Source organism: Lynx rufus, unplaced genomic scaffold, assembly GCF_022079265.1.
Source record: "Lynx rufus isolate CCGP_SWC_20201006 ecotype Redwood Valley unplaced genomic scaffold, mLynRuf1.p SCAF_3, whole genome shotgun sequence".
In the NCBI taxonomy this organism is placed as follows: Eukaryota; Metazoa; Chordata; class Mammalia; order Carnivora; family Felidae; genus Lynx; species Lynx rufus.
The window spans coordinates 40,750,903-40,895,081 of record NW_025814845.1 but is presented as its reverse complement, the minus strand read 5'-3'; the positions used below and the strand labels follow the sequence as shown (position 1 = coordinate 40,895,081).

The 144,179-nt window shown below is 44.2% G+C and overlaps 1 protein-coding gene across 1 annotated transcript; it reads right to left on the bottom strand.

Annotated features, from left to right (window-relative positions):
- Positions 1-40,463: 40,463 nt before the first annotated feature.
- KIT (KIT proto-oncogene, receptor tyrosine kinase) lies at positions 40,464-125,883 on the bottom strand. The gene is made up of 21 exons (XM_047092147.1): positions 125,780-125,883; positions 87,793-88,062; positions 84,438-84,719; positions 83,200-83,336; positions 78,226-78,397; positions 73,432-73,621; positions 71,121-71,236; positions 56,508-56,622; positions 54,789-54,970; positions 53,443-53,549; positions 53,219-53,345; positions 52,832-52,936; positions 52,632-52,742; positions 51,063-51,213; positions 49,132-49,223; positions 48,514-48,641; positions 47,330-47,452; positions 43,233-43,344; positions 43,022-43,121; positions 42,553-42,658; positions 40,464-41,445 (listed from the first exon to the last, which is right to left on the bottom strand). The coding sequence occupies exons 1-21, from the start codon at positions 125,844-125,846 to the stop codon at positions 41,314-41,316; spliced, it is 2,925 nt and encodes a 974-aa protein (XP_046948103.1). The 5' UTR covers positions 125,847-125,883; the 3' UTR covers positions 40,464-41,313.
- Between the last annotated feature and the right edge of the window lie 18,296 nt (positions 125,884-144,179).

The window sequence follows — 144,179 nt, the reverse complement described above, 5'->3', positions numbered from 1 at the left end:
CATTTTTACTACTGCCAACAATATAGAAGTATCCCGACTTCACTACACCTGACCCTGTAATGGATATAATTATTGGGAAAAATTTTTGGCCTCACTTAATAGTTGTCATAGCACCTAGGGGACAGCCGGATGTTGGGCTACCTGGGGGTGAAGTGGAAAACAAGAAGTGTGTTGGGAGAGTGGGAAAATCTGAATCTGTAACAGGAAATGAGTTACGCTTCTCTACTTTTAAATAGGACCAGGCAGGAGGTGTGCATTAAGGAGAGCACCCGTTGACTGAAGAAATAATGCTTCCTCCTCCTCATCTATTCAATCCCTTCTCAAGCCTTCACTTGTCACTTCCACCAGTCAAAATGGAAACTGGAAGCCGGGGTCCAGTTGGGGCCAGTAGGGTTACCCTCAGTCACTTTATAAGGCTACCATTGGGGCGCCTGGGTGGCTCAGTCGGTTAGCGTCCGACTTCGGCTCAGGTCATGATCTCGCGGTCCGTGGGTTCGAGCCCCGCGTCGGGCTCTGTGCTGACAGCTCAGAGCCTGGAGCCTGTTTCCGATTCTGTGTCTCCCTCTTCCTCTGACCCTCCCCCATTCATGCTCTGTCTCTCTCTGTCTCAAAAATAAAATAAAAACGTTAAAAAATATATATATAAGGCTACCATTTTATAACCCGTGTTGGTGGCCTATCCCACTGGACATACTGTTCTCTCAAGCAACTGCCTTATGCATTCAATAGAAGCATAATGCAAGCCACACACGTCATTTCCAATTTTCTAGCAGTCACGTGTAAAAAAGAAGTAAAGAGAAATCGGTGAAATTAAGTTGAATATATTTTTAACCCATTGTACCCAGAATACTATCATTTCAACATGTAACCAAGACAAAAATTACTAATCAGATATTTTACATTCTTTTTCTCAGGCTAAACATTTAATATCTGGTGCCTGTCTTACGCTTACAGCACATGGCAATTCAAACCAGCCACATTTTAAGCGCTCGTTCCGTCCTGGCCACTGTAGTAGATGGTGTAGTTCTGTGGTCTCAGCCTGTCAGAGGTGGAGGGAATCTCCCTTGTAGTTCTTTGAGCTCCTGGGAGATTGTCTCCTTTCATACTTTGAGCTACTGGGAAATCAAAACCATGTTGTTGTTGTTGTTGTTTTTTATCAGAAAAGAGCATTGTGTTAGAAACATAAAATATTTCTGGGTTGTATGGCTCACTGTGGTTGTAGGGGAGATATCCGGAAACGCTCGCCGTGTGCCATGATCCACCAAAATCCATAGATCGATTCTCAGGCCCCACTCAGACACACTAAAATAGGATCTTTGAGTGGGGGTGGGGGGACAGTCCAGAAATCTGTGCTTCTAAAACAGATTTTTTCATTACAGGTCTTAACGCAATAATAAATGCTGCCTGTTACCAACAGGAGGTAATTGAGTCCCATGGAGTAAGTGAGTGAGTGAGTCCCAGTCTCACAGTTAGGGGTCAGTCGGCCCTAGAACTCTGACCCATTAGCTCATTTCCACAGCACCACACCCACTGCCCACCATTCTTCCAGAACAGCTCCTGCCAATTAAATACCAGTTGGTGGGTGACGGGGAACCATGTGCTTTGGGAACAGTCAAAATAACTTCCCGGGAAGGTAAGACATATTTAGCCATTAGCACAAATAAGACGAGGAAGAATGAACCTCTTTCTCTAATCTGCCTTTGTTGGAACTGCTCTCCTGTCCAGCGAGAAACTGATCGTGGGATAAGATCAAAAGGCCAAAAAATGCCCCTCGTGGCCTGTGTTTCACAAAATACACAACCCCAGTCCCAGTTCCTGATATCATCGTAGAAACGTGCAGGTGCATACTTAGGAGGGTAGGAAACAAATGCCTCTGAGAAGTTTCAGTAACAGAGAAAAGCCGGCCCAAATCGCCGGCTTTGGCCAGGGCCATGTGGCAAAATACTCTTCAGACCCAAGCGTGATAATGAAACAAGAACGGCCAGAACAGCAGGTCGGTAAACATCCTGATGACAATGGGGAACAAACAGCTGGGCTGAGACCGGATCAGCTCAGGCAAATGTGCTCGTGCTTTTGATCCAAGAGCGAGATGAACGGATGCAGGGGAGGCAGCAGCTGGGCCACAGCTGGACTCAGGAGGCATGTGATAGCGTGACTTGCAAATCATGCTTGAAAAATTCATTCTACTGAGCTTGGACGTGAACACGGTCACATGGGCCCCCAGTCAGCTCGCACACTGCAGCCAAGAGGGAGACAGATATGCGACTGGGCTAATAAGAAGCATTAGCCCCTCTTCTGGCTGGACGCGGCTGCCTTTCAGGGAGGGAATTGCACAGGATATGAGCTATATTTGGAAATTACCCTAAATTTAGAGCTATTTGAAGGATGGACTGGCTTGAGCAGAGAGAGAGGGAGCTTGGCTGAGAGCTGCTTAACTGTATTCTGCAAGCACGTAAGGCATTTGTTGGGGTCTCCGTCATAGCGCCTTAAGTGGTCTGGCACTCTGGGTGTGCAAAGAGGCTGACATTAGCTTTCACTTCACAAATGGGTAGATGAGGGGCGCCGGGGTGGCTCAGTCAGTTACGCGTCCAGCTTCGGCTCGGGTCACGAGCGCATGGTTCGTGAGTTCGAGCCCTGCGTCGGGCTCTGTGCTGACAGCTCAGAGCCCGGAGTCTGTCTGCCTCCGAGTCTGTGTCCCCTCTCTCTCCGCCCCTCCCCCACTCACACTCTGTCTCTCTCTCTCAAAAATAAATAAACATAAAAAAATGAGTAAATGAGGCTCAGAGACATTAAGTGAACATTGGATTTGTGTGTGCATATTATTTATATATACATTCTATAAATATATACGTGACATTACTTAATTTATAGATCCTATATTTTAACACCATATACACATATGGATGCATATTTATAAATCAATATATATATATAGTAGTATGATCATGCATTCCACAAATACTTACGGAGCAATTACTGGGTAGTAGACAGTGTATAGGTGCTACATTAATAAGGGCAAGGGATACATAGCTCCAGCTCCCATCAAACTTACAGTCTAGTTGGGGGGAGAAAACATAAAATAGTCACACGTAAATATATAATTAGTCTGGAGAAAGTGTTATCAAGGAAAGGTACGAGGGGTCATGAGAACGTACGAGAAGGGCCTGGCCAGGCCAGAGGAAGGGCCCTGGAGCTGAGGTACCAACATGAGGAGGTGTAGACTGTGGGCTGTATGCAGTGTCTGTTGAGGATCTGGAAGTGAAACCACCAGTATGAGGGGTCATGATGCTGTGGATGAGGCAGGAGGTTCCTGAAAAGAGACCAAGTTCGCAAAGCTAAATCGTAATTCTCAGCCCAAATCAAAAGGTAGGACTTCACGTAGCCGAGGTGGAAGCCCAATTAATTACTCACCACTAAGAACGTGGCATGCTACAGACATGGAAATCTGAGCGCAGATGAGCTCTCCAACTGGGTTTTCTGCCCTTTAAGCTTGCAAAAGGAGGAAGGAAGGAAGGAAGGAAGGAAGGAAGGAGAAAAGAAAGAAAGAAAGAAAGAAAGAAAGGGAGGAAGAAAAAAGAAAGAAAGAAAGAAAGAAAGGAAGGAAGGATGGGAGGAAGAAAAGAAAGAAAGAAAGAAAGAAAGAGAAAGAAAGAAAAAGGAAGGAAGGAAGGAAGAAAGAGAGAAAGAAAGAAAGAAAGAAAAAAGAAAGAAAGAAAGAAAGGATGGGAGGGAGGAAGGAAGGAAGGAAGAAGAAAGAAAGAAAGGAAGGAAGGAAGAAAAAAGAAAAGAAAGAAAGAAAGAAAGAAAGAAAGAAAAAGAAAGAAAGAAAAAGGAAGGAAGGAAGTTCCTAGGAAGGAAGGAAGAAAGAGAGAAAGAGAGAAAGAGAGAAAGAAAGAAAGAAAGAAAGAAAGAAAAATAGCAAAAAGCACCAGACTTGGTTCTGGCTCTCAGAGCTTCCTAGTTTCGATATTTCTTCTCTCTCTTTTCTCCTTCCCTTCATTTCACTCCTCTCTGTTTCTGCTTCTGCCCCCTTTCCTCTACTTACAGATTAGTGTCAGCTACTCAATTAATCTTTTTTTTTTTAATGTTTATTTTTGACACAGAGAGAGACAGAGCATGAGCAGGGGAGGAGGAGAGAGAGAGGGAAACACAGAATCTGAAACAGGCTCCAGGCTCTGAGCTGTCAGCACACAGCCCGACGCGGGGCTCGAACTCACAGACCATGAGATCATGACCTGAGCCAAAGTCGGACGCTCAACCAACTGAGCCACCCAAGCATCCCGCTGCTCAATTAATCTTGATTATAAATACCCATTTTCTTCATGTTAAAATGTTGGTCAACCGTCTTCTAGGTACCAACATTTGAAACTACATATGGCATGGCAAAACTTTTACTGTATCACAAAATTAAGCTTTTATACGTATTTCTACACACGCACAATCGATACGAGGGCTGTTGGTGTAGGCCGCGTCAAATAGTTTTCTGGTGTTGAAACCCTTGAGGTCAGACAAATTCTAGAAAGCTCAGCCCGCTTCTTCTATACGGTCGATTCGGCCTTGAGGGTCTTTGTAAGCAAATCGTAAAACTAACACAGCAGTATAGCAATATTCTCAGAAACAAAAAGTTGCAATTCTTGCCGGAGTCTTCCTTAAGTGAAGGAGAGACTTCTTGCCTTTGGTTGCTCAAATTCAGCGGTTTCCAAGAGGAAAGGACATCAACAATTTGGCAGAAGCGGGGTGGGGGGGGGGGGAGAAAAAGTCAGTGGGACCCAAGTGAAGTTTCAACACAGCGGTGGCCGTGGCACCCACGCGGAGGTTAACCGGCTCCCCTTTCTCCAGCATTTCCTTGCTTAAGGAGATTTGTACTCCAATTCCTGCCCTGTTCCAACACCAATAAAACAGCGATAAGATGCCCTGGAGGGTTGAAGGCAAGCCCGCGGGGGCAAGCAAGGTCAAATCACATCATGGGAACAAGATGGGATCTTACATAGTTTGCGTGTTGACTGTTTCCCCCTCGCCAACAGGGGGACGTTTGTTCTTGTTGTTAAATAATTAAATAGGCAGTTTGTATTTATTTAACATACGGACTCTAGCCAATTCCTGCTGACAGCTACCAAAATAACCCCGCATTTCCTAGCTCCCGATCGCTCAGAAGCCTGTCCCCTGACTGCGGGGGGCACCTCACTCCCCTCCAAGTCTCGGAACACCTTTTTTCATCACTTCAAACAATAAATCAATTCACAGCGTGTGATCCAAAAACAACAGCCCAGTTTTATTGGATCAGGTTCCCGTTCTCCGAGGCGCTTCCCACCACCAGCGCCGAGCTGTCTTGAAACTATGCTCAGCTGTGGGTAGAGGACAAAAAAAAAAAAAAAAAGCTACAACTTCTCCTCATTGGTGCTTGTCCAGGAGAGAAAGTGAACTGTGCCCTAATGCTTTAAAAATGGGGGAGGGGCGCCTGGGTGGCTCAGTCTGTTGAGCGTCCGACATCAGCTCAGGCCATGATCTCACAGTTTCCGGGTTCGAGCCCCGCGTAGGGCTCTGTGCTGACAGCTCGGAGCCTGGAGCCTGCTTCGGACTCCGTGTCTCCCTCTCTCTTTGCTCCTCCCCTGCTTGTGCTCTCTCTCTCTCTCTCTCTCTCTGTCTCAAAAATAAACATTAAACAAAATTTTTTTAATGGGGTAGAAAATGGATAAATTGGAGCAGAAAGTAGGGTGTTTGGGAGAAGCATGGAGGGAGTTGAGGAAGGACAATATTTGTTCGTTTGTTTATTTATTTTAACAGTTATTTATTTTTGAGAGAGAGAGAGAGACAGAGCACACGCAGGGAGGGGCAGAGAGAGGGGGAGACACAGAATCCGAAGCAGGCTCCAGGCTCTGAGCTGTCAGCACAGAGCCCGATGCGGGGCTCGAACTCACAGACCGCAAGATCATGACCTGAGCCGATGTCGGTCGCTTAACGACTGAGCCACCCAGGTGCCCCTGAGGAAGGACAATATTTAAATGCCGTGTTGGGCAGTCCCTGATAAAGCGGAAGCCCCAGAGGCGGGCTTCAGGGGGAAACCACTAAGCTGCCAAAGACAGCCGCCCCTTGACCGGTGGAGGGTAGAGCTAAGAGAGATACTGGGAATATTTCTGTATTATCAAGACTTTTGCTCTATCATATGTGCAGAAAACGTTATCACAGGAGATGTAAACCAGACGCCTCTGGAGGCTTCCTGGGCAGGGGAGTGTTTGAGGTATTTAGGCAGTGCGTGCTAAAGAGGGATCTGCAGTGGAAGGTAAGGTGGTGGGGAGGAAGCTCTCTGCCCCGCCCTATTTGGGGGCCCACTGGCCAGTGGCGAGACAACGCGTGGGTACCACCACACTGCGGCAACTTCCTCCTGATGCTCCCACTAAAGCGGGGGCACGGAAGGACAGGGGAAGAAGCCAGCAAAGTCGGAGGCAGGGGACAGCCCAGTGGGAAGAAAGGTGCTTTTCCTAGTCCTAATTCTACCCTCACCCCCTCTCTGACTCTTGAATGGTCTCTCTGTGCTGTGCAATTCCCCTTTTTTGAGGGATTCCACTGATGGTGAGCACTGTGAAGGAGTCTTCGTTGTCAATATTAAAACCAAGCGTCAGCGAGTCAAAGTGGCTCTACGTTGAACTGTTCAACTTCAGTAGCCCCACGGGGGTTGGAACGAAGTTCCCTTCACGCAAGTAAGAAGGAGGCAGTCTGTTTTCATGGCAAAGCATTTCACCCAGAATATCGTGTCCGAAGCAAGAAGGTTCCCTCCCTAGTGCGTGTGCATTTTAAATGGTCTGGCCTCAGTTTCCTCACCTGTGAAATGGGTCTGCCGACTTATCACTGTCTTGTTCTGAGGATTGAAAACCATCATGGAAATGGAAAGGCCGTGCTCCCTGTCGTTCACTGTTAGTGCTGTTCTGTTAATTAATCTTGAGGCACCAGAGTTCATTTCTACTTCTTCCGGAAGTGGGAAACCTCAGAAGTGAATTTTTTTGTTTGAGAGTCATCACTCTGTCCCTTATTTTCTCATTTGTAGAGGAAGGAAGTTTTCCTGTTACAATCCCCAAGGTTTCTTCCAAATTAAAAAAAAAAAAAAAAAGGCAGACAATCTATTCAAAAATGTCAGTCATGGAGTCTTGACCTACTTTGGAACGAGAAGCCACTTCTGAGTAAACGTCAGCTTGATCTCTATTAGCTCAGTCACAGAAGCAGATGTTCTGGGCTTGGATGGCTCTGGAGCTGGGGCCGAGCCCTTGGCATGTTTCTAAGGCATCATAACGTGGGTGTGGATACCAGAGAAGTATGTCATACCTTTGCGTTATCTGGGACCACACTCCTGGGAGGCTCATTCAGCTATTCATAGCCAGGAGCCATTTTTGGTCACTGTCCCAAGTTTCCTATCAGAAACCTGCTCCTGGCACATCACATATCCTGCTGCAATCTTTCCCATTCCCTGGACCATGAATCAAGAAACCACTGCCAGAAGCAGTCAAGTTGCTGACTATAGATTCTTCTGGAAGGGTCCCTCACCTCTCTCTATACTTTATTCCTTCTCCCTTTCTTGCCCCACTCACTGGGACCCTCTACAGTTTTCTCTATCATCCCTTCTCTCTCCTCATTCTTTTTTTTTTTTCAACGTTTATTTATTTTGGGGACAGAGAGAGACAGAGCATGAACGGGGGAGGGGCAGAGAGAGAGGGAGACACAGAATCGGAAACAGGCTCCAGGCTCTGAGCCATCAGCCCAGAGCCTGACGCGGGGCTCGAACTCCCGGACCGCGAGATCGTGACCTGGCTGAAGTCAGACGCCTAACCGACTGCGCCACCCAGGCGCCCCATCCTCATTCTTTCTCTCCTCTCCGTTTTTCCTTCCTCAGCACCTCAGCTGATGGCAGGTACTATTTTCCATATTTCCAAGCTTCCACACGGCCAGCCTCACTCACATTTCCCTTCTGCTCTTCCTTGCCTGTCCCATTTCAATTCCTCCCCACAGAGGGCAAGGGGACTATGTCCAAACTGGGACCAAATACAATCAACAACGAACCTAATGACCCCCCACACCCACGGCACATTAAAGGCCAGCATGATATTCAGCAGATCAAAGGACCAAATATCAAGCCCTTATTAGAATGGGACATTTTTGTTCCCTGTGGAGATTTAGCCTGTCGAGTTGAATCCCTTGACATCCGTAACACAGAACTGGATAACGGGCAAAGGAAAAAAAAAAAAAAATCACAGTTTGGAGGTTATGGAAAAAAAAGAGAGACAGATCAAACTAATGTGATAAATACTGAGCGTGAGACCAAAAGCTGAATGAGATGGGGAAGCGTTTTGTGGGGAAGGGGCCAGTGTCAGTGAATGGGTGCTGCGGAATAACGTGGGGTTGCGGGAGAGCTGGGGAGACCAGCAGAAGGCGGGAAAAGCGTCTCTGGGTTATAAACTGGATGCTCGTAGCCATTTTGAAATAAGAGATACAATTTAGAGGCTGGATTCCTTCCTGATTACTTTTGGCGATTTGATTCCATCTTTGAACAGAAGTGTCTCTAGAAACTGAGCCGTGTGAGTCAAGGGGGCAGACAGGTTCCACACTGGAGTTTAGGTAAGCACAGGAACTTCTGGGTTGTCTCTAGATTAAGCTCTAGACCGCTCAAGTTTACAAAGGGTGATAATCACGGGAATTTCCCCTACGATACTCTCTCATCAGGCAGATTTTTTCAAAGGGCACTCATTTTCGCAGAATCGGAAAGACATGAAGTGGCATCCCTGGGCATCTGATTTTGATATATCCTTCCTCTTCTGAGAAATGAATGCTTTAGTTCCAGGCTTACCTGAAGCCATGAGGAGACTACCGGAGACGGGAAACTCCAGCGCTGTGCGGACGAGAAAAATTGTCTCTCTCCGTAGTTCGAATGGCATTCAGAAATCCAATTAATGTTTGGTTTTTAAAACAGAATCTGTAATTGTGCTCCATACTTCCAACTGTTCTGTGTGACAATAAAATAAGCTACTCTAAAGATGACTCAGAGTCATTAGGGAAGTCTAGCTCTGTAGGATAAACTTTCTCTTTGGAATAAGAATATTTTATGTTTTTATCATTTCTTTTATCCAAGAATTTCAAAGCATTTTAAAATTGTTTGGGGTGATAGGAAACGTAATGTTTCATAAGTGATGTTACATATGCCGATACTTTGCCTGGGGCCACAAATTACTTATGCTATGCCAGCGATGTCGGTATATCTAATTTTATTCCACTTGCACCATAAAAGCATCACTCTTAATAATTACGAAAGCTATTATTTATTGAAAGCAGAATGCTTATTCTGTTAGTTGTATCAAGTGCTTTGCATGTATTAGCTTATTTAACCTTCCTGTGAATCTAATCTAAATCTCATCCTACTATGATTCTTTGAGAAAAGTACTGCTTTTATTCTTTCTTCACAGATGATGTATAGTAGGTTCAGAAGGTTAAGTAACTTGTCCATTGTCACACATCTGCTAAAAGTGATTGTGTCCCTTATTGAGTGAGGACCAGTCAGTTAAATTTCTGGTGATCAGTTACTTCTCCAACTGTCATCTGCATGGCATTTTATGCAGCCTCTTAGATCATGAGGAGAGGGACTTCTTAATCCTGGAACTGTGTGGCTGAAATCTTTGCCAATTCTTCAGTGTGCTAAGGGGTAGCTCTGTTGTCCCTTGACACCTTAGTAAGTAGAGAAAACTCCAGGGTGATTTTGAAAATATAGCAAATGAGAACCCTTCTCAGCTGTCGGCCAGTTCTCTAGAATTACAACTACAGCACGTAGCGTAGCCAAAAATTCCAGTATTGGAAGCTATAGGGCCATCATCTTTCCCCTGGATTGTTGCGATATCCCCCTCTTAATTGGTCCCCCTGCTCCTACCCTTGTCCCCTACAATCTCATATTGATTGAGCATTTAGAATAATCGTGAAACCAAGTTAAGTCCCTGCTTAAAATCTCCCATTGCTTTGCCATCATATTTACAATAAAACCCACAGTTGAATGCTTTACGTGATCTAACCAAGTCTACCAATAACCTGCTCCCATCTTATGCCACTTTTCCTGGCCCAGTCCTTTCCAGGCTGACTCACTCGACCTTTACAGATCATCAAACACACCACGCTCGTTCTGCCCGAGGGTGTTTATAGATGCTGTCACCTTCTGCTGAAACCTCTTACCCCTAGTTTCTCCGTTCCTTCCCCTAGTCTCAGGTCTCAAATATTATACTCGGTCTTCAGTCTCTCTCTCTCACTCTCTCTCTCTCTCTCTCTCTCTCACACACACACACACACACACACACACACACATGCACAAATTCTCTCCTTGCTACATTTTCTCTTAATGGCCTGTGTCTTTCCTTCATAGCTCTTATCCATATTTATTTTCTATTTTTTGAGTACTCGTCTAATGAGCACCACGAGAGAAAATTCCTTACCCCTTTCATCACCGTTGGACTCCCAGTGCCTGAGACGTTGCCCGGCCATGCTGGGTACCAGTGAAACATTTGATAAGCTGAGTGGCTTTCAGTTTGAATCCTTATCAACCACCTAATTGCTAATTGCTTTGGAAATCTATTCAACTTCTTTAAGTCTCTGTCTTTTCATCCGTCGAATGGAACTTGCAATAACTGTGTCACGGAATCTATACGATAATGTATATGATATGTACATAAAACCTTCATAAGTTACTAAACCTTGTATGTAAAATTGCAAATTTCAGATTCAGCTTCACCCCTCCAAAGCAAAAAGAGCACTTTGCTAACTGCAAAGTGCTGAACTCAGCTTGCAGGAGGCGCTGATTTTGGACAACACGTGGGCAGTTTTCACAAGGCTTGGAACTGGGCTCCAGGGCCCTCAGAGGCTCAGAAAGGGGTGAAACAGGCCCAACTTGTCCCCTGAGGCGTGCACTGGCCCCTCAACTGAGCCACATGCTCGAGTTGCTTAATTAGGCTTCATAGACTCAGCTACCTCCTATTGGCCCTTCGCCCTCTTTCCTAAATGACTTCTCCCCCAAAGCACAAAGCCAAAGGGAAACCCACAAGGGCATGTGTATCAACAGAGCACATGTCCTTGGAGGGTCAGGGTGACTTGTGAGTATTTTAAGCGACAAAATGAAGGAAAGGTTCTGCAGGCACCTGAAACACAGGGCTCTTATCTGTACTCAAAGTAGACATCACTCTCTTAACTGCTTATAGATGTTTGGAAGGAAGGGCTGCGTCCGATTCAGACTAAGACTTTCCCCAAGACGTTTTGACGAAAGTCTTCTTCCTTCTTGCTGATCTGGACCTCAAAAAACAGTAGTGTCCGCAACTCTAGTAGGGGAAAGGTCAGGATGAATAGAGGTCGCCTGCTAGGGGAAGAGGTCACCTTGGACACCAAGGTCTAACATACACATTTTCCTTTGACTTTTTTCTTCTCATCAGGGGGCACACTAGTGACAGGGGTACCAGCATCTATGGGACCAGCCTTGGAAATTCTCTAATCCTCTCTAGCGTCTTGAGGTAAACAGAGTATCTCAGAGCAGACTACAGATCTTCCTTGACTGAGGATGGCTTACATCCTGATGAATCCATTGTGTGCTGGAAATATCCTAAGTAGAAAGTGAAAGTGCACTTAATACACTTTACCTACTGAGCATCGTTAACCTAACCAGGCTTGCTTTGAAACGTGCTCAGAACACTCACAGTAGCCTACAGCTGGGCAAAATCGTCTAACGCAAAGCCTATGTTATAATAAAGTGTTGACTAGTTTGCGTGATTTATTGAATACTGGACTGAAACTGAAAACCAAAATGGTTGTACAGGTAGAGAATGGTTGTAGCTATGTTGGTTGTTTGCCCAGATTCAAACCCAGAATTGTCGGGTCCTTTTTTTTTTTTTTTTTTTTTTTTTTTAACATTTTCTTATTTTTGAGACAGAGACAGACAGAGCATGAACGGGGGAGGGGCAGAGAGAGAGGGAGACACAGAATCGGAAGCAGGCCCCAGGCTCCGAGCCATCAGCCCAGAGCCCGACACGGGGCTCGAACTCACGGACCGCGAGATCGTGACCTGAGCTGAGGTCAGACGCTTAACCGACTGAGCCACCAGGCGCCCCAAGAATTGTCAGGCCCTAATCCAGGGTGTTTCTCCTGAGTTGGAACAATGAGTAGAACTCTGGGGTGAGCATTCAAAAGTACTTCTCAAAGTAGGAGTCATAAAGCAAAAAGAGAGGGTGGCGTTGACATGGCACCAGCTTGGGAACAGATATTGGAACAGAAATCTGCGTCCTGCCTGGAGAAGAAATGGGCTGAGCTGATCCAGCTGTGGTGGGTGGTGCACACCTGGTGGGAAAGCAGCAGTAGTTTTTTCACTGTGCCCTAGGCCAGCTGGGGGAGCTCCAAGGAGTGTAGGACGAACTTCCCCGCCCTCCCTCCACCCAGGCTATAGCTGTTGGGATCTACCGTGAACACAAAACACTTCCGTCCTTAAACACCAGGTTGGGCCTCTCCCTGTTCCTCTGAAGAGCTATAATAGGAGCTGGAGGGATGCATCAAAGAAACAGCAGAGCTGGGGATCCATTCAGCAAACTTTAATTGCTCCAAAGGAATGGTTATAGTGCGTCTACATAAAAGCCCCTAATTATCTGTTAACCCAATAAAACAAATTTCAAAGGGCCCACAAAGACCTATTAACCAAATGTGTAATCTGTAATTACAAATCATCCACTGGGCAATCAATAGCTGTTTTAAGCCATTACTTGAAAGTTTATGCACTTCCGTGGGAGATGGTTTTCCTGAAGCCTTTCATGTTTGTTTTTAAACTGAAATATACATAAAAATGTGATCATGGGTACAAGCTACCGGCTGTTAGGAAACTCGCACATCAAGATGCAATATCTGAATTCTGATGAGTTTATAGATGCAGACTACGATGTTGGGAACAATTCCTAAATTGTACTAAAGACATTGGATTTAGGCCTGGAAAATTGAAACTGAGTCTACAAGAATAAAATGCCCGTCTTAATTCAAGAACTGGCAACTTTGGTGTGCCTCAGCCACGAAACCAGAGCATCCTGACTCTTGGGCCGAACGAGATGCTTATAAGGTGGTTTCATCCACGCGTGTGTTCATTTGGCCAACAAATACTCATACTATATTCCTAGCCTCTGCCAGACCTTCGCTACACAGGGAACATTAGACTGACAAGGTCCTGTCCCCACTGAGCTTGTATTTGGATGTCGGCAAGAAATGAGTAAATGGATAAGATAATTTCAGAGAATGGGTTGCTACTGAGAAACTGCAAAGAGATGAGGGGATAGTGACTCTCCAGTAGGAGGCTGGAGAGGGGCTGACTTAGATGGAATAGAAGGTCTCTCTGAGAATGTGATTCTTTAGCTGAAGACTGATGAGAAGGACCCAGGAACAGAAACCTCAGCAGTGAGCTTGCCATGTGTGGAAAACAAACAGAAGGCCAACACGGCTGGAGCACATGAGCAGCGTGGTTACAAAACAGCATCAGAGAGGCAGGCAGGGGACCAGAGCATCTGGGGGAGTTGTCACGGTAAGGATTCTGTGCTTCATTTTAAGTGCGGCGGGAAACCGTAGGGCTGCTCGAGTAGAGGGATGACCTGAAAATACACATTTAAAAGAAGAACATTCTGTCTGCTGAGTGGATAATGGAGCACAGGAAAGCATGAGTAGAGAGGGAGGCTACTGTAATAATCCAGACGAGGAAAAAAACAAAACAAAACATAGGCTTAGATTACAGTGACAGCAAGGGAGATGATGGCGAGAAATGGTCGAGTTTGGAATCTAATTTTGCCATCAGAGCCCACAAGACTTACTTCATATGGAGAATGAAGGAAAGTGATAAGTGGAGGCTAACTCCTGAGATGTTGACCTATTGGGTGAATGATGGAGGTGGTCACGGAAATAGGGGAAGATAGACGAGGAAGAAGTAATGGGAGATGGAATCACAGGGATCAGTAGATCTATGTTGAAAATGAGTTGGGTCTGCTTGTTGGGCATCGAAATGAATGTGTCAGATTGGCACTGAAGGACAGAGCTCAGAGGAGAGGTCAGGGCTGGAGCTTTAGCATGCTGAAAAGTATCCCCGTTTCAGGAAAATGGAGACTTAGAAAGACTAAGGGGTCAGATATGACTAAGGTCATACAGCACATGAGTGTGACCTCATAGACCCCCACGGTGACTTCCTTCTGCCCCTAAGCTGCATCCGTGACTCCCTTGTCTATTGAACCTCCAGCCACGCTGTGTTTCACTCCACTTGTTAAAGGTGCAGAGTGGGACCTTATAGCCAACCTACCTTCTGTCTGGACAGTCTTCCAGTTTTCCATCTGCTTAACGTCTAGCACAGAGTCATTTCTCAGAAAAGCTTTTCCGACCCCCCGAGGAAGATCATGTATGTCTGCAATTTGCATTCGTGGTTCCTTTTATGTGTTACATGTCATAACCAGATTTGAATATGTGTGATTATTTGATTAATTTCTGCTCATCTCCTAGAATATAAGCTTCATGAATGGCCTCTTACTACTAGATATCCAGGACCCGAGTAATCAGGAAATATACATTGAAATTGGCAATTGATGAATAGCGGTAATCTACAAATATATGTCAGTGTATGTTGAAAGAATCAATACATTTCTAAAATTTTAAGATTTTTGTTATTGAATTTTGAAAATTAATTCATGACTAGATAGATAGATGGCTTGTTTTATTACTTGAATGATACTGAGGATTTAGCTTGCCTTCATCTTCTACTAGATATATAAAATGAAAACGAAAACATCTTTATCCTTTGGGGGATGTCAAAGGCTAAAGATAAAGTGTTTCACTAGTTTAAAGACAACACCTAAATAGGCATATAAGGGTACTTCTAAATACAGACAAAATACCAAAACATCGTTGAGTTAATAGCCTACGTAACCAAAACTTTTCTTAGAGTCGCAAACGAATTCATTTGAACAGATTCTTGTTTTTCCTTCCTTCTCATCCTTTGCTCACTCACTTTTAGAAAGTGGAAATACTTGTAGAATATGTTTCAACTGAGAGGGACCAAGAACATCCCTGGTAATCTTCTAGAAACTGCCAAATTAATCCCCGGAGGTTAGAAAAGCTGACCGCGGTTTTCTCTCCTGTTGCCTTCTTCGTTGATGGCCAAAAGACTCGGAACCCAATAAAGCTGTCAGAGGGCATCTGTGGGCCATGGGAAAGAAAGTGCCGTTTGCACTTGAGCCAGATGTAAGAAGTCCAGCTACCCCGCTGGAAAGTCTGTGTGCAGAAGGAGAAGTCCTTGGGATTACATGGAGCGTGAGAGAATAGCCCAGTGACTCCAGCAACTAGTGAAACCCAGTCTCCCTGCCATGCCCACCAAGGTCCCAGAAGTGGGAGCAAACCAAGCTTGGGGATTTCAGTCCATTGACTCCCACCATGACTATAGTCACAGTTGACACTGTATGTGAAACAGAAAAACTGCCACATTAGCCCACAGAATCACAAAAAAATAACAAATTGTTGTTGTTTTAACCCTCTAATGTGTGTAGTGATTTCTTAAGCATCAACATAAAAGATTATTTGTATTTTTATATACCAGTCATAGTTAATAAATAACATATTTCTCTAATATCATTTACAATAGCATTAAAACAACAAAATATATAGGATTAAATACAATGAAAGCTGTTAAGATCTATGTACTGAAAATTATAAAATGTTACCAGGAGAAAGTAAAGAAATCCTAGATAGGGAACTCCCCTTTGCTTCCTAAACTGGATGCTGCCCAATTCACAAGTCCCTTAATAAAGCCAATTAGATAAGAAGAAAAAAGAAGAAGAAGAAGAAGAAGAAGAAGAAGAAGAAAAAGGAGGAGGAGGAGGAGGAGAAGGGGGGGGAGGAGACGATGATGCCGATGATGGTGACGACAACAACAGAAAGAGAAAAAGAAAAAGGAAATCCTAAATGGATTGAAGGATATGGCAATTTTCATGGCGCAGAGATCAATAGCATAAAGAGGTCCATCTCCTCAAGTTAATCTACAGATTTAATGCAATTCTAATCAAAATCGCAACAGGTAATTTTGCTAAAAATTGACAAGGGAGTTCTAAATTTCTTTTTTTTTTTTTTTTTTTTTTTTTTTTTTTTTTTTTTTCAACGTTTATTTATTTTTGGGACAGAGAGAGAGACAGAGCATGAACGGGGGAGGGCCAGAGAGAGAGGGAGACACAGAATGGGAAACAGGCTCCAGGCTCTGAGCCATCAGCCCAGAGCCCGACGCGGGGCTCGAACTCACGGACCGCGAGATCGTGACCTGGCTGAAGTCGGACGCTTAACCGACTGCGCCACCCAGGCGCCCCGGGAGTTCTAAATTTCATATGAAAGTACAAAGGGTTAAGAATAGCCCCACCCACCACCTAAACTGTGAAGAAGCTCTGATTTAGAGAATTTAGACGACCAGACATCCAGTCTTGATTATAAAGCCCTGGTAATAAAGAGAGTGTGATGTTTGCACAAGGATATACAAATACACCAAAGGAACATAACAGAGAGCACAGAAATCGATCTATACACACATGGACACTTTTATTGACAATAAAAGTGGCAAGGTATTAACCAGAGAAGAAGGCATGCTCTTTTCAGTAAATGTAGCCATGCCATTGGAACATCCACATAGGAAAACATGCTCCTTGACTCTTAACCTCACCCCACGTACAAAAATCAATTCCAGGTGGATTCAAGTTCTAATGTGACAGGTAAAACACTAAAGCTTCTAGAATATAAAATATGGAAATGCCTTCATGGCCTTGAAAGAGGAAAATACTTCTTAAACAGAACATAAAGAGGGGGCGCCTGGGTGGCTCAGTTGGCTAAGCGTCCAACTTCGGCTCAGGTCATGATCTCACAGTTCATGAGTTCGAGCCCTGCATCGGTCTCTGTGCTGACAGCTGAGAGCCTGGAGCCTGCTTCGGATTCTGTGTCTCCCTCTCTCTCTGCCCCTCTCCTCTCATGCTCTGTCTCTCTGTCTTAAAAATAAATAAAACATTTAAAAAAATTTAAAAAAGAACACAAAGAGTAATAATCATAAAGAAAACAATATGTTGGATTATATTAAATATCTGATTCATCAAAAGATACCATCCAGAAAGTGAAGAGGCAAGCAACAGAAGAGAAGATATCTGCAATGTTGAAAACCAACAAAAGATCCAATCTACAATATCCAAAGACCGCATACAAGTCAGTAAGAAAATCTCAGAAAAGCCAATGGAACAATACATAAGACTTGAACAGAAACTTTACAAAAGTGGATCACCACATGGCCAATATGCCTAGTAAAAAGTCTTCAGTAGGGGAAATACATATTGGAACAACAAGGAGATTGTGTTACACGTGCACCAGATTGGCTAAATCTTAAAAAGTCAGTGAATTATTGGGGCGCCTGGGTGGCGCAGTCGGTTAAGCGTCCGACTTCAGCCAGGTCACGATCTCGCGGTCTGTGAGTTCGAGCCCCGCGTCGGGCTCTGGGCTGATGGCTCGGAGCCTGGAGCCTGTTTCCGATTCTGTGTCTCCCTCTCACTCTGCTCCTCCCCCGTTCATGCTCTGTCTCTGTCCCAAAAATAAAATAAACGTTGAAAAAAAAAAATTAAAAAAAAAAAAAGTCAGTGAATTACAACCTGCTAGAGACACATGAAGCAAAAGCATCTCCCATATTCACCTGCTCGCGTGAGGAAAAATTAACATAACCACTTTGCAAAACTGTTTGGCAATACCTATTAAAATCGAACATATACCTAGCCTCTGACCCAGAAACTGTCCCCCTAGGAATATATCCAATAGAACTGCATACACGTGTTCAACAAAGCACATGTACAAATCTGTTGATAGCAGTACTATTCTTAGTAGCCCCGAATTACCAACTCAAACGTCACTCAATTGTGAAATGGACATATTGTGCTGTATTTTTTTAATGGAATAGTATACAGAGCAGAGGGAATGAATGAACTACCACTGCGTCAACAGTATGGATGAATCTTACAACCATAATATTGAGATAAAGAAGCAAAATGCACCAAAACATATGTAGGACTCTGTTTCTAAAAATTCGAAAATAGGCAAAATTGCTCTATGATATTAGAGGCCAGATTAGAGATTAGCTTCAGGGAAGGGGAGAGAGGAAGGAGCAACTGCGAGTATCACAGTGTGGGCTGTGGGGGCTGCGACTAATCTGTTACCATCTGGGTGGAGATTATATGGCTGTGATCACTTTGAGATTACTAACAGAATGGCGATTTACTATTTGTGCCCATTTCTGCATGTATATTATACTTCCATAAGAATTTTTAGGGGCGCCTGGGTGGCGCAGTCGGTTAAGCCTCCGACTTCAGCCAGGTCACGATCTCGCAGTCCATGAGTTCGAGCCCCGCGTCAGGCTCTGGGCTGATGGCTCAGAGCCTGGAGCCTGTTTCCGATTCTGTGTCTCCCTCTCTCTCTGCCCCTCCCCTGTTCATGCTCTGTCTCTCTCTGTCCCCCAAAAAATAAATAAACGTTAAAAAAAAAAAAAAAAGAAATACACATTTAACGTATGGGGCGCCTGGGTGGCGCAGTCGGTTAAGCCTCCGACTTCAGCCAGGTCGCGATCTTGCGGTCCGTGAGTTCGAGCCCCGCGTCAGGCTCTGGGCTGATGGCTCAGAGCCTGGAGCCTGTTTCCGATTCTGTGTCTCTCTCTCTCTCTGCCCCTCCCCCGTTCATGCTCTGTCTCTCTCTGTCCCAAAAAATAAATAAACGTTGAAAAAAAAAAAAAGAATTTTTATTAAACAATTACTTTGCCAACGTGGGACAGGCGGCCCTCCTTTGCTTTCAGACGTGAGTCTCGAGAAGAGCACATTGCTGGTGTAAATTGGAAAGCGAAATCTGAATCTAACCCTGGCGGCACCTCTCAAACCCCAAATGAAGAACAATCTATTTTATTTATTTATTTATTTATTTATTTATTTATTTATTTTTGTTTAATGTTTATTTATTTTGAGAGACAAAGAGAGGGAGACGGCAAGTGCTTGGGAGTGGGGGCAGGGGGAGGGGCGGGGGGAGTGGCAAGGCAGAGAGAGAATCCCAAGCAGTTTCCAGGCCCAGTGAGGAGCCAGTCAGGGGTGGGGCTTGATCTCAGGAACCCTGAGATCCTGACCTGAGGCGAAATCAAGAGTCTGAAGCTTAACCCGCTGAGCTGCCCAGGCGCCCCAGCAGGAACAATCCATTTTAAAAGTGTCAGTATCGTGCAAGACAAAGAAGGGCTATGGAAACACCCCAGATCAAAGGAAACTAAGGGGACATAACAGCAAAATGCCATACTTGTGCATTCTGTGCAAAAGGAATAGAATAGATCAAAAGATCTAACTGGAAAACAGCAGTATTTTTGTTAAATCTACACGATAATATTTAGGCATAAAGGGCCATGATGAATGTAAATTATTCTCAGATAGTTCAGAAAAAATATTTTACATACACACATACGGATGCACTTAACTGGTAAATCTGGGTAAGGATATTCGCTGTGTTTTATGTACTATTCTTACGCCAGCATATTTTCTCCAAGTTAAGAGTTATTTCAAAACACAAAGCTTTCAAAATTCCAGTGGCTTATTGGCTACCTTCGTTGTACCGACACTAGTTGACGTGGTTTCTGAGTTTATAAGTGTTACCAACAACTGAATAAATGGTTGGATAGCTTGTACAGCCTGCTGTATGTGATTACTGAGAAGTACTCCAATCCCAGCCGCCCAGCCTGGTTTAATGACCAGGGTGGCCCCAGTAGAATTAGCAATGACTTATGAGTCATTTTTAATATCCCTTACATCTGGGAAAGTATAATGTCTGTGATGCTTGCATAACTTTTCTTGTCATTTATCAGTTCGATCACTGAGCACCTACTATGTGCCAGGCTCTGTTTTAGGGCACTGAGGGTAAGGCTAAAAGGTAGAGAACATACATGCTACCTGAACTCCAAAAGGGAACGTAAGAAGGTAGCAAGAGAAGAACAATATAATCCAAGCAATATTTATTTTGCAAATGCTTATTGACTGGATTTCAACACAACGCAAAAGTTTTCAAAAGACAACTAAATACAAAAACAATAGAGCTATAAAAAGTCTGTCTACTTAATGTTCAAGAATCCAGAATTACTGAGCTAAGGAAGGAAGTGTGTTGTTGCCTTCTACGAATACATTCAGAGTCGCCTACCACAACAGCTGCCCATGGGGTCCGTACCAAAGAGAACAAAAGGAATTAAAACAATCCTCATCTATGGCGAGATTATTGCGTACCAGACACTTAAGATGTTGGACGTATGTGCATATGCGTGTATAGATAGATAAAGAGATTTATTATAAGGAATTGGCTCCCATGATTATGGAGATTGAGAAGTGCCAAGATTTGCAGTTGGCATTCTAGAGACCCAGGAGAGCCAATGGTGTGAGTCCCAGTCCCTGAGTCCCAGTTTGAAGGCAGGGAAAAAGCTTAACATCTCAGCTCAAAGACACTCAGGCAGAGAGCTAATTCTGCCTCCCTCAGCCTTGTGTCCTGTTCAGGCCTTCAGTGATTGAGTGAGGCCCAACCGCACTGGGGAGAGCACCTGCTTTACTGAGTCTACCGATTCAAGTGCTTATCTCAGCCAGAAACACCCAGAAGAACATCTAACCACGTATTTGGGCACTCCCTGGCCCAGGCAAGTTGACACACAAAGTTAATCATCATCGTGAGCAAGTGCAGCCCATTAGCTGAGTGGTCGCTTGCCCACGTCTTGGGGACGAAGAAGCCGGGCATACGAGTCTCTGAAGTATTCTTGAGTGGGAAGTAGACTTTTCCACCCATCAAAACTCAGAAAGCAGGGAATTTCCCAAATGTAGGAAGTGGGTTAGGATTCTGAGTCACCAAAGAAATGACAGATGTCCCCTCTACCAGGGCAAGAGTTGGCTTTTTATTTGAGCACCATGGGAAGTCACTGGAGGACCTCAACCAGGAAGTGATGTGATCTGATTTATACTTTTCAAAGGTCACCCCGGCTGCTAGGTAGAGACAGATTGTAAGGGGCAAGAGGGAAAGCGGGAGGCTACTGCTGGAGTAATGTCGGCCTGGACCAGTTCGGTCGCAGTAACGAGACACGGTTAGACCGAGGATTCGGTTTGGTGGTGAAATGAGCGGGACTTGGTGACAGACTAGATGTAAGGGATTAAGGAATGGGGCTGGTCAGGGGTGACTCTAGTTTTTCAATGAAGAAATTGGGTGGATGGTGACCTAAGTTATCGGGATGGGGAGTCGGGGGGGAAAAAGAGGGGAAACAGGAGTTCATTTCTGACATGTTAATTTTGACGTGGAAAGAGGTGCCGATTAGTCATCCAGTCACACTACAAAGCAGACATTCGGGTATTGCAGGTATGATGTAGGAGAGAAGTCAATGTTGGAGAGAGAAATTGGCAGGATGGGCCTTGGAGCCACTCAGCTTTGCTTTGACTTACGGTTCTGCTAATGACTAGCTGGGTGAACTTGAGCTAGTTGTACATCTTTGAGCTCTGGCATCCTCAATTACAAAACAGGGCTACATTAGTTTCCTAGGGCTGCCATAATGAAATACCACAAACGGGGTGGCTGGAAACTTCTGGAAGCTAGAAGTTAAAGGTAGACATGTAGGCAAGGCTGGCCAGCCTTCCTCTGAAGGCTCTAGGGAAGAATTCCTCCTTGCCTCTTCCTGGCCTCTGGTGGTTGCAGGCAACCCGTGGCATTCCTTGTCCTGCAGTTCCCTCACTCCAGGCTCTGCCTCTGACATCAAGCTCATTGTCTTTCCCCCTTTCTGCATGTCTCCAAGTCTCTGTCTCCCTGTGTTCAATCTCCCTCTCCTTTCTCTTCTAAAGACCCTAGGCACTGGGGTAGAGGGCACCTTAATTCAGCATGACTTCATCTTGATTTGATTACATCAACAAAGATCCTATTTTCCAAGTAAGATCACCTTCACAGGTAGCACAGAATAGCTATTCCACATATGTTTTTGAAGGGAAACAACTTAACTCGCAATAAAGCATAACATCCTACTGGTTCGGTTTCTCTGAAGGACCCTAATACCCCCAACACTTGAATCTGGGTTTGGCGACTTGGGAGAATTGTCCCGGGGGTGGGTTGAAGCAGCTTCGTTGACATCCAGGGAAGTGTCCGGTGACCAGTGCCGGCAGGAGAGGCAGCATTCACCGCATCTGGATGCCACCCCCTTTCTCTTGTCATTCGTCCACATCTGTCCCTGGCAATAGTACCTAAACGCCTTTCAATAAATTCTTTTTCTGATATGATCATCCAATTAGTCTCTGTGACGTACTAAGGGACTTGTAAAGGTGGCTGATAAGCCTCATAAACCCTACCTCCTTGCCCAGTTTCATCACATTTACCCTTCCCCCCCCCTGGTCCCTACACTCCACCTCTCTGGACCTTTCTTCTCCAAACTCTTGTCACCTGGGTCTTGGGCACCTGGCCTTTCTTGGGTCTTTACATGATGGCTCCTTCTTGTCATTGAGGATTCAGCTCAAAGGGCTCCTTTCAGGAAGGACTTTCTTCCTACTGTGTGACTTAAAGCAATCCCTTCTCCACCGAGAGACCTTCATTAGTCATTTTATTTTCTTCACAGCACTTGTCACTATCTAAAAGTGCCTTGTTCACATTTTTACACGGTTATGGTCTACCTCTCCCATCAGAAGTGATCCCGGGAGAGCAGGGACCTTTTCTGCCTTGTCAATGCCGCACCCCCAGAAGCTCGAATGGTGTCTGACTCATGGTGTGCAGGAATCATTTGCAGAATAGAAAACAGTGAAGGCCCCTCCAATAGGAAGCACCCGGGCCAGACTCCCCAAAGGCCCTCTGCCCTGCTCCAGGGCTCACTCTTCATGCTGGAGCATTAATTTCTGAGTGTAGGCAACTCGTGAATTTTTTCTTTCTGAGGATCTAGGCTTTATCCCCCCCTCGGGGTGCCAGCAGGGGTGCTTCTGTCCACGTCGATTACTGCCATTTAAACTCGGAAAAGTGCCGGCGTGTCTGACAGGGAAAAGTTAGAAAGCCAAACCGCCCCCCCGCCCCCCGGCCACCCCTAGCTACCAATGGCACCAAGAGAGCCCTGGGTGTGCTGGCAACAAAGGGCACCCACTGGTACTTTCCACTGAGAAGCAACAGTAACAAAAAAGATTTATTTCTTTGCTCTGGTCTGTCCTAATCCTATTAGTATGTTTCTTGCTGGAGAAAGGGGAAGAGGGGGATCTGGTTTTTCAGGCTTTTGGAGGAATATTTACAGGGCCGGCCTGTTTGGGGTGGGCACGGGGAGGAGGAACACAGATACAAGGAAATCAGGAGGGGAGTGAGAGAGGAGAGAAAGAGCAGATCGCAGAGGGCAGAACTGGAGCGAAGGGATAAATGCAACAGAGAGCAGACAGAAGATGGAGGGAGGGAAAGGAGAAGAGCAGAAAGGGAAGGAAGAGATGGTGGGAGGAGGAAGAGAGCTTGAGACCAAAGGGTGGGACAGGTACAGAAAACTGGGTTTCACGTCGCCCTTTTTTTTTTTTTTTTTTTTTTAAATTCCAGTAAGAGCAATTTCCCTCAGCGAGTTACTGGAAGCAACTCCCGTGTGGTTACTCTGGATCCTGTGCACTGTGTTTCCCTCCTTTCTCTCCCCTACAGACTCCTGTCCAACCCCCACGGTGAAGAGCCAGCTCAGAGAGTGCATTTATGCGCACCAAACGCTGCTTGAAGGACCACCTCCAAGTTCAAGTAGTAACTTGTTTTTTCAAGTTTATTTATTTTGAGAGAGAGAGAGAGAGAGCACAGGAGGGGCGGAGAAAGGGAATCCCAAGCAGGCTCCGCGCTGCCGAGCCCCCAGTGTGGGGCTCGAACCCATGAACTGTGAGATCGTGACCTGAGCCAAAATCAAGTCATACGCTTAACCCACTGAGCCACCCGGGTGCTCTTCCCTGAGTAACTCTTAATCCTTGCAACCACCCAAAGATGGAAGGCCAGTGCTAGAGGCCCCATATTTCAGATGGGAAAACTGAGACCCAGAGAGGTGAGTAGCTTGCCAGAAGTCACACATCTGATGATCTGAGGAGCTGGGGTTCAATTCCAAGCAGTCTAGCTCCAGAGTCTATCTTTCCCAACCATCCCTTCATTCAATAGTGAGGAACTACTCTATTCTAGGCACCCTCACCTCCCTTCCACCTCCCCAGGCACAGCTAATTACCCCATTCCCTGTGCTCCCGAGGTGTTGTGTATTCCCCGGGTCCCGCGGTAATAAATTGTACCTGTGTGATCTGCCTCTCTCAGGAGCCCTGACATTGCTTGAGGGCACTCGTTAGACCTTCTTCCTCACTGTGGTGCGTGGCACCCAGTCCTGGGCCTCGTACAGAGCAGGGTCCTCAGAAAATGTTGGATAATAAGGAGTAAGTGATTGTTTTATTGATGGTATCTGCTGTGAGTTTGGAGGTACTGCCTCAGATCCTAGAGCTGCAGGCTTCCCTCGGCTGGTATGGAAAATGCCAAAGCAGCGGCCAAGGCGTCCGAAAGGCAGTGTGCAATTGCCCGTCTGTGTCCTGATTCATTTACCTCAACCTTGCGCAGCCCAAGGCGAGACTGGGGCGGGGTGGGGGAAGCAAGGGAGAAAATCACCAAAGCTGGGGCGGGAGGCATCGCATCGGCAGGAGCTGAGCACCTCCCGGACGGTTCAGTGCTGACGATGCGTCTCTGGGTTGCGAGCCGTTAGCGGGGGGCTTCAGCTGTCGTTTGCTCACGTCTAAGAGAGGGCCTGGTGGGGGCGACATGCAAGAGAAAGGTTCCTCTGTTCTCAGCAGATCCGGCGGCATTCACAGAATCACAGACCCCAGAGATCAGCCAGTTCGGTGGTTTGTAACACCTCTTTCTTGCTATGAGTAGTGGGACTCTCTTCTAACCAGATATACGCACCAGATAAACGTCAGGTAGCTCCGGTTAAAGCAAAGGGTAAAAAAGACTCAGAATCCCACCCACTCCTATCTTCACATCACTGAGCATTCTGAAAACCACTGAGATCTCATGACCCGCTCATTTCAAAGAAAGCTGGTGAATTCCACCCCCACAGAGCTTACGTGACCCATAGGAAGCGACCTAGGTGCTGTGTAGCTTCGAGGTAGGGTTCACCAGATCTGAAAAAGAGTTTCCCCCATTTTGTCCCTCTGCTTCTTTTCTAATAAATACAAATCCACTAAAAATAGTGATGAAGGGGCACCCGGCTGGCTCAGTCGGTTAAGCATCCGACTTTAGCTCAGGTCAAGATCTCACGGTCCGTGAGTTTGAGCCCCGCGTCGGGCTCTGTGCTGACAGCTGAGAGCCTGGAGCCTGCTTCGGATTCTGTGTCTCCCTCTCTCTCTGCCCCTCCCCTGCTCACGCTGTCTCTTTCTCTTTCTCTCTCTCTCTCTCAAAAACAAACATTAAAAAAGAAAAAAAAAAAAACAGTGATGAAAACGGTGCTCTGTATTTTCTAGTATGTCGTTTTCAGGCCACTCTCTGAAGCCTGGCACGCTGCTGCTTGTTACAACCAGCCTACAGCCAGACTAGACAAACGGGGAAGCCCTGACTTCTATTCCGTGCACTTGTGTAGCACTTGACAGAAAACTTTTTCGGATGTGGCGGCGTAATTTGTTGAAAGAGTAAGTTGTGTGACAGGCAAATGTTGCCAGAAGACAGCATCAGCACCCCCTCCCTTTTGTCTCTTGTTTTCTAAAGGCCGGGTTCACGGAAGGCAGAAGGCATTACGCAGGTTTGCCCAGAAGGGGTGAGGCAGGGGCTGGGATGTGTAGGGGAGCTAGGGGTATTTGGAGAGGCTCTCTGGGACTCGCAGGGCCTAGCAGCTTTGTGGGACGGCACGTAGCTAGGACTCGTGCTCAACAGCACCACAGACTCCCGAGAGGAGGCAAGTCCTCAACGGACACGAGAGCCAGACCCAAGGCAAAGGTCAGTCCCCCAGTGGGCACCAAAGCAGCGAGAATGCCTGGCTTCCAGGGGACCGTGCGTGACTTTCTTTCCCCAGCTCTCCCGAGGTATAATTTACAAATAAAATTGTACTATATTTGAAGTGTACAAGGCGACGATTTGATATAGGTATATATTGTGAAAGGATTCTCACTATTGAACTAATTAACACATCTATCACCTCACATAGGCCCTTTCCCCCCCCTTTTTTTTTTTGTGAGAACACTTAAGATTAATCCCTCGCCAGCTTGGTAGGATAGGGGTGGGGAGCAGATAAAATTTGATTTAGAAAAGTTCATTGTGACCTGTGTTTTAGAGACAAAAAGATCCTTGTCGTAGACAAACTTGAGGAGGCCAAATATGCTTCACGCATTATCTTCTTTGATCTCCGCACTGTCACGTAGGGTAATTAGAGCGCATGTTGTTCCTATTCTCATTTTCTCAAGAAGAAAACTGGCTCTCGGGGTGGTTTAGTGTCCCACAGCTATTAAGAGGGGGAGCTTAGGGGCGCCTGGGTGGCTCAGTCGGTTAAGCGTCCGACTTCAGCTCAGGTCGCAGTCTCGCGGTCCGCGGGTTCGAGCCCCGCTTCCGGCTCTGGGCTGATGGCTCAGAGCCTGGAGCCTGCTTCCGATTCTGTGTCTCCCTCTCTCTCTGCCCCTCCCCTGTTCATGCTGTGTCTCTCTCTGTCTCAAAAATAAATAAACGTTAAGAAAAAAATTTTTTTACATAAAAAAAAATTAAAAAAAATAAAGAGGGGGAGCTTGGAGTCTTCTTTTTTCCTTTGAGTAGCACTTCCAAGATGGTCTCAGAAAGAGAAGGCATATCGGATACGATGTCATGGGAGAAACTGCTAGTCTTATTTTTAAGAAAGGAAAGGGGTGGGAGTATTTTTCTAATTAGATTCCCTCAAGCTTGTACCGGGAAGGATGTATGGTGACTCACAAAAATATTTAAAGTGCAGTGTCGGGAACTGGCCCTCTGCATTCATTGCAACCTTCTTCAGTGATTTGCAGCCCTGCAGAGTACTTGGCTAAAAGTATTTCCTAGGCTCTCTTGAAGCTAGGGTTCTGGCTGGGAATTCGGTTCCACCTGTTTGAAGTACTGATGTGAGGTTGAGAAGGTGGAAGTGAGCAGGGCCACCTTTTCCCTCCTGCTTTGGCTGCTGCTGTTGGCTAACATGGGTACAGGACCATGTTTCTCTGCTGTAGTGTCCTTGTCTAGCCCCTAGCGGCATGGGTGTGAAAGTCAGTAGCAGCAATCCAGCAATAGCCATCTCCTCATCCCTGCACTGCAGCTCTGAGATGAGCTTTTGAAGTCAACAATTCCAGTGGTAGCCTCCTGAGTTTCATTTCCTGGCTGCTCCAGAGACCACAGCTCCTTTGGTGGGTCAGTTCGGTAGTGTTTTACAGGAGGCATATTTGTAGGATGAGTCTAGAGCCCATCTTCCATGCATAAGCGCCGAATCCCCTGTATTAAATCCCTCTCTGCTTGAAATAGAATAGTTATAGGTTTTGTATCAGTACCTTGAATGATACATAAAGTTCCGTAAAGTCACATAAACCTTGCAAAAACGTCCTGGAAAATGAAATGAGAGGGAAACAAGCCATGATATTGGTACAAAGTGTGTATCATCAAAGTGTCTCCATTTGCAGAGGGTAGATCACTAATTTGGTTTCTAACCTTTCTAAGGGTGACTACAAAGAGGAAAAACAAATATTTGACTTACAAAATCCATTAAGCCAAAACATTCCGTTTCATGGAAAAGCACCACGTGTTCCAGGATGAGAAAGAAATTTCCCTCATGGGTCTTAAAAATGCTGTGAATGATAATAATATAGTAGAGGTGATCTGGGCACAGTAACTCACTAATTGATTTAAAAACAAACAAAAAAAAGCCAACACTGGTTAAAGTGGTTGCAATTATTTACAAAAACATCATGATGCAGGCACATCTGACACCTTTTATTTAAATTAATCCTATGAATATGAGTTAATTCCCCAATCTTTTGGTAGGGCAATGCTCTTTCTTTGATTCTAAAACCTGATTTGAGTTATGCTGCCATTTCTCTCTTCTATAAATCACATCCACAATATATCATCTATGATTTGAAGTTAAATTGGAGTGTGAAATCAAACAAATTGTGAAACATTGTGAGTATGTATTTCTTCTAAGTTTTTTATAGGTTTTCTCCCCTTTTTTTTTTTTTGTAGTGGTTATTATACCCTTATCTACTTTGAGAGCAATTTTTCTTGGCCACTCACCTTTATGAAGTTTTTCCAAATATTTCCCTTGATTTTTATTGAAATAACTCCAGTCATACTTTTTTGGGGTAGTGAATATAAATATCAAAATATACTACTATTATAAGTTCAACTGACATAAATATGTTTGCAACAAGACAACTTGGCTGGCATGAGCACAAGAGGGCAGACAGACTGGAGAATAGCCCTATTGAGTCAGAGTGCCCAGTGGGTCTGGACATCAGTCTCTACAATCCACAGAGGGTCTGGAGCACTCTGGTGAAAGTCATGTCAAGTAACACCAGAATTGAGTACCGTACTGCCAGAACTTAAAACGGATTATCTCATTTAATTCTATGAACAGCCTATGAGCTAGGAGCTCTTCTTACTTCTACTTAATAGATGAGGTAGCTGAGGCTCAGAGAAATTACATGACTGGACTAAAATCTTATAGTTAATTGATGGCAGGGCTGAGATTAAAACTAGAGTCTTCTTAACTCGAAACATTAGCCACAATAATGGTCTTTTTACAATATCCCTAATCTAAAGTGGAAACTGATGGGATACCCCAAAGTAGAATTCAGCAAAAGCATTTCTGGGGGTTATGATATAGTATCAACCTAGTCTGTGCACGCAGCTTTCTTCTGTTCATGGATAGAACTTGAGTTTCAAACAAGAGGCGAGACGAACTAATTATTCTTTAGACAATTGTGCATAAGCATGGTTTCTATCAACGAGGTTTTCAATGGATTCTGAATGTCAGGGAGTTGGAGGTTATACTGCCTGACAAGTACCCGGAGTGCAGCTATTTTCATCATTGGGTAAGAGCAGGCTAAAGCTTTACTAATCAGCCCAAAGAGGGGTAAGGATTGACATTCTTGGGGGTAGGGGAGTTGTAATCATTGGACAGCAGTCCGAAGAGAAAGTGACAGCCTATTTTATAGTCTGAACAGTTCGTATCTAATGTAACACTGGCGTGATTTGCCTTTATTTTAATCATAGGCAACTGAGCTATAGAAATGTGTATGATTGAGAAATAACTCCTTTCTTCCAATTTCCTTTAGACATCTAAGAAAAGCTAATAATCTTCTAAAATATATTGAGATGCCTGGGTGGCTCAGTCAGTTGAGCGTCCGACTTTGGCTCAGGTCATGATCTTGCAGTCCTTGGGTTCGAGCCCCACGTTGGGTTCTGCATGGATGGCTCGGAGCCTGGAGCCTGCTCTAGATTCTGTGTCTCCCTCTCTCTCTGTGCCCCTCCCCTGCTCATGCTCCGTGTGTCTCTCTCTCAAAAATAAACATAAAGAAAATTAAAATACATTGACTAAAAACCAATCCAGACCAATTAATATTCCTTCTACTTTCTTAGTCCTTTTTTAACTTACTGAAGTATATTATACTTTCAGACTTCATTAACCTTTAATGAACACATGTACCTGCCCAGCACTGCTCTGTACCCTCTCCGATGGATCATCTTTATTTAATACACTGACTAAGATCTATTATCACATACTTCCCCTTGATTTAGCTTCAAACTCTAACAAACAAATGCATGCCACCCTCTACATTTGTTATGAGTGGACCAGAAATGTTAGGTCTTAGACTTCCAGTAGCCAATGTGATAAGTTCTTATCTGAAAACATCAGGTTTTTGGTATGTCCATACTATAGGAAATCCTAAGTTCAGTTTATGTGTGATGCTCTGGAATGATCATCACAATACATGAGAATTTAAAAATGTAAGTTGCAGTTCCAATAATATTCCCATTTCTTTAAATAACAGAAATAGGTGGATAGACAAGTAGAAAGGCATGGGAGGAACCATATCAAACTTATTACCGAAGGAGGAGTAACAGTTAAACAAATCTTTTCAAAATGGTAGTATATTACCTACAAATTAAAAAGAAAATTGGAAACAAATTGGTGCTGGAGAAGACTGGAAAACCTGCAGACAAGGAAGGTGTACTTCCTTCCTTATTTCCCTGTTAAGTCAAAAGGGGAGTCTGTGGTTAAGTGGCTGGGGACTGCCCCCAAAGTGCTTCAGGCCAGGAAGTCTTCCAGCAAGAGAAGGCATGAGCCATAGCCAACCACAGCAGGCGGGATGGGATTTTAAGTTGCTGAAATGCAGGGGACTTTCAGTGCTTCCAAATGCGGTCTGTGAAAGACTAGAGAGTCTGGGGGTAGCCGTGGGATGGGGGATGAGAGCCTGGCAGGTGGACTTCTGGGACCCCCTTGCCACGGGTTTGCTTATTGGGATTCTCGTGTACCTTGGGCTGCAGCAGTGACAGCAACAAAAGAAGTCGAGAATTTCCAATTCCATTGAGAGGGACTTTGGAGTCAAACACAATTTACTTAATCTCGCTCTTACATAGCTTCCTCATTTGTGTAACGCAGATAAATTTAGACCTTCTAGGACTGTTATGAGCATAAGATGAAATAACACAGTTAGGCACTTAGTATTGAATACGTGGTCACTTAAAGGGGAAAAAAAAAGGGAGTCAGCCACATGGTAAATAGAGGCACAGGGCAATGGCGGGCTTGGAATGCCTTCTACTAGACCATTGTCTTCAATTTTCCCTGTCACCTTTAGACATTAAGCATTTCAGAGACCTGGGGTAAATGGTCACCAGCATGTGCTCTGAGCACCTATTCATCCTGGGGACTTCCTCTTCCCCTTTTTAAAAAAGCTGTCTCATTTTGCAAGGTTCCAACCTAATTGCTCATCAGCCTAGGAGGAAAGAAGGCCAACAGGACATGAAGCTCACTCATGTCTAGTGAGCGTTATGGGAAAGACCCCTTCTTTCATCCTAGACCAGGACAAAACACAAGGCCTTTACTGACCCAGGTAGTCTGTCTTGATGAAGACAGGATAATAAATACACAGTGAGGCAGTTTGACATAGTGCTCAGAACCCAAACTCTGAAGCCAGACTCCCTGGATTCAAACCCTGCCTCTGCCACTTACCAGCTGCCTGACCTTGGTCGAGCTACCTGACCTCTCCGTGCCTTAGTTTCCTGATCCATAAAATAATAACTACTGCATATGGTTGTTGAGAGGATGAGATTAGTTAATGTATGCGAGCACTGAGAACATAAGAGCTATGTAAGTGTAATCTGGAAGAATTAGCACACACGCTCCATTTCTCGTACCCATGTCCCTACAGCCATAAGTCAGTGACAGCACTGTTTTTCACTGAATCTGTTTGAGGTCTCTGTATTTTTCTGAACAAAGCCACTTCACGTAGTTGTGAATTGATCAGCTCGCCAAACGAAAACTACCTTCACGTCGTATTGTAACGTCGACTGGAATATTTAGCGGTAAGCAGTAGAGACAGTCAGTTCACCCATACCAGTTTTCCCTACCAGACCCTCCCCCAAAGTAAAATGTGTTCTGATTAGGGGCAAATGATGCCACACGAGGGGGATTGGACACTCGGGCCGGGCAGCCTGTTGTGTGGACGCAAATGTTTTCAGCTGCCCCAGAATGTTTATTCACATCCTGAGGCAAGCAGCCATGAAAACGTCCTCTTTGCCTGTCTTCGTTCTTCATTTGCTATAGAATAAGAGCGGCTGCTAAGCCACAGACCACAAAGAAAAAGGTCAGTCTCATAAACTACACCACAGTCCTGCTGATGTGCTTGAAAAAGCACGCACACTTCAAAGCCAACCATGGACGGAGACACATAGGCAAGCCGCTCGAGAATGTTTATTTCAACTAGGAACATTTACCCTGAGGACCCAGCCCTTGTGAGGTTAAACCCCTCATAGAAGAACCCACATCATAAAAGCTGCATTTAACCAACAAAAGTGGAATCAACAGTGAAGGAGACATATGGGTAACAGCTTGTTAATTTATAACCAACAATAACAACTGTTGAAGCAAAGGCAAAGTGTTGTGTTCACCCCCACTCTCACTGAACCGAAATCCTTGGATTTGCCCTCTCTCTGATGCTCTTCTCTGCATTTCAGACCCCACTCCCTCTGCAAACCCAACATTTTGTTTTGTTTTTCTCACGAGGCTCAGATGAACAAGACTGTTCTTTGAAACACAGAGGGAAAAGGGGAAACGTTCCTGGAGGACACGGGGAAATTCACATGGCATATAAGGAGGCGGACAGATCACGAAGCTGTGAGAGCGATAGATAATTCTGGAACTTCATTATTAATTTTTACTTCAACCATCATCCTCACCCAAATTTAGTAGCATTGGTAATAAGTAGCAAAGTGGTTGATTTGATTTCTTTACCTTTTCTTCCATTTTTGAAGGTGAATAAAATGGCTAAAATATCATCCAAAGCCCAGAAAAGGACAATAAAGGGCTTGCCCATGTACCAACTAGAACAGTGACATTACTGTTTAAAATCCTAGGATTCAGGGGTCAAACAAACTAGTGTGTGCGTTTCAGCTCCACTGCTCTTAAACATGAGATTGAGGGCAAGACAGTGAGCCTGAGAGGTAAAGTTTTTTCATCTTCAAATGGAGATAGGTAATATCTACCTCCTGGTGTTATCTTGAGGCTCAAATAAGGAAATAAGTGTAAAATAGCCAATATACATCCAGGTACATAGTAGACATTCAATAAATGATAGTTATCACCATCATCGTTATCACCATCATCATCACTGATAATTATCCAAATAAGGTAACCTATTAGTTATATGACCAAAACATCTAGAAAGATCCCAGAGACAGTCAGACTCAGTGAGCATGTGTACACTCTCAGAGAGTCAGATATGTGGTGTCATCTTACAAGGGAAGAATATTGAAAAGTAACTCATCAAAATTATCTGAATATCTATTAACTATAAACAGGTATGAGAGAAATTTGGGGGATGATAGCAATGTTCTAAAACTATATCAAAGGGATGGATGTGCAACTCTATAAAGTTAACAAAATAACTGAATTATACACGTACAGGGAATGGGTTTTATGATATGTTAATTGTACCTCAATAAAATTGCTGAAAAATATTCTCCATGGACAGGAGCTGAAGGGGAATTCAGAAAACAGGAAGAACAGAAACTACCTTGCATGTAGCATGGAAAGACAAAAAGATGAAAATATGAAAGCTGGATTAAAAGACACAAGGGCAGAGTGAGAGTCTCTATGGTGCACTGAATCGGAATCCTAGAAGGAGAAGAGAAACACAATGGACAGAGGCAATTTAAAAAGGGCTAAGAATGTTCCAATATTGATGAAAGACACAAATCCACAGATTCTAGAAGTCAAAGAATCCCTAATAAGATAAATAAAAATAATTTGAGCTTAGACATATCATAGTGAAACTACAAAGACCAAAGACAAAGAGACAATGTTAGAATCAACAAAGAAAGACAAATAACTATCTTCAAAAGAACAGACTGATCTGACTTCTCAACGTCAATGATGGAAATCAGAAAAGAGTGGAAATAAATGTGCTGAAATGAATGAACCAAATAGAATTGCTGTCCTTGAATTTTATTTCCAGTGAAAACACTGTTCAAGAATAAAGGTGAAATAATCCCCTTAAGGCTTGCCACCTGCAGACATTCCTGAAAATCAAATTCTTCCTGGTTTTTGGGTTTTTTTTTGGCTTTTGGTTTTTGGGTTGTTGGTGTGTGTGTGTGTGTGTGTGTGTGTGTGAGAGAGAGAGAGAGAGAGAGATCACTGAAATTCTACATTTCTTCCATGGGTTGGGCCTTGAATAGTCAACAATTAATTAGGTGCAGTCCCTAACTTCAAGATGCCCCAAATCTAGACCAGGGTGATTAGATTTAGCAAACAGAATACAGGATACCCAATTTAATTTGCATTTAAGGTAAATAATATTTAGTATCTGTGAGTCCCAAATGGCACACAGAACATGTAACTGGGTGTCATCTGTTTTACCTGGCCACCACAGTCTATCTGAGGGGAGAGATGTCAGAGATATTGTTGGAAATTGTCAGCTGGTAGGTGACATCCACATCCCAGGGACTGGATGAGATAGACCAGAGCTTGGGGAGAGCATGTCAAATGAAAACAGACAAATAAGGACCAGACCCAGCATTCCAGACTTTAAAGGGTGATGAAGGAAAACAGGTGGACCAGGGAGGGCAGGCCAGAAGGCAAGTTGCAACGAGGAGGTTTCCCATTGCATGAAGCTGCATTCATTCCACGAGTATTGAGTGTCTGCTACAGACCAGGTACTGTTCTAGACACTGTTATAAGCAATAGAAAAATGGAAAAGGATGCTTTGAAATTTTTACTTTGGCGATCACATTCTTAAAGCTTTTAGAGAGCCATTTTTCCTACTCTAGTGACGACCAGGCCACCTGCTACAATACAATCCCTTCTGTTATGGATTGAATTACATCTCACCAAATTCATATGGAAGTCATAATGGTAACCAACTCTCACTACCTCAGAAAGTGACCTTATTTGGAAATAAAGTCATTGTAGATGCAATCAGTTAAGGTGAGGTCATACTGGAGTAGGGTAGACCCTTAATCTGACATGACCGGTATCCTTATAAAAAGAGGGGATTTGGACACAGACATACACACAGGAGAACACCATGTGAAGAAGGCAGAGATCTACAAGCCAACGAATGCCAAAGACTGCCAGCAAACCACCCAAAGCTGGGAGAGAGGCATGAAACAAATTCTCTCGGCAGCCCTCGGAAGGAACCAACCCTACCAACACAGTTGTTCTCAGACAGCTGACCTCCAGAACAGTGAGACAACGCATCTCTGTTGTTTACGCCCATCCCTGCTCCCAGTGCTCAGTGCTTTGTTCCAACAGCCCCGGTGGACTAGTACTTTGCTTCACAAAACTTCCCTAGAAGGCTGACCAGCTGGTACTTCCAGATACAGCCCAGGTAGCCCCAGGTCCCCTCCTGGGAGGGGGGGTGACTCTCCATGCAGATGCTGCCCCCAACAACCTGCTCCCAAGATCAAGCCTTGACTGGGAGAGGTCTCCTGTCTGCAATTTCTATACTTCCAGCCCAGGGACCTACTGGCAACTTTAGTGTCTCTCCCCACTCCGACTAAGGAAGAGAAGTTCTGTCACTTTCCCTTCCTCCCTACCCTTCCGATTCACCCCTTTTGTCTACTTCTCGTATCCTCCTTCCCACAAAGCAGGTGTGCATGCCTCAACAAGGCTGCCCAAAAGAACTTTCCTGGTTCCCCTTTCCCCTTCTCCCCCAAGCCTCACCCCCAGTGAGTGTAAAATGAAGCTGCCTACCCAGGCCCCACTCTGGGTAAAAGTTGTGTTGTCTTATATTTCCTGTCTTTCCTGGACCCATTTCTTCCCAGATGACTCTTTCTTGGTCCATGCTGATGGAATGTTTAAGTATTCATTAAAAGATATTAATTAATCACTCATGGGCACTGTGCTAGAAGCTTCAGGAGTATGTGAGACAGAGACCACTTGTGTGTTAATATGAACCGTGGTAATCATCTAAGGGTGATGGGTAAGTCTCGCCTGAGGCTAACTCCAGTGGATTTGTATGGGCTTCCTGGAGAAGATCGGGACTTCTAAGGCATTGTGGCTCTGTGAGAAGGAATGATAGATAGATGAGTGATGTCCATGTGGACATGGAATGGGGGACGCCAGCATGGGATGACCCATGATATTTGCCACCACGGAAGTACAGAGACTCCGATGTGGATTCAAATTCTGGCTCCATGTTGTACTAAGTGAACTTAGGCAAGTCTCAACCTCTCACGACCTTCTGAGCAATTTAACCCCTGAATGTTTGGGTAAATATTTTGACAAGTAGATGATAACCAATAAAACTAGCGATCCTAGCACATACAGGTATTTTATGCTAATCGATTTTAAGACAGGAGAAAGGGGGTGTGGGGAGCAGACGTAAGAACCAAAATAATTACAGCATAAAGCAGAATAGATTTTAAGAGCAGTAAGAAGTACAGGTACAGATTGCCATGGGAATTGAGAGGCAACTTCCAATTAAGATCGTTTCCTTGGGGCGCCTGGGTGGTGCAGTCGGTTAAGCGTCCGACTTCAGCCAGGTCACGATCTCGCGGTCCGGGAGTTCGAGCCCCGCGTCGGGCTCTGGGCTGATGGCTCAGAGCCTGGAGCCTGTTTCCGATTCTGTGTCTCCCTTTCTCTCTGCCCCTCCCCCGTTCATGCTCTGTCTCTCTCTGTCCCAAAAATAAATAAACGTTAAAAAAAAAAAGAAAATTAAGATCGTTTCCTTGGTCTTGAAAGGTGGGAGCTGATTGGAAGGGAAGAGACCATATGAAGTCTGAATGGGTGAAGGCAGAAAGAATGGGGTGTGTTCATGGGTCTGTGGTAATATGAGAGAAGCTGGGAAGGAAGGCTTGATCAGGGAACCTGCATTCCTGGCAAAAATCTACATGGGACACCAGCTGGGTTATGCTGGTTACAGGGGCATCTTCTTCATTCCTAGTGAGTCAAACTAGCCATGACAAATGTTACCATTTGTGAGGACCATTTATGTATTAGGCATATGAATGTGGTCTTGATAGCTTCATATTAGTATATTGAGACAGATCCCACTATTATGGAAACAGATTTCCAGAGCCAATCTGCCCGATATCACACATCAGTAAGTAGTTGAGACAAGGCTGGAACCAGGATTTGAACGTAGTTTGGGCCAGGACAAACACCTGATACTTTGTGACTAAAAGCTGGGCCAGTGAGGGAATAACTAGAGGCTAGTAATACAGGAGCCTTTGACAGCTTTTTTTTTTCTTTTTTTAAAAGTTTACTTATTTACTTTGAGAGAGACAGAGACAGCGTGAGCCGGGGAGGGGCAGAGAGAAAGAGAGAGAGAGAGGGAAAGAATCCCAAGCAGGCTCCATGCTGTCAACGCAGAGCATGTCGTGGGGCTCGAACTCATGAAACTGTGAGGTCATGACCTGAGCCAAAACCAAGTCGGATGCTTAACCGACTGAGCCATCTAGGTTCCCTTGCCACTGACTGCTTTTAACTCAAGATTTCACACACATGAAAAAGTCTAAGTGACACTGAAAACATTCAGAAAGAAAGGACTCCTTTGTTGTGTGGTCAACCAGCTTTCATTCCTGTAATAGTGGAAAATGCTGGACAGAAATGTGGGTCTATATTTCAGACTATTGATGTGTCCTAGCCACACAATTCCCCCCTGATTTTAAGAGGATTCCTCTTCTTTACAGTCACCTTTCAGCCCTCTCCCCTTTCCTTTCTGGAGGTTCTACTATAGGTATAGATGCCGTGTCAATAAAGAAAATCAAAACTGATGATCTTTTATGTGCCTAACCCATTTTTAGTAAGATCGCGTGGTTAGTGGTTGTTCTTTGTTTCAGGCTGGGAGGACTCTCGGGCCCTGTGGAGGTTCTGGATGGAACTTCCTGATCACAAAGGATGTTCTGGCCACAAGACAGTACCCAACCACCTGGCACAAATCAGCTTCCTCCAAGCAAGTGACAGAACTTAATGTTCCAGAAGCAAGTGAGAATAAGGTCGAAGGGAGGAGCATGAACATCTCACAACGGAATAACCTCTCTTCAAAATCCAAGCCAACAAGAACACAAACCACTTTCTTGGGATGCCTCATGTCAGCCCTGTGAATTACTTTACAGTTCACGTTAATTTTTCGACAATCTCTTTTAGGAGGAAACAGGCCAGTTATATTAGACTGGACCACACAACACTGTCGCTGTTTCACCATCATTTTGCCTACAAAATTGGTCATTTCACACAAGGCAACCTAGTAATAATTGTAGCAATGTGTAGTATTCTCAAAATGTTTCATATACGTATTTTTCAATTTAAATGGAGACCGTGGGGTGTATGTGCCCCTTTGAAACAGCACACCTGTATCCCTTGGATATATACCTAGTAGTGCAAATGCAGGTAGCAGTGCTGACAACAACCAAAATATGGAAAGAGCCCAAATGTCCATCGGCAGATGAATGGATAAAGAAGATGTGGTATATATAGACAATGGAGTACTACTCAGCAATCAAAAAGAAGGAAATCTTGCCATTTGCAACTACGTGGATGGAACTGGAGGGCATAATGCTAAGCAGAATTAGTCAGAGAAAGACAAATATCATAGGACTTCACTTAAGATACAAAACAGATGAACATAAGGGAAGGGAAGCAAAAATAATATAAAAACAAGTAGGGGGACAAAACATAAGAGACTCTTAAATACAGAGAACACACTGAGGGTTGCTGGAGGGGTTATGGGTGGGGGGAATGGGCTAAATGGGTAAGGGGCATTAAGGGAGACACTTGTTGAGAGGAGCACTGGGTGGTATACATAGGGGATGAATCACTGGAATCTACTCCTGAAATCATGATTGCACTATATGCTAACTTGGATGTAAATTAAAATATAAATAAAATAAAAATAAGATAAAATAAAATAAAATAAGATAAAATAAAATAAAATAAAATAAAATAAAATAAAATAAAATAAATGGGGACCTTGGGTTGTAAAAATAAAATGAGAAAATATAGCACATACTAAATTCTTAATAAGTGTTTGTGGAATCCTCAAGTATATAAACCCCAGTGATCTGATGGTCTTGGTTGTATCTTACACACACTAGGTATAAACTTTTTTTTAATGTTTATTTTGAGAGAGAGATCAAGCATGAGAGAGGGGCAGAGAGAGAGAGGGAGAGAGAGAGAATCACAGAACCCAACACAGAGCTTGATCCCATGAACCGTGAGATTGTGACCTGAACCAAAATCAAGAGTCAGATGCTTAACCGACCGGGCCACCCAGGCACCCCTAGGTACAAATTTTCTAACGTCAGGCTGAATGCCCTCTAACACTTTGAAGCTGAGTTTCACTAAGCTTGAAAAAATAATAAAAAAAAGTTCCACTTGATTTATATATGTACATTTTTATTAGAATTCTTCAGAACTGTCAATAGTTGGACAATACACCAGGAAAAAAACACATGTAACATCAACATCCTTTAAACTTGCACCGCGCACATATTTACACATAAAGTTACTGTATATATAAAAAATATTTTCAAGGACTCATGGGCTGGGGAATTATTCAAAAGACATTATTGCTACATTTCAATATTTACAAAAAAAAAGCCATAAAATAATTTCAAACATTAAGCCACTGCAAAGAAACATCCAATGTGGGAAATAAAAAAAAAAACAAAACAACTATAAAAATATAAACTTTCAAGAATATCCAAGACAAAACTCTCAGTGAAGTGCCCCTGAAGTACCTAGACACCCACAATCAACAGCCACTTATCTTACTATGATCAAAGTCAATAGAAACACAAAGGAAATTCTCTGACAAAGTATGGCAAATAGCGACAATCTCTTACGTGATAACAAAACCCCAAAACCTGTTACCTTTGGAAAGGTGCGAGAGTATAGAACTCCAGTGCAAATGGTTACTTCCAGCTAAACGACCACAGTTCTCTAAATGTAGTCTAAGGGACCCAGGAGGGGGAACCGTGAAGGCGGCATACCTGAATCTCGCGAGACAACAAACAAACATGGCCGCATACACAGGGACCTCTGACGGTTGGGCAGCGGAGTTATTAAAAAAAAAAAAAGTCAACTCTAAGAATAATATCCAGGGTACAGCCCAAAGGGTACAATTTAAACATGTTTCAGCGGGAGAGTAGCCTTACGTCTAAGGAACAGATACAGTATGTTGAGTATATAAACATCAGAGTGCTTTAAGTGTTGGTGGATTGCAAATAAATAAGTACTCAAGCACTCTGCTTCCTACATGGCTGCTATGTAAGCTTTCGGGAAGCTCCTCTGAACAGCTGGGTGAAGAGAAGCAAGAGCAGTACTGATGATGAAGGCCAAGCTGCTTCTTGAGTGTTGAAGGACCCTCTTGGGCTCAAGGCAAGAATACCCCCCAAAATATTTGTCTACAAGCATACACACACGCACACACACACACACACACACTCATATAGGTACTGGCCCGGCGTCCAGGATATGCCTGCAGAGGAGGCTGAATCTAAACTTCATGTCTGGCTACAGAAGGATCCAAACTAAAACAGCACTGTTTTGTCACTCCCGAGGGAGTCATGCAGTCAGTCAGTCACTTTCTCAAATGGCATCCAATCCATTGAGCACAATGCCATTCTGAAGCTGGTAGGCTTGTTCTGGTGCATCTGCAGAGCAAGTTCATAGGCTACAAAAGGAGATCTTTGTTAAGATTGTGCTTGGCAATTATGGGTTTTTTTTTTTTTCTTAAAAAAAAAAAAAAAAAAAAAAAAAAAAGCACTGTTTCCTTCAAATTTGTCTGGCCCTTAATCTATTTCTACACACAGCAGACTTGAGCCAGGGTCATATCCAGAAACTACATCTTGTGGGTTTTCTCTCCTCAATATATGAACATGTACAATTTATAGATGAGTATATACAAATGCTGGCTGGGGAGGCCTTCTCTCTGATTCAGCGCCCTAATAGCGAACTCTATTTACAGACCAGGTCAGTAGTACAAAGGCTCATGCCCAGCAGCGAGTCTTATGTTCCTGCTCGGGGAGCATTTTTCCATGGCCTATGTCTCATTCCTCAGCACGAAATCCTAGATTTCTTAAGCCCAGATATTCATAGACTTCTGCCCTTTGTTCTAATAACATTCCATTTCCCACATCAAGAGATCAGGTTTCAGCTTCTAATCTTGCTGCGTCATCGTATCATTATGGATGGTTATGAGGCCCAAAGGCGACTACTGCCATTTATTCAAATAAACTATCAACTCTGCTCTTCAAACAGAAAGTGGAGAAGCCTTGGAAAGCCCCAGGGTGTGTGGCCCATCCCACCCTCCCTGGCTCCAAGTCTGCATTTTGTTTTTGTTTTGTTTTGTTTTCGTTAATGGGGGCTGCCTCGTTATCGGGGATATGTGCAGTTCGAACCCTTACAATAGCGTGGTGGCTGATGACAAAAATCATTGGCCACTAAAGTGTGCTTGTAAAGACGGGATTACAGCGGGGTGTCCTCTACCCTGGAACAGGATGCGAGTTGAAGGGGAACGAAATAACCAGGATAGGAACCAAAAGAAGAGGGATCGTTCTCGCTGGGGAGACCCCGGCGCTCCTCCTGCTTCAGGCATCCTCGTGGACCAGCAGAGGTTGGGTAGAAGATGTGCTGCTGCCCACAGAATTGATCCGCACACAATGGTCCACCGCTGTGGGGCGCTCCCGGTTCGGGCTGCAGTTTGCTAAGTTGGAATAAATCTGAGGAAAACAAGCCCACAGTTAACATGCCAGTCCCTACACCACGAACACAACGACAAAGGGGCCCATTTGGGCTTCGGGATCGCAAATAACTTACAAGGCCTTTTAAAGGGAGGAGACTTACAAGACTTTCACAGCCAAAACCCCAATCCTATTGACAAAAGGAAACACAAGCTTTGTTTTAGCCCTCATTTCCCCCCAGGTCTGATACATAAAAAGTGATGGCAAAAAAATGTGCTGGGACGCATCTGGGAACAAGTATCATCTAACCTATTAAAAAGCTTTATAAACCTCTGCGGCCAATGATGAACCCAATGGCTGATGTCATTTGCTGGGAAATCGGTGGCCCTTCCAGGGGTGGGAAATGCTGTTGTATTTGAAATCTGCTCGGACACCCGGAAAAGCAAGCTTTAACCCAAAAATATCAGTGGTGTGCTCTTAGAAAAGGTAGCTCCGAGCCACGATCCATTAAAAAAAAAGCAGCTTAAATAAATCCGAGTTATAGTAAGGATCACGAATTCTTCCTTAAGAGCAGGAGAAGAAATAATGGATTTGAGTTTTGAATGCCCCCCCCCTCCCCAAATCACTGGGAGGGATCTCCCAACTTCAAACAGCTCTTCATTCTATATGGCTTGTGGGCATGACAGCTAGCTACCATTTTCTGACTATGCTTGTTTGAGCAGAAGGTCTATTTCACTGCAGTAACAAGCTGTCTTTTCTATGCCTTCATTCTAGTTCACATTACCCCCACTGTCCAAAGGCTGAAGGGCCATGACACGTGACACAGAGAACACGCCGACCCCATGACCGGCACTGGGGGTGGGGGAGGAAACACGGCGCATCCTTATGGAACGTTCCGCTTTCACATTTCTGCATGCAAAGCCCTCCACTCTTTTTCCTTCTCATCTCATGTGTTTAGGCTCAGAAAGGGGAGCCGGGCAGAAAGAACTGTTTCCATTGCTTTACGTGGCTGCCCAAAGCCCAGTTTGCCACCTAAGCCAAGGAGAGAAGGGATGAATAAAGGTCTTCACCCCCAGAGCCTCAGAAGGGTGCATCTGGAACCAAGAGAAAGGAAGGAGGTTCTATGCCTGGCCAGAGGGAACTCACATGATTGGTGCTATCTGAAATCTGCTTCTCGATTAGCTGCACGATCTGCTTGAATGTTGGCCTTTTGAGGGGATCAGCATCCCAGCAAGTCTTCATTATGTCATACCTGCAAAGCAGAAAGCCATTTTCTATCACCCCCCAATGCCGTTAACCTGGCTTCTCACGGCGTATGCCATGTAATAATCTCAAATTCCAGGGCCGTGCAAACGGACATACTGAATGGCACATGCGTGATGAAATAAAACACCGTATATTGGAAAGGTGGCTGAAACTTTCCGCATATTTGGTGACAAGAGATTATGAAAATAAGCTGCAAAAATGACATTTGATCAAGATGTCATAAAAGGGAACCAGGTGACATTGACATTTCAAACCGTACCAGTGAAAACCCTTAACATCTGGGTTTCTATCTTCGTAAAGGAAAATAAAAGGGGAAGCACTATCTGAAGGAAAACGTGTCGGCCCTTACATTTCAGCAGGTGCGTGCTCAGGGCTGAGCATTCGGAACCCTTCCTTGATCATCTTGTAGAACTTAGAGTCGACTGGCATTCCAGGGTAGGGGCTGCTTCCTGAGGCACAAACGGTTTGCAAATCAGTGTTACTAATAAGCAAGCAGGACACTGACAAACCTTAAAGAAGATGCTGAGTCTAACCAAGGTGCCTTTGGCAAGGCATTTTACCTAAAGAGAACAGCTCCCACAGAAAAATCCCATAGGACCAGACATCACTTTCAAATGTGTACACACAGTTGAAAATGCTTTCAGGTGCCATCCACTTCACAGGTAGCCGAGCCTGTAATGGAAGCACAACAGATTCGGCCAGGTTAATTAAGAAGCTAAAAAAAAAAAAAATTCCTGTAGACATTGCTCCTGCTGAGGGGGTGAGGGTGAGAAGTTGACTGCCGGCCATCTCACAAAAGCCTTTTCCCCTAGGACCTCAGATGACTCCTACTACCTCTGAAACTGGGGGCTCACACGATCCTATCCCCATTTTCAAAAGCGGGACATTGAGTCAATACAGCATGGTGGTTAAGAGCACAGCCGTCAGAGGCAGACACATGGGTTCAAATCCTGGCTCCGCCACTGGCCTTGAGTAACAGAGGTCTGTGAGTTACCACTGAATGTGTTTTCCCTTTTCCCCGATAAGAGAAACATGGCCTCCCACAATAGAAACGACATTTCCCAGCTCCTTTGCAGCTTGGTGTAGCCATGCGACTCAAGTTTGGACACCAGGTTGTAGGTATGATACGGCAACTATAGGAAGACCTTCTTAAAAGATGGCTGGCATGTGCCCTTTGCTCTTTCCCTTCTCATCCCTCCTCCACCCTGCCTTCCGACTGTGGTGGCTGGCTATCCAGTGGCCACCTTGGGCCAAGAACAGGAGGGCTACACCAGAGATGTAAGAAAATGGAAGGGTAAAAGGATTTGGTCCTGAGTGCTTCACAGAACCTCTACACCAGCCGTGGCCTGCTGCTACTACACTTCTTTTACTTTTCTTTTGGGTTTTCTGTCCTATGAAACCCAAACCATCCTTCATGAATACACTGGGAAGGTCACAAGTATCTGTAATTAGAAGACAATCTCGGGGCGCCTGGGTGGCTCAGTCGGTCAGGCGTCCAACTTTGGCTCAGGTCATGATCTCGCGGTCCATGAGTTTGAGCCCCACGTCGGGCTCTGTGCTGACAGCTCAGAGCCTGGAGCCCATTTCAGATTCTGTGTCTCCCTCTCTCTCTGCCCCTCCCCTGTTCATGCTCTGTCTCTCTCTATCTCAAAAATAAATAAACGTTAAAAAAAAAAATTTAAAAAGACAATCTCAATATAGTCTGCTAGAAAGCAAAAATAATACTTCATATTTCACGAGGTGTTTGGTGGGTTAAATGAGATCACGTAGGCAAAAGTGCTTCCCACAGTACTGCCGACAGACCAATCTCTAAACGATTGCCTTGCACAAGCGAGCACACAATAAATAGGGGTGGCTCATGGTGACTAGGACTATTCCAAGGTGGCAAGAGGCAGATTGGTCTTTACATTCAACAGCTGAACTTCACATCCTGAACTCTCTCTGCTAAAATCGAGTCAGACTTGCTGGGACTATTGCTCTTACAGACATTCTGGATTCCTGGATCTTAATCTACCACAAAAAGCTAACTCAGTCCTTCTCTTAATCCATTCAGGATTGAAACTGGGAAGACAATTTTGTTTTTCTAGTGTTAAAGTTATTTTTAGCCAGCAGGAATGAGAAAAGAAAAGAAAAGAAAAGAAAAGAAAAGAAAAGAAAAGAAAAGAAAAGAAAAGAAAAGAAAAGAAAAAGAAATTAAGGAAGAAGAAAGGAAGAAGGAAAGGAAAGGAAAGGAAAGGAAAGGAAAGGAAAGGAAAGGAAAGGAAAGGAAAGGAAAAGAGAAGAGAAGAGAAGAGAAGAGAAGAGAAGAAAAAAGAGAAGAGAAAAGAAAAGAAAAGAGAAAAAAGAAGGAAGGAAGAAAGAGAAAGAAAAGAAAGAAAAAGGAAGGGAAGGAAGAAGGAAAGAAGAGGAAGAAAGGAAGAGAGAAAAAGAAAAAGAGAGAAAAAAGAGACAGAGAGAAAAAGAGACAGAGAAAAAGAAAGAAAGGGAAGGAAGGATGGAAGGACACCTTCCAGTATCCCCTCCCAGATTTTATACCTAAGTTCCTACAGGGAGCTTTAACCTGAGATTGAAGGTATCCTGAACTCAGGGGCCTGTGGACTTGGAAGGGGAAAAAAAATGCCACACATTCTTATTTTCACTAACTTCTAAATGAAGTTTAGCATTTCCTTAAGTTCTGAATGAAAGCAATAAAGCCCAGTAATGTCAGCAGGTCCTGTGATTCCATCACCAACAGTCACTGCAGACACCTCCATCATGATTAGTGTTTACATTCATCACCACTTTGAAATCAGTTTTTAGACCCACGGCTAGAACAGGTTATTCTGTGTAACAAAGAAACACGCGTACTGATGTCAAAAAATATCCTTTTTTAATACTTTGATAACTATATTCCAATTTAACTGCTTTTCTTGGTAATCCTATAGGTTTTATTTTATGCATTTAAGACAATGTTCTGACAAGGTATCTGCTGGCTTCACCCGCAGAAATATGACGAAGAACCTACGAGGAATGGAAGAACTTGCTGAGAAGCTGACACGGGGAGATGTCACATGACTATGATGTAGCAAATCTGAGGCAGTAACATGTTGTGGGAGTTTCCCTGCTTTTAACTTGTCCCATAAATCCTCCTTGCCCAGGAGCCTGGTGAAGAGAGATCTGTAATTGGTTCGTGCAACAGACTTGAGCTGGAGCCCACAATCTAGAAGCCTGGTGGGACCTAACCCATCCTTGTTCATTACAGGTCACGAACCAATCACAAGCTATTAAGAAGCTGCAGCATAACCACTGTCATGATTTTTTATATCCCACATAAGACATCTATAAAGAACAGACAGAAGAACGAGCGCCACGTGCATATTGGCTGCAATGCACCTGAATTCTGTAAAGTTCTAAGCACTTCACCTAGATTCACTCATTTAACCCTCCTAACAACTTGATGAGTCAGGTGACAGTATCATTTCCCAAGAAGAGAAAAAGAAGCAAGGTTGAGAGGCCCCGGGTAATTCTTGCCAAACATCACAGAGCCATTAAATGATGGAACCAGATTCGAGCTCGGCAACGGCAGTCCAGAAACTGCCGTCTTCCTCCTCTTGCCCTTCTGTCAATATTCCAAGGCCTGGATCGGGGACTACCTCTCATTCTTTCTTCCAGTAGTGCATGCACTGGGATGGAGAGAACTTGGTTTCATTAACCCTCGTAATAATGAAGTGCAGCGTCAGAAGAGATTTATTAGAAATACATGCCTTGATCAGGAAGGAAAGCCAGAAACACTTCTGTAAAACCAAGCCAAGTACAGCCTACCCATAGAGATGGCCACAGTAACACAGGACAAAATATTTCATTATCCTAAGGCACACACACAGCTACCATCAGGAATAAATCTGGACTGGGGAAACAGGCCTAGGAAAGAGATGCAGAAGAATATATACACGGGACTATATGGCTTCCCACACTAACGGGATGCTGCTTTGTAGATCATGGGCTCTGGATTCAGCCTTTAACCGACCTGTGTCATCTCAGAATCAGTGATGCTTATTACTAAAACATATAAAACATACTGAGCTTTAGTTTCTCCAACTCTGAAAGAGTGAAGACATTGCATTCTAACACCCAGGGGTTGTTCTCAGGATACAATGAAAATTGGCAACGAAATAAAGCACTCTGAAGTAAAATCACTATGTTCTATAAGCCCATGATTACTTACGAAACTATTTAATATGCTCTCTATTGGTTATAAGATCCAACATTCTACATACCTAATTCTGAACATAACCTTAGATTTTAATCTTTTTCACATAGCATGTCAATCTCCAGATAAAATTCCCCCGCTGTGACCTTCAGGCCCACATTTGTTTCACTTGAACAAAACAGAGTTCATTGCTATTCTCAGGCTATAATGAAAATTAAGGCTATTTCTGTTTCCTTCACATGCCCCATAATTACACAATTAGAATTAGGAATTCTATTATCGGAATGTTAGTTGTAGTAATGTTCAGCATACCATGCAAATTTTGCTGAAGGACACTTAATTTGACTGCTAAAATGCATGCTATCTCAAAGGTAGGATTTGCATTACGAAACTCATAAAAAGCAATTCTTAGAAAAACTTGAGACTAACATCCTTCATTGGACTGTCAAGCAGAGAGCGGGTACTTACGTTTCCTTTGACCACATAATTAGAATCATTCTTGATGTCTCTGGCTAGACCAAAATCACAAATCTTTGTGATTCGACCATGAGTAAGGAGGATATTTCTAGCAGCCAAGTCTCTGTGAATACACTATTAGGAGAGTGGGAGAGAAAAGAAAACCATTTACATTTATTTTAAACTCCTCAAGAATGAAAACTACGTGCCACGTTAGGATGCTGCTTCTGTCACACAGGTCCAGTAACTTGGCTTCGCACTGAAACTATTCGGTGCACCAAAAATAAACATCTAAATTACGCTCTGAATGATGTGTGTTTCGCATCGTTAGGACCTTAATTACTACAATCGCTTTCAAAACCAACTGGAATACATTTTCTTCCTCTTAGGACTGCTTTCATTCACAGGAAAATACATTATAAATAGTCACATCATACTTTTTAAACTGAAAACTCATTTTGCATGCTTCTTTTTGAATGTCCTTTTATAGAGTTTCTGAAATGTGTTTGCAACTTCAATTTGATGTCTCCCAAGGACACAGGGAAGAGGCTCTTTATTTCAGCCATCCTACATCCTCTTTTAGTTTGGTAATTGTTTGGAAATGTCACCAGTGACACTTACGGGGAGGATCTGTTACCTCCTCCTAGTCTGCAGTCCCATTTGCTAGGGCACCCCCTCACCCTTCCAGAGACTCTGTTCCTTGTTTTGATCCTATCATTCTCTTCCCATCCCCATCTTTTCCCCAAATGCTTATCATTCTGACTCCTTTATTCCCCCATACTTCATAAACCATACAATATTTGAGGTCCAACTTCAATAAAGCCCAAGTATGTGCTTCACCAAGCATTGCAACTGCATGAGGTACCCCTTCCTTTTGCTGATGAAATCATTCTCTCTATTTTCTAAGAGCAGCTCCCGTATCCTAAAAGCCAAAGTTTTTAAATGAATTCAATGCATAAAAAAAAATATTCATAGAAAGCTCATTTAGACAGGCTTGCACTTTAAAGCTTATAAATGAGACCAGGAATTCCAAAAAGACAGCAGTTGGAATATGAAGAAACGAAATCTCCTCTGTTTTTGGTTACTGCACTTTAAAATGACACTGTGCATTCGAACTATGGCTCCAAAGTGGGGCTTGGGGTTGGGGGGGGGGGGGTTGGTGTGGGAGTGCTTTCCCGGGAACCACGCCCACTCACATTCTTCGAGGCGAGGAATGCCATGCCCTTGGCCACCTGGTACGAGAAGCTCAGCAAGTCCTCCAGGTCTAGAGCCAACTCATCGTCCTCCATGATGGCGGGAGTCACATCTCTTTCTATGTATGAGCCTGTTAGGAGGAGAAGGACTTTGTTAGCAATTAAACCTCAAAGCAAGGAAAACAGAAGATGGTGACAACAGGGATACCAAAGGGCTGGTAACGAAGGGACTGATGTGAACGTGCAGGCAGGTCATCTCCCCGGTGCTGAGGAAAGGGAAGTGCTCAAGCACAAAGTTAATATGCATCACCTGGGGCCTCAGGGGAGCAGGACCGTGAATTAATACAAAAATCTCCTGTTTTTGATATGTAAAACATGTATCTGATACATTTTGACATGCAAAGTACATATTTGATACACATATATTTTCATACATGCAGTAAGATGCGCATACACAGTAACAAATGCTCTGACCCCAATACCCACTTGGAACCCTTAACTGCCATTCAACATTGGCACTGTTACTGGGGGCTACTGTAACGGGGAACCAGCCGCCATGGGGCATGGTATTATATTTCATAGCAGTATGAGAAATCCTCTCGAAATGAAAAAGGTACCCACCTATTCTGGCAGATCTCCTTTTGTCTGCCTTGGTTGGCACAACATAAGAAACTCCGGGTTTCATGTCCATGTATTCATTCGTACTATCGTTGCTGGGAGAGAGGAAATACCCATCCATCAAATCATGACTGGACAAAATGGGAAAAAGGGGAGTACCCACGGGGCAGGCTCTATCCCCCCATTCCCTTCTTTACAGAACAGGCTGATTTTGTTCAAAGAAAGTACTGCCAAGTCTGAGTGAAGAAAATCTTGTCCATAAGATAGGAGATTTTAATAGTCAACATTAGGGTCCAAACCCCAGGAATGAGACGGCATGTTTTGTGTTCAATCGTAGATGGGATTTGGATTAGAAATTCCCCATCTCTTGACACCAGGGATTTAATGGGGAAACAGAGAGTAAAAAAAATTAACCCCCATCCCCTTAAACTCTCTAAATTAGCCCCAAGAGACAAGATGAAAGAGACAAGACACAAAGGGCAAGAACTTCTGAGATGTGTTATGGGGGGAAGGCAGGGATCGTTAACATATAGCGACTGATGGAAGAAGGTTTTAAAAAAACCAAGTTTAGTTCAGATAAACACCAATAATTTGGATGATTTTCTGAACCATCTGGACCTCTTGAATCTGCAACATTTGGCTGGAAAGTCTTCAAGATTTCTAGTACTTCCTGCTTCTGATTAGCATAGAAACACTGTGACAACAATCTCCTTCAGATTATGCTGGTGGTTCCAGTCCCATATGGGATCCCAGTGCACAAAGAACACCACGTCGGATTGAACAATTTAGGCCATTATTTCAGAAAGTTGAAAAATATCTACGGGGCCAAGGTTTTTAGAAATAAGGCAAAGTGGCTCATTTATTTATACAAAGAGCATATGTTCTGGAGAAACTAACCAAAGGTGGTTTGTACTGTATTTTACTACCACCTGACACTACCCAAATTTACTGGGCTAAAAAAAAAATAAAACAAAAAGCCTTCGCCTGGGGTTTAAAACTTTAGCCAGGGCAGGTACAGAAAAGGGCTTTAAGAGGTAACCGTCCACCAATAATATTTGCTGAGGTCTTCTTGAGGGCCTGGAGTCAAGTTCAAAAGACAACGTCTTGCCATCTCAAAATGCAGGGGGACAGAGTGAATAAAAGGCAGAGGAGAAATCCAATACACAATTTCAGAAATATAAAGCATAAGGGAGAAGTATGATTTCTGCTGGCCTCTGGGTGAATCTAGGAAACCTTCATAAATAGTGGATCTCAACCTTTGGAAAGAACGGGCAAGGTATGGCAGAGAAGAATCCTATTCTGGTTGGTAAGCCACATTCATCCTCCTTAAAGGAATTTGAAGCTCCTTACACATCATTCAAATTCAGAACTATATTAAGTATAAAACAGATGAAAATAAGGTATAGAACTTTTAAAAATGTGCTAGTCTTTGTGCCTTTTTATAGCATGATGAGTTTTTTCAAAAAGGGCAAGGTATACAGAAATAATTCAGAGGTAGATGGTGAGAAACCTACATGCAGAGATACGTTCAAAACTCTCTGCCACTCTGTTAAAGGTTTTCAAGAAGTTTACTGAGCCAACTCAACAATACAGTAGCAAGCCCGACAGGGTGAATGAAATGGCACACAAGAACAGAGTCGTAAGAGAAACAGGTACAGAGTTCATTCAACTGAACGGAACCAATGCCTTGAAGCAAACTAAAGATGCATTTTAAAAACTCAACGGAAATCTAAGTTTAACACTATTCAAATCTTTACAAACACCATTCGAACTTTCTAAATTGCTGGTGACATCTAAATGATTTAATAATTCTGATTTTGTGCCTCGAAGTATCTCTGTTCAGTTTTTTTTTTTTTAACAATCGGCCTTGATTGCAAACCCTTATGACCCCTCGAACTGCCTGTCAACAGGCTATTTATGTAAATCAGCCTTACCAGGAAGACTCCTTTGACTGCAGAAGGTTCTTATAAAGTGCCACTTCTGCATGATCTTCCTGCTTTGAGCAAATAAATGAATCACGTTTTCTTCTCAAAAAATTCAAAAGATCACCATAGCAACAATACTCAGTAATGACCAGGGTGGGCCCTACAGGCATATAAGAGAAGGTTAAATAAAGAGAGATGAGATATATAGACAATGCTGCCCCCCCCCCCCATAATTACACTCAGGAGTGATCATAACCATTAACATTCAGGTTCGTTTGATAAGCCCACTTAGTACCAATACAATCCTACCTATTGACACCGCTGGCAAAAAATAGCATTCTGTGGGGTCAAACTGAACAAGCAAGCCCCCTTTACTGGACTTTCTAAGTGATGTCAGCATGTCAGTGCTTGGAGCCAGGCATGACTGCTGGCTTTACAAAGAGTTACCGCTTTCAATGTTGTACGACTATCAAATTTCCTCCATGAATCCTTTGATTCACTTCTGTTTGCAGGGGCTCCACACCCTCTCCCACCGTTATTGTGGAAATGACGCAGAGAACAAACTGCATAATAAGAAAAAGCAACCACAACGGAACAGCCAGCTGATATGTGACCGTGCCTACAACTGCAGCCCTGAAGTTATTAACAGGCAACTAATTCACTTGGGCAGGCATGTTGGCGAACCATGCATGATGTGGATGCCACCTTCACGGGGGCTGTTTTAAGAAATTATGGAGGCCGTCAACTTGACAGTGAATCTCTGTACATCTTGAGGGAGATGGCTCATCTGGTCCTTTGGACCAACATGTTTTCTGGAAACATCACAGAAATCCTTGATGGAAGGCTCTACGTCAGAACTGCTTCAGACTGGAAATTTATTTTCTTGCAGAAGTGAAGTGCCTGCCTCATTTGGTGCATTATTTGAGAACTGGCAGGCTTCGAAGTCTATCTTTAATTATGACGTGCAAATGAATGTTAACCCTTTAGTGACTACAAATGATCCAGCAAAGTATAAAGCCTGAAAGATCAGGAGACGTGCTGGATGAGAGGAGACATTCTCAAGATACTCAGGAGGTCAGGGGCGCCTGGGTGGCGCAGTCGGTTAAGCGTCCGACTTCAGCCAGGTCACGATCTCGCGGTCCGTGAGTTCGAGCCCCGCGTCGGGCTCTGGGCTGACGGCTCAGAGCCTGGAGCCTGTTTCCGATTCTGTGTCTCCCTCTCTCTCTGCCCCTCCCCCGCTCATGCTCTGTCTCTCTCTGTCCCAAAAATAAATAAAAACGTTGAAAAAGAAAAAAAAAAATTTTAAAAAAAAGATACTCAGGAGGTCAATGTCGAGGCAACATATGTGACAGTAACTAGGGTATGTCCTGGGCTGTCCCACCCATGACGATAAAACTCAAATACACACTCTGAAGAACAACACTTTTGGGAGCAGAGGCGTGAAATCGAGCAAGAGGTAACAACCTGGGCAAAAATCTTGCAAGAAGCTTGTAATCGAGCATTGTCGAAATTGTATTAAAATTTCCCCTTTTTTGATCATTTGAAAGATAATAAAAGGTAATTTGGTCATGGCTTTACCTCCAACGGTGCATGCTCCGAGAAGATTCACAATATTCATGTGATTGCCGAGGTAACTCAAGACTTTGAGCTCGGACATGAGGGCTTCTCGTTCGGTTAAATGGGCACTTGCTAAAATTAGAGAGATCTCATTTTAGCAAAAAGTACATCTGGCAAGCCAATGTTGAGGGCATGCAGCAGCCTACAGGAGAAAAGCTTACGTTTGAGCATCTTAACAGCAACGGTCATGGCCGCATCCGACTTAATCAGGCCATATGCAGTGGCCTCAACCACCTTCCCGAAGGCACCGGCACCCAAGGTTTTCCCTGCAGAAAGGAAGAGAAGAGAGCACGTGGTGGTGTTGGGACCAACGGACCACCTGCGTAATCTCAAACTCAACAATTAAGGAACTGTTACGGAAGTAAGGACAAATCTGTCCATGACATCTCCCTATAATGTGCAGTAGGCCAACTCTATCAAAGGTGGTGACATTTCACAGAAAACGCGGTTTCAGGTGCAACAGAACAAAGGAAGTTACCGGGGTTCCCTAAAGTCTTTGTTATGCGCACCCAAAGAGGTTACACGGAAAGCCCCGGCTTCATACTGACCAAAACTCAGCCTGTTTCTGGGAAACTCCCATTTGTGATCGTAAGGAAGCTGTGTTGGGTCTATGTAAACATAATTGTTTCCATTTATCTCCTCGACAACCTTCCACTGCACTTCATACATGGGTTTCTGGTCGGGGGAGAAAGGGAAAGGTATATCGTCTTTTAATGATGAACATTTCAATCATTACAGCGCTTATTAGGGGAGAGAGCAAAGGAAGGATTACCTGTAAATATTTGTAGGTAAGTATCATCACGATAATACACATCATACCAGCTGCGATCACAAAACCAATCAGCAAAGGTGTGAACAGGGTGTGAGGATGCATTTGTTCTAAAATGAAAGGGGAATGTGGAATCACCATCTATTAGCAGGGACGGATCTTTACCACAACCACCTGACCCCAAACTCGCGCATCTCCCATTTTACAGCCCATGGCAGGGTTCAAAGCCATGGGCATTCCCCACTCCTTGCCTCGCTTATTATCTTACTCTTGTTATTCAAAGGAATCTTTTCAAATAACAACTTAAACCAGGCTCCTGTGGAGGTTGAGATTTCTGTAGCACAAGAATAATTTTATGCCGCTTGTCAACAAAAAACAACATACGAATGAGTTTTGTACTTCAACCAAATTCCTGCTTTGGACAGCTTTAAGAAGTTTCCTTTCTGGAGGGTCTAAACTTTCTTCTTTATGCTTCCCTGCATTTTCCAAATTTTCTACATTGAGCAAGAATATCTTTTACAACCAAGAAAACATTGTAAGAAAACATTTTTAAAATGTTCTTTCATTGCCTGAGTAAAAAAAAAAAAAAAAAAATCTATGATGAAGAACAATGGAAGATTCTTCCTTCATTACTCAAAACTGAAAACACACGACTTTTTGGCACACATCTTTGCCAACTCAAGAAAACAAAAACTAAGCCCTAAGAATGTAGGCGCCCGGTTTCTTTGTCTTCTAACTTCATACCAATTCATCAATTTGTCCACAAGGATCATTTAACTTATGTTAGCAGAGGTAGTCAGTCACTCATGATTCAAATTTTGCAGACATTAAAGAAATAGTTCACTGACGTGACTTCATAAAAGGCAGTGTTAGCTTTCTGATACAGTGCCTGGCGATGTATTAAAATTGGATTTTAAATAACTAAAATTTTAAATTAAATTTAAATTTCTAAATTGCCCTAATTCTGGTTATGTTTGGCTATACGGTAAATATACTCCCCTATTTTTTTCTCTACCCCCTTTAAATGGAAATGATTGGAAATATGCGATTCATTTTATACACACACACACACACACACACACACACACACACACGTGTGCATGCATGCATACATATGTGCACAGACACATGTAAATATAAAGTGTGCAGTTAAAATCACTACATACGTGTTATTAACAAACAGTGTAGAATGAAACTTAGTGAGTTTGATGACGGCATGGTACAATGTAGAAATTACCAGAAATGACATGGCCATTGGTGGAATGGACTGAAAATCATGATTGATATGGCAGGCAGAGCCTAAACATCCCCTTAAATTGGATTAAAAAGAAATATACCTTTGCTGTTACCTTTAAATGCAAAGTTAAAAAAGGCAGAAGTCTTGCCCACATTGTTGGAAGCCCTACACTCGACTGTGCCATTGTGTTTGAAAGCACTGTAATCGATGGAACTTTGAACCACTAGTTTTCCAGACGGCGATACAGATGAGTTTTGCATCTGCACATCCAGTGGCCCAACAGGAACAGGACATCTAGAGGGAAGAAAAATAACAACCTGATTTACTCCAGAAAGATCAACCATCATGAAATACAATGGGTTTGGCATACTTTTCAAACTAAGTTAGCAGGTCATAATCAGGAATTTCCTTTTACAACCAACAGCGGGAGGACAGATGGGCACTAGGTTCCCTGGCACAGTGAGAAAGAACAGCATGGTGGACAAGAAGATCCAGGGAGTGAGACAGGAGTTCGAATCCCGATTCAAACACCTATTCCGTTGAGCGGTTTCATGACCGGTTTCAACGGCACATGAGCGTTGAAAAAGAAGAGCCTAGAGGAGGAAAGAGTTAAAGTCTACAAGGATGAAGACAGGGCGGCCCCCAAATCCCCAGTGGCTGAGACCCTGCAGCTCCAGGTTTCAGGTAGGGAGACAGAAGCTGTACCATCAGCTCGTACTCCAGGCAGCAAAGCCCATCAGGGGCTAGACCCAGACGACCCTATTTTAAATTATGTCCTCCATACGCCCAATACCTTTCTATTCCCTCACCCCTTTTTATTTTTCCCCTTAGCACTTAACACCCGATTACGGTAGCTGTTCATTTCATCTTTCGCGGACCTCTACCCATTAGACATAAACTCACAAAGCTGGGACTCAGGTGTGTTTTGCTCACCAGACCGGCATCTAGCATACAGCTGCCCTCCAGAAACATTTGCTGCACACATCACAGTAACTGCTGGGGTTACTGCCACTGCCGGGGCATTTCCAGGGGTTTCGAGCCCTCCTTATTGTTCCCCAAAGAAAACATTCCACTAAAACTCCACTGAAAACAACAATCCTACGTAACCTCTTCCAACTCGTCATGATAAAGAGGTCTATTCTGTGAAAAATAAAATTCCTATTATTATCCTGACTATTCAATGGTGATGTTACACTGGGCTTTTAAAGCCTGAGCACAAAATAGCGTTTGATGGATAAAAACAGCAACGTTGACCCCATTTTCATCTTCAGGTAATGTGAAAGGACAATTTAAGGCTTAAGTGCAGATTGCGAGGGAGAGGAAAACACAATGCCAGATGTGCTCTGCTCAGGGGCTGGGCACCTAATCAAGGAGAAAACCTTTTAAAAACACGCAGCTTACAAATGCCATATGTATGTTGTAACTGCACGATCATTACTTTTTGGTAACTTGGCAATTAACTTCTGAGGTAATTTTTTTCATGGTAACTGCAGCCACGTTTCCCACACACATTACCTCCTGTGTAGAGAATGGAAATCTAATTACTCTGTCCTGGAAAATTGCTTTATCTACCTGCAGGCTAGAAATTGCGTGATAAATCCAAAAGATAACCACCAAAATAGAGAAGTCGCTCAGTAATCATTTTTCAGCAAACAAAATTAATGTCTCCCACGAAAAATATAGCAATTGTGCCCCCTACAAAGCCACGTGGAGAGAACAAAATAAACAAAGCTTCCAAAAAAAAAAAAAATCTGAAAACATATCTGAAATTCAACTAAATTACAGTCCTTCCCTTACGCATGTCAAGCGGTACCCAAAATCATCACCTCACCTCTGCTCAGTTCCTGGACAAAAATACCAATCTACTGTGGGCTCCGGGAATCCAGCTACCAAACACTGTAGTATGCCACTCACGAGACTTTCATGAGTCAGGATTTCTGGTTTTGCTGCAGGAAAAGAGAGACGGTCATACGTCAGACTGCTGGAAAACCTCACCAAGGCTTCCTCCCTCCCTTGCTTTCAAGTCCTTAGAACTTTCTTGAGGTTTGAAGAGGACCCGGAGGGAACACATTCAAAGGGGAGAATCTGAAGCAGGGAGAGAGGCAGAAGTGAGGATCAGACCAGGAGGGGCTTACAAAGAGCTGCCCAGCCCCAGCGTGGACTGTCCACACTGCGGACGTGGGGGTCCCCGAGAGCTCCCCGTTCGGGGATGACTGAAGTGGGGTTTGCAGGACCACCTGGCAGGGTTTCTGTTTCCTGTGAGGGGCAATCGGAAAGACGGCTTCTAATCCGAACTTTAGGATGCCAGACTGTTGGGAAGGTGGAAATCGCATTTAAGATTCCTGCCACCAGAATTTCACATCACTGAACCTGCCATAGGAATTTCCAGTTATGGCATGGACTGGAATGGATGAAATTAACAGGAGTCCCAGGAAAAGAAGTCCCCTCTGCCCATCTCAGGAAGGTCCTCTTTTGGGGGTGAGGGAGGGGGGGGTTGGGACAGAAGGGAATGGGTGCGAATGAAAGAACGGAATCATACTATCTACAGAGAAACCCAAACAGAAGAGTAGAATACAATACGGGCTTTGAACTCCGAAGTTTTATTTCAAATGCAAAATATGCACAGAAAATTGTGACAGGAAGCCAGCCCGAGAGTTTTATTCATACATACACCTAAACCTGTGTACAATCACTGAAAAAGTAAATTGTATCAGCAGGCATGCTCTAATTTGACATTTCTGGGTAACTACAATAATCAACTGGTATTCAATCAAGAGTGCCCTAAAGCACTGCAAATTCTTGAGATTATTTCTAAAGTGAAAGGAAAATGAATTTATTACGTTCAGTTGTTCTCCTGGAGATACATTGGAAGACTGCTAACCCTTTGAGAACGAGCAGGCCAGACTGTGAGCATCCGACAGCAGGGACGAGGGGATGCTCACCCTGAATCCTTAGCACAGCATCAGGCACAGAACTATGGGAGGCTGCACACGTGGCGGCCGGGCCTGCAGAAGGGCGCCCACACTTACCAGGAACCCGCCCCCCATCAGGCCTCCTGGTGCGTAATGTGGGAATAATGACCGTACCCATTTCACAGCGATGCTATGACAATTAAATGAGATAGAGCACACCAAGAAGGAAGAATGATATGCACAGAAATGAAATAGATTTATTTGTTATTAGTTTGTTAATGATTCAGTTATCGTTTTCGATTCAGAGCACCTACCCTCCTTGGTGAATCAAGTTTGCCACCGCCTAATTTAACTGTATTTGCCACTCTAAATACTCTCTTCAGTGACGTACAAATCGCTTGAGATAACGTGATAACGTGTATGTGTTGTAACTCAACGCACTGGGAATCTGACAGCGAGTATGTTGCAACTGACTGGGAAAATGCACGTGGTAAGAAGGTTAAGACGGACAGATTGGAAGCTTAGGAGCTAACTCCCTCAAAGGAAGGGAATGTTATAGAACCACCTCTCAGCACCTCACCTCCCTGCAGGCAAAACAGCTTGGCAGGGATCAGAGTGTCCGCACGCACGGCACACCCACCTGCCACTCAGCCTGGCCCCGCGGATGGGCAGGCCATTTGGCTAATATGCACGAAAGAGCGGCACTCCAAAGCGATCTCAAGGTAGGGGCCTCCTTGAGAGTTTGGATCCAATGCCAGCTTTCACAAATAGAGCAAGAAGACGAGCCATCGTCTTGCAAAGGCATCCATCTGGCAAGTCTCATTTAATTATCATGGGCAACTGTGTGATTGGGCTGAAAAGTAGGACAGAACACAAAAAAACAGTGGAACTTTAGGAGAATGCTATTTGCTGGAGACGGGAGGCGCCATACGGCAGGTCTCTCTGGACTCCATTCAAGTGTCATCTCCTTTTTCAAGCCATGCTCAACTCTCCAAAGCCAAGTTGGTTGGTCTCTCCTCCCTGTTCCTGCAGCACGTTAGGGTACCTGACACTCTTATACGACATCCTGGTCTGCCTCTTCCATCAGACTCTACGTACTCAAGGGCAGAACCATGTCTTACTGACTGTACCTCGGATGTGGAGCAGGGACAGAGCTGCGTGGACAATTAATTCCCCTCCAAAAGAACAAGGTCCCCAGAGTCAAAGGAATTCGATTAGAATCACAAGAAGGGACCTAGAAGAAGAGACTAATGGTGACTTCCCTGTGTGGGGGGCACCATTTCCACTATTTTGCAATAGCGGGCCGTAAGATAGCCACACATCTACCTGTTCATGTGAATTTTTGTTTAGCGCAGAGATTCAAGGTGAGGGGGGGAGGGTCTACACAGAGATGGGAAAGATAACTGGATAGGACTTAGACGGGAATCAAGATTCTAAGACAGATGCCCTTATACCAACATTCTTTTTGTCACCCATCCTTCCGAATGCCACACGATTGATTCTTTCAGTAGAATTAAATATAAATCCAGTAGAGGGGGAAAAAAAACCCTGAAAGGATACTTCAGATGTTAACAATGGTTATCCCTGGGTTACGGAGAGTTTCAATTTCATTCTTTTGACTTACCTTCTCATTTTTTTTTTTTTTACAATGAACATGGAGATAATAATGAACCAATAAACCATTTTTTAATTAAAAAAATTGGAACAGCTCAAAATTACATAATCAGTTACATTTAGCTCTGGCTACAATCAAGATCCAAGCCTTCCAGCGTGACACCTGGTAGCAGTTACACAACGGCCAGGCCTGGCAAGTGGCGCGGTCCGGCTGGCCTACTTGTTCTTGTGTGCTGGTTAATTGGGCAGATTTCTAAGTTACTGTCTCAGGCCAGTTGTAACCTAAGGCTAACAGGGAGCTTTTATCCAGCTGGTCCTTAGCCTGGCCAACCAAGCTCAGAAGGCCTCCAAACTTCAATGTGCGTTTGAAGCACTAAGAAGTTAAATGTAGATTCCTGCCCCCACCCCCACCCCCCAACCCAATCCCAGAGATTCAGTAAGTTGAGGATCTGACCCAGCAATGTGCCTTCTTAAAGTACCTACAAAAGACCCTGATCAGGGCCGGGACTAGGGTGAGGCCAGAAAAACACATAGGGTGTGGATTTTAAGAAGGCACTCACCCTCCTCAAGGTTTGTAAATATAGGGCTGGCACAGTCAGCGAGCACCTCCTTAAATTTTGCACCCAAGGCGCCTCACCCTAATCCCAGCCCTGTCCTAACATTGGTGATGACAGACCTCATTTTGAAAAGGCTAAATTACATGAGTACAGTTTCAGCTCTACATGGCAAGTTGCACTATGAAAATGTTTAATGCATAAAGAATGAGCTAGGTATAAATCTGATTCCTAAAAATGAAAATCTGGGCTCATCTGCATTTTGTAAGTGCCTCGATGCACTGTGTAAGGCATTAAATATGCATTTTGCTTTTAAAGATACATAACTCTGCAATTCTCCAGGTTAAATCTGAGCTGTGGTTTCTGAGATATTCGGCAATCAGCAGTATACCAAATGACACATTCCCTAATTCCTCCCAAGTTGGAAGTTTAGATAAGCCTAAGAGGTGTATGAGTTATGTATTTCCTGCGGAGATTAAGAAAATAGCCTTTTCTCCTTTCAAAGCTTCATGGACCTGAGTCATTCCAGTGTCTCCAACAACACTGATCAGCTTGTAGGCTGATTTCAGAGTGCTTAATGACTCTACTGAGAATTTATGGCTCATGCAATTAAAAATCCTAACCATTTGCTGATTTACCCCAGAAATATGTGATCTTGAAAAATATTCCTTGTTACCACCATCAGGCCCATACGGAAAGCAAGAACAAAACAAATTTTTAAGAACACAGCACAGATAATAGGAGCTGGGGTGGGGGTGAAAGGAGACACACAAGTAACCGGTGCAGAAGCATTTTGGAGTTGAACTCCTCTCGCCCCCCCCGACCACCTCGACCGGCTCCTGCTACGCATGCACATTTACCCACGCTCTATAATCAGCAAAGAACATGAACTTAGGTCCCCAAACAATAAAGAAACTAAATGAAGAGGGCTCATAAGGATGCATTTTGTTTTTATGACTGTAGGTCTGCTGGTATTTAATGGCAACACAGCAATGCTTTGTAGCAATCTGTCACTATTTGTGCCTGGGTCAAATCTATATTCCTGCCATCACACTGTTACGATAAAGGAACTTAAGTCAGCTAAAATAGGAGTAGAAAACAATTCAGGTTAACTTTTACTTCTGCTTAAAAATATCCCCAGAATAGGTATATTGAAAATATACTTTGTTTTACACATTCTTTTTTTTTTTTTTTTTTAAATTTTTTTTCAATGTTTATTTATTTTTGGGACAGAGAGAGACAGAGCATGAACGGGGGAGGGGCAGAGAGAGAGGGAGACACAGAATCGGAAACAGGCTCCAGGCTCTGAGCCATCAGCCCAGAGCCTGACGCGGGGCTCGAACTCCCGGACCGCGAGATCGTGACCTGGCTGAAGTCGGACGCTTAACCGACTGCGCCACCCAGGCGCCCCTGTTTTACACATTCTTAAAGATCGCCGGAAACTGGCAGACGGGCACTTTGATAGAAGTTTGTTTAGCAAATGAAATAAAACTTCAACTATAGGTGCCTGTATCCAGGTATCTTTAACAGAGTATCTACCATTAACACACACATACACACACACACACACACACACACACACACACACACACACACACAGTGGCACCCGGGTGGCTCAGTCGGTTAAGCTTCCAGCTCTTGGTTTTGGCTCAGGTCATGCTCTCACAGTTCATGAATTCGAGCCCTGTGTCGGACTCTGCACTGACAATGAAGAGACTGCTTGGGATTCTCTCTCCCTCTCTCTCTCTCTCTGCCCCTCCTTAACACTCTCTCTCTCTCTCAAAATAAATAAAATTAAAAACAGAAATCAAAACAAACAAGCAAAAACACCCTCCTAACAAAGTGATGTTCTACACTAGGGGTAAGCTAACTTTCAATGAAAGGGTGAGGCAATAAATATTTTAGGCTCGGATTTTTTTTCTACCATTCAAAAAAAAAAAAAAAAAAAGTCTTAGTGTATGGGCCCTTCAAAAAATAGGCTGCAGACTGAATCTGGCCCCAGGTCTTATAGTCTGCCAATCTGTGTTCTAAACAGCCATTAAAGATCTCCCAATCCTGAGATTGGGATTAACGAAGATTAAGTTAAAATAATTAAAAAGTAATAAAACTGCCTGCAGAAAGCCTTCCTCAGCCAGAACCCCCAGGTTCAATTTACAGGGGTACCACTGCCATGACCCAGACATGGGGCAGGAGGATGTGGACACACGCGTGGAGTGCAGGCATGTGATAAAATTGTTAGTACAAGCATTGAATTCATTTTGCCACATAATTCAGAAGTGGAGGAGAACGGTTACTGACATCTAACTCATGGGAAAAATATGCACCTCTTCGTGGGTTTGCTTAAATTTACACTAAGCTATAGGTGAACCTGTAAATACATGTATAACTGAAGGCGGCTAATTTGATGTAAAAACATCCCTGGCTCAACTGGAAAGGAAGTTTCCATAGAAGAGAAGTTCCACTAATATGAAGAGGAATTCATGCTGTTTGTAGAATAGTGTGCCCCAAGTTCAGGGTCAATTCTGGCAGTTGACATGGTTACATAACTTAAACCTGTTTCTCCTGCTTTTCTACCATAAACATGAAAGAATGGCCAGATCGTATGAACAAAGGGCCTTAACAGTCTAGAAGGTTGCCTGTTCTCAAGCAGGCTGTGTTTAACTAGATCCCCCAAATTAGCAACACACCCCACCAGACCAACTTTCTTATATGACATGAAGGAAAAATGATACCAACGCATATCCTAAATTTTTTTAGAATATAAGAGAATCCAATTCTACTTTATTTTTTTTTAATTTTTTTTAATGTTTTATTTATTTTTTTTATTTTTTTTTTTAATTTTTTTTTTCAACTTTTTTTTTTTTTTTTTTTATTTTTGGGACAGAGAGAGACAGAGCATGAACGGGGGAGGGGCAGAGAGAGGGAGACACAGAATCGGAAACAGGCTCCAGGCTCCGAGCCATCAGCCCAGAGCCTGACGCGGGGCTCGAACTCACGGACCGTGAGATCGTGACCTGGCTGAAGTCGGACGCTTAACCGACTGCGCCACCCAGGCGCCCCATTGTTTTATTTATTTTTGAGACAGAGAGAGACAGAGCATGAACGGGGGAGGGGCAGAGAGAGAGGGAGACACAGAATCGGAAGCAGGCTCCAGGCTCTGAGCCGTCAGCCCAGAGCCCGACGTGGGGCTCGAACTCTCGGACCGCGAGATCGTGACCTGAGCTGAAGTCGGACGCTTAACCGACTGAGCCACCCAGGCGCCCCTCCAATTCTACTTTAAAAGGAGGTTGCCATGATATTCCTTTTTTCTTTCCACTTAAGTGTCTCCAGCAATTCTTGAAGCCACAGAGATCCTCTTAATTGGGAAAAGGAGATATTAAAGTGTCACATCAAAAACAACACTCGTAACTCCCAAGCAATTTAACAACAAAAACTCATTTCAAATTCGGGAAGAGAAAATAAAAACAGGGCTCAGACACCGTCAGATATTGCAAATGAATACACATTACCTATAAAAAGATTAATGTAAAAAGACAAGCGACTGTTTTTACACGGATTAGCAACCACGCTAAGAAGATCTGAAAATTATTCCTTAATTTAGAACTGTCCCAAAAGCCAGCACAGTGCATCTTCCGTGACATATGTTTAAGACATGGGAGCATGAAAGATAATGACAGATGATAACCTTATTTACTCCCAGGCACTTAGGCAAGGTCGCTCATTTGAGATTAAACAAGATAATTATAAACCTTAAATAACCATTTGATGGGTTTCTTTAAAACCCCAGTCACATCATCCGTGTCCCATCCCCCATTCTACACAAAGTCTCAAAATCGCACCAGACATAGACATGAGTTAAAAAAAATTACGCACTATCCATGCAATGAGATACCAAAATAAGGTTGCGGAAGAGTATCTCATGACGTGGAAAGATGTGTACAATGCATTCACTATTCACCACCAAAACACAAGCTTACGAAGCAGGAGGACCTCAGTTTTATTTAAAAAAAAAAAAAAAAAAAAAAAAAAAGTCTAAAAAAATGGTCACGAAGAACATATACACAGTAAGGGATATATTAGCGATGGTAAGTAAATGAACTTTAAAAGGTATAATTAAAACGTGCTTCTTATTTTTGCTTATTCACATTTTCTAGTTTTTCTAGAACTATGCTTCACACAATATTTTATAATTAAAAAAATTGTTTTAATTTCAAAACACACATACACAAATGTCTGCACGAGCCATGCTACATTTCTGGTTACTGGGATAGCCTTACAGCAAATCCTCAAAAGCAAATAAATAAATCAAGAAAGACTTCTATTCAGCACTGGCTTTATTTAATGTTTAAGAATTCTAATAATTTAGGGGCGCCTGGGTGGCTCAGTCGGTTAAGCGTCCGACTTCGGCTCAGGTCACGATCTCGCGGTCCGTGAGTTCGAGCCCCGCGTCGGGCTCTGTGCTGACAGCTCAGAGCCTGGAGCCTATTTCAAATTCTGTGTCTCCCTCTCTCTCTGCCCCTCCCCCGTTCATGCTCTGTCTCTCTCTGTCTCAAAAATAAATAAATGTTAAAAAAAAAATTCAAAAGAAGAATTCTAATAGAAGACCTAATAGAATCTATCTAATAGGAAAAACAAAACAGAACAAAACAAAACACTAAAGACCAAAGCCGCTCAAGGCTTTGCCTTAAAATGGTTAGCCTCTAACATAAGTATGGCCTGGACACCCAAATGTTTGGAAGGTCATCTTAATCCTTAAAAAATGGCTGACAGTTTAGAAGGCAGAAAAACATTTCCACCTTCCAAAGAGGCAAAGTTCTAGTAACTGCTCGTCTCCTGGGGATCTTGAAAGGCACAGACCCAAAGTCCCCCAAACGAGCAATCCTTGAAGGCCACCCCATATTACCATTTCATCCTGGGGGAAGGTTCTTGAGAACTCCCACTGGGTGGGTGACCCAGAGGTCTTGCTGGCAGGCAGTCTAAGCCATCTATCTACATGGCCAACTTGACAGGTCTGCCCTCGCCTTTGGCGAACGTGCTGGCATGTACCTTGTTTGCAGGGAGTTACCCTTAGAGTGGCTTCCCCTAGAAGAAGGATAGTTTAGCCATTCATAAGTAGACTTAACCATAACCAGGGGTGCCTGGGTGGTTCAGTTGGTTGAGCGTCCAACTTAGGCTCAGGTCACGATCTCGCGGTTCAGGAGTTCGAGCCCCGCATCGGGCTCTGTGCTGACAGCTCAGAGCCTAGAGCCTGCTTCGGATTCTGTGTCTCCCTCTCTCTCTGCCCCTCCCTCACTCACACTCTACGTCTCAAAAATAAATAAACATTAAAAAAAATTTTAAAAACTATAACCAAAAACACATAAAAGGCAGCCCAGATTTTGCAAATGTGGTCAAAGAGAAACTTTCTCTTCAAGAGGCCTTATTCCAGATGATTTACTACTTTGAATGATACAGGTACACTGTATGATCTATAAATAATTGCTCATGCCAGACAGGATGTTAATTACATGATACGGTGATGTGAAAATAATGCATTATTTAGCATTTCCTTAAATTGTTTCAAGCCCCGTTAACACTCTGCTGTAAATAATGTAGAGTTGGAAACTTTGAGAGTTGACTTGGTACAGTTTGGCGGTCATTTGGATAGCCAATCTAGCTTAACTTTCCACGTGTTCCACGTATGCCCACTGGTGAAGGGCAAGCCCCAGAGTTCTCCATAGCTCACTTGTCCTGTCTGCCTTACTTTACCTCCACCTGAGTACCACAGTACTCTGACTCCACTGGCTAGGTTTGTCCTGAAAGGGGAGACCTTTAAGACTGGAGAGAGATCTATTTATGGCCTCTAGATATCATTTACCACACATTTTAGAATCATAATGCTGGTCCAGAAATGTCATCAGATAATGTGTTAAAGAGGCATTTGAAGGTTACTGGCATATCAAAACCAAAATGAAAGTCTCACTCAAACGGTTAGCACATCTATTGTCAAAAAGAGAAGAGATAACAAATGTTGACAAGGGCATGGAGACAAGGGAAGCCTCACACACTGCTGGTGGGAATGCAAACTGGTGCAGCCACTCTGGAAAACAGCATGGAGGTTCCCTAAGACATTAAAAATAGAACTACCAGGGGTGCCTGGGTGGCGCAGTCGGTTGGGTGTCCAACTTCGGCTCAGGTCATGATCTCACTGTTTGTGGGTTGGAGCCCCGTATCAGGCTCTGTGCTGATGGCTCAGAGCCTGGAGCCTGCTTCAGATTCTGTGTCTTCCTCTCTCTCTACCCCTCCTGCTCACACACACACTCTCTCTCTCTCTCTCTCTCTCTCTCTCTCAAAAATAAATAAATGTTGAAAAAATTAAAAAAAAATAAGAAATCACTTTTGGGGCACCTGGGTGGTTCAATCAGTTAAGCATCCAACTCTTGGTTTTGGCTCAGGTCATGATCTCGTGGTTCGTGAGATCAAGTCCCGTGTTGGGCTCTGCACTGACAGCACGGAGCCTGCTTGGGATTCTCTCTCTCTCTCTCTCTCTCTCTCTCTCTCTCTCCCTCTCCCTCTCCCTCTCCCTCTCTCCCCCCCGACCCCCGCTCTCTCCTCTCTCTCTCAAAATAAATAAACTTAAAAAAAAAAGAAAGCACTTTATTTGTCATTGTATCTGAATACAATGACATAATAAAGTGCTTTCTCTTTTTTATATGTATATATATATATGCTTTCTCTTCATATATATATACATACATGTATATATACATACACATACATACACGTATATGTATGTATATATACATATATGTATATATACATATACATATATACATACATACATGTACATATACATATATACATATATGTATATATACACATACATATATACATGTACATATATATACACATACATATATGTATATATACATATATATACATATACACATATATATATACATATACATATATATATAAGAAAACACGTTTGGATAGTTCTATACATTTTAGAATGCTACTTTCCTCCCAATTTTAATCGACAAAGGAAACAAACGGACATTTAACTCACCCAAGATATCAAACTTCTTTAGAGAACTAAGAATCTGACTTTTGTATGCATCTTCAATAAGCAGTTAAAGGGTGATTATAGTAATGCAAATTCAATGCAAAGAGTCACCGGCCTTTCTTGTGTGTGTGTGTGTGTGTGTGTGTGTGTGTAAGTTTATTTATTTTGAGAGAGACACAGAGAGAGCGCACAAGTGGGAAGGGGCAGAGAGAGGGAAAGACAGAATCCCAAGCAGACCCTGTACTGCAAAGCCTGATGTGGGGCCTGAGCTCACAAAAGGCGAGATCAGGACCTGAACCGAAGTCAGACGCTTAACCGACTGAGCCACCCAGGCGCCCCTCTTCTGTTGTGTCTTAGCGAAAACTCCCATCAGTTTCCACTGGAAGTTCTGCTCAAAAATGGCAAACATGTTATAGCTCTTGCCTGGCCTTTATAAACCACTTTTAATACCACAGAGCCAACAGTCAACAGAACAGACCCATGTAAATCATGGCTTGGTTAGAGAAGTTAAAAACAGACTTAAAACATTTTCAAATTTAATATGCTACATATTTTTCTCTAACACAAACTGACAGAACATGGTATTTTTTAAAGCCTCCCACATAAGCAATTAAAACATACACACATGCACACACTCAGGGTACTCAAATCTACATGTGGAGTTTTTAAAACAAGTGAATTTTTCAACCATCAAACATTGAACCATTCAAAATCATGGATTTTCATAAGCATTTCAGCTGAATCTATTATGCAATTATGCATTAATGCCACTGAGTAAAAGTCACTGAATTTCTGCACTAATATCATGCACTTATTATTCTGATTTCTATCAATTCTAATTTCTGCAGAGCACAATTCCTTTCATCCTTGGGGCTAAGCTTATTTACAGAATAAATCACACAGTAGATCTTCATATGGATTTGGCTCAGCTAAAGTGTTATGTCAAAATGGACACAACTCTCCAATTTAAACTTTCAAAACTATTTTTAGCGTTTGCCTTTAAAATTTCACATTAAAAAAATCTTTTTCAAAGAAGAAAAAAATCAACAAAGAAATTAGCTAACTTGATCTGTGAACAGCAACCGAACATACTTCACCAGAGGTCTGATGTTTTTGAGTTTCACACAAAGATACCACCTCTGTCAGGGGCAGTTGAGTGGCTCGGTTGGTTAAGCGCCCGACTCTTGATTTTGGCTCAGGTCGTAATCTGGTAGTTTGTGGGATCGAGCCCTGCTGACAGTGTGGGACTTGCTTGGGACTCTCTCTCTCCCTCTCTCTTGGCCCCTCCCCTGCTCACACACACACTCTCTCTCTCAAAATAAATAAACTTAAAAACAAATACTACCTCTGTCAAAGCATTGGGAGATAAGGAAATCCAATGTGGAAGGTCAGTGAAAAGAAATGGCTACTGTTAGTTAAGTGTTTGTAATGAACTGAAATCAATGAAAGATTTCTTGAAGAACCTTAACCCACGGGGTCAGACAACACTCTTGTCTGTGTGCCCAGTGTCATGAAGCAGAAGCTCAGGAAATGTTAGGTGCATGTCTGTGACCCAGGCCCCAGCAGAAACAAAAGGCCTTCTGCACCAACGGGGAATCCGAGAAAAAATTCATTTGCGAAGCTTAATGCCGTTTCTTATCCAGTTTCAAAACAAGCATGAGTTCACCAGCAGAGGTGACTAACACTGATCCTGCTGGATGACAAATTAGCCTGGTAAGTAAAATGGCAGCAATTTTGTCACCAGAGAAAAGTAAGGGTGACTTCGGGGACATCTTTCTAAGGTCAATGACTCACGGCTAACCGGCAGACCAGACTAGCAAATGGAAGCATGAAAAAGGGGAAAGAGACAGATCTCAATGTCTCCTTGACCTTGAAGCCAGGGAGAGACGCAAAACGCACTTCATTTTATAAAATTCCCAACTACTGAGCTTCTCAAAGTGAGGTCTGTGGGGCAGGCCATGGCCATGATCCGCTGTTCCTGGTCAACGAGAGTTAAGTACACAACCTGATAATAAGCATTTACAAGGAGCAATCTGACAGAGTAATTTTTCTATCTATTGAATCTCACAATTTAAAAAAATCAAACGTGGGTTTTGCATATGTCTGTTCTTTTTCTTTTTTTTTTTTTAATTTTTTTTTTCAACGTTTATTTATTTTTGGGACAGAGAGAGACAGAGCATGAACGGGGAAGGGGCAGAGAGAGAGGGAGACACAGAATCGGAAACAGGCTCCAGGCTCTGAGCCATCAGCCCAGAGCCTGATGCGGGGCTCGAACTCACGGACCGTGAGATCGTGACCTGGCTGAAGTCGGACGCTTAACCGACTGCGCCACCCAGGCGCCCCATGTCTGTTCTTTTTCATTTCACTTTCCTAGTGACTGGCTCTTATCATATTTTTTTTAAGTTTCTTTATTTTGAGAGAGAGAGAGAGAGAGAGAGAGAACAAACCAGCAGGGGAGGAGCAGAGAGAGAGAGAGGAGGGACAGAGGATCCGAAATGGGCTCTGCACTGGCAGCAGAGAGCCCTACACGGGGCTCAAATCCATGAACCATGAGATCATGACCTGAGCCGAAGTCGGATGCTGAACCGACTGAGCCACCCAGGCATCCTGGCTCTTACTGTATTTTATAGAAAGTACCGGGCCAGAATAAACTGGAAAAAAAAAAAGGAAAGGTCCTTTACCACAGATATTTGGGAAACACTGCACCAGAACACCCAAAAATTGAGTTTTGTGTGGACAATGTGCATATTAGCCTGTAAGGATATTGATTTACCTGCAACCATCTCTTAAATTACTCGAATATTGAGATTTTGCAGAAGCAGATCATTTTGCCCATGTGTAATATGCTAAACTCCTCTGATTAACACCTGAATTAATCTGGAGATGTCTGGAATGCAGGCCAATGAGATACCATATAATCAAAGCTGTTCAGAGGAACTGAGATGTTAACACGATTTCCTCCAAAAAAGAGGCAAGTTCTGTGGTCAAACAAGCTTGGGCTGCACACAGCATCTACCCGCCCTCCTGAGGAGGCATAACACACACCAGGACAGTAAGGATCCTAAGAAGGCCTGTAGTTCAGAAACTTGTTTAGCTCCACAGACGTGACGCCCTTGATGTAAACACGTTAAGAACATCTTGTGCTTGGAAATGAAGGTCTAGTTAAAAGACTCCAGAAGAGCAATCAAAAACCTGCCCTAAATGGCAATTACTAGCTGTTTCCTGTCTACCCTTGAAATGGATCGTGCTACCTGCCGCATACCGCGGAGCTTAGGCATCAATGAACTTGTAAACTCACTTCTGAGCAGGGAAGCTCCTTCAGGACAAGAAACCGGCGCCCATTCTTTGTTCTCACCAGCATACAGGAAGTGCCCAGCACAGTGACTAAGTTGTCTCCTAGGGAATGTTCCGGGTTGTCTCCTTATCCCCCCCCGCACCCCCCACCCCACCAACACACACCCAGGACGGCTAATTCCGATGGGTCATTTTGTTGGCCACTCCTTGGAATTCTGTGTCTTTGGAGCCCTCCTGTGCCCTGGTGCCCTGGCTGGTGCAGTATGGCAGGCACCTGCTATCCTTCCTTGGAAATGCAGATAGGCCCCCAGAGTAGAGCCAGGGGAAAAGCCCAGCGCACAGCAGAAACCCCAGCTGGTGAGCATGCTCCCTTGGCCTCAACCTCTGGGCAAAGGCATTTCTCCAAGATGTTGTGGGGGCCACAGCGGGGCAGGACTCAGGTGTTCCGGTTCCCATGTCCAAAGCCAGCCTCCCATCCTAAACCACCTGCTTCCTCTCCTTAGTACCCATGTGCTACGCAGGAGAGTCCTATGGAGCTGGATCGATATTGCCTTCGTCTTAGTAGGAGAACAATCAAAACACAAATAATCTCACAACCCCGAAAAAGAAAGCACTGTCACAAAGAAATCATGTCAGAGCTTGATAGCATCTCTTACCTAACTAACACCATAATCCAGGTCTCATTCAACCTCTGCCTCCCCATTTCAACAATCAATAATAATACGTTTTCCCTCAAACGACAGTTATTTTTAACTTCTAGGGCTCCTCTGTTTGCCTCAAAGGCGGAACCCAGAATCTGAGCGCCCTCCACAAGGTCGTGCGGTCAGCGAGATGTAGGACAAGGAATTGGCTTTCGTACACATTCTTCCAACCACCAAACCACGGGGTCTTTGTTAAGGTCAAAATTATCATGAAACATTATTTACACAGCACACAATGAGCTCAGTTCTGCAGCTGTTACAAACATGAGCCACAACTTAAAATAATAAAAAATAAAAAGATAAGGACCCATTTGTTTTACTCACTGTTCACGTAAACATTCAATGTCACGGAAGAATTGACATCGGAATTGGACACTTGAAACGTGTAAGTGCCTCCTTCGTTCCCTTTTAATCTGGTTAGATGAAGTTCACTCACATATCTACACACACACACACACACACAGGGAAAAAAAAAAGGCAATAAATCAATCACTTGTGAAGGGCCTGCCTCAAGTGAGTGTCTTATCCACCATTTCTGTCTGGAAATACACACCTGTTTGAGGAAAAATAAGACTCGCTTAACTCAGTTATTAACAAGATCCACATTAGCAAATATAAACATATACACCTATATTTACCTTGGGACAAAATGGCTGCCCAGTGAGGGTGCTGAGTGGGGAGAGGCAATGCAGCCTCCTCCCGGTCCCTGGCTGGCCTCTTGTCCGTGGTCCCTCTCTGCCCACGGTCCTTCACTCAGTCTCCTCCCCACCGGTGTCCTGAGCTCACCTGCCCCGCTGTGCTTTCACAACACTCACCTGGAAGGACCCAAGCCTGGCAGGCATCTGCACGGAGTTGTCTCCATGCAGAGAGCAAAGTCGACACCATGGGCCCTCACCTTCCTTCTTGCAACTCCATAATCTCCTGGTTTTCCTCCCATGCCCAGCACCTCTTCCTAGAGTCCTTCGCAGTACTTGCCATTGAAGCTTCTCTTTCATGGCAGGGCCGGCAGATATGGCTATGTAGACAAGAGTGTGGAGTTCTGCCAGAAGCCCTGGACACAACCGTCTGGACGTGACCCTGAGCAATCTACTCTCGCGCCGAACTACCCGCTGTTTGCTCACAACTTCCAAATCTTTACCTCCAGTTCAGACTTCTCAGTCCTACGCCTCCTCTACAGAGCTATTTTCAAGCCCCCAACCCCTCCCTGCCCTGTGGGTACAGCTAATGATGACTCACACCTGTGACGTCCTCCCAAGTCTTGCCCTTGGACACTTAGGCCCACTTGGAAGTTGACTGCCGATCCAGGTCTACAGCAATGAGTGACCGCCCATGGAGAGGGACAAAAAGCCAGCTCCAGAGGACCCCTGAGATCAGCCTACTGCTCACCCATATCCTTTTTTTCCTCCTTTATCCTCCCCGCCCTGCTCTCCTACTCCCTGGAAGGTCTCTCTTCCCCTTAATGAAGCCCTTGACCCAGAATCCCTGTCTCAGGCTCTGCTTCGAGGGAACCTGACCTAGGATACTTCCTACCTGAACATCTCTACTTGAGAGCCCACGGTCAACCTCAATTTCAACAAACACCAAGCCGAACTCACAGTATGTGCCCCTGCCAACCTTTCCTCCTCCTTGAATGGCATCACCCCTCGCCATCCAACGTGGCTGATGGACACAGGATCCGAAGGGACATCTTCAGCAGCTACCTCTCTCTCCCACCCCCTCAACCACTGAGTATTCCTGTGGAGGTGGCCTGGATGCCTCCCAAATCCATTCCCTTCCTTCCCACCCTTCCATCTTGGCCCAGGACAACATCATCTCTCACCCACATTGCTGTTACAGCCCATAGTTTCTGACTGGAAAAAAATACAAAGTCTAAGTGGGCATCTACCTCTGGTAGCCATTTTGATCTTGGTCAAGTTACTTAACTCATTTGTGTCTGTTTCCTCTTCTACAGAAATGATGAAAATAAGAGTGCCTGATCATGGGGCTTGTGGAGGACTAAAATTATTGACTCACTATACGTCAGGTACTTAGTGCAGCACTGTCAAAAGCACCTGCAGCTTACAAGAAGGAAGCTACTTTGCCTAGTTTACTCTTTTAATTTTTAAAATCACTTTTACTGGATTTATTTTTCTTTACTAGTTTTCTTTTACTTGTTACTATTTTATGATTGCTTCTATTTTCATCATAAATCTGTTGAGGATCAAATGAGAGGGGTGTGTGTTATGACAGAACTTGGGTTCACTACCTGGCCCAGAGCTACCGAATGAGGCTTTAGTTACCTTACATTTTTAAAAAAAGGATTCAAGGCACTAACTCTCCTCTTTCTGTGGAAAAAAAAAAAAAAAGATTTCAATGTGTCTCTAGCACATGCCAGTCACTGCTCGGAACTAGCCTTAGAACTCTGGGAGCAAACGATCTTCCATTTCACAAATGAGAAAACTGAGGCACGGACTTCTGTGCGTGCTCTAATCACAAAGCGAAAGGAAATACTGGTCTAAAGACTCAGGAAGCAGGCCCAAACTTCTTTCCACACCTGGTGTCTTCTCATACATCTATGGGTCACAGACACAGGCCCTGGTAAGCCAAGGAGAGACGGGGAAAACATCCGATCCTCAGTGTAAGGCTCTTTTCTTACCTGATATTACTTTCGTTGTCAGACTTGGGATAATCTTCCCATTTATCAGTGAGGGTTCTGTTCATATACACCCACCGTTGGTGCTCAGGCTTGGGATATGCCTCATATTCGACAATCAGATCCACATTCTCTCCATCATTCACGAATATTGTGGTATTCATCATAGGGAAGATGTTAATGAATCCTTTAGCTGATTATAACAAAATAGAACAGGAAGAAACTATTAATCACAGCCATCCAACAGAAAACCCTACTTCACCTTCGGCTTACAAAAATAACTGGCTGGTTTCAGAAAGGACGCGCTTGAAATGTTTATTCTCCCTTCTCTGTCTCTTAAAGAACTCTCTTCAAGAGCTAGCACCACCCTGTAAGTCTTCTAGAACTACTTCTTAGGTTAGAAAGTGTTGGGACTAAATGGTTAGCCCACACCCAGACCCAGTACAATTGTATATGTGATAAGAAGGTGTCAAAAGTCAAGAGGGGGAAGAGAGCTCAAATTGTCAATAAAGGTGTTGAAAGAACGCCATTTAGTATTTGAAGAAAAATAAACCTGTTACCTCCTCATCATGTAATAAATATATCACAGAGGAAATGAAGTACAGCATTTTATTTAAAAAAAAAATTTTTTTTTTAATGTTTATTTATTTTTGAGACGGAGAGAGACAGAGCATGAACGGGGGAGGGCCAGAGAGAGAGGGAGACACAGAATGTGAAGCAGGCTCCAGGCTCTGAGCTGGCAGCACAGAGCCCGACGCGGGGCTCGAACTCACGGACCGTGAGATCATTACCTGAGCTGACGTCGGACGCTTAACCGACTGAGCCACCCAGGCGCCCCAAGTACAGCATTTTAATAATCAAACTGTATCTTTAACTGACAACAGAATTAACTCCTATCAAACTTCTACAGAGGGGGCAGTTTTCTAGACGTTTTAGAAACAACAGAAGAGGGGAGCCTGGGTGGCTCAGTCGGTTAAACATCCAACTTCAGCTCAGGTCATGATCTCATGGTTCCTGAGTTCGAGCTCCATTGGGCTCTGTGCTAACAGCTCAGAGCCTGGAGCCTGCTTTGGATTCTTTGTCTCGCTCTCTCTCTGCCCCTCCCCTGCTCACGCTCTGTCTCTCTCCCTCTCAGAAATAAATTAACATTAAAAAAAAAAAGAAAAAAAAAAGAAACAACAGAAGAAACAAAATCAAATCATTAAAGTCCTAAGAATCTGAATACATAGCATTTTTAAATGTCTATACTGTAAAATTAAGGTAATAGGAAAAAGAACATGAAAATCAATAGATGGAAAATATTTAAACTAGTAAATCAATTTTTAATTTGAGAAAGAGCACAATAGGGAGGGGGGGAAGGGAGAGGGAGAGGGAGGGAGGGAGGGAGGGAGAGGGAGAGAGAGAGAGAGAGAGAGAGAGAGAGAGAGAGAGAGAGGATCCCAAGCAGTCTCCACACTCAGCATGGAGCCCAACATGGGGCTCAATCTCACAACCCGAGCCAAAATCAAGAAGAGTTGGACACTCAACCGACTAAGCCACCCAGGCACCCCTAAACTGGTAATTAAAAATAAGGCATCACTTTTCACTTCTTAAAAATAGCAAAACTTCAATAAAGCTGTTAAAAAATAAAGTCTATCCATCCTATGGAAAAATAGCAAAACTAATTTGAAAGAAACTCAATAATTCTGCAAGTGTGGTAAAAGTAGCGTGCTGAATTACACACTGTAAATTGGCACAACTCTTTCAGAAAGCATTTAGCAATATAGATTTTCTATAATTATCTATTCTCCAATTTAACCCTGTAATTTCCATTGGAGAACTCTTCTTAGTGGGCAGCTACATGCAAAAAGAACGGCCCTCTACCTTGGATATAATAATTTTAAAAATCAGGGCACTGGTTAGAAATGGTTCTATGACAATCACATAAGAAAGAGCTTGAAAAACACATAATAAAATAATTGCCAATATTATTTTTATAGCCACCATTTATGGAATGCTTGCTATGTGCCAAGAACTGCCTTAAGTAGCTTGGCATTACATTTTAATTAACAATTATGACAAATATTTAATTCCATAACAATACTAGGGGAGAAAGCTTATAACTCCTAATGTATAGATGAAAGATATCCAGTCCTGGAAAGCTTAAGAGCTAGCTGCCCAAGGGCAGAGCCCAGACTTGAATACAGGTTTGTGAGACGCCAGGCTTGGCTTTTCTCACTGTAACATATCCCTAGATTCTCCATATAATACTTCCAGTTAGAGAGAGAGAATAAGCTTGTATGCATCACTGAAACCCTGCTGCATACAAAAATACAAGCAATATACCAAATCTTAAAAATGGTTATGTCACATTTAGTGGGATTATGGAAGAGCTTTCATTTTATTCTTCTAATTCTTTTTCCAAATTTAGTAATTATAAACTTTTAAATACATTTTTCATTATTGTTGGCACTATTTGGCTACATATATTAAGGTCTCCCAGGAGTTGTCATTACAGCATTGGCTGCCTCTTGGTTTTCCTATAGATTCAGAAGAAAAAGTGGAGTCCAACTCTCCTTTGCAGTAATGGAAAAGGATCTGTCATAGGTGAGAATAAAAACTCATCCAAGTCAAAGTTGGAGATGGAAACCACCATCTTGTTCTAATACCTAAATCATAAATTAAAACCTCTTGTCATTTTTAAAACAAATTTAGGTTAATTCTGAGGGAACAAATGTTTCATCTAAATGCTATGTTACAGTTTCCAGTTCTTAAGGTCATCCATTCAAACACACCCAAAGCAAAACACTCAAATATTCCAGACAATAATTGCACTGAAGTGAGTTGTCTCATTATCACCACATATATATACTACCAAAGTTTTCCTGAGTTTTCTAGAGTTCTTTACAGGCTCAATATAGTTTTATGTCCTATAGTGGAATAGAGCTTCAAATTCATGAAGTATAAGAGTTATTAGAATCAAAGATCTCCATCGGCGTTGTTTGAACAGAAAGTATGATTTTTTTCAGGTACTTCTGCATTAAGAAGTTGGTGACGCATTAACGTTTCGTCAAGTGCAAACTCTATGCCAGGCACTTCTATAAAATCTATTGCCTTTTCTCCTCTCTGCAGCCTTTGGAGTTGGAGGCTGTGTTTCTCAGAAGAGGAAATGCAGGCAGAGGTAAAGTAGGGTGCATTCAAAAGTCAGGTGGCACAGCTCCAGTTCAAAACCAGGTGGGGACTATCCCAAAGCCACTGCACATCATATGCACACTTGATCTTAGCTGAAAGGCCAAGAAGGGATCCACCTCATATTCAAATCTGACCTCCAGCCCCAAAAGAAATGACTTTTCTCTTTGTCTCCCTCTTTCTTGTCCCATCCCAACCCATCCCGAAACAATACAAAACCGGATTCAGATTTCACAGCCACAAGCCCTTCCAGTTATACAGTTATATTCTTGGAAATTGATGAATGGATTTTAAAAATCTGATTACATACAATAATATGCTCAAAACATCCTTACTAATTGCTTTCTGGAGCTGAAGCTGATATATCAACATGCTCCCTAATCAACTTAGCAAATTAGCACTTATGGAGTTTAATATTTTAAAAGCATAGCTTTCTATTCAAATTAATAAATGGTTCACAATCACGTTTAGGGAAAAAGTAATAATACTCTTTCTGCACACTGACTCTATAATTGCAAGTAAAGGGTCTTTTCCACATTTAGTGTGTAATGCTTTCCATTACAACATGGGCAGAAACACCAAAATTATATGAGATTATTGTAGAATAAATCACAGACCTCTAACATTGCTTCATAAATTATTGAAGAAACAGGGGGGAAAGAGGAGAAATGAAAACAAATATCACATCGTTTTATTATTGCTCATGAGGAAGTTTCACCACCATGCAAGTACTTAATCAAAGTCAAGCACTAAGAACATAACTGCACTAAAAAGACAAGAAAATAGATTAAATTCGAACAATATTCAAAAGACCAAAGAAAAAAAAAGTGTAAATAAAGTAATTTAAAAATTATTATTATTTCCAGGAAATCAAGAACAGTACTTCACTGCATTCTGCTCTCATTAAGTAGATCTTGGAAAATAAAGATTTGGTGAGATTTCCAGAGGAGGGAAGAAAAGGTTAAACCTTTACATAGTATGTACTAGCTAGATGCGCTTAGGACCATAGGTACCATGATCCAGTTTATGCTAGGTAGAACCAAGGACCTAACTAACCCCAGTGGGGTTCCTTCCTGAAGGTTTATGCTACGGCCTACGAGGCTACAAGACAGGGTGAAGTGAGGGGCATATTAGGAAGAAAAAGCCCAATTCAGCCCTTCCTGCAACAAATAAACCAGACCCCTGGGCAGTAAAAAAGATAAACCAAAGACTGAGGCGCCTCCCTAAAAGATGCAGAGAAATACTGTAGGCTCTCAGCACTTGCTCTCCTCCATAGAGAAAGTCTACACCCACTTCCAAACTCAAGTCATTCAGCAAGGACCAGAAGTTTTGAAAAAGCTCCAGTTCACACTTTGTGTGGTGGGGAGGGGAGGGCGGATGGCAGAAAATGGCCCACTGAAACAACTTCAGTTACATCTTTCCTCTTCCCCTCTATTAAACTGGTAGGATCTGCTCTTGGGCTCTAGTTGGAAAAAGGCTACCGTGATCATTTTCATTCATTCATTCATTCCATGATCATAAAATTTCTAAGAATCACTTCAAGATTCTATTAACATAAAAAGGAAACTCTCTAGCAACGTCTTCTTTCACTACTGCCGGTAATTTATACGTTCGCATAGAGATATTTACCTACGACTTCCAAGGTTGTTGTGACATTTGCCGATCCAAAAGTATTATTGGCATAACACATGAACACTCCAGAATCGTTAACTCTTGCTGAGCTGATCGTCAACCTTTCCTGACGTACAAAATTGAAGTCACCTTGGTGCCAGCTATTACTCTGTGGCTGTGCATTAGTTTGCTGGTTACAGAAGGAGAGGAAAAAAAAAAAAATCAAAGATTACCATAAAATTTATATTCAGGATCTTTCCTAGCTAGATAAATTAAAAATAGCAGCAATTAACTTCTCCATATTAACATTCATTATACACTACTTAAGTAAGAATAATAAAGCATCATGACAAGTCTGTCATTGGAACACTTCATATTCCTGGATTATATTGAAAGATAGTCACTATTAGAAAAAACATGAAAATTCATTTTTTAATAACCATGGCATACCTGATTCCAAATTCTCTGCAGCACTAAATATTTGTTTAACAGTGCCAAATTTTAGAAGTTACTATATAAGAAATACCACATTTTACAATGCTGATATTTTACTCTATTTTACAATGAGTCAGCATAGTTAGATCATATCAGTATTTCCTGTTACATGTATTTTTTTAAAATTTTATATCCTAGCGATTGCAAGAAAACACATCTCTAATAATCACGTTCTATTAATATTTATACTATTTTCATGAATAAAAGTAGAATCCCAATGTCTAAAGCTAGCTTGGAAATTCATCCTACAGTTCTTACCCAGCAGAATTTTGGCAACTATTAAAAGGGGTCCCATTGGGGCGCCTGGGTGGCTCAGTCGGTTAAGCAGCTGACTTCGGTTCAGGTCATGATCTCACGGTCCGTGAGTTCGAGCCCCGCGTCGGGCTCTGTGCTGACAGCTCAGAGCCTGGAGCCTGTTTCGGATTCTGTGTCTCCCTCTCTCTGACCCTCCCCCGTTCATGCTCTGTCTCTCTCTGTCTCAAAAATAAATAAATGTTAAAAAAAAAAAAAAAAAAGGAGGGGTCCCAAAGTATGTAAAACATGTAAGACCAAACCCAAATTACTTAAGCATGAGCTGAAGAGAAAAAGTTACAAATTTACTCTTGTGATATCACCATTCACACATGGAGAGATTTCTGGTATGGAAAATATCATGGGAATAAAGTAAAATATAAACTATAGCTCCTCTCTGAAAAGATTAAAAGGAGTACCAAAGAGCTTTCTTCATCTTCCAAATTTTCTGTAATATGAACACATTCCAATTGAAAAAATAACAACTGAAAAAAGAAAATAAAGGAGCTGATACTGACATGGAGCGAGATCAAGGGTTTTTGCTGGCCAGGCCATGGTGAGCCTATTAGCATTAGACCATTCTGACGGCATTGTAAATCAGAACAATCCTTGTGGAAAGCAGCTTGGCAGTATGTTCATATCCCCTGATCGATTTCAGCAAATTTATCTCAAGGAAATAACTCAATTAAAAAAAAAAAAAAAAAAAGCTCAAAAATATTTACTGCAGTGAAATCTCAGAGATGACCTAAATGTCTACCAAGGATCAAAATCATGAACGTGAAAATAAGAAAAATGTTTATATTACTTAAAACACCTAAATCGAGTGTACCTTAGAACGGCAACCATGTGATAATACAGATGCATGGGGGCAGAGAGAAGAGAAATATGAAAAAAAAAAAAAAGTGGGCTATATAGTGTTTATAAAGACCAGTCACACAGTCGGTTCAGCATCCAACTTCTGATTTCAACTCAGGTCATGATCCCTGGATCATGGGATTGAGCTCCACGTTGGGCTCCGCAGGGAGTGTAGAGACTGCTTAAGATTCCTCTCTTCCTCCCTCCCTCTCTCCCTCTCTCCCCACCCCCACCCCCTCCACTGCCCACATGCTCTCTCTCAATTAAAATAAATAAATAAAAATAAATTTCAAACAAAAAAACCAGCCAACATAAACACTACTGGAGCTCTTGAAATGCTTGAGGTCCAAACTGAGTTGGGTTGTAAATATAAAATATGTCCCCGATTTGGAAGACTTAATATCAAAAAAGTAATGTAAAATAACCCATTGATACTTTTTGTTAATTACATGGTAATATGTTAGCTATACAAGGTTAAATAAAATATATTACAATCAATTTTACTTTTTTTACTCTCTGTCATGTGCCTACTAGACAATTTTAAATTACATAGGAGGTTCACGTTAGATTTCCACTGCATAGCACTGCTACATGCAGTGGTAGAATTATATGTTTCTCTTTTTTTCCTCATGTTATTATATTTTTGGAAAAAAAAAACTTTACATTAAAATGAGCATACATAAGAGCAGACTGCCAAAGCTGAATGTTTTGAAATAAAAAGAAGAGAAACCTGCTTTGTTAACTAACTGTGAGATCTTGAGCAAGTCAAGGATACGAGCAGTCATAGCTTTTGTTTCTTTTTTTTTTTTTTTTTTTAAGACAGAGAGAGACAGAGCATGAACGGGGGAGGGTCAGAGAGGGAGACACAGAATCCGAAGCAGGCTCCAGGCTCCGAGCTGTCAGCACAGAGCCCGACGCGGGGCTCGAAGTCACAGACCGTGAGATCATGACCCGAGCAGAAGTGGGACGCTTAACCAACTGAGCCACCCAGGCGTCCCACCCAGCTTTTGTTTCTGAAAAGGAAGGAGAGAAGGTCTTTAAAGAAAGGTCTTGAAACGCCTTTCCAATTTGAAGCACCAGGCAGATTTGAAGATACTCCCTTCCCAGAGATTCTTCTAGTAATTGGCAGAAATCTGCCATTTTGCTGCAGAAGATCAATCAAGAAGATGCAATAGCAAGGTGAGGTGACATTGTTCTGTCCTCTCCCGGTCCATCATGTCATAGACTTCTCTGCAAAGGCAGAGTGACGATGGACAGGTAACATCACACATTCTAGATTTATGGTATCTCTTCCTTCTAGTTCTCCCAAGAGGCCAAAGGTCTTCTAACAGGGAGTTAAACCTGAACAATGAACATGTCAATGTGGGAAGGAAAAGCTTGGATCTCAGTAGTGATGCAGACCCAACACCCAAACCTGAAGACCATTTTTAGGACACTGTCAAATATCCTAATTAAAAGTAAAAAATACAAGGGTTTAAAAGCATCAGAAAAGCTAACCAAGATTCACAAGTGTTGAATAAACGCCAAGACTCTCTTACGTTTTAAAACACACAACAGCAAAAACTCTAGGACAGTCATCTTATCCTAGATTTCATTGTGAGTTAGTTATTCCAAAGGGTCAGAGTCAAATACCATGGATTTTTAAAATAATTTGATAGTGCTAACAGTGCTAAGTATTTCAAATTAAGCCAAAGGATATCAACAAAAGATTCATGGATGAACCTTGGCAGAGAGCCATGAGCCCCATCTGCAAGTCACATATTACATATTGTTTGCATGTGATTTGGTTTTCCTTAACCCTTGAGATGCACACTGGGATTTCCCCAAAGAGCTCCCAATACCAAAGGCTTATCTTCCAATGCCAGTGGATTAATTGGGAATGGCATGTAGGACTCCAGGGAAAAACGGTTCAGAACAAAACTGCCTGGGACAATATAATTCCTCATAGAAAAAAAAGCTAATTTTCAAGTTATACGGAGGCTCAAATATACACGTGGTATAAACTGTTCTCTCATCTGAAATCAAGGATTATAGAAAGCCAATTTATATAGGATTGCGTTCTATAAGGTCAGTCAAAAATCCATACATAAACTATCGTTTTTATTAAATTCTATGATACGGAAACGAAAACTTGTTTCTCTGAGCCATTGGTTTGAAAGAACAAGTCTAGTACAATCCATTCTCCTAGTCAGTGGTGATAGGCTTCACCAGCAAGGGATCATCCATCACAAGTCTATGTGAATACCATCATACTACTTTGCATTACGCTAATCACCATGGTTACTTATCTAGCAAAGCATTCTTTAAACAGGCATGAAATCACCAATGTTGAATACAGAGCAAGGGGAGGGAGGACAGGAAGAGGAGAAGGAAACTATATTATATCTTTCCTCCAATGTAATGCATATATGTATACGAAGAAAAACCACCGTAAAAGCTAGTTAACTAGATGGCCAACATTATGCAAATAAAAATTACTGAAACTTCAGTCGACGGGAATTTGAAAACAAAATATTTGGGAATTTAGACATTTTAAAGACCTTGCTATTAAGGAGTATTTAGAGAGGAAAAAAACAAAAAACAAAAAAACTTCCTATAACTGGCTAAAATTTACTTAAGATATGCCTAACACAGTACCTGACATATAGTAGACATTCAATACGCATTTGTTAAATGAATGAGAACTTAAACATGTCCAAATGTTTCAGATTAAAGATAACCATTTTATTAATAGTGACTAAAACAAACAGAAAACCATTAGCAACTTGATCTCAGGTAACCAGCCTCAGAGGGGAGAGTCAGATCAATACAAAAAAGAAACCCAGCTCTCAAATGGATAGGCCACTGTGTGGGAAAGCGAAGAGCTCTCTGGTTAGCATCTGAGACCATTTACTCTTTTTCAACGTGAAAGGAAAAAAAACCATTGACAACTTTTCCCAATATTTTAAATAATCTGCCCTGGATAGCTTTGATAATAGTCTGAAAAACATCAAGGTGCGTACGCAATCATTAGTTTTCTTAAAATTTCCCCAGGAAAGTCAAAGAAACAGCGTACAGTAACAAAAGGAGTCTCAAGTCCTCTCTTTGATTTTCTCAATGTAAATTCACCAAATGACATGCATGTGTCACTAATAATGAAGATACACACCCACATATGGTGTCACGAAAGGGGGAAATCTGCATCTCGACTCACGCCCAGACAGTCCCACCTCAGACAGACATACCAGCTGAGCCTCCCCAGGACAATTAATAGACCCTTTTAAGGAAAAAAAAAAAAAAAAACCCTTAAAATCTCCCACAAAGAGAAAACCATCAATGGGGGGGGGGGGGGGGAGAGAACAAGCCACTTACCGGGCTGTTTTCCTTGATCCACATCGAGTCCACGGAACTAGACACATCTTTTATCAAGCACATCACGGAGAATTCTTCCCCTTCCCTAAGAAGATGGCTTGCTTTGGACACAGACACAACTGGGACAGCTCTGATGGCTAGAATAAAAAGAAATGGGACCCTCAAATAATCTGTTCTATTATATGCCATTTTCACTTGCCACTTTTCCTCAAATGCGCACAACTTACTCGGTGGTCTGTTAAATAAAATATCAGGTATGCTACTGACTGCTCTGTAGTACTTGCACATCAGCAGGCATCAGCAATTAAATCTTGTATCCTTCAAGCAAATTCATTAATACCGGGTGAAAAAGATAGGACCGTCTGCTTTGAGATTATAACGCTCCTTGACAATGCTATTTTGAAATGGGCAGGCCTGGCATTAATCTTTACCTCACACAACCTTGATGGTTTCATGAGGACGTGACCCGCACCTAGTTAAATTCTTTTAACCGAACAGGCATCTTTCCCGTAGGCCATAAAAATAATACGTTGTCCGTCTCTGAAAACCCCCATTTGAAATAACCAGACTTTCCTTAACGCCAATGAGCACACTTTTTCAAAAGCCTTAAAAAAAGCCCCCCAGTTGCTGAATGTCAACTGGTGTCGAATTTGATGATCTGAGATACAAAATCTAGACATCTTCCAGCTACCAAAATAATCTACATAACGCCAGGATAACAACAAAGTCTGTACTCAGTTGGTACTTGCCTCCTCAGATTGTGAAGAGTTTGGGAATGCATGAAAATTAAACAGCCGAGGAGAAAGTCAATCCCTCTGTCAATACTAAATCAAGGAGTGAATAACGTGTATGCTAATCTTTTCAAATAGTGTAACTGAAGCTTCCCAGTGAGTTTCTCTTGGAAGGAACACCTCGTGCGGTTACAAAACTTGGGGTGCCCCGATGTTGTTGGTTTCACGGTGGTCCCCTCCTCCTACTGCCCCCTGTATGGTCTAAATGCCAGTCGTTGGTCAACGCGCCCCGCTGGAGGCAGTCGTGGGCGGTTGTGTGGGGTGGGGACTATGCAACAAAGAGTTCACAAGCAGCTGACAGTAGTCTGAAGCCGGGGGGAGTGAGGAAGAGCCAGCTGCCTGATGGCCGATCGAAAGATGGACCAGCGAGAAGAGAGAAGTCGTGTACCAATCAACATCAACAACTGCTCCGCCTCCCAGAAGAAAGCGAGAAGGGCCCCCCCTTACCTGCCCTCACTTTCAGGGTGAATTTCTTCGACAGCACGGACTTGCCCTTCCGGTCCGCAGAGCAATGCAGGCACAGCCGATGGTACTCGCGCTTCACGTTCCTGATTGTGATGCCAGCCTTGGGATCGGTGACGAAAGTCAAGTCCTTGGGAAGAGGCTTCCCCTCGCACCCCCGGAGGGAGTAATTGGTCACCTCTGGGTCTGTCAGAGGACAGCGGACCAGCGTATCATGGTCTTCTTTCCCATACAAGGGAAGGTCAACGAGGAAAAGCTTTGCGGGATCTATAGCGTGTCAAAAATCAGTAGTTTGAATGGTTGAAAGCATTTTTGAAAAATCTGAAATGACTCCGACGTTTCTCTTTGCGAGCAAAAGTAGAATTTACCCAAACACTGCTAATTAAGTAACAGTTAACATTTGTCCCTTTCCATGTGTCAGACACCAAGCTTGGACCATTACGCTTTCTCTCATTTAACCCTCAAAACAGCCCTCAGTGGGGGCGCCTGGGTGGCTCAGTCGGTTAAGTGTCTGACTTCGGCTCAGGTCACGATCTCACGGTCCGTGAGTTCGAGCCCCGCGTCGGGCTCTGGGCTGATGGCTCGGAGCCTGGAGCCTGCTTCCGATTCTGTGTCTCCCTCTCTCTCTGCCCCTCCCCCGTTCATGCTCTGTCTCTGTCTCAAAAATAAATAAAAACGTTAAAAAAAAAATTAAAAAAAAAAAAACAGCCCTCAGTGAAGGGCACTATCATCATCACCCTTTTATACATGAAGAAACTGAAGTCTCAAAAAAGTGACTCTCCTAGGGGCGCCTGGGAGGCTCAGTCGGTTAGGCGTCCGACTTCGGCTCAGGTCATGATCTTGTGGTCCGTGGGTGAAAGCTGTCTGTGCTGACAGCTCGGAGCCTAGAGCCTGCTTTAGATTCTGTGTCTCCCTCTCTCTTTACTCCCCCATCTCCTTTTGCACTCTGTCTCTCTCTCAAATAAACATTAAAAAAAAATTATTTTTTTTTTAAAGGGACTCTCCTAAAGTGACATGGTCCAGAAACGGCTGGGCGGAACTCGAACTGCAGTCCGACTGATAGCACAACTTGGGCTCTTAAAAATCTGGGGATATTTTATTACAAAACTTACTCTTTTTCCACAACAGAGGATACTCTAAGGAGCATGAGCCAAGACTAAGCCGGTCTGATATTACCTATCAGGATCAGAGAGGAGAGGTATTCTTCCTCTTAACTGTTCTGTGGGGACCCCCTTCCAGAGTCCCCAATCTCCAGAATCTTTTGGCTTCTGCATAGAATCTGCGAAAACTATTAGCAGGCCACCCCATACGGATGTCACGTGGGTCCCGCTCTATCCATACTCTCTTGAAAGACGCATATTAATACAAACTTGTGGAAATCAACTGAAGCCATATTCCCAAGGGGAGCTCATGAGTTTCAGGAATGCGGTGGCAAACACTTTATCATCCAAACCAGGACGCTTGTGAGTGAAGGGGAGTGCTATTAACAATTACGCCAGGACACCAGGTGTGGACTGGAAAAGCCTCAGGCAGACTGGGACCTCATATAAGCAAAGACAAACCTCATTCTGTATACACAATACGCTGCCACCTCTCCTGTGTAAAGAGAATACAGATACACGGTTGGGCCAACAGATTATGTTTAAAATGTTTCTTACTTGTCCTTTCTACCTGGAATTCAGGTGTTCCACAAAAATCAACTTGGCATCATTGAAATATATACTGACCAATTTTGAAAGGTAATTTTCCAGAACGAATTATGCACCTCCCAGCCTTACTAATGAGTTCTATGAATAAAGTACTTCATGATGGCTGAACTATGGTCTGAGGCCATAGCTGTTTTGTTTGGTTTATTTTTTGTACATCTACTCTTGCTCGGTGGCTTAGTCTAGCTCCTACAATGCCCCAATTTCTTTCATTGCTGTAACATGAATCACTTAAGTATCCAAACATCTTAAATCAGTAATAATTCAGCATAGGGCTAAGTTACTAGGGAAGACTTTCCCTTTAAAGAAAACCATGAAGTCTGCCAGACCGACCTGGCGAATTCAGTCGTCCCCATTTATTCAGTGGTTTACCCATTGCGTTAATGTGCAGAATGATACTTCATTAGCACCTGAAAATTAAAGAGTACCTTCCTGAATGTCAAAGAACAGCACACAGGTTAGCTCGACAATTACGGAATCATACCCAGAGGCTAAGCTGCGCCTTATCACTGTGTATTTTTCAGCTACCCACCTAGGAAAGAATAACAGATAAACTAAGGAGAGCAGAGTGAATTTCATGGCAACCTTCTCTACAGTGAACACTAGGTGAGTCAACTGTATTAACCCTTGATAGAGCTAGAATTTGCACAATGCGGTCTCCTCAAAGACAATTACATCAGGACGACAGAGCAGGTGATCTTATCTGAAGGTTGCAATGAAAACCTGAAGCTCTTGAGGTTGCCCAGATCTACGATCTAGGACAAATTTACTCATTATTCCTCCACAATAACCACGGGTGAGGCCTCCTACGCAGCCTCTTTCAATGGTAGCCCAGTCTAGGTACAGATGCAGGACCAGAACTGGGACTCTCTTTGTCCTGCTAGAACCTGGGTATATCTCTTAAGCTTTAAGTACTTGTTTTTACATCAACGAGAAGATTCTCCTGCCTACCCCCCCTTCAGCAAACCTCCTCTTGAGAAGGAGGTGAAAAGCACAAATACAGATGAATCATGGAGGTTGTCATGGGAAATGAGGTACAGAAATCCAACCATCATATTTTTCTTCTAAGAGGTCACAGTTTGTTTGTTTTATCTGTTCTTCGGGTTTTGGGTTTGTTTTTTTACATGAATCCACTGACAACTATTAAGAACCTAAGAGGGACAGGGGTTGATTAGCTGACTGGGTGATTTTTCCGGAATTTGCTCCCTAAAAGTGGATCAATTCTTTTGAAGTGTTGGCCTGTTTAGGCCTTTAGAGGCCTTTAGTTCCCTGAAGTGTTTTTACTAAGTGGGAGTATCTAGGATCTCAAGGCATTAAAATGCAGCTTTCCCAAAGGGCCCAATTTATTCTCAGGGTTTACTCAGAGCTTCCAGAACAAATGGGCTCACCATATTGTAACCTCATTAGGAAGAGCATCACAGCCTTGCAGACCTTCAGCTGGAGTCATAACCACAGCCACCATGTGTCAGAAGATGGGGGGTGGGGGGGGAACTAACTAAGAATAATTTGTTTTAGGTTTTCTAGACCCAGCCAGTAACATTTTATCTCTGGCTGGCCATGTATATGTCATCCATAATTAAGAACAAGATCTTAAGTTCTCCAAAGCATTGCATGAAAGAAAGCCACACGTTTACCTCTAACAAACACGTAAATGGAACTGCTTAAGCCGCCTCCGTTGGTGCACGTGTAATTGCCCGTATTGGTGGCCTCTGCTTTCTCCGTGATCCATTCATTGTGTGTGATCTCACTCGACTGGCCCAGGGTCTCAAAAGTCCATTTGACAAACCCTGGATCGGTGCACAACAGCCTAATCTCGTCGCCAACACTGACTATTAACTCTGACGTTGCTGGATGGATGGAGGGTAGAGACCATTCCCCCGGACTCGCAGATGGTTGAGAAGAGCCTGCCAAGAAAAGTCAGAATCGTGTTGAGTATGATCTTTTTCCTTGGCGAAATAAAGCATTTCTTCCGATATTGATTTCCATCTTCTGTGTGCTCTACAATAAAAATAGGACAGAGCTGCCCGGCTATTTATAGTTAGAAAGAGTTCTGTTTAAAGTTTAAGTTCATCTACTGAATTATTTTCTGCAACTCTCAACTAGAGGGTCGCACTTGGTATGCAACCAACTCACTGGATGCCATGGCCTTCTCTGGGCTAAACACCCCAGCTGGGTCAAGTTTCCACTCTGAATAGGGGCCGTCGCCGTGGTACTGACTTACTGACACCCAGCCTAGAAACAACAAAAACAAAACCTCGCACTATCAAAACACACACACAAAAACTCCTGACCTGTTACTCTCGTGGCAAAACGTACATGATCATGACACAGCTTGGCTGTGAACTGTTATTTGTATGCAGTGCTCCTTACATGGTGATGTTCATCAAAAGGAGAACTATTTATGAGTTCCAAGCAATAGGGCAGAAAATGAAAATCCCATTTGAAAGATCAGACCATGAGAGGTTTCATGACATTTGTCGGGTTGCAGCCTAGTCAAACTAATGCCTAGACAGGCGTCCTAGTTTAAAAGATGCAAACTTTAGACTCTGAATATGAAACTTGAACCTTAGAAAATTCGCAGCAGTCAACTCATTCATCCATCTGTCGCATAAATGCATGAATTACGATCTGCAAAAGCTTTGGGCATAAATGCATTAATTGTGATCTGCAAAAGTCCACGTGAAGTGCAACACGTGGTTCTTACACACACTCCAGAGTTTACAGAACACACTGCTTCCATGTCAGAATAAGTGAAACATAGCTCCGAGTTTTAGCTTTAAGCTGAAGAAGTAGGAGGTGGGCTGGGCCAGAAAAGGCCAAAGACGAGACACGTGCCATGGACATATACCACAGAGACCACGCGCAGAGGCACCATACGGTTTTCAGTAGAAAGGTGACATGCAGAGTAAGATACTAGAGATCAATCGGAGTCAAGGAAATCAGTGAAAAGCCCTGGTTCTCAGGTAGGCAGAAGCGATAAGACTTACAGTAAGGATTTGAGACTAAGGATGCCGCGTACGCCAGAGGAAAAACACATCAATGGTTATAGTGCAATGAAAGCTACAAAGATAGACTCACCTACAGCCTGGGTGAGGGAGATGGAAGAAAGAGTCCCTGGACGAGGTGGGCTAGAGCATCAGGGGAACAGAACTCCCTGGGGTGCTTTCAATGACTTCTGCAAGGTCATGGGCGAAATGGGATGCCTATCCCACACCAGGAAACTCTCTACACGTTTGGCATGATCGGGGGTGGGGAGATGGGGACAGAATCATAAAGGGATGGGGACAGGAGGGGCGAGAGCCCTGCAATAACATGTGGGGTTAAAAGATGGGATCAGACAGTCAAGGGTAAGAGATTGTGGAAAAAAGAGGAACACACAGTACAAATCTTGGAGAGCCCTCCCAGCTAAGATTTAAAACTCAAACAAACAACAAAAACAACAAAAAGGCACAACCAGAAAGGAAGGGGAATTGCTAAAGAGGGGAGGGAAGGCAACACATCAGACGGTTTCAAAGAAAAGGTGGTGGGTCCTAAGGCAGGTGCTGAGCAAGGTCAAGGGCATGAACAAAAGTCCCTGCATTTGGTGGGAAAGAGATCACAGGAAATCTGAGAGTACAATTTCAGGTGAGTGGGAGTGTCTGTGTGCTCCAAGGTTAAAGTCTAAGTGTAGACCTCTTGCTGAGGAGCTACAGCAAGAGAAGGCAGAGAAATAGATCTGTAGTCAAACGAGGCTAAAAGTTACAGAAGGGATCCCTTAACATGTGAGCATAGAAGGAAAAGAGTCTGTGGAGAGGCACGGACCAAAGATGCTCCGAAGAAGCACTCAAACTGTCTGCTGCAGGTGCACACAGATGACCAGTCTCGATTCCAATTTGTCATCCAGACAAACGATCTCATCCGGGCACCTTTCAACCATGGTTTCAATTGCAGCTCCACGAGATCATGCCAAGTACACCCCAGATTAAAGACGCTCAGCAACTTGGATTTGCAGACGGTAATAACAAGGTCAATTATAATCATCAAATGTTATTAAGCACCAACAACATAAGAAGTGCTATAGGCCAAGACCACCTATACCTGCTGGCCTCAGCATCTAGATGGAGGAGACGGGATATAAAAACAAAGTGCTTATGATTATTTTTAAAGTTATACAGCACACTAAATAATGAAAACGGGCACAACAATAAATGAAGACACTATCACTCCACTTATTTATCCCCTGGTGAAAAGGGAGTAGTTCCAAGTAAATAGCAGTGACGTGGACAGTAAATTTAATCCAAAAATTCTTAAAGAATTTGTATTGCCATATATTTTGATCAATTCAGTTTTCTCGGGAGTGGATCTTAAGGGTATATGTAGATATTACAATCCAGTTGAATAAATATTGCTGACTTCCAGAGACCTACCACACCAATGTATGCTAAGCCTCACTGTGTGACCTAAGGCAGACCACTCAACTTCTCTGTGCCCAAGTTTCCACATCTGGAAAAAGATTAAAAAAAAAAAAAACCCTCATCTCAGAGTTCTTATGGGAATCAAATGCGGCAAATACATGTAAGGAGCTTCACACAGGACTGGGCACCTTTAATAAACATTGGCTATTACAGCAAAGCCATAAAGTATACTTGGTAAGACCTTGGACTGAAAACAGTCTAAATGTCCATCCTGGCTCTGCCATTAGTCAGTGTGTGATCCTTAGGCCGGTTCCTCATCAACTGGGTCTCAGTTTGCTCATTTGCAAAGGAGGGACAGTAACAGAACCTATTTCATAAGGCCATTATATAAAGCCCTCAGAACCGTCTGGGGGCACCTAGACAATACTAGTAAATATTGGACATGATTATTCTAAAAACAGAACCTCTTGGGGTGCCTGGGTGGCTCAGTCGGTTGAGCGTCCGACTTCAGCTCAGGTCATGATCTCGCAGTCTGAGTTCGAGCCCCGCGTCAGGCTCTGTGCTGACAGCTCAGAGCCTGGAGCCTGCTTCTGATTCTGTGTCTCCCTCTCTCTTCGCCCCTCCCTGACTCATGTTCTCTCTCTGTCTCAGAAATAAACACTAAAAAAAAAAAAAAAAATTAAAAACAACAACAAAAAAAACAGAACCTCTTATCACTCCTCCAATCGGTCCTGACTTACTCACTTTCTATGAATGTAAACGGTTCCGTCATTTCCCAAACAGGTTCCTGCCTGACTTCTGCCTCCTTGGCAGCAAATCCTAGCAATCTTTCTGCCACTCCTCCTTGTCTGTCTTTCCACACCTGCTGTCCCGCCCCCAGACTGGCCACTTATTATCTCACAGAGAGATGGCCTCCTCTCCTAAAAGATCTCCATGGCTCTGGCCACCCCACTCACAGCTCCTCAAACCTCATAACCCTGAGATCTATCAGCCTAAAGCACCACCTCTCAACAACCCCACTCCCAGCCTCAAAAACCCTAACAGAGGCCGCAACAGCTAACTCTGACATCATGTATGGGTTGCCAAGCACTTTTCATGGGACTAATTTATAGCTGCTTCCTCTGGACCTTTACCTGCCTCTCCAATAAGACAGATCCTTAGGCTGGCTGGCTAAGGAGCGTGCAAACCGCTCTATTCCTTGCTCGGCCCATCTTTCCGCCCATGTCCCCAGAACACACCAACTCCACAATTCACCTTCATGCCACGTGGAAAGCCCTGTTTTCATGGGTGTTAGTCCCTCACCATGATCACCTGTCCTCACTAAATCCGTCCAACATGTCCAGCCCCATCACCCATTTGGTTTGTACTGATGCTTACACGTGGTCCACGTCTACGTCTTACCTCCTCGTAATCCTAAATTGTGTTTTTCCCCTGGCACAGTCATGAAAACATTCCCTTCGATCCCTGAACATGTGAAAGATCGGAGGAAGGACAGGTTCCTAAACACCCAGCCCCTGTAACAGGTGTCAACAGCCCACCGATCTATCCCCAAAAGAGGACAGATGTCATTTCTGCGGCTCCACTAAGGGAGTGGCTCCACTCATCCATTAAACTGCTACAGATACCTCCAAGAAAGAAGCCTCCAAATTTGAGATCACGGGTGTAGGCTTTCCTTCTAGAGATTTAAAAAACAAATTTTAAAATAATTGCCACCAGAAGCATTAAGGATTTTATTTTCAAAATACATTATTTGTAAGTTCAACCCTCTAACTCACCCTGTAAAAGGAAAATAGAGCTTATATTACAGTGGGACTGTGTATCATTTATTCTCTTTTTTCCAAACTACCTTGAATGTTATTATAATGTTCTCACAATAGAAAAAAAACCAGAGATACATGTTAAAGGTTTGCAAGGGACACCTGACAAGTTGGAAGAACATGCGTCTCTTGATCCCAGGGCTATGAGTTCGAGCCCCATGTCGGGTGTAGAGATTACTAAAAAAATAATAATAATAAACTTCAAAAAAAGTGTATATACACATCTACCTGCCTTTATTATATTTTAAATTCAAGACCAATAAGGTATTCCAACTGAGCTTTGAAATTGTTCTGAAATCACACATTATGGAAAGTGTTTGGCACATAGCAAGTTCTCAACAAATGTTTGTTGAGTTGGGTTTTATCTACATCAGACTCTTTGTATTAGAAAATGTGCTTCCTTAATTGTGTTTGGCTAAGGCTAATTTATGAGTTGTTTTCTATTCCCTGAACACATGTTAATTAATGAGTCAAAAAAAAGAAATGGCAAATCCTACCATTGTGGGGACCAACTATTAGAGGGACTGATGGCTCTGGGCCATCATAGTCAATAATGTTGCAAGACTTTAACAATATCAAGATAAATGCCAAAAAAAAAAAAAAAGATAAATGGCAACATACCTTCAATAACCTTTCACTAGTGTAAAATTCAACCATACCCAAAAGAATTGAAAGCAGGGATACAAACAGATACTTGCAAACACACGTTCACAGCAGCATTACTTACAACAGCCAAGACGTAGAAACAACCCAAGTGCCCATCAACAGATAGACAAAATATAGTATGTGCATACAAGGGACTATTATTCAGCCATGAAAAGGAAATTCTGACACCTGTTACCACATCGATGAACTTCACAAACATCATGCTATGTGAGACAAGCCAGAAACAAAAGGATAAATGTTGTATGATTCCATTACGTGACGTACCTACAGTAGGCAAATTCAGAGACAGAAAGTAGAATACAGACTACCAAGGGCCGGGGGATGGGGAATGGAGCGTTAATGGGTTTAATGGGTACAGAATTTCCATTTGGAATGATAAAAAAAAGAAAAAAAAAAAGTTCTGGACACGGATAGTGGTGATGGTTGCGCAACATCGTGAATGTGAACGGCACTGAATTGGACGCTTAAAAAAAATGGTACATTTTATATCATGTGTATTTTACCACAATAAGAAAAATGTCTAAAATTAAAAAAAAAAAACAGAAAAACAAACAAAAAAACCCAATTCTTTAAAGGCCCTGGCTGGTGAAGCCTCAAACCTTCTCAGCTACCTTGGATCTTTCTTAGCTGACCACTGGTATCAGCCTCTGTGAGCCCCCTGACTTTGTTTTAAATCATATCATTAAAAAAAAAAAAAAAAAAAAAAAAAAATAATTAATTGTTGTCATTATTTTTACTCGTTCCACACAGTTGTGCCTGAGGGTCCGAATAGCATCTTGACTACCATCTCTCTACGACCTTACACAAAGCAGGCATTCATAAAAGGTCTTTTAACCTTCTGGGTTGAATAGGCTGTATGTTTTAAATGCTGCGGACTCCTGGGGCGCCTGGGTGGTGCAGTCGGTTAAGCATCCGACTCCTGATCTCGGCTCAGGTCATGATCTCATAGCTTTTGAGTTCGAGCCCCGCGTTGGGCTCTGTGCTGACAGCTCAGTCTGGAGCCTGCTTTGGATTCTGTGTCTTCCTCTCTCTGCTCCTCCCCTACTCACACTCTGTCTCTTTCTCAAAAATAAACATTAAAAAAAATAAAAAATCAAAAAAACCATGTGGACTCCTACCCAGGAGACTCTGAGCACTCAAGACCATTAGGTTCTTTTCTGCACCTCTGCTCTCCTACTCACACTATCAGAGTCACTTGGTCTACTTCTCAAACCTGTTTACGGAAGTTCGACTTGTGGTGTATTATATATATAAATTAAGTGCATGTTATGAAAATTGAAATGTATGTGGAGGCGGAGGCGGGGGGAAGGGCTGTTGATTCTCTGATAACTAAGAAACACTCTAAAGGCGGCTCAACTAAAGGGAGTGTCAAATTCAATGTGGCTAAAATAGGAGACGATTGGAGGAGGGCCTCCAAGTCACAAACAGGGTTGGGGGGGGGGTGGATCTGCATCCTAACAGTTTCACGAGCATTACATTTAAGGAAACTGAAGTTAGAAACCGCAGACCTTGCTTGCATCTTGGGTGTGGTGTATGCGGAGAACTCCCGCCAGTCATCCCGAACTCAAAGTCAACCAAAACTCAAAGACAAGGTTCTGCTTCTCCACCAAAAAGAATGCGGTCGCCCATCTTTCTTAAGTGAAAAAAAAAATATTCAAGGTATACTTGAATTAAAAGACTAATTGAGGGTGCCTGGGTGGCTCAGGTCATGATCTCAGTTTGTGAGTTCGAATCCCACATCGGTGAGCTTGAGCCCCGCTTTGGGTAAAACACGAGCCCCGCGTGAGCTCCGCTCCTCTCCTCTCCTCCCCTCTCCTCTCCTCTCCTCCCCTCCCCTCCTCCTCCCTTCCCCTCCTCTCCTCTCCTCTCTTCTCTTCTCTCTCTGCCCCTCGCTCACTTGCGCCCCCTCTCTCAAAAAAATAATGATAAAATAAAACAAAATACTAATTGAGAGTCCAGGTTGCACTTCTACTAGAGAAGGTTCTCAATGATCAGTGTAAGTTAGAGCCACTTGCTTGAGCACAAGGTTCTCCCCAGGCCTGCCAGCAGTGGCTGGACCCCTCCCACCATTGCTACAAACCTATTCTCAAAGATCCTCCCGAGGGCTTTGCACCCTTCACAGATGTCTAAGCTGCAAAGCCTGGATTTACAGCTGGGGTTAAAAGTAAGGAAGTCATTTCAAAACCTTTTCTTTGGACACAAATATAAGGAACCAGGTAAAATAACGGCAGGGAGGAAAACCCACGTAGAGAGGCCTATTCTAGTTTTGAGGAAGTAGGGCAGGAGGAGTCCCTACTAAGGCAAAGCTCAAAGCCCCATTGTAGTCTAACTACTCACTAGTTCAAGTACTATTTAACCACAGTTTGTAATAAAAAAAAGGGGGGGGCTAATGATTTGTATATCCTACTCTTTCTGACATACTTTTATATCCCCACAGGAATAAACTGGATGAAAACCAAGTTGGAAGGATCCTGGTAATTGCCCGCAACACCCATGAGGCTTTAAAAACAAGTAGATGATACTGGAAATAGAATAAAGCGGGAGGGAGGGGGAGCATGAGCTCAGTGAAAACCAAACAAACCTTATAAAAATGCTCTGGCCCAGTGGCAGGGAGACTGTAAATCGATCCTGGATCACCCAGACTGAAGGAAGCCATGCCACCCAGACTGAAGGAAGCATGGCCCCCACTTTACTGTTGGGTTCAAGCTACCATATGTACCCAAGTCTTTTGCTTCAACACTGCATAACTATTACAATGGTAGTGAAGTAGATGCTGATGGAGACCTCAGGGACAAACCCAACACCAATGAAATAAAAATACTGAAAGGTGATAAACATGTCCCAGGACTCCAAGGGAGCAGCTACTGTTCTCCCCAAAAGCACCATGAAAAAAGTTCCAGAGGAAGGGGCCGTGAGGGCTGAGCCAGTAAGACCTTGTCCATTGGCACGTGTCGCTGTTTATATGTGTGTTCAAGGAAAGGCAAGGCAAAGTTCTCAGAGTGTGAAGGTGTGTGTGGTAGTCAGGAAAAGCTCATCCTACAAGGACCTCGCCCCTACCTTACTCCCACACAAGCTCTCAGAACCCAAAGCAAAGTCTGTATCTCTCTCTGTGCTCAAAGCCTCACAGAGCACCAGGAATACAGAAGGTGACAAAAAATGCACGGTGAAGGGATCACTACATGTATTAAATGTGGAGGTGGCGGACAGGGAAGGTAATTGGGGACATCATCCTACACAGCGGCGTGTCTCTGATCTAGAGTGCTTTTTAACCAGTCTTCCTGCAGGTCAATTTCTTTCAGTGATGGATAATTTTATACATTCTTTTATATGACAGATCATGAAATAGAAAGTAAAATAAATTCCACTTTTCGGGTGGAAAAATCACGAGCCTTCAAAGAAACCAAACCACCTTACAACGACATACTCCCAAACATACCATCGAAATCCCTACTCCCCCCAACCTTCAACGGCACCTCCATGGGCAAGTTTGAGAACGGTCCTAATGGATCACATGATGCCAGATTCACAACTCTGCTATTTCCAAAGCACTTTCTGGGTAAGAGAGAGTTCAGCTGTATCTTTCACCTTGTAATTCCGAGATTAAAGCACTTACTGGGATAGAGCTCATTATTAAAATCTACTCAGGTTAGACACAAGATAAATAACAAGTAATTGACACAATCTCACTGTCTTAGGTCTTCCACGGCGATATTCCTGTGGCCGTGGCCTCAAAACCAATCCCTTGGCACAGTGCACATTTGTACTTAGTTCTTAAAAATGACAGAAATTCTCTATCTGCACGCCCAGCCTTGGTACTACATCAGACACAGGATTTGCAGTGATTATACAAAATTTGTTTCCGTATTTGAGACAGTTTACGGTTTCCAGCCATAGCAATACACCACTGTAAAACGATCAGCCATTTGAAAGTCGGTTTAAAATCGTAAAATAACAAAGACTTCACTGCAGCATAGTTTTTGAAAACAGCAGCTCCTTAAGTATATTGCAACGTTGGTCTAAAGATTATGAACTAATTGACAGAAGGGAACTAATGGGCAGAACCGGAGCCTTAGTCATTAGTGGCAGCGAGGGATGGGAACAAAGCAGGTACTTCTGAAAGGGTCTTCATTGATGAAATGGTACTAGAGCTCCTACTATTTGTCCTGGGTGGGGCTGGGGCCCAGGAGAATACAGAGCCTTAGAATGAAGCCAGCAGAGCCAGAAGGGAAACGGGGCGGGGCAAGAAGAGGATTCCCAAAGCTCAGAATAAAGAGTGTGACCTGGCTAGGCCCCGGGGTAGAGAAGGGGAAAGGTCTATTAGGAGCAGGGAACACGACAGCAAATATGGCAGACCTAGGAAGGTGTGTGCAACATCACGGTGTGAGGCCATAGGTCCTGAGGGGCAGGATCATCACAGGGCCCCCTTTGGGATCATCACAGGCCCCCTTCGTCACAGGAAGGGGGTGAGCCCAGCCTGACGGGGAGCGACTGATGTGTGCTGGTCAGACCTCAGAGGGAGCAGTGAAGGATAGTATTGATGGGTGAGTAAAGGTCCTGGGGTGGGCTGCATCTGAGCAGCGAAAAAGCGAGAGGAAGAAGACAGGACACCTGTGTTTGGCTTAGGTGATGGGGAGATGCGGTGCTGACAGCCTGGAGGAGGAAGAAGATTTAGAAGTATCTGGACCAGTGGGTGGCACTGGAATGTCCGGGAAGTTTGCTGGGGGGAGGGCTGGGGGGGGGGGCTGTGTCAGGGCCACAAACACACTCACCAGCACACAGTAAGTGACTGGGGGAGGGGGAGCTAACCAGCTGGGTCCCTAGAATCATCCAGGGAGGAAGAATACAGAGGGGCCAAAAAGGAGATGACAGACACAAGGTGGCTAGAGTAGGGTAGAGATGGCATGGCTAGGTTGGTAAAGGAGAACCAAGAAATTCCAGATAAGGTGGTGTAGAGGACCTTCTAGATGGATGCCAGAATCTCTGAGGGCATGCAGCCGGTGGGGGACCAGAAGTGGACAGAGAACGAGCCCCTCAATTATCAGCACACAAGACTGGTCACTAACAGACACATCCTAGCCTATATCACTCATTACAACACTGGCCACACGCCAGAATCGCCAACGTCCCAGTCCCGCCCTACGCCAATTTGCACCAGAATCTCCAATGGTCGTAGGTGTGGGAGAAGAGGAACCTTGACTGCACGTGCTGTTGAAGGCCGGCAACCTCGGGGCCACGGGGGGGGGGGGGGGGGGGCAGGAGGACTCTTGGAGCTCGACAGCATGGGAGGCAGCGGCTCCTAGAGGGCTGAGTTAGAATGTGGGGAAGGGGAGCCACAGAGGCGGGAGAACAAAGAAGGAAAGAAAAGGAAACAGGGACAGAGAGAGGAGTGATTGGCCGAGAAGGTCAGTACAGACCTGCCACAGGCTCCTGGGCTGTTGCTGCCTGACCTCAGGGGCTGATGAATGTGGCCATAAGGTGCAGGAGCCCATGTGGGGGTCAATGGCACCAAAGCCAAGGTGAAAACGCTTATTGTCCAGGTCCTTTTCTTTTTTTTTTTTTTTTAATGTTTATTGGGGGTGGGGGGTGGAGAGAGCAGAGAGGGGATGGGAGAGGGAGAGGGAGAGGGAGAGGGAGAGGGAGAGGGAGAGGGAGAGGGAGAGGGAGAGGGAGAGGGAGAGGGAGGGAGAGGGAGGGAGAGGGAGGGAGAGGGAGGGAGAGGGAGGGAGAGGGAGGGAGAGGGAGAGGGAGGGAGAGGGAGGGAGAGGGAGAGGAAGGGAGAGGGGGGAGGGAGAGGGAGAGGGAGAGGGAGAGGGAAGGAGGGGGAGGGAGGGGGGAAGAGGGAGAGGGAAGGAGGGGGAGGGAGGGGGGGGAGAGAGAGAGAGAGAGAGAGAGAATGAATCTCAAGCAGGTTCCGTGCTGTCAGCACAGAGCCCCATGCAGGGCTCAATCCCACGAACCATGAGATCATTACCTGAGCCAAAATCAAGAGTCGGACACTTCACTGAGCCACCCAGGCGCCCCTCCAGGTCTTTTTTCTTTGGACCTGCTCTTTCCAGGAAAGGGGTACAAAGGGGCCAGTGGTACCACATGTGGGTCCTGCCTTCTCATGGACGTCCAGGGAAGAGAGGTTCATCAGGCTCCCCAGTGCTAGAAACGGATGTCCCACCCTACACAGGGGTGCTTATCTCTCGGAAGGCAGGGCCAGGCTGCATTTCCCACCCCCCCCCATTCTACCTTCTCACCCACCACCTTTCTGTGGGCTTTCAGCCTAGGTGGATTCACCTGTGGTGTGGGCCCTTCCTGCCTCTGCCACGGAGAGTGGTTTCCTCCTGGGGGCCAAGTCAGCTCCTCCATTTTCTGCCTTAACCACAGAACCAGTAAGGTGCGTGCTTGGACAAACCCAGAACTACTGAATCACCTATGTTGATCACACCTTATCTGCAGTCCTTGCATTTCCTGCTCTCATGGCTGTTATTGGGATCCCTGGTGAAAGAACATACATCTCATCCTCTGCTGTAAAGCACCTCCCCAGATTCCTCAACCTGGTACAGCTGGGAGCTTCTCTGTGCCTGTACCTTCAATTCCTTCATTCTACTGCTTCTTGATTCACAAGCATGCCATCTGGTGGCAGGAGAAGACCTCCCCCCCCCCGCGCCCCCCCCCCACACACCCCCGACCTCGAGCGAAGCAGACCCAAGATCAAGGAGGTGTTAAATATTCTGCTTTCTTCTCAGGAAACTTACAAAGAGGACCGAGCAGCAAAGATTCAAGCTTCCAATAAATGCCTTTTAAAATTTTTTTTTTCAACGTTTTATTTTTTTTTATTTTTGGGACAGAGAGAGACAGAGCATGAACGGGGGAGGGGCAGAGAGAGAGGGAGACACAGAATCAGAAACGGGCTCCAGGCTCTGAGCCATCAGCCCAGAGCCTGACGCGGGGCTCGAACTCACGGACCGCGAGATCGTGACCTGGCTGAAGTCGGACGCTTCACCGACTGCGCCACCCAGGCGCCCCTAAATGCCTTTTAAAGACAGGACAGCTGTCAAAGCTTTTCTCAGGTTGGGGGAAATAAGCAAAATTATTAATTGTTTGGTTTCTGCTAAGATAAATAATATTTATATACTTTAGATAAAATGTATAACTGCCTTTTTTTTTTCCTCTTCAGCAGTTAGGGAAGGGTATGAAGAAAAAAACGTAATGGTAGGGAATACAGAAGTTCTGGATTCGAAATCTTGGGCAAGTCACTTAGGTTCTCTAGGCCTCTGTTTCCTCTTCTGAAAAATTATAAAGAGGCCATCAAAAGCTCTCGAAGTTTAGGATCCGTAATCAAGTACTTAGGCCATAAAAGGGTCAAGATTCAGTGGCTGGACATAAAAGGTACTCGACTAATTGTGGCAAGAATGAATAGCAATGATTCTCTTAGGATATAAATAATATCTAATCACTTTGTTTTAGAACTCCTGTGTGAACTGGGAGTTGATGGGGGGGGTGGGGGGGAGAGGGGAAAGTGGGTGATGGGCACTGAGGAGGGCACGTGTTGGGATGAGCACTGGGTGTTGTATGGAAACCACTCTGACAATAAATTATATTTAATATAAAATAAATAAATAAATAACCAAGACTCATGTGTGAACATAGAATAAGGGCCTAAATGTGGAATCTGATCCCTGGCTCTTAACTTCTTATAATGAGAACAGAGGTGTGGAGAGGTGAGTATCACTCAACACTGAAAGGACCCTTCTCCGCTGATTATTTTGCAAGATTCCTTCTAGATTTGCATACCTCACCAGCAGCAGAAACTGTCATGGGACTGCTTAATAGATTTCCTACTCACTCGTCCCGAAGAAAAATACAACCCAATGTTTGAGGAAGCAGGACTTCCTCTTTTGATCTCAGACAAAGACACACCGGGAGAGGAAACCCTTCTCCGCCATTATGAGGTCGGTCTTTGGGGAATCAGATAAGGTCTGGATTTGACAAGCACAATATATTAGGATCCATCCCTGCAACAGAAAAGAGGAACTTTCTCATTTCCAGGGGGTTTTCCCCAGCAGCCCAGTACAGCTCCTGTTGTAAATACATACATTTCCGTGTTTCTGAGTTCTGGAAAGCACTTACTGCAATCTGAACCTGATAAGAAGCATTAAGGATTTGAATACAATAACCACCACCAGACCCTCACCATCTGTGAAGCTTGGGGTGGGGGAGGAGGAGCTCTTGACTTCTTTCAACTTTAACTTCCTTAACTTAAAGAAGGATTGGGAACAAAGTGAAAAGAGCAAAAGGAGCTTGGGGAAGGTCAGCCGTACTAGCCAGAGGCCGGTGTTACCCCAAGTCCTGCCAAGCACCAAGGCAGAGTGCCCTGTGTGGCTCACCTTCAGGCTGCGTGCTCCAGAGACAGAGGCCGGATCCTTGCAAGATTTTGCACAAGGACCTGTCGGGCATCAGCTACCCTCACATTAGTGTTGCCCTGCGCGGCTGTGGCAGTGCCTGTGAGGACCCAGGATGCACCCATGCTAACTAATCACCATCCCATTTCCCCCTCCTGGGAACTAAGAATTCCTCAAAATGCCAACTCCCAGGTTTAGGAGGGGAAATGAGGTTGTGCGCGCAGCACATGAAAACTTTAATAATAATACATGCCAACCATAAGCGCTAGTCCTACTTCCACAGCATCTAATTCTAATGACATCAAATAAAATGCCAGTAAGTGAGGGGCCAGCTTGTCCGTATTTATATATACACACAAATCTACGCCAACTGGGGCATTTCAACTTGGTTTTCACGGAGACAAAACATCCAGGACATAAAACCTACCATTTTAACCATTTTTTTCATTTTACACTTGATTGGCATTACAATGTTGTGCAAACACCACCACGAGGCACCTCCAGAACTTTTTTTATCATTGAAACTTTGTACTCACTGAACGGAAACTGCCCCTTCCACCGCCACTTGCCCCATAGCCCCTGGCGACCACCATTCTACTCTCTGTCTCTATGAATGGGCTCTTCTAGAAACCTCATATATGTGGAACCATAAAATATCGGTCCTTTTATGTTTATATCAGCAGAATGTCTCCAAGGCTCTTCCTTCCGTGTGGTAGCATGTGTCAAAATCTCCTTTTGAAAACTGAGTAATATTCCATCGTATGCACAGAGGCCGTCTGTATATATCCATTCATCCTGACATGTGGGTTGTTTTCCTAAGGCATCTTTGAAACCTTGCCTTCAAAGGTCTTTTTTGAAAGACCGCTCGGATTTTCTAGTTCTAAAAAATGCTAGGCATTATGCTTGGCTTAAGTAGACATTTAAGCTAATTTTCACCATAATGGGTAAATCAATACATTTGACTAGTGAATAAATTTTAAATCCTGTTTTTAAAAAAAAATTTTATATTTATTTTTGAGAGAGACAGAGACAGAGTGTGAGGGAGGGAGGGGCAGAGGGAGAGGGAGACACAGAATCTGAAGTAGGCTCCAGGCTCTGAGCTGTCAACACAGAGCTGGATGTGGGGCTCGAACTCACGAACCGTGAGATCATGACCTGAGCCGAAGTCAGATGCTTAACCGACTGAGCCACCCAGGCGTCCCTGTAAATCCTGCTTTTAATAGATCTATCAGATAAGGGAAATTGTACCTTCCCATCCATCCCATCCACAGAGCAGACAGAACCTTTTCTCCTTCTGTTTCCACTTTCAAAATGTCACTTTATAGCCACAGAGCTGGTTTATACCAAAGGAAGTAAAAACAAAAGTATTAATTTTTTAAAAAAGGGAATTTTATCTGAGGCAGTTACCAGAAAAAAAAGGTTACCAGCATTGATAACTGTCTTGCAAACAGACTTGAATTAGCTGCAGCTTTGGATAACAAGCAGAGGGGGAATCCCCTCTCTCCTCCTTTTACAGAATAGGTAGAAACATTCAGAAAGCTCCCTTTTATTTGCCTTTGTGTTACCTTGCCGAGAAGAGATTCCTTTTTTTTTTTTTTTTTTTTTTTTTTAAGGTGCTAGAGAGAACCAATTTCCGGGAAGGCAGAGGAGTTGTGGGGTCTGAGTTGAATTTGAAGAGCTCAGACTAAGGTTGAGGGCAAAAGCCCAGAGTGTCCCTCCCTGGCCCAGGGTCCCACCCTAGAGGAAAGGGGGAAAGATCACACTTGGGTGGAGGGCAGAAGAAGGAATTCATTCTGGGTGGCCTCTGTGCTCTCATAAAATACAGGAGGCAGGGTCTCCTTCAGATGAGTTTGGCGGGGGAGGGAGGGGGGAAGGAGGGGAGGGGAAGGGGTGCATAGTAGCAACTTACTCTCAAACGGTTCAGAAACAATAGTATGTATATACACAACATAAAAGTGTCGAAATGTTAACAAATCAGAGAGTCTAGGTAAAGGGTATCCAGGGGCTCTTTGTACCAGTCTTGCAACTTCTGTAACTTTATTTAGCAATATTTTAAAGTCTAGAAGCAAGCTCAGAGCCTGGAAATGGTGGTGCTTCTCTGAGCCTGGGTGAGCAAGTGAAGCAACAGGAATGAAAAAAGGTGTTCGTTTCGGAGGCAGAGAACCACGGATCGCAATCCAAGCTATGTGAGACTTGGGGGAGGTTACTTGACCTTTCCAAGCCTCGGTTTTCACATCTCTAGCAGGGGGTACAATATTTCAGGATTCTTCTTTCACCTCCAAATCCTGCATGTACCTTGCTGCAGTAAATGGTCTTGCTTTTACTACCGCTACAATTACTGTGCATGACAGCAGCGAAGGAGGATAAGGGAGTACCCAAGAAAGCATTAGAGCCACGCTGGGATCCATCCCTCCAGGATGGGCAGGAAAGCGTGGGGGGGGGGGGGGGGGGAGGATATGGATGGACTACAGTTATGAGGGAAAATGGCATCTGATAAACAAAGGACACAGGCACCAAAACATAAAATTACAGCCATGTGCGCCATCCACGGTCCTGGCCAGCTCCACAGATCATAGCTCTTCTGATTGTAGCTATTTGAGCGGGCATTTGTGTTTATGACTTTTGTTCCAAAATATAGTGCGTTTATTACACTCACTTAATCTAAAAGGGGTTTACAATAAGTATGAGAGGGTATGTTGTATCTCAAATGTAAAGAAAGAAAGAAAGAAAGAAAGAAAGAAAGAAAGAAAGAAAGAAAGAACACAGCAATCAACTAATTTATAAATAGGCAACAGATCAGTTCTATTAAAAGATTCCCATAAGCATGTCAGCACCTTTACCCGCTATGTCTTGAAAACTGTGTCTTCACAAAACCCTGAGCCCTCATTCTCAATATATGTAGTTTTATAAACACGTGCATGCTATTGGCAATCCTATACAGTATCAGCACAGCTCACTTAGTGTCTTATTTGAGACACATGTCCCCACCTTGAAGCTGTTGCCTCTGGGAAGTAAATGCCATGCTTTCTCCTTCTGGAACAGAAATGAAAAACTCTACTTTATCCAGGTCAAGACAAACAGGCTAAAATAAGGCAAAGGAGGGGATTGCCTGGGTGGCTCCGTCGGTTGAGCGTCCGACTTCAGCTCAGGTCATGATCTCGTGGTTCATGGGTTTGAACCCTGCATCAGGCTCTGTGCTGGAGCCTGCTTCAGATTCTGTGTCTCCCTCTCTCTCTCTCTCTCTTGCACCCTGTCTCTCTCTCAAAAATAAATAAACATTAAAAATTTAAAAAAGGGGCCCCTGGGTGGCTCAGTCGGTTAGGCGTCCGACTTCAGCTCAGGTCATGATCTCGCGGTCCGTGAGTTCGAGCCCCGTGTCGGGCTCTGTGCCGACCGCTCAGAGCCTGGAGCCTGTTTCAGATTCTGTGTCTTCCTTTCTCTCTCTGACCCTCTCCCATTCATGCTCTGTCTCTCTCTGTCTCAAAAATAAATAAACGTTAAAAAAAATTTTTTCTAATTAAAAAAATAATAATAAGGCAAAGGAGGGCACCTCTGTTGTTCTATTAAGTGGATTTGGAAGTGGGTGGGAGACACACAGTGCCCCAGCATCAGATCCTGTAAGCAAAGCAAGCAGCCCCTCTTGGACACTCTAAGGGGAGTGGGGACAACAGCCATTTCCCTGAAAACATCTCAGATGCCACCTTGACCACTCCAGCTGCTGATTTCTGGCACATGTATTATGAATGTGTCCAAGAGCAGAGGACTTCTCTCCTTTCCCATATGCCTGGTTAATAACTCTCAAGAACCTCTTCTCTTGGGTGTCCCCAAAACTAGACCCCCCAAATGAGAATCAGCTTATGAGATTCTGCTGCCACCGTGCAAGGGACTGGCCCTTCTGGCACTAGGATTTGATGGTGATGGCAACTGCTCCCGTGAATAAAACTTTTTGGTGACAGCTCTCTCCAAATGCATACATTAACCAGCCCCATGACCCAGGGATAAAAAGGGACGCCCCCCCCCCACCACTATTCATGCATGCATGCATTCATTCATTCATTCATTCACCTAAAAATATTTACTAAATGCTTGCTACTTCTGGGACCTTGGGCAGCAGGGAATAAGCAAGGTCTTTACTCCTCATGGCATTTATATTTAGCTCCACCGATGAGCAATGAACCAATAATTATACAATTGTATAATTACAATGTGATGAATATGACGAAGCGCACTGTACTGTGGGAGCTGACCTGACCCACCCTGGGGGGTCGAAAACGATTGCAAAAGAAACAAGCCGGTTGCGACCTGAAGTGCACTAGACCAGGGAGCAACATGGTCCCCTGGCAGTGGGCAGAGGGGCGGCTCCTGCAGAAGCCACAGCTCAAAGGAGCAGGACACCTGTAAGGAGTGAAAAAAGCACTAGGGTGAAGCATGAGGCACGTGCTGTGTGCAAAACAGAGATCCAAAGGAGACACTGGATGCCCTGAGTGGGATCTACCTGAGTTAATCAGAGAAGGGTAAGTACTTTTCAAACACTACCTCTAGGGGCGCCTGGGCGTCTCAGTCAGTTAGTGTCTGAGGGGCTCAGGTCATGATCTCCCCACTCGGTTCGTGAGTTCGAGCCCTGCTTCGGGCTCTGTGCTGACAGCTCAGAGGCCGCTTCAGAGGCCGCTTCAGATCCTCTGTCCCCTTCTCTCTCTGCCCCTGCCCCGTGTGCTCGCTCACTCATGCTCTATCTAAAATAAGTAAACATAAAAAAAAATGTTAAATACCACCTCTAAAGGGGCCTTCCCATTCCCTCCCCCAGCACATGCACATGCTCTAAAGGCCCCTTGCAGTCTCTACTGAGGCCCCAGCCCACGGCACTGCAATTGTCTGTTTTCCTGTCTGGACTAACCGAAATTCATATCTGTCTTTTTAAGCGCAACAGAAAGAGAAGGGAGAATTGCACCCTGGTCTGACATTCAAGGGGCCACATGAGCTTTAACTTTTCAATTATCACTGCCTGACACTGTGACAAAGCCCGAGAACTAGACCACTGGTGTGCAAACCTCAGCTTATACCAGCGTCACCTAGAAAGCTGTGAAAATGGGCCGCGGGGCCCTGCTCTGAGTTTCCCCTTTCAGCAGGCCCGAAAACTAGACCACTGGTGTGCAAACCTCAGCTTATACCAGCGTCACCTAGAAAGCTGTGAAAATGGGCTGCGGGGCCCTGCTCTGAGTTTCCCCTTTCAGCAAGTCTGGGGCAGGGCGGGGAGTCTGCCTTTCTGAGAAGTCCCAGGTGATGCCCCTGCTGTGGTCCGGGACCACACTTACAGAAGCAGTTACTCCCCAACCCCACAAGACGGTCAGCTACCAGAAGAAACTCATAGCACTCATGCAGCAGAGGAAAGAAAGAAAGAGAGAAAGAGAGAAAGAGAGGAAGGAAGGAAGGAAGGAAGGAAGGAAGGAAGGAAGGAAGGAAGGAAAAGAAAGAAAAGAAAAGAAAAGAAAAGAAAAGAAAAGAAAAGAAAAGAAAAGAAAAAGAAAAGAAACAAAGAAAGAAAAGAAAAGAAATTTTACCAGTATCTGTATATTGGAAGTCAAAGCAAACCTACAAAAACAGATTTTCTTGAGTGAGCAAATCTGCCTGGCTTTTACACCTAGAAATCGGCCTCACGCTGGGTCCCCCTGACAAGCTTTGGCAGCCGCTCGGGCACAGATTTCTCGAATCCCCAAGCTTTAGAAGTGGGAAATGTTGCAGAATTCACCAGTCACAGCTACGGGACTCCAGAATAGTGACACTGGGTGGCAAATACAACTTCTGCAGCACATCAGACCTCAATCTGGTGCACTCCATCTGAGGGCCCAGAGCCCAAGCCCACAGCCTAGGCTAATCCAGCGCAGGCCTCTGAGCTCCCATTTGCAGGGGGGTGGAAAGCAGAGCAAACAGCAGTGCAGGCTTCCCCCAAGACGATCAGTGTTCTTGCACACAGCCCTATCGCGGAACAGACATCGCTTGGTGAGGAGCTCACATACACCATTCACCAATTTGCTAAACTGCTAATCAGAAAACCGCTGCAAAATTCTGCAGCCATTCTACATTTGAATAAACAAAATAAAAAATAATTAGACCAAAACAATCACACTGTCTAAAAGCACAGTAATGGACAAAATTAGTGTATTCAAATTTGTTGCGACATTCATCAGAACACTTGCTGGTCAATTTGCTTAATGAGTGTTCACTTTTCCCTTAATTTTTCTTGGGTAACATTCACTTAGAACAATACATTAGGCCTGCTATCCTTTTGCAAAAAATTCGTACTGACCAGCTCTGTTTTCAAAATGATTTCTTCTCAATCTTTTTTGTAGAAAATTAGAGGAAATGTCTGAAAATGACTTTGTTTTCCAGAATTAAAAAAAAAAAATGTTTTAGGTTTATTTATTTATCTTGAGAGAGACAGACAGAGCGAGCAGGGGAAGGGCAGAGAGCGAGGGAGAGGGAATCCCAAGCAAGCTCCACACTGTCAGCATGGAGCCTGATGTGGGGCTCGAACTCAAAAACCATGAGATCATGACCTGAGCTGAAACCAAGAGCTGGACGCTTAACCAACTGAGCCAACCCAGGCACCCGTTTTCCAGAATTTTTTTTTTTTAAGTTTCCAACACGTCCACTGAGAAAGTTTTACTTCTTCCTTATATGACTTTAGAATAATGACTCCTTTAAAAAGGTGGGTGGTGGGGCGCCTGGGTGGCGCAGTCGGTTGAGCGTCCGACTTCAGCCAGGTCACGATCTCGCGGTCCGTGAGTTCGAGCCCCACGTCGGGTTCTGGGCTGATGGCTCGGGGCCTGGAGCCTGTTTCCGATTCTGTGTCTCCCTCTCTCTCTCTGCCCCTCCCCCATTCATGCTCTGTCTCTCTCTGTCCCAAAAATAAATAAACGTTGAAAAAAAAAAAAAAAAAAAGGTGGGTGGAGGGAGAGGCCAATTCTGAAATCATCACCTTTTAGCATACCATTTAAATCAATAGCCAATTGAAGGAAACTCACATTGCAGGAAGGATATTTAGTATTTCTGGAAATCTAAATTAATATTATGTCAAGTCCTGGTAGCATTTTTTTCAAATGACTATAATTAGAGATATGCAAATTTTTGATGGGGGGGGAAAAAAGCCGACAGTGAAAAATGCACCTAATTAACTAATGATTTTATCTTTATTAGACGATATTAAAAGTTTAAATGTGGTCTAATGCTCTTAAAACCATAAAATAGCATGATCTCCTTTAGAACTCAAGGAATATTACAGCAAACAATGGCAGAGTCTGTCACTTTTTATACATTTTCCTCAGAAACAATAGCTCAGATACGAGCTTCCTGGTAGTCTGATAACTTCAACCATTACATTTTGTCATAAACAATAAGTTTAGAAAGTTAATGCTAGGTAGACCATAAAATGTTCAGTTCCAGTCTTTCGGATAGTTACAACCACTAACTTTTCTCTCTGCAACACATTTTTAGTAACTTATTTTGGAAGAAAATGATTTATAAATGATAAATGATTTATAAATGATGATTTATAAATCATCATCTACCGATGATGTAATATTTCAAGGCTTTGCTACTTTGGTCCCAGTTTGGTAGACGGAAAGGTTACCAAATCTCATGTTAAAAAGTCTACGGATGGGGCGCCTGGGTGGCTCAGTCAGTTAAGCGGCCGACTTCGGCTCAGGTCATGATCTCGCGGTCCGTGAGTTCGAGCCCCGCGTTGGGCTATGTGCTGACAGCTCAGAGCCTGGAGCCTGTTTCAGATTCTGTGTCTCCCTCTCTCTCTGACCCTCCCCCATTCATGCTCTGTCTCTCTCTGTCTCAAAGATAAATAAACGTTAAAAAAAAAAAAAAGTCTACAGAGAGGGGCACCTGGGGGGCTCAATCAGTTAAGCATTTGACTCTGGGTTTCAGCTCAGGTCACAATTTCACGGTCTGTGAGTTCGAGCCCCGCATCAGGCTCCTTGCTGACAGCACAGAGCCTGCTTGGAATTCTCTCTCTCACCCTCTCTCTCTCTCTGCCCCTCCCCTGCTTGTACCATCCCTCTCTCTCTAAAAATAAATAAACTTAAAAAAAGAAAGTCTACGGAGATTCTGGCAAAGGTGCTGCAGTGACAGCAGCATAATTACTGAATCTCCCCCGCCCACACCCATACTAACCATAAAAACAGACAAACAGAGCAGAACCAGAAACCTAGGGACAGCATCGACAACAAAAGCAGGAGACAAGGTATTCCCTGTATACATGAAGGTGAGGACAACCAACCAACAGCTTCAAGAATTGCCATTAGTTGCTCACTAGAATGTTCAGAGAGCCATTCTGAGAACACCCACACAAAGTGGCAAAGGGCTTTGCGAGGTCCAATTTCACCAGTAAGTGCAGAGGGAATTGTGACCCACGTAGTGTCTAATGTCCTGGAATGTTCTGGGGTGGGGGACATCTGATTCTTATGAATTAACAAGAAAGGAGAAAGCTTCATAGAGAGGAGAAACTGCTGGGGATGAATCTAAGATGAGCAAAACAGGGGCAAAGGTTGGGGTGGGCAGGTGGGAATGGGGACCAAAAATGTAAGACCTTAGACTTTAGAAAAGTAGACCACTCCTTGAAAACAGCATAAGTGGTACTCTAGAATTGTGAAGCCAGAAATGCTACAGGAAATACAGGAAAACTCATGGTGAACAACAGAAAAGAACCACAGCGGAATTCCAAATAGTTAAAGACACAACAAGGCACAGAATGACATCCCTAGTATAGACCATAAAAATCATGCCAGAAGGAAAGAGAACAGATGAAAACTATAACCCAGTAGTTTCAAACAAAGCTGAAATACATGAAATCAAAGAAGCTATAAAGAACCATACAAACCAGGATTTTTAAAACCCTAAAATGACTTGATTGGAGAAAATGGAAGATTTGAAACTGGAGGTAAAGAACTAAGAAAAGAATTAGAAGTAAAAGAAAAAAAAAGAAAAAGAAGGGTAAATTAAAAAAAGGAAAAGCACAAGAACAAATAAAATGAATACTGCCTTAACCAGAATATGGAGAGGAACGAAATTCTTACATTTACATGAATCATGAAGACACTAAAAGGATTTAGGAGAAAGTGATTAACATAGAAGACAGGCAAAGAAGATCTAACATACACATAATGGGGGTTCCTAAAGCCAACGGAAAAGAATAGAATAAATAGCAAAAGCTTTGCCCCAAGAAAACTTCCCTGGGTAAGTACATATTTAAGTGGTGCACCGTGTCCCTAGAAACATCAATGCAAAGCACCCAACACTGTAAAATACTTCTGGGCTTCAAAGAACAAAAGTAAAATACACTCCTTTGGATATCTCGGCAAACATACCAAGTGAAACATGAGGGAAAGAAAATCAGATTGTCAGCAGACTTTGACAACACTTTATGGCAAAAGACACTACCGTAAAATATTAAAGATACTTGAGCAAAGAAAGATGAGCCAAGGATTTTATATCAGCCAACCTGACTCTGAAGTATAAAAGCGACAGACAAGCTGTTATGAGCATAGAATTCAGGAAATACTTCCCAGGAGTGCTTCCTGAGGCATCTAGTGAAAGACGAGCTTCAGAAAACCAAAGTGCCAGGGAAGACAGGACATAAGGACCAGTGGCCAGGATCAAACATACATTTATTTACCAGTAGAACAAAGAGTGGTAACAAAGGAAATAGAAGGTAGGATTGCTATGTATTATGATAAAGCAATTTCAGTACAGCTGTCAGCAAAATTAGGGGAGGGAGGACTATCTGAAAAGTAGCATATGCTTGCTGATTGTACAGATAGTAACCGGGGTGAAAGAATCTTACTTCAGATGCCAAGCTAGGGGGAGAAAAGGGAGAGGAAACAACAGGCTTCTAGATAATTTAAATGTTACTCACAGCAGGAAACCAAGAGAGAATAACCTCCACCCCGCCCCATACCCGAAAGAGCAAAACAAGGGTATTATATGAAAGGTATCAGTACAGGGGTGCCTGGGTGGTTCAGTTGGTTAAGCATCCGACTTCGGCTCAGGTCATGATCTCACGATTTGTGGGTTCGATATGAATATGATCAAACCTCTATATCATAAATTTACAGGAAATACAGGGAACAGACAGCATGTTGACCACATGAGAGACTGAAAAATTGCATAGGGTAAGCACTCCGTTTCTTCAACCAAAATGGGGGACTAGTATCTATAATAAATAAGAAATGACTGAAAGGCCACATCAACCAACTGCAATATGTGAATCTTGTTTGGATTCTACCAAACGTTGACGTTATTTGCATAGATCTTTATATGTATTATATTTCAGTAGGGGGAATGTGAATGCTGGATCATCAACAACATTGTGGAATTATACTGACTTGGAAGGCTGGGACACTGGCATTACCATTACGTTTAGGGGAAGGGAATCTTTGTACCTTAGAACTACATGCTGAAAACATTTGTAGGCGAAATTCCGCAAGGCCTGAGATATGCTTCAAAATAATGGCAGGATGAGATGGACAAAGATAAAGCAAAAAGACTGGCTGTTGATCCAGCTGTTGAAGCTGGATGACAGGCATATGAAAGTTCGTTACACTATTAGCTATGTCTCAAATGTCCCCATAATTTATTTATATATATATTTTTTATTTTTTTTAATGTGTATTTATTTTTTAGAGAGAGAGAGAGAGAGAGACAGAGTGCAAGCAGGGGAGGAGCAGAGAGAGAGGGAGACACAGAATCCAAAGCAGGCTCCAGGCTCTGAGCTGTCAGCACAGAGCCTGATGTGGGGCTCGAACTCACTAACCGCAAGATCATGACCTGAGCCCAAGTTGGCTGCCCAACCGACTGAGCCACCCAGGTGCCCCATATATATACTTATTTTAAAGTTAACGTGAGGTTGGATTGTTCCATCTTAAAATGGCTACCACTGGGTTTTTAAACAATCCAAGGAATTCATCTAAGTCATAGGCCCCTGCTTTTTTTTTTTTTTTAAATCCTTCTCTAGTTAACTGATTGCAAACTTAAACAGGGTCTATTTAAACTAGGCCCTGAAGGAGCGCCTGGGTGGCTTGGTCGGTTAAGCATCCGACTTCGGCTCAGGTCATGACCTCATGATCCGTGAGTTCGAGCCCCGCATCGGGCTCTGTGCTGACAGCTCAGAGCCTGGAGCCTGTTTCAGATTCTGTGTCTCCCTCTCTTTCTGCCCCTCCCCTGTTCATGCTCTGTCTCTGTCTCAAAAATAAATAAACGTTAAAAAATAAATAAATAAACTAGGCCCTGAAATTCTCACCCGGAACAGTCAGTACTAACCAATGATGACTACATTGGGTTCGCAAACACTAGTCTTGTCACCCTAGAGCAAGCATATTACAGCAACTGATCTCCTAATTACTTAAGTACCCACGCTTGTATTCCTGAAGCAGGGGTGTTTCATCAAAATTGTTAGGTGACATCCTACTAAGCACCTGAGGAATCCTTATGGGCTTCTACCGAAGCTGTCTGTGGTCAGTGGGGATGCCTTCTTGCCCTTATAACTCAAGGGAGTACCACTTTCCATCACTAGGCAGATTGTATCCTGGATTCCTTCCTAAGGATCAACACTAACAATGCCAAAGGCAACAAGAGTCCTACCAGATGCCCAAGAATCGACAGAAGAACTCAGTAATTCACCAGGGTCAAACCTCACCGGGACAGTGCTTGATTTGAAACCAGAGAGCTTATCATACCATGGATCTCTGAAAGGCCACTCTCAGGCTAAGATGCAAAAAAATCAGATGAAGCCAGCGTGCTGTCCCCTCACCCAGGCCACCTACAGGAACAGGAGAGTGGCACATGACTCACAGAACACCTGTCAGTGGCTGAAAGGCACTGAGTCAGACCCAAAGTGCCATCCGTGGATCGTACTTATTATTAAACCCAAAGGCAGCCAGATTTGAACAAGAAAACGATGAAAGAATTTAGAAAGGAGGTGAAGGGCGCCTGGGCGGCTCAGTCGGTTAAGCGGTCGACTTTGGCTCAGGTCGTGATCTCGCGGTCCGTGAGTTTGAGCCCCGCGTCGGGCTCTGTGCTGACAGCTCAGAGCCCGGAGCCTGTTTCAGATTCTGTGTCTCCCCCTCTCTGACCCTCCCCCGTTCATGCTCTGTCTCTCTCTGTCTCAAAAATAAATAAACGTTAAAAAAAATTTCTTTTAAAAGGAGGTGAAGAGCCTCTAATCCCCGGAGACACACTGAAGAGCGCTCAGCCTGGACCCCTGAAGCATCTCTCTCAGCTGTGAAAAAGCATTCTGGTACATTCTGAGAAAAACGGTTCCAAGCCTGCAGACTGACAACGCACTTTGGCACAGGAAAGGCTCCACGATGTCCTGAAAGTGAAGACACCTGTCTGTGTTCACATGCTTTGTTCAGCCCCCTTCGGTGAGTCCTTCCAGGAACTGCTCAAGTGGCTCTGAAGTTATGGAGACTGTTCTGTTCTAGCGAAGAAAAGCTAGGACAGAAGTGAGAGCTCAGCGCTTCGGAAGGCAGGACCTGTGGCAGATGGGACTCAAGGGACTAATACCATAAAAAGCTCTCCCTGAGTCAGTCCCTCCTTCCCCATGAACTTAGTCCCCCAGACCCTCTGAGAAAGCTTACCTGTCTCTGCTTCCTTCCTTCATTGACCAAAATGCGGAACCGAAAGAAATCTAAATTAATAAATCTAAATAAATCTAAATTAAGCTTTCTATGAGAGACCCCTAGACTTTTCTTTCTGGGTTCTTTGTGGGCCTGGGCTCAGGAGACCAAAAAGAATTCTCTGGAACAGGAAGGAGCCCCAACACGACAAGGATTTTTGCTCCGTGTGTTCACGGTTATACCCTCCTCTCTTCAGGAGGCAGTCATTCTGAAACTAAGGTGATCATTTTAAATAATATCCCTTGAAAATGCAGAAATGTAAATTAGGCTACACATTCAGATCTACTAAAAAATTCATAAAACCTTCTACATATGCTAGTTTATTTCAAAAAAGCAGAAGGGGGGGTTCTTTTTTTTTTTTTTATGAAAGTGATGCATTTTGGTTGAACTGGGAACGTGTCTACTATTTCCCTGCAGTAAATATCCTGACAATATTATCATTAAGTAGAAAAAACATCTCGACCTCCCAATTAACCATTTTCAAGTGGCTGTTCCAGTGACATATTTTTGGATTAAGAATCCGGGTTTAATTCAACAATGACAAAGAAGCCTAAAGGCCAGTCCATGTGGTCTTACCAGGCCCTTTCTTAAAATGAAGATCCTCCCAAGGTACACTGACTCAACATCACCCATTAAAAAAGAAATCTGGGAGGGGCGCCTGGGTGGCGCAGTCGGTTAAGCGTCCGACTTCAGCCAGGTCACGATCTCGCAGTCAGTGGGTTCGAGCCCCGCGTCAGGCTCTGGGCTGATGGCTCAGAGCCTGGAGCCTGTTTCCGATTCTGTGTCTCCCTCTCTCTCTGCCCCTCCCCCGTTCATGCTCTGTGTCTCTCTGTCCCAAAAATAAATAAATGTTGAAGAAAAAAAAAAAAAAAGAAATCTGGGAAAGTCAGAATGGAAATGCATTTAAAATATTTTACAAACTAAAATCCCGAGTCACTTTAAAAGTACCCACAGTCTTTCCAAGTAGAATAATTCTCAATTTTTTTAAACACGGTCTTGTTTTCTTTTAAACATGCACTAGCCAAGTAGAGTAACAGAGAGCCAATGCCCCTCCCCTCCACTCCCCTTGGCACTTCCAAAATCGCCAGTGTTTTCCCCAGAAGCCAAATCTATATTAGATTCCTTTCTATAAATACTTCCTTCCAATAAAAAGACAATACCAAATAATTTCCAAAGTTCTTTGTGATAATCCCTCTTTTGCTCTGAGTCTTGCTAAGCAATTCTGCTTACTGACCAACCTGCACAGGTCATTCTATTTAAATTACTGACAGCCTGGGATTGTTTTTGAAGAATTTTTTAACACCCTTTGAAATAACCTGAGTCACCTGGGGTAAACCCAAAGGAAGCTAGGTGTTTTGCCTCACTCAAGAACTTTAAGATAACAAGAAAAGGAGTAAGGGTTTCTCCTCTTTTAGTTTTTCCTATTATTTTTTTCCGCTTGGCAGGTGCCATCATATATACCTTTTCCTTTTTAAAAAAAAATTTTTTAATGTTTTTATTTATTTTTGAGACAGAGAGAGACAAAGCATGAGCAGGGGAGGGGGAGAGACAGAGGGAGACACAGAATCCGAAGCAGGCTCCAGGCTCTGAGCTGTCAGCACAGAGCCCGACGCGGGGCTCGAGCTCACCGACCGTGAGATCGTGACCTGAGCCGAAGTCGGACGCTCAACTGACTGAGCCACCCAGGCGCCCCATATATAACTTTTCCTTAAGTGATTGACTTTTCCTCCCACAAACAGCCACCTTCCCCCCACCCCAACTGCTCATTGCTTTGGGAAGGGTAGTAACCAGTGTCCCTAATTACCTTCTAATTACCCTATAAAGCAGGGCTGTAGAACCCAGGGCAGAATCTCAACATGTCCTAAACCATCCAGGACCCTTATCAAGGCTTGGGGGTTTTGCTTGTTATTGTTTTGGATTTGTTTTTTTTTTGTTGTTTTTTTTTAAACAAATGAATTTATGCAGACGGCTACAAGCCTGGATTATCATCTTACTCAACATTTAAAATCTGCTAATAAGCAAAGAACCAAAAATCATCTATGGCCACTATTGGAATTTGAGCCTACAAAATCTGTAATCTCGCTGGCGGTGATGAGGCAGGCAGGGGAGGGAGGGTAATCAGCCCCGGACTTGAAAGCAACTCAAAGTACATATCCGTGGACCTCCTCTGGATTTGCATTGTACATACACAGTATGTGTAATACATGCAGAAGTGAGGTCTGTACTTTTCCATTTTGGAAAGTTAATGTCTCTGAATAAGTAACTGCTTGACCAGATTACACTTAACAAAAATCTCATCACATACGGCATTATAGGAAATACGGCAATTGCTGAAGAATAAAAATCCTAAGAAATTACCCTATCTCACCTTCCAGCGGATTCTTTCCATGGGAGTCTTCTGGCTAACTATAACCCTTTCCTTTTGGATTCATACCTTAACCAGTTCCTTAACCAAGATTTAACTCAGGCCCCAGATCTTCCTCTGCATCAGCCACTCTCCCCCAGAAGTGATGCCTCTTCCTCTAATCCAGTGGTAATGAATATGCATCCTGGCTTCCGGACCAGGGCTGTTCTTTAAATCTTATTACAAATCGTATTACATTAGCACCCACCCCAGCCCTTATCTTCCCACAGCTCCTAGGCTCCTTAAACACAGGGATCACATCTCAGACATCATCACATATTTCGGCATGACAAGTGAAATGGTGCGATCAACGGGAAGCTGCTGAACTGCAATTTCATTTCTACCGCCTTCCCCTACCGGACGGTGGGTTGACCTGATACGTACATCGAGCCATGACCATGAAATGACCAAAGGGAAAGGACAGGTGGGAAGGGAAGTCCGGCTGGTGGGTAAACCACAGAGCCAACAATCCACCCCCCAGTAATCAAGGGAGAAGGACTCCCCTCGTCCTTACAGATCTCTCCGCCTACATGCAGCACCGCTGGCTTTCTCTCAAAAGTATCCGTCAGTTGGGAGATCAAATAGCAATTCATTCTTAGGTGAAGGTTAATTATGATCGATTCCAGTTTCTCTAGACCTCGAACTTCCTTTCGTTCCTCTTACCTTGGCACTCGGCTAAAGTTATCTCGCCGCACGATCCATCTGTGGCTAGATACCCCCAACCCCCAACAGATCAACAACCCGCTTTGAAGCTGCGAGCTCTTTATTGGCTATTTTCGGCATAGCCAAAACTGGTGAAGAGTGGTGGATCATGTTCGAGTCGAACCAGAATTTAGGGAAGACTCAACGCAAAGCCAAAGCAGTGAAGAAGGAAAAACGGCTATTTTATTCAGAAAAGATTCCAGGCAGGGCCTAACCATTTCAAAATGACAATTATTTGGCTTTCCTCATATTTGCAGCCAAGACCCTATGACTAGCTCTGATAATGCAATAAAGTATCTTCCAAACCCCAATCAAAGAATTTTCCCTTAAAAAAAAAAAAAAGCTCAATTTCCTTCTGGGGCAATTTAAACTATTTTCGTTGTGCCATTCTTCACTCACATATTACAAATATTTGAAGACTGTCATTCACTAAAGCTTCTTCACCTTATCTTCTCTGGCCTAATAAATCCAATTTCTTTAAGTTGCCTTCAAAGGGCCAATTTCCCAAAGCTTTAATCAACTCTGTGTCCTCTTCTAAGCCCAAAATGTCCATTCTGTTCTCTGAGAAAACGAATAAACATCCTTTAAAAATGGCTTAATGCCGGGGCACCTGGGTGGCTCAGTCGGTTAAGCATCTTACACTTGATTTTGGCTTACGTCATGACCTCATGGTTCCTGGGTTCTAGCCCTGTATCTGGCTCCATGCTGAAGGTGGAAAGCCTGCCTGGGATTCTCTCTCTCTCCCCCTATCTGTCGCTTGTGTGATTGTTTCTCTCTCAAAAATAAACTTTTTTTTAAAAAAAAATTTTTTTTTCAATGTTTAATTATTTGTGGGACAGAGAGAAACAGAGCATGAACGGGGGAGGGCCAGAGAGAGGGAGACACAGAATGGGAAACAGGCTCCAGGCTCTGAGCCATCAGCCCAGAGCCCGACGCGGGGCTCGAACTCACGGACCGCGAGATCGTGACCTGGCTGAAGTCGGACGCTTAACCGACTGCGCCACCCAGGCGCCCCTCAAAAATAAACTTTTTGATAAAGGTGTAACCCAAAGAATGAATACAGACTTATCCTCCTGCTATATATTTCTTTTCACGAAAATTTACTTTTCATCATATGACTGATACACAACACACAATTCTTCATAATCCCCATATCCCACGATTGATATTACACAGCTAAGTTCTGTTGACTTTTGGGGTTTAGTTTTGCTCTCACATGGACCTGACCGCCTAAGAAGAATCTCATTTGTATCTACCATCATGTCTGGGAAATGGAGTTTCAAGTTCATGCAGCCTGTAAATAGTCAATAGACAAACACAACAGTATCCAACATATTTCTCCCCTCAAACGGGATGCTCCTCCTCTGACTTTATTTCCATCAATTCCAAGGTCCCACCAGTTCTCCCAGTCACCCACGCCTATAATAACTCCCGCTACCCTTAGCCTCAACCTCATCAACGTCTGACACACCCAAGATGCCTATAAATTTGCCAAGTGAATTCAGTCGGCTACCTTTTTCTTCGTGTCTCGTAAGTATTTTCCCTTCTTTCCAGAGCACGCACCCTAATACCCAGGCCCTCACCCCTTCACCCAGAGGCCATCTAAAGAGCCTGACTGTCCCTCTATCCAGCTCCCCTCCCCATCAGCACAAAGCTTAGCCATGACACGAACCATCCTGGAAGAGGCCCCTGAGAAACTCTCCTTGAGGTATTTGTACACCCGTGTTCATATCAGCATTATTCAGAACAGCCAGGAGGCGGAAGCAACCCAGTGTCCATTGGTGGATGAATGGAGAAACAAAATATGGCAGAAAATTATACATGTGCATATGCATATGCATACATACATACACATATACATACATTTCCCTCCTTAAGAAGGAAGGAAATTCTGACATATGTTACAACATGGATGAACCTTGACGACATTATGTTAAGTGAAATCAGCCAGTCACAAAGACAAATACCGAATGATTCCCTAGCGTAGTCAAATTCACAGATACAGAAGATAGAATGATGGCTGCCAGGGGCTGGGGGAGGGGATAACAGGGAGCTGGTGTTTCATGGGCGCAGAGTTTCAGTTTTGCAGGATGGAAAGTGGTCTGGGGATGGGGTTCCACAACAATGCGAATGTATTTAACGCGGCTGAACTGGACACCTAAAAATGATCCAGAGAGTAAATATTAATGTGTGTCTTTTACTAAAGGGTAAACACACACACACCTCCTTCAGTCTTCATTACCTACAAGCAAGGTGGCCCAAGTTTTTCGGAGCAGGCTGGGGACTGGACGGCAAGGTGGAGCAAGCGGTCCTGGCCTAGTAAGCAAAGCCCAGAGAGCCACTACTGGCTCAGATCCACCTTAGCCCTGACCTCTAAGCTCTTTTCAGAATCTGGACCAAACGCAGCATTAAATATCCCCTCCCTACAGTGCTCCTTGTGGCGAATCAAAGAGGCCACCTTTCCAGCCTCTTCCCCTCTCTATCCCCTCTCCCCCCCCACCCCCGGCAACCATCACACCAAGTGCAAGGACTGACAATCCTCAAATGAGATCTTAATGTCTTATCCCCTATTTCCACATCCCCCATTTTCCCAATCGAAGCCTCACCTACAGCCACTCTACCCTCTAACGCGCAGAAATGAATCTCAAATATTATCTCCCACATGGACACTTTGAAAGATCTCTGATCGCTATCATCTGCCCACCAAGACATAAACGTCTCTCTTTTGAAATCCTGCCTGAGCACTTTGCACTTCTTTGGACACCAAATGCGATTCTGGTCAGACGCTGTGCTCTTACTCCATCCCTCCCCCACCTCTAGCCCACACCTACAGTCCCTGCAAGGACCAAGGCCTAGGGAATCATAGATCTTTGTTAAACGGAGTCTGACATGTTTATTGAGCATTTCTTATGTTCAACGCACCCTATAAGTGCTAGAGAACCGGAGATATTAAACCCAGGAGCACCACTGTGTGTCTAGCCTGGGGCAACAGCCAAGTTCAGCAGGGTCCCTCACTCTTAGGGAAGGCAGTCACAGAAAAGCCCCTCACTCTTCAGGTGCTTTCAATGCTGCATCACACAGGGTTCATGGACCCTATGTGAGCTATCCTTACTTACTCACCTTGAGAAAATGGCCATTTTACAGAGCTTTCCCCTCCTAAGCTCGCGTCCAGAAATCTAATCTGTATCCACCGGAACGGGCTAAGAACAAGGCAAAACAAAGAACCAGGGAGGAAAGCAGGCATTGCTTACTAATGGTAGACTTAAAAAAACAAACAAAAACTAGACATTAAATGTATACATTTCATCTTTATACCATAAAAACTCCTCTACATAATCTGGTTTTAAACTATATCCAATTTTTTTTTTTCCTGAGAGACAAACCTGCAAGAGGAACAATAAAATCAGCCTAATAGTGAAGTCCCTGTGCTGTCCCCATCAAGGACACCATACTAGGCATGTTATGTGGGTGACCTCACTCACTCTCTTCGGGAGCCCATGCCATCATCTCTGAGTCACATAAAAAGAACTGAAGCTTATGGAGAAGTGAAGAGTCTCTTCCCAGATCACACGGCCAGCAAGGGGCCAAATGCGTAAAAACCCAGGTTGTCCCTTTCGAACCCTGAGCTCTTAACTCCGATGCCACCTGTGCTGGCTAACAATTTAGCTTCAAGTTTGCAAGCGTCAAAAACCTAGCTGTCAGAAAGATATGCACTGGAGATACCTAACAGTGTGTCGTAAGCAAAATGTTAAGGCTAAAGCATAAGGTGATTGGAAAAATCAGCATATGTGAATGCTTTCATTGGAGAAATCCTCTGGGTTGTTTGTCTTTCTGGGAGGAAGGAGAAAAAAAAAAAAAAGGCCAAGATCTGTTCAGTCCCTGAGTAGTGATTCCGAATTGTTAGGTCAAAAGCCATATAAAACTCAAAAATTAAAGTTTATTTCACATTAAAAGCTGTCACGTTAGTACTTACTGGTACCTACTTGCAAAGATTACAGAGAGAAACCGGCAAATTCTACATAGTCACAGAGGTTACTCGTTTATTAGGTGCCGTCCCATCCCAGACCCTGTGCCACGCATCTGCACAAGAATCTCTTCCTAATCTTTAGGACAATCATTAGAGTAGGCATTATTTCCATTTCTGGAATAACAATTCCTATTTTACAGATAATAATTATGACTGACATGTATTATGTTTGTACTAAAAGTGTGCCAGGCAGCACGATCCTAAAAATTTATTATGTAGAAGCACGTATACCGGCACAGAGAGGTTAAGTAATTTGCCAAAGTCACACAGCTGAAATGAGGATGAAAAAGTAAGTTCAGCAGGGCAGCCGACTTGCTCCAAGGTCCCAAATGTGTCAGCCATGGGGCCAGCAGACTAACACAAGGCTGTCTTCATTCCCCAGGCCTGTGCTCTGTCCGCTAGGTACCAGCATGGTCCCATCTGCACTCACCAGGGCCTAAGGCTAAATGCCTAAATGTCTAAGGGCAGTAGAGAGTGGTATTGCCTAGTGCCTCCTAAAGAGGACTGGTCCCTCAGTTCAAGAGAGCAGAGAAATCGAATTCTTGACATAAATTCTCCAGATTCTTAAGTATTGCCTTGATGTTTCCTTAATAAAGCATCACTTGGGGGTGGGGGGGTACCAAACAGGTTCATGGATTATCAGCTTGTAAGCTCTACTTATTCAGAATCTGAGGTCAAAAGATGGGCTGTTTCATGTCCAAAATGTCCAAAACCAGAGGTACTACAGGCCAGGCTTACTCGGTCCCTTCACTTTCAACAAAGATTTACACTGGCTTTGCCCTGGATTCACACTTGTACCTCTGCTAACTCCCCAGTAGGCCTTCCTCACTCTGGATTTGCAGCCCCTGAAGCTCTCTATTCAGGTTACAGAAACTGCATATGAAATTTTGTGTCTTTAAGGTCCCTTCAAATGTCTTTCAATCCCTTGTTTTGAAAGCTAACACACAGGAATGCAGCAAAATAAAGCACTTCCCACGTCCCACTCTGTCAACTGTTAAACTAAATTCATTCTGCATCATGCTGCTGTAGCCTTGACCACAGTCTTTCAGGGGTTCCCATCCTGCAAGGCCAGCTCCAAGAATTCCGCTCTGGGCACCGCAGCTCATTTCCTGGTGTCCTTCTTTAATCAGCTGGGGGAGACTTGAGGAAATGAGTCAAAATCCTAAGAGCAGCTTCTAGCAGCTGTCAACAACAGCAGCAAAATCCATCATCAAAACAACACCTGTACGCAAATGCTCTACAAGGGAGCCCACAAAAACACTTGGCCCATTTAGGACGATCTGTCTGGGTGGTAAATCTCTAAGGGGTAAACTGCCCTTCTATCTCATGGTGCCCATCCGGGGTGAATGACCAGTGGCGTTAACTCACTCCTGGGAGTTTTCGCTTTCACAAAGCATGCCCCAAGTATATGATGCGAAGGCCATTTTTATTTTTTGGAAAGGTGGATGGCAAAATATCTCAACTGACTTTTCCACCATCGTTTTAGAGACAGTTTATCTTCATTTCTGAGGGCTTCTGGAATGGCACATCTAACACATACAGCCCTCATGCCCAGGGTCGAGTGCCAGCATACCCCCCAGACAAGCTACATTTAATGACTCCCCTTCCCGGTGAATACTTCCCTCAAATTGAGAACACTTTCACCCACACATCCTAAGAAAGGCAATTCTAGGTAATGACCTTGACCATCCTGTATTCCCAGAATCTCCAACGATAACTGGCATATAATATGTGCTCATCAAATAGTTTCCAATGAATCTCACAACTGATTCTGTTAAGGCATGTGAATGGTATACAGTTGGGCATATGGGGCTAATCTCAGGCTTTACCACTGACTATTTGGGTAACTGACTCATCCTCAGCCAGTTTCTCTGGCTATGAAATGGTAGGAATGGTAACAGCACTACCTCTAGGGCTTGTTGAGAGGACTAGAAACACCATGTAAAGGCCCCAGCATGGGCCTGGCCCAGTTTTGAATAAAGAACAACTATGTACAACAGACACATAAAGGGAAAGTTAAGGCATGTCAGAAAAATGTGTTGTAATAACACAGCATACATAATTTATCAAGTCATAAGAAAAAAATGTGTGGATGAGTGGGGAAGACGAGAATGGGGATGTGACTTTTCTGGGATCCCTTTCCAAGACCATCATGTCATTCCCAACAGGATCACATCCAAAATGTCCCGTGTCCAGCTTCTGGCTCTGACTCTGGCCTCACACCTGCAGGAACGAGGGGAAAGTATGATTCACTATTCCTTACAGGCTTATCTTGCTGGGCACAGGTGTTGTAAACACTGAGGGGAGCAGTGATGGGGGGTCCTACAGAGCCCGCACCTCCTTGATTGAATTCAAAGGGAAACCAGGCACACATGTGGATTGAAGAAGACTCAGGATAAACCGCACCTCCCAGCTTCAGCGGGGGCAGGGGACCAGGAGGCTACCCCCGTGGTCCCTGTGACCAGAAAAGGCAGAGGAATTTCAGGGAGGCAGAAAGGAATCGGGGAAGGAATTCAGAAAAATTGTAGTCTACACTCAGAACACTGGAAGAGGAGAATGTGGGACCCAAAGGGTCGTTCCTGATGCAGATGCTTCACTGTCCTCTTGAGGAAATTGGGATCTCCAGAATTGAAACGACCTGCCAAGGGCACACAGCTAATAAATGGCTGGAAAAGGAGAACCAGAAGGGCAGCACTAGGTTTTGTCACTATACCATACTGCCCCCCAGGAGCCAGACCTTTAAATTCCCTTTGCCAAAAATCTGTTCGAGGAAGCCGGATAATTAGGAGGAGGAAGGAAGCAACTGATTCTTTTAATTTTAAAAACGGGGAAACTATTCTGCCCTTGTCTTTCTAGTGCCCTATTCGGGTCCACACGCATAACTGAAATTAAAAATGCCAAGGCACAAAGACGTAAGGACCAAATGTGTCATTTGAGCTTAGAGCGGTCAAATCCGCCACGGAATCTGGGCACTCACTTATAATCTCTCTCCCGCCCCACCGGTCCAGATGCAAGGCTTCTCTTCCTCCACCGGAAAGCCCTCACAAAGCCGTTCAAGCCCGTGAATGAAGAGGCTACCACCTTGAGACTTTATGGGAAACTGACCGGTAGTTAATATAGTACCACAATAGTACAAAGCGATGCTTCCTTTTGTAGCCCGTGAATCCCAGTTCAGACTCACTTTCTGCCCACTGCATCAGCGAGGTAAGCCTTGAAGGTCTTTAAAAAATGACCTGGGAGAGAGCAGGGTTTCAGGGGTTACCTGGGCGATCTGCACTCGCTCGCGCACTAGCGACACCCAGAAAAAAAAGAAAAAGGGAAGAAGGGGCAGGAATCGGAGGGCTTTCAGGAGCCTGCAAATCCTCCTCCTCCACCTTCAGACCTAAGTTCCCGCGCAGATAAAACCGGATTTTCACTACAGCTTTAGGATCCAAGTAAGATTTTGCAGAAAGTTCCACTCCATCTCCCACCCCCGCCCCAGGCGGCCCTTAAGTAGTGTAGCTATCACGTGGGAAGGGGTGTTGCAGATCTCAAAATTCCCAAAGAAAACGGGGACCCGCAATTACGGGTCGCAGACACCTATTCCAGCGGCTTGCAGAGGCCGGCCAGCCTGTCTGGGCATTCTGGCCAGACCCGGGAGGAGACCAGGTCGAAGACCTGAGCGTTCCAGCGCACGGTCCCTGCCTCCTCTCGGTGCAGGCGGCAAACGCGGCCACCAGCCGCTCGGAGGCGCGTGGCAGGAAAGAAACGGCACCGCGGCGGAAAGGGGCGAGCCTTTGGCATGGGATTTACAAAAGCAAAAAGTCTGCAACCTAGCGGCTGCTTTCCACACGCCCAGCCCAAGTTGTCCCTGTAGCCGCCACCTCTAGGTTCGCGGGGTCCGGCTCCAGAGCCGCACACAGCGCGTTTCCCAGGCAAAATGCCTAACGGGAGGGCCCGAGGACACAGCGAGCAGAGGCGGCAGCGGGTCGGTCCCCAGCTCTGGGGCACAAAGAGCGCCCGCGGTTTGGAAAGCGGCAGCCACAGAGCAAAGAAAAGGCTCTTCAACTTTGCCCTCGGCGCGGCAGAGAACCTGCGGGCTGCTCCTCCAGTGCACCGGTCACACACGCGCAACTTTTAACAAAAGGAAGCAGTAGCCGCGCCTCGCACCGCGGAGATAACGCGCTGGGTGCGGACCCGGGACCCGCCCGCCTGTGCCCCCGCGCACCCCCGACACAAAAGCAACCCCGAACTCGAACGCAGCCTGCGGCCGCACCTCACCCACTCTTGAGCCCCCTAGCTGTCCTCCTTCCCGGAAGACCCCCAGCTCAGCGCCCCCGCCACCAGCGGCAGGGGCTCCTTGCACAGGTGAGCGAGGCAGGGCGCAGGAGAGTCCCGGGGACGCCTCGAATCTTCCCGGAGGCTGAAAAGCAAGGGCACCGGAGGGCCGTCAGCCACCTCTGCCGACGAACCCCTGCGGGTTCGAGCCCTGGGGGGCACAGGCTGCTCCGGGGCGGGGGGTGGGGGGGGGCGCGGCCCCACTGTCCGCGGCGCTCTCCCACCTGTCTGGACGCGGAGCAGGAGGAGCAGGACGCAGAGAAAATCCCAGGCGCCGCGAGCGCCTCTCATCGCGGTGGCTGCGCTGGGATCGGAGGTCCTTTCCACGTTCCTGCTCTCGCCCAAGTGCACGGAGCGCGGCAAAGCCGAGCCCCCAGAGCCGCGAGCGCGGAGCAGCGGCCCCTCCTCCCAGCGCCCTCCCCCTGCGCGCCGGCCACGCCCCTTCTCCGCGCCCCTCCTTGCCTCCCCTCCTTCCCTCCCTCCTGGGTCTCGCTCCCTCCTGGCGGCGTCTGGCTTCTGCTCTTTCGACGTGCTAATCCCCGGGGGCTGAGCCGGCGGGGAGGAGGAGGGCACGCTGGCCCTCGCCGCCAGTTCCTGACCCCGGAGCCCCTTCATCTCTCCACCTCTCCTGCTCCCCTGTGATGTGGTCTGGCGATCAGAGGCGGTTCCCGGACGAGGGAGGTGCTGCCCGCGCGCTTTGTGAAGCCCGGCACCCAGTGCACATTAGGGCACGAGCCCGCCACCTGGCAGGTGCTCCCCAGACAATAAAGGTCCAACGCAAGGCCCTCGAGCACGCTCCCGAGGGAAGAGAGGGGACGCCGCTGGTGGCGGAGGTGGTGCGGAAACCCACCGGAATTGGGGCGCGGGGATTACGAATTAGGCCCCCACATTCTCCATTTTTGTTAATCAGAGTGGCCCAAGAGAGGCGCCTGGCACCATGGTAAAATGCTGAGCCGGACTGTAGGTAATTCTTTATGCTCAGTTTCTCCACCTGCTCTTAACACAATTGGTTTCTATTGGTCGGCGTGGTCTCCGCCAAAGAAGCTCCTGCTGAGACTTTCCTGGAGAACCGGGCTTGGCATTCGAGTGGGGAAGAGAGCCTAGTGAAGTTTGCTCTGGGAGCTCGAGTTTTTTAAAAAACCCATTTGCGCCAGAATCGTTGTGCTAAGCCCTCTGGGAACGTACCCGCCCCCACCCCCTGTAAGGTTTCTCTTCCCCTGTATCGGAACAGTTACGGGGGTGGGGGGGGGGGGGGAGGCGGGAGGCTATAGGGTCTCGGCCGTCCTCTTAGCTGCCCTAGCCTGTACCAGGAGCAAAATAATAGGAAAATTATTCTCTTAAACCAGGTTCCACTCCCTGGGAAGTGCTTTATCCAAGGTAACAACAGTATCTGTATAGGGTTTTATAGTTATTCCTTACTCTGAATATTATTTCATGCTCACAACAGCAGCTTTGTGCGGTAGGTAGAGCCTAATGTGTATTATTTGAGTTTTAAAAGTGGCCCAAGATAGCACAGCAAATAGAGGGGAGAGCCAGTCATTTTAAGACTGACTCCAGGTACGATGACCTTTCCCTATGCATTCTAATAAACCACTAAAACACCTTACCAGAGAGCTTAAGAGTGGAAAATAAATAGGAGCCCATCAGAAAAAGCAGTGGAATAATATAGATACACCTCGACTCTTCTCTAAAATTGCATTCAAAATTTATAATTAATCAGCTCCGACACTCCGCTTTATTTAATATTGAAAGCTCCCCTGTTTAATATTGACCTATTAGGACCTAAGTTAGTTTTTTAAATTATTTTTAAAGCCGGTCACTTAGATAAATACGTATGATTGACTGTCCTTAAATTTATGTATTCATTCAACAAGCATTTAAGTATCTACTCTAGGGACTGGGAGTACCATTGCTAATAGACAGATATGGGCCCTGCCACAATCCTTATGGTCAAGTGGGAACCCCCACCCAAATGTCCTAGGAAATGTGTCAAGTCATATAGCTGTGGGAAAACTGAAATTCAAAGGTCTCTGTGCTCTGGGCCATCAGACCATGTCTTTTTCTTAGGATGACAGAGATAAAAGCTACCACTCAGAGCAATCATAAGTTTCTAGGATCTTGATTTATTTCTAAAATCCATTTTGTAGTAAGAAAAAAAATCACTGTGAGTTAAAATATCAACATTATGCCTGGGAGAAAATTTACAATTTTCTTCTTCAATCAACTGATATTGGAGAGGATAACAAGTCTTCAGGAGAGTGGGTGAAAAGAGACCATATTGCAATTTTTCTAGGCAGGAAACTTCTTAAAAAAAAAAAAAAAGGCAGAATAGAGAATTCCATAATGCTGGACTGTCAGTCATGTTTACGATCCAACAAATAAATATCTGCTGAGCACCTTGGTAGGCACAAGACCTACAAAAATCATAAAGACGAAGTCCTTGCCTAGGCGGATTCACAGTCTGAGAGGGTAAGCAGATACCCAAAAAGATACTCTAATATTTACTAACAGGATTTGTGTTCAACCAATACACGTCAAGTTGGCCATGCTGGTTGATAGAATATTGAAATCCTTCTGTACTGATTGGAAAAAAAGCCACTCCCCTAAACACCTAAGTGCCCCTTCACTCCAGTTCCTTTCTTGAGATACCCCCAAATCTCCTCAGATCCGGCAACTAAAGGCTTAATGTCGGGCATAGTAAAGAGCCTCCAGTCCCTGTGCCTCCAGGGTTACTACCTATTTTTAGTAATACCTCATGGCAGCTACCTACTAAAAGGAGGCACGTAGAAGGTGCTCTAAGTGATGTGCAATGGGAATAAACTGTATTTCTTAGATCATGTCCAGTAGAAACACAGCAATGGAAACGCTTAACCTTGTCAGGTAGGATACATAGGACCGATTCTGTACTCTTTTTTTGTGACAGCCCTGGAGCCTCTTATAAATTATACTTTACATATTTTATTGTTTTCATAACTGTATTAGTGAGGACTCTGGGTTGCAACTTGTAGAAACCCAACTCAAACTGACCTAAGCAAAAAAACAAAGAAACCTAAACCTTAATGGTTCTTATAACTGCAAAGTCCAGTGACAATAGCTTCTTAGACTTTGCTGGAGTCAAGAATTCAGAGTCATCAACTTGAAAGTGGTGTGGAGTATGTGCGTGTGTGTGCATACACATGCATTTTCCTCCGTATCCATCCTTCAGCAGTACTTTCCGTGCACTCAGGCCTACAGCTTATTATTTCCAATGTGAGCAGAGCTTCTCTGCCCCCATGAAACCCTCCTATGAAAGGTCTGCCCCGATTTAAGTCACATGCCGATCTGGAACCAGTTGCTGAGGCCTGACCAATAGAATATGATGACTGGCCAGGTCTGGATCACATGCCCATCCCTGGAGCCAGGGGTTGGAAGTGGATTTCATCCACATTATGAGGTCTAAGAATGAAGAAGGATGTGTCCCCAAGGAAAAACTGAGCTAGTCTCACGGGAAAAAGTACTAACACTGCACAAATAGAACAAAAGATGTTTATTATAGTCACACAGTCAAAATCTCTAACTTGAAAATTTTTATATTTCTGATTGTAAAAGTAAAGATGTCTATCCTAGAAAATTTAGGAAATACCAGTGGTGCCTGAGTGGCTCAGTCGGTTGAGCATCCGGCTCAGGTCATGATCTCATGGTTTGTGGGTTCGAGCCCTGCGTCGGGCTCTGAGCTGACGGCTCAGAGCCTGGAGCCTGCTGTAGATTCTGCGTCTCCTTCTCTCTCTCTCTGCCCCTCTCCTTCTCATGCTCTGTCTCTCAAAAATAAGTAAACATTAAAAAAAATTTTTTAAGGGGCACCCGGGTGTCTCAGTCAGTTAAGCGTCAGACTTCGACTCAGGTCATGATCTCACGGTCCGTGGGTTCGAGCCCCATGTCAGGCTCTGTGCTGACAGCTCAGAGCCTGGAGCCTGCTTCCGATTCTGTGTCTCCCTCTCTCTCTGACCCTCCCCCATTCATGCTCTGTCTCTCTCTGTCTCAAAAATAAATAAACATTAAAAAAAATTAGTTAAAAAAAATTTTTTTAAAAAGAAAATTTAGGAAATACAAAAGACCATAAAAAACAAAAATCACCTGATATATAATTACTGAAGAGTTCATTTTGGTATGTTTCCTTTAAGTCTTTTTTCTCTGTTCTTTATAAATTTTTTTTTCCGTTATGCAATTTAAGATTTTACAATGTTTGTTAGTTTTCTGTCCATCTTTTTTACTAATCATAACATAAGCACTGTCCCAGATGATTAAAAATTCTTTGGAAAGTGTATAATGGCAGTATAATTTTAATTGTATTATCCACCACAATTCTGGGTGTTTCATTATGTCTCTTTTTTCCATTTTTTTGTTTCTGTCACAAATAGATTACTTGGCGATGAGCATCTTGGTAAATAAAGCTTTTCTGCCTCTGACTATTTCGGAGGGACTCCTAGATGTGGAATTGCTACCCATGGGGTATAATCCTTTTTGAGGTTGCTACTTAATAGTCCTTGCTTTTCCAGTAACTATTTAGAAGTCTTTTGTCCATAAAGTGGAAGAAATGAACATACGATCCTCCTTGGCCAACTCTATTCTAACAGTAACCACCCCGTAGTTTATGAAACCTAAAGAAAATAATATATGTTGTTGGCTCAGCTTTCATTGAGTATTTATTGAACACCCTCAGGGTGCAAGATGTGCTACAGAGGCACTAGGAATGCAAAGTTAGAGAAGACACAGATGTGGCCCTCATGGGACTTGGAGAGAAAGGAGGGACATGCACTGTAAAGGGGTCAAAGATTAACCGTTATTCGTACTCTAAGGGAGGTATGCACAGAGTGATGTTTGAACACAGATGAGCATCTACCTCATGTCGTAGAGGGAGGCTCCCCCAAGGAGGTAGCTCTTAGATCCTTTTTTTTTTTAATGTTTAAATGTTTATTCATTTTTGAGGCGGAGAGAGGGCACGCGCACATGAGTGGGGGAGGGGCAGAGACAGAGGAAGACAGAGAATCCCAAGCAGGCTCCGCACGTCAATGCAGAACCCGATGTGGGGCTTGAAGCCATCAGCCGTGAGATCATGACCTGAAATCAAGAGTCGGTGGCTGAACCAACTGAGCCACCCAGGCGCCCAGGTAGCTCTTGGATTCTGAGGCATCAGAAGGAGAGGAAGACAAAGCAGAGAGGGGAGAAGTTTCCAACAGTAGAAAGCACAGGTGTGAAAGGGGCCGGAGGCATGAAAGAGCACCCGGAATCTGAAGAACCCCAAGTCACGCGGCCCAGCACAGCTTGTTTAAGAGATAAAGACCCATCCATGCCGAGAAACGAGAAACGTGAACTTCATCCTCTGAACTATGAAGAGTCGCGATAAAGTGAGCTGAATCAAATTTGTGGAAGGGAGAATGTGAGAGGGGACACGGACAAGGGAGAAGGAAAGTAAGAGACCCCATCAGAGTGCTAAGGAAAGTGAATGCAGTTTCCCGTGTCAACAACTCTAGTGTGCTTCCTGGAAGCAGGTTTGAATGGCAGGTGAAGGTCTGGTGGTTGAGCCCGTGTGGTTCAAGGTGCTTGCGGACTTCCTGAAAGCTAGAGATGCAGGCCTGGAGCTCAGACGGGACCAGGCTGTAGGGAGGTGGCTGCAGCCAAGGACTAGATGAGGCCCCCCTAGACGGTTCACCCCACCAGGAAAGCGGAGGGCTGAGGTCAGCCCCTGGGGAACCACCCACATTTAAGAGACAGGCAGAAAAAGGATTCCACAAAGGAACCTGATAAGCAGGGGTCGGAAAGGCCAGAACAGAGAGGGCAGTGGCAAAAGGAGATTTTCAGGAAAGTAGGAGCATTCCGTGGTAATCTGTCCCTTCGGGAGGTCAAATAAGATAAGGACAGAAAAGTCTCCAGTGGCGTTTGTAACCATAATAGGAACTGACAATGCCTAGCCAGTTCTGAATTCTTTGTATACACTAAATCACTTAATCTTCCCAGTAACTCTACCAGACAAGACCTTCCCACTATACAGTTGAGGAAACCAAGGCATAAGGAAGTTAGATAACTTGCACCAGGATTTGAACCCGTGGTTGGCTGAGTCCATAGTCCCTGTGCTTAATCACTGTGATAACTCACTTTTCTGGTTAACCTAGAGGTCTTTGGTGACTAAATACATACTCTCACACTCACTCACACATGCACTCACAGACACACGGAGTTTGTGGGGCCAGAATCCAGGCTGCAGTGAATGGAGCAATTCATTTAAAGTAAAGAGGTGCAGGGGTGCCTGGGTGGCTCAGTGGTGAGCATCCGACTTTGGGTCAGGTCACGATCTCCAGGTTGTGAGCTCAGCCCCACATCAACCCTGAGGATCGTGAGTTCAAGCCCCATGTCAGGCTCTGTGCTGACAGCTCAGGGCCTGGAGCCTGCCTGGGATCCTGTGTCTCCCTCTTTCTCTGCCCCTCCCCTGCTCACAGTCTCTGTCTTTCCCTCTCAAAAATAAATAAACATCGGGGCGCCTGGGTGGCTCAGTCGGTTGGACGTCCGACTTCGGCTCAGGTCATGATCTCGCGGTCCGTGAGTTCGAGCCCCGTGTCGGGCTCTGGGCTGATGGCTCAGAGCCTGGGGCCTGCTTCGGATTCTGTGTCTCCCTCTCTCTCTGACCTTCCCCACTCATGCTCTGTCTCTGTCTCAAAAATTAATAAATGTTAAAAAAAAAATTAAAAAAAAAAATAATAAATAAATAAATAAATAAATAGAAATAAAGAAGCGGATGTAATGGTGGGGTGCTTGGGTATCTCGGTTGGTTAAGCATAGGACTCTTGGTTTGGGCTCAGGTCATGATCTCAAGGTTCCTGACTTTGAGCCCCCATCCGGCTTTGCACTGACAGCAGGGAGCCTGCTTGGGATTCTCTCCCTCTTTTACCCCCACGAGTGAGTGCAAGCCTGCGTGCTCTCTCTCAACATAAGTTAACCTAAAACAATAGAAATGAAATGGTATAAGAAAGGAGGGGATGGGGTGAGAGACTGAGGGGAGACTGGGGGCCTGGAGCTGTTCCTAGGCTGAGACGAAAGCACCAGAAGGGAAAGATATTGAAGATTCAGCTGGCAGGGGAGGATGATTAGAAAGGGGAAGTGGAGGGGCGCCTGGGTGGCACAGTCGGTTAAGCATCCGACTTCAGCCAGGTCACGATCTCGCGGTCCGTGAGTTCGAGCCCTGCGTCAGGCTCTGGGCTGATGGCTCAGAGCCTGGAGCCTGTTTCCGATTCTGTGTCTCCCTCTCTCTCTGCCCCTCCCCCGTTCATGCTCTGTCTCTCTCTGTGCCAAAAATAAATAAACGTTGAAAAAAAAAATTAAAAAAAAAAAAAAAGAAAAAAAATTTAAAAAAAAAAAAAAGAAAGGGGAAGTGGAAACAATTTAAAGCCAAGGAGGTGTGTGTATGTGTGTGTGTGTGTGTGTATATATATATATATATATATGTACATATATAGGTGTGTGTGTATATATATATACACACACACACACACACACACACACACACACACACACACAGTGAAACCTTGGTTTGCGAGCATAATTCGTTCCGGAAACATGCTTGTAATACAAAGCACTTATATATCAAAGCGAATTTCCCCATAAGAAATCATGGAAACTCAGATGATTCATTCCCCAACCCAAACATATTCATATAAAAATGATTACAATGCTATAATATAATATAAAATAATCAAGAAAATACTAAATATAAAGAAAAATAAATTAACCTGCACTTACCTTTGAAACCTTTGGTGGCTGATGTGAGGGAGACAAGAGAGAGGAGGGTTATTGGGTAGGACGACTTCCACTATCACTAACGGAATCACTGCTATCTGTTGGCTCAATGGAATCTTTTTCTTTTCGCGCAACTTTAACAAGGAACCTATCCAATGACCCAGAAGGAAGTAGAACATTCCTGAGCTTACTCTTGTATGGAAAAGTAAAGGACTGTCCATAGGTGCTCTGAAGTGACAAAAAATACACTAGTGCCAGTCGCAGTCACCTTCCAATGTTCTGAAACATCACTGATTTCTGCCGAACACCGAGCATCCGTGCATAGGAGATGATCACCCACAATCCCACAGAGAGAGAGAGGGAGGGAGGGAGAAGGAGAGGAAGAAGAACCATAGGCTCAGTTATGATCATGTGACGTTCAGCATCTTGTACTACTGGTATTTCAAGACATCACTCATTTATCAAGTTAAAATTAATACTAGAAATGTTTGCCAGTCTTGCAGAATGCTCACAGAACAAGTTACTCACGATCCAAGGTTTTCTGTATGTATATTTATATAGCACCTAATACCTTATATGTACTATATATACAGGTATATATATATGCATATACAGAATGTATAATATATATTATATGTACATGTATTACACGTATGTGTATAACTTATATGACTCTACATATAGTACTTAAAATACGACACCACAAGATTACTTTACTGTAATTATCAACAACCACTGCTGAGAACTTCCTAGGCCTGGGCCACTGTACAAAAATAAAGAAACAGAAAAACAACACGGTAGGACCTCTTATCTAAATCCATGCTACTTCCCAGAATTAGGAGTATTTCTAAACTTCAGAGTCCTGTCTGTATTCCATAAATCCCCCCAGCCCACGGTTCAGACAACTCTTAAGTCATATATCTTTCATCGCTTTGTAACAGGATCATTTGTAACCCTGCCACAGCCTCTCCACTCGATAACACATTCTTTAAGGAACCGTGCGACAATTCCACTGTGGAGCTCGCCGAAGGGCTTGCCCCACGCAAAACCACGGTGCACACAGTAGACACTGCATGTCTACAAAATGGAATTACTGACAAATTATGCACCTGGGTGCTTTTTCCTATGATTTTTATTTTATCGGGATTTGTTCTGGTTCCAAGAAATTCAACTTTAAAAAACACCTTTTTTTTTTTTTTTAGTTTTTTTTTTCAACGTTTATTTATTTTTGGGACAGAGAGAGACAGAGCATGAACGGGGGAGGGGCAGACACAGAATCGGAAACAGGCTCCAGGCTCGGAGCCATCAGCCCAGAACCTGACGCGGGGCTCGAACTCACGGACCGCGAGATCGTGACCTGGCTGAAGTCGGACGCTTAACCGACTGCGCCACCCAGGCGCCCCTAAAAAAACACCTTATTATTGTCATAAATGTGGAAATCCAAATGTGCCTTACCTTCATACTGAGTACCATGACCTTTTCACCTTTTCTACATTTTCCAAAGGATCTGATAAAGAAGTCCAGTTGCAGAGTAAGAAAAACTTGCTTTAAGATTAAAAGTATTAGGATAAATAAACATTTAAAAAAATGTGTTTTAAAGAGAAAGATTAAAAGTATTAGGGGCGCCTGCATTGCTCAGTCAGTTAAGCATCAGACTCTTGATTTCAGCTCAGGTCATGATCTCACGCGTTTCTGAATTTGAGCCCCGGCTTGGGCTCTGTGCTGACAGCACCTGCTTGGGATTCTTTCTCTCCCTCCCTCTCTGCCCCTCCGGTGCTCGCGCTCTCTCTCCCTCTCTCAAAAAAATAAATAAATAAATAAGAAAATAAAAAATAAAAGTAAATGAAGATTAAAAGCATTAAATGGTTTAGTAAATACAAGGAGTAAAAAAAGTGCTTGACACACAGTACATCTGAATCAATTCTCTTGATTGGTAAGGGAGGGGGAAACAGAATTTTCTCAATCTGCTTGAGACTCCTAAAATTTGCAACTAAATGACCTCATAGGGACCCACCCCTCATTCTTGGTTGATAGAAACTATTTCCATAATTGAAAGGATAGCAACAGAAGCATGGCCCCAAACTGTAGCACAAACCATTCCCAGTGATAGGATAAAGTTGCTCTGGTCATAGCTTGTCCACAGGCCTCCAGGAGTTAAGGTGACTGCGGAGACCAGGGCACACACGCAGGGCAGGGTGGGGATGGCAGGTGCACTGGGCAGGGGCGGGGGCGGAGAGCAAGGAGGTGAATAGGAGAAGGTTGACTTCAAACCATATGTTCTGTAAAACACGCCTGATGTTCTGCTTTAGGTATAGGTGGGGTGATCGTATAATTTATCATCCAAACTGAGCCAGTTTGGGGACTGCAAGGGGACAACAGGCACAAACCAAGCAATCCAGGATGAATGGTTATCCTGACCACAGGGATTATGGCAACCTCTTTGCTGCTACCCCATTCCAGTTAGGAATCAGATCTTTTGTATACCTTAGGCCCTTTAGGGAAGAAATGCCTTGGAGATGGGGCTTCGGGGATGGACCTTACGACCTCAACTTGGAGGAAGGTGTGAACAGAGAGAGAGCGAGAGAAAGAGAGAGGGAGTATGAGTGCAAAAACACTCGAACATTGCTTGTAATTGACAGTTAAAGTCAATTAATTTTAATTTTTTTTTTCAACGTTTATTTATTTTGGGGACAGAGAGAGACCGAGCATGAACGGGGGAGGGGCAGAGAGAGAGGGAGACACAGAATCGGAAACAGGCTCCAGGCTCTGAGCCATCAGCCCAGAGCCCGATGCGGGGCTCGAACTCACGGACCGCGAGATCGTGACCTGGCTGAAGTCGGACGCTTAACCGACTGCGCCACCCAGGCGCCCCTAAAGTCAATTAATTTTAATTGACTTGCACATTAAAAAAATAAATCCTGGCCAAAATCATCATCATCACCATCATCATCATCATCACCATCATCATCATCATCATCCACAATAATTATTGTTACATATTATTATTCATGGCATAATTGCCAAACTATCCACGCTGCTACTACAAAGTGCCTTTAAGACCTAGTGCATCGTAACCATGGTGGGATATCATAATAATATCTAGTGTTTAGTGCATAATTATGATGTCTCATGTGCTGACGTAAGTATTTGCCTGTACAGTTGCGTTTCTTCTCCAAACAGCGCTTTGAGGTCGGTCTATTATCAGCCCCATCTAACAGGTAAGGCGAGGTGGGCATCGATAGGCCATGTGCCTTACCTGGTGAAGTGGTGGTGAAGGTGGGCTTAGGCCCAGGCAGCCGGTCCTGTACTGCTTTCTCTGACACCCCAGTGCACATTGGTTCCCCCTTAGTAGGTTTTCAGATTCATTCCTGACTATTCAGACCCCAAGGGTGGGCATTTTTTAAACCATCCCTGTGTCCCCTACAGTGTCTCGCACTTGCTAACAAGTTCAAAGGTTGGGGTGCCTGGGTGGCTCAGTCAGGTTGAGCATCTGCCTCTTCATTTTGGCTCAGGTCATGGTCTCCTGGTTCGTGAGTTCGAGCCCTACTTGGACAGCACAGAGCCTGCCTGGGATTCCTCTCTCTCCCTCTCTCTCCGCCCCTACCCTGCTCTCTCTCTCTCAAAATAAATAAACTTTAAAAGAAAAAAAGTTCAAAGCTTGCTTGCTGCAGACCAACTATAAAAACAAAGTGTGTGGTAAAGGGAGCAATTTAAACACTGCCAAGCTATTTGATGATATTAAGCAATATTGTTATTTTTGAGATGTGACGATAGTATCGTGCTGATATTAAAAAGAGAGCCCTTACAGTTTAGATTTATACTGAGTATGATACCTCTAAGTCCCTTCAAAATTATCCAGAGGAGGTTGGAAAGCAAGGAGTGGGCAGGAATATAGAAAAAGCTAGATCGGCCGAGTGGTTGATTGTTGTTGAAGCTGGAATGTGGGACAAGGAGTTCCCCTCCATTATTGTTGACGTATAACCTTATCCACAGCAAATGGTTTTTAAAACTTGCTTGCAATATTTAACCCAATGGGAAAACCATGGGAATGACTGAGGACAGTAGGCAAAATCTATGCCCCCTCGTGCTCATTAGCTCGAACTTTGCCCAACTCCCTTAAATGCTCTGGGCCTATGTCTTCCCCTCTTGAAAGGAAAAGTTTGCCCTTGACAATTAAAAAAAAAATTTTTTTTTAAGTTTTTATTTCTTTATTTTGAGAGGGAGAGAAAGCGTGAGCAGGGTAGGGACAGAGAGAGAGGGAGAGAGAATCCCAAGCAGGCTCCATGCTGTCAATGCAGAGCCTGACACGGGGGCTCGAACTCATGAACTGTGAGATCGTGACTTGAGCCAAAATCAAGAGTCGGACGCTTAACTGACTGAGCCACCCAGGCGCCCCATGCCCTCGACAATTTCTGAGGTCCCGCTCCAGCTCCAAAATGTTTACAGATTCTCTGATTCGGAGGCAATAGTGGAAGGAAAAAAAGTCACCAACTTCTTGCCCTGGTGGCCACACAGAGATGCCCAAACCATTCATTCCTCTTTAACCTTCAAGCACGGTGCCTCTTGCTTCCATTCATCTTCCTCCCTAGCTGGGTGACTTTGGGGAAGTCATTTAACGTCTCAGTTTCCTCGCCTATAAAATGGGGTAAGAATGGGGTCACCCCCTAGGGCTGCGATGACAATTGCATGAGTTAATATATGGAAAATGCTAAAAGCAGTGCCCAGGACATAGTAAGCACCCAACAAACGGTAAGATATTCTTTATTATTTTAATTTTATAGCTATTAAAACGAATTGTGGTCCAGTGAGGAGAAGTGATTTAGTCAGCGCCTCGGTTTTCATAAACAACGGAGCAGACATTTACAAAGGCAAGTTTTCTGACCGTAAATCCAACGCCGCTCCCCCGCTTTTCAAATTGCCCTCCGAGGCCATTATTATGAAAAATAGCAATTATGAAAAATTATACTAAACAACAATCTGGGCGGATCAGGTACTACCCGAAGACTCCAGCAGTCATCAGAAACTAAGTTAACATTTATTGTTAACACAGAAACTTAGTGTGAGTTGCAGCCCGCGGCCTCTGGGTCTTGGAGCCAGCCAGCGGCTTCTCCCAGACAGCCTGGAGCCCGGCACAGGACCGTCGGAGAGGCTGGGTGGCTGAGAGGTAAATTGAAGCAGCAGGAGTCAGGCAGCACAGTGAATGGACCCCGGGGGGGTTGGGGGGGCGGTCTCGAGGGAGCTTCTGTTTGCCACCATGTACACACCCCCCCTTGGAAAGAATCGAGCCTTCTGGGCAGGCTGACCTGAAGTGACCAGTTTCTTTTCCAAACGACAGCATAGGATGAGTAATTTTTCCAGCAGCTCTCCACTTCTCTGGGGCCTTAATTTATCTTCTCGAGATTATTTTCTTAACGCTTTTGGAAAGGTTAGGTGCCAAAAAAGTAAAAGCGATCTCCACGTGCACACGTGGAGAGGAAAGATCTGGGGTTAAAGAGGGAGTCGCGGAATGATGTGTGTGGGATCCGCAAAGCACATCAAATATTAGGTGGAAACATACAAAGGTGGTGCACATTTGACCATTGTGACCCGTAAAACCAGCGGTTTCACGTGGTTTATAATACGTATAACTGTTATCTCTTCAAGGATGCACACCAAACCATCAAGTGTCTTTGGCAAGGGGGGTGGATTTGGGAAAGAGAGAGGGTAAGTGGGCGAGTTCACTCCCTCCTCCCTTTTGTTTCCGTGCCGCTGGGACTTTTCTCCAAGTATGCTCATGTATTACTTTTATAAGTTAAACATGAAACAAGGGGCACCTGCGTGGCTCAGTCCGTTAAGCATGTGACTTTGGCTCAGGTCATGAGCTCACGGTTGGTGAGTTCCAGACCCACCACGGGCTTGCGGCTGTTCGCACAGAGCCCGCTTCAGATCCTCTGTCCCCCTCTTGCTCTGCCCCTTCCCTGCCCATGCTCGCTCTCTCTCTCTCTCTCTCTCTCTCTCTCTCTCTCTCTCAAAAATAAACATAAAAAAATAAAATGAAATTTAAAAAAAAATAAAAATGAAAGAAGGTGGGGGTTTTTTGGCCACATTTAGCTACGTCAAGTAACTTCTGGAATGAATTTATGAATTCATAAATATTTATTATGTCGGTAAACATTCCTATTCTCAAATATTTTTGGATTTTGCATAGATCAGGGCTGCACCCTTCAGATGTCACAAACTTCCAGTTTTCCCGCCTTGACTGAATTTTGTCTTTTTCTCACTGGTGTGACTTCATTTAGGAGGAAAGGATAGTGGGGATAATTTTCTTTTCATATGTTTTTAACGTTTATTTTATTTTTGAGACAGAGAGAGACAGAGCATGAATGGGGGGAGGGTCAGAGAGAGAGGGAGAGACAGAATCGGAAGCAGGCTCCAGGCTCTGAGCTGTCAGCACAGAGCCTGACGCGGGGCTCGAACCCGTGAACCACAAGATCATGACCCGAGCCAAAGTCGGACACTTAACCGATGGAGCCACCCAGGCACCCCTTTTCATATGTTTTTAAATGGAGGCCACATTTCTAACCCCTGAAGAGTAAGTTCGGGGCCCCACCACGTGCTTTCATCGGTGACACGTCTGTGTCCCCACACTTCTCACTCTCTGTGAATACCTGCCTGTGTCTCCCAGCATTCCGCTCCCTGCCTTCACCACCATAAAGAACAAGAACACAACCACCACATCTGTTCGTGAGCCCTCCCTCCCTCGCGCACAGTGGTCGGCACATGGGGGGCTCGTCAACATTCGTTGAACGGATGAAAGCTTGCATGCATCCGGGGGATAAACTTTCATAAATTGTTCATTTGTATCTCAAAGAAAATCCATGCCACCGTTATAGCAATGGCAGAGCAGAGCTTTAAAGAATTACTCATGTAACAGTTCAAGGGCAAAGAGCTAAAAGCAAGTCAGAAACTTCTTCATGTTTTGTTCAAAGCCCACTAACACTTCAACATGTATTAAATGTTAATAAGCAGCTATCTGGGTCAGTGGGTTAAGTAATAGCGGCGCTGGAAGGCGAGAGGTGAAGAAATATATGGAAATTACTTTCGGGGACAGCACCAGAGCTCAACTCATATAATAGCATGCTAGTGACTTAACCATATTATCTTTTTCCCTTTTCTCATACGGCAGGCCTTAGTAAAGTGACAGCGTTCTCTTTACTCAAGCATCTGATAAAATCTGGAAAATATCAGGGAGGATCCGAGGGTTCCGTCACCTTCTTCTCCTTAGTGGCAGAAAAAAAAAAAAAAGAAAAAAAAGAAAATCACTGCATTTAACAAAACTGTCAGGAGCTGATTATATAGTTTGTAGCCCATCCTTTCCGACTCCTTGCATTTGACCGTTTTTCTGCACATTGTCACGGAGCCCAAAGAAACAAACAAAGAGATGTTGTAAGCCGAAGTTGTTGCTCCTTAAAAGCAATACAAAATGATAATAATAATAATAGAAAATGTCTTTTGAGCCCTTGCTATGCGTCAAGTACTTTACCAAGATCACTGGTTGAGGGGTGAGGGTGGTTCTGCCCAACAGGGAACATTTGGCAATGCCTGGAGATATTCACTGTCACAACCGAGGGGGGGGGGCGGCAAGAGATGTGATACCGGCAGTTGGTGGATGGAGGTCAGGAATGCTGCTAAACATCTCGCGCTGCACAGGACTACCTTCCCATGACAAAGCGTTATCCAGCTCAAAATATCAATAGGGCTAAGGTTAATAAACTGTTCATAAACTGCTTTAGATGAGTTATCTCATGTAACATTCAAAAACGGCCCTAGGACAGTACAGTCTCCATTTTACAGATGGGGAAACTGAGGCACGGACAGGTTAGGTAGCTCTTTCTAGCCACGCAGCTCTGTAAGCAGCAGGGCGACTGTTCAGCCCAAGCCTGTCCGACTCTGGAGGACCTCACCTTGGCACTGTATATTGGTGGGAAAGGAGCAGAAAATGTTGGATTCGCTGTGGATTTTACGATTGCATAACAGATCCATCACTGACGCTCCTTAGGAACACCGAAGCTCCAACTCTTCTCTTGGCCCAAAATGTGAACTCTGTGAGTGTACTTACTCTCTTTACCATCTTCCGACTGAAACATTCTGACATTGTATTATTTTTTATTAAGATAATGAGTTATCGTTAGTAATAACGCTAGTTAATAAAAACATTAAGAAAGCGAATAGTTCTCTAAAATAATGGAAGGGCTGGCAAAATAATGAAATATTAAATTCAAGGGTGCCAGGGGGCGGGGGGGGGGGGGGGTGGGCTCAGTCGGTTGAGCATCTGATGCTTGATTTCAGCTCAGGTCGTGATCTCACAGTTTGTGGGTTTGAGCCCCCATGTAGGGCTCTGTGCTGACAGTGCAGAGCCTGCTTGGGATTCTCTCTCTCCCTCTCTCTCTCTCTCTCTCTGCCCCTCCCTTGTGCTCTCTCGCTCTCTCAAAATAAATAAATAAACTTAAAAAAAAAAACCCGGAAATATTAAATTCAGCCTTTCCTCATTCCATGGGATTTTTCTTCAGCCATGCATATCAGTGGGCAGAATGTGTCCCAAGTTATGTGAAATTCATGAAACGGCCTTATAGTCCTTATCAGCTGTCATTTTCCATATTTTACGAGAATTGAACATTAAAGTATGTCTCTACTAGTGCAGGGTAATAATACCAGACCCAGCAATAAGGTATTTCACACGGTTGTAATTGTATTTTATACGGGAGGGCTCCCTTTTCTCTTCAAAACCCCCAAAGGCCTGTCCTTGGTGGACTCCACCGAAAATCATCCATTTTCCATGCGGCCGAAACAGGTTCCATACATAATAGACCAATATAAAACGTATTAGAAATATTAGTATGTGTGTTATGTTTTTCCCCTTCTCAGCAGGCTATGCCTTTTTTTTCATTCCTCCTTCTTGTCATAATCTGACTTCTTATTTATTGGCTCACTACCTCGTTTGATTTGATAGTTTCCATCCCATACACCTTATGATGCTCTCCCCTCTCTGTGGCGAACGAGAACAGGGACACTGAGGGCCATTCAGACACCCAAACTGTATGTGAAACATGACCCTCCCTGCTTCAGTGCCCAGGCTTTGCTGTACTACCCCAGAGAAACCACAAAACTGAGTAGAACACAGCGAAGGGGGAAAGAGGAGGAAGCGGTAAAGACCCTAGAAAAGTCATGAAGAAGAAGGGATAACTCTCAATAACTGAACTGTAGTTCTGTTTTCCACGTACACTACTTTTTCATGAAAGAGTGTAGTGGAACAAAATAATGCGTGTATCCTAGAACAAAATAATTCAGTTCGCTAGGGCTTTCATGCAAACACAACGTTCAATTGACATTAAGCCACAGCACTTAACAAGTGTAAATTAATACGTGTTTTCTCTTTTAGATTGAAGGCAGAAGATAGAAACAAGCCCAACTCAGCACCCTCGAAATAACTGTGACTCTCCCTGGCCCAAACCCCAACCCCTCCAATCCATGCTGCACACTGCAAAGAGAGTTATTTTTTTCTAAAATAAAAGGGATCATATGATCCCTCCCATGCCCATCTCAGAAAGCTTTCACCATTTCACCATTACCTAAAAATCATGATCCAAGGCTTCAGCATGCCCTTCTCGATCTGACTGCCTTATAGCTTTCTAGCCTTATTTCCGGCCAGTTCTCATGTCTTTTTATCTCATCATTCAGGTAGGTCGTAGCAGACCCCCCGGGGTTCCCCAGACACGTGTTCCTATTGACAGGCCCTTTGCCTAAATGCTCCTTGTCCCTTCACCACCCAACTCAACCCATCCTCTGAGGCGGAACCTAAATGCCGCCCTCCTCCCTGTTGCTCTTTTCCCAGCAATAGAGTCCTCTAAAACAGCCAACAGGAATTTTTCTCACTTGCACAGCTACCTGTAACATACAACGGCTTCCCGGTTTAAGTGAGATGCATCCCTTGTAACCTAGAATCGTGTGCATAATGTGAATTGAGTCAAGTGACCATAGGCAGTATGCTTTTGGCACTAATTTGCCTTGGCAAGCTGAGAATGAGATCTACACCGGCCACTCTTTTTTTTTTTTTTTTCTTTTTCTTAAAAGGGTATTTATTTATTGAGAGAGAGAGAGAGAGAGAGAGAGAGAGAGAGAGAAAACGAGTGAGGGAAGGGCAGAGAGGGAGAAACAGGAAGGATCCCAAGCAGGCTGTGTCAGCACAGGGGCTTGAACTCACCAACCATGAGATGTTGACCTGAACGGAAACCAAGAGCCAGATGCTTACCTGAGCCACCCAGGCGCCCCTACACTGGCCGTTGTTCACATCTGGTGTATTTTGAAAGGATTTAGGTAGAAGCGGTGGGAAAACCACATAGCAAATAGGGCAGTCCCTCCGATAACCGTGAGATCTGAGTAATCCATAATCACGTTTATTTCCGTTCAAAGGCCTCTGCTGAGACCCCCCCCAATCCCAGCTGCCCACCTTTAGGCTGAAGATGCTTCTGTGAAACCTAAAAGAATTTTTCCCACTTGTGTTTTCCCAGAAAAGCCACTTCCTTTCAGTAATTCCAGTCTTCCAGTAATTATTATATTGATACAAGGATTTTGGACTCAGTGCCATACAATTTTCATTACAATTTGCAAAAACCTGGCAATTTAGCAATGTCTTTACTCTTGCTGGAACTGCACATAACCAGTGATACAAACATTTGGCCTAAATTAAGGCCCACTTGGGTATATTGTACTTAGGAATTTGTAAACACAGAAATTTTAGCTCTTCGGATCCTTTCTGGAGAAGCAGTCACCACATTCCTTCAAGGCTCCTACTCCCTCGCTCCTTCCTTAAAGACTCCC

Bases quoted from the DNA above. Each gene is read 5' to 3' on its own strand.
- KIT (XM_047092147.1), bottom strand. From the start codon at position 125,846: ATGAGAGGCGCTCGCGGCGCCTGGGATTTTCTCTGCGTCCTGCTCCTC. The intron at 52,937-53,218 runs GTCAGTATGAAG...TCCTTTCTGCAG, and splicing joins CAGAAACAGGCTGAGTTTTG to GGAAAACCTTGGGTGCCGGT. The intron at 49,224-51,062 runs GTAAGGCTGATT...CCTCTCTCCCAG, and splicing joins CAGTCAAAGGAGTCTTCCTG to CAACGATAGTACGAATGAAT.